This window comes from Nycticebus coucang, chromosome 5 (assembly GCF_027406575.1).
Source record: "Nycticebus coucang isolate mNycCou1 chromosome 5, mNycCou1.pri, whole genome shotgun sequence".
Lineage (NCBI taxonomy): Eukaryota > Metazoa > Chordata > Mammalia > Primates > Lorisidae > Nycticebus > Nycticebus coucang.
The window spans coordinates 50,241,697-50,384,943 of record NC_069784.1 but is presented as its reverse complement, the minus strand read 5'-3'; the positions used below and the strand labels follow the sequence as shown (position 1 = coordinate 50,384,943).

Here is a 143,247-nt window from a genome sequence, read left to right as displayed (position 1 = left end):
TCCACAGGCACGAGAACTTAAAGAGCAAGAGGAAGTGAAAAGAAAATTAGGGCAAGGAAACAGATAAAAGAAATCACTCATGAGGAAGAATCAGCAGAAAACTCCAGGCAACATGAAGAACCAGTCCAGAACAACCCCCCTAGGGGACCATGAGGTAGCTACTGCAGATGATTCCACCTATAAAGAAATGTTAGGAATGACAGAAAGGGAATTTAGAATACACATGCTGAAAACAATGAAAGAAATGATGGAAACAATGAAGAAAACTGCTAATAAAGTGGAAAATAACCAAAAGGAAATCCAAAAACAGAACCAAATAAGAGATGAACGATATGAAGAATATAAAAAGGATATAGCAGAGCTGAAGGAACTGAAATAGTCAATTAGGAAACTTAAAGATGCAATGGAAAGTATCAGCAACAGGTTAGACCATGCAGAAGAAAGAATTTCAGAGGTAGAAGACAAAGTTCTTGAGATAACTCAGATAGTAAAAGAGGCAGAAAAGAAGAGAGAGAAAGCAGAACGTTCACTGTCAGAATTATGGGACTTTATGAAGCGTTCCAACATACGAGTTATAGGAATTCCAGAAGGGGAATAAGAATGCCCCAGAGGAATGGAAGCCATGCTAGAGAATATTATAAAAGAAAATTTCCCAAATATCACCAAAGATTCTGACACACTGCTTTCAGAGGGCTATCGGACCCCAGGTCACCTCAACTCTAACCGAGCTTCTCCAAGACACATTGTGATGAACCTGTCCAAAGTCAAGACAAAAGAAAAGATTCTGCAAGCTGCCAGGAGTAAGCGCCAGTTGACCTACAGGGGCAAATCCATCGGACTGACCGCAGACTTCTCTAATGAAACTTTCCAAGCAAGAAGACAATGGTCATCTACCTTTAATCTACTTAAACAGAACAATTTCCAGCCCAGAATTCTGTACCCTGCTAAACTAAGCTTCAAAATTGACAGAGAAATCAAATCATTTACGGATATACAAACATTGAGGAAATTCGCCACAACAAGACCAGCTCTACAGGAAATACTTCAACCTGTTCTGCACACTGACCACCACAATAGATCAGCAGCAAAGTAAGAACTCAGAAATTAAAAGGACAGAACCTAACCTCCACACTGATGCAAAAGATAAAACTAAGCAATGGACTCTCACCAAATAAGATGAATAGAATACTACCACACTTATCAATTATCTCAATAAATGTTAATGGCTTGAATTCCTCACTGAAGAGACATAGATTGGCTGACTGGATTAAAAAACACAAGCCATCCATTTGTTGTCTGCAAGAAACACACCTGGCTTCAAAAGACAAATTAAAGCTCTGAGTCAAGTGTTGGAAGACAAATTTTCAGGCATATGGAATTCAGAAGAAAAGAGGAGTTGCAATCTTATTTTCAGATACATGTGGATTTAAAGCAACTAAAGTCAAAAAAGACAAAGTTGGTCACTTTATATTGGTCAAGGGAAAAATACAACAAGAAGACATTTCAATTCTAAATATTTATGCACCCAATTTAAATGCTCCCAGATTCTTGAAACAGACCTTACTCAGTCTGAGCAATATGATATATGATAATACCATTATAACAGGGGACTTTAACACTCCTCTTACAGAGCTGGACAGATCCTCTAAATAGAAATTAAACAAAGATATAAGAGATTTAAATGAGACCCTAGAACAACTGTGCTTGATAGACGCATATAGAACACTCCACCCCAAGATAAAGAATATACATTGTTCTCATCACCCCATTGGAACATTCTCCAAAATTGATCATATCCTGGGACACAAAACAAATATCAACAGAATCAAAAGAATTGAAATTTTACCTTGTATCTTCTCAGACCATAAGGCACTAAAGGTGGAACTCAACTCTAACAAAAATGCTCAAGGCCACCCAAAGGCATGGAAATTAAACAATCTTCTGTTGAATAACAGATGGGTGCAGGAAGAAATAAAACAGGAAATCATTAACTTCCTTAAGCATAACAACAATGAAGACACAAGCTACCAAAACCTCTGGGATACTGCAAAAGCAGTTTTGAGAGGAAAATTCATCGCTTTAGATGCCTACATTTAAAAAACAGAAAGAGAGCGCATCAACAATCTCAGAAGAGATCTTATGGAATTAGAAAAAGAAGAACAATCTAAGCCTAAACTCAGTAGAAGAAAAGAAATATCCAAAATCAAATCAGAGATCAATGAAACTGAATACAAAAGAATCATTCAGAAAACTAATGAAACAAGGAGTTGGTTTTTTGAAAAAATAAATACAATAGATAAACCATTGGCCAGACTAACGAGGAATAGAAAAGTAAAATCTCTAGTAACCTCAATCAGAAATGATAAAGGGGAAATAACAACTGATCCCACAGAGATACAAGAGATCATCTCTGAATACTACCAGAAACTCTATGCCCAGAAACTGGACAATGTGAAGTTTGGAATCACACCCTCTCCCTAGACTCAGCCAGGAAGAAATAGAGCTCCTGAACAGACCAATTTCAAGCACTGAGATCAAAGAAACAATAAAAAATCTTCCAACCAAAAAATGCCCTGGTCCAGATGGCTTCACTCCAGAATTCTATCAAACCTTCAAGGAAGAGCTGATTCCTGTATTGCAGAAATTATTCCAAAAAATTGAGGAAGAAGGAGTCTTCCCCAACACATTCTATGAAGCAAACATCAACCTGATACCAAAACCAGGAAAAGACCCAAACAAAAAGGAGAATTTCAGACCAATCTCACTCATGAATATAGATGCAAAAATTCTCAACAAAATCCTAGCCAATAGATTACAGCTTATCATCAAAAAAGTCATTCATCATGATCAAATAGGCTTCATCCCAGGGATGTAAGGCTGGTTTAACATACGCAAGTCCATAAACGTTATCCACCATTTTAACAGAGGCAAAAATAGAGATCACATGATCCTCTCAATAGATGCAGAAAAAGCATTTGATAAAATCCAGCATCCTTTTCTAATTAGAACACTGAAGAGTATAGGCGTAGGTGGCACATTTCTAAAACTGATTGAAGCTATCTATGACAAACCCACAGCTAGTATTTTACTGAATGGAGTAAAACTGAAAGCTTTTCCTCTTAGAACTGGAACCAGACAAGGTTGTCCTCTGTTACCTTTACTATTCAACATGGTGCTGGAAGTTCTAGCAATACAATTAGGCAAGACAAGGAAATAAAGGGAATCCAGATGGGAGCAGAGGAGGTCAAACTCTCCCTCTTTGCTGATGACATGATCTTATACTTAGAGAACCCCAAAGACTCAACCACAAGACTCCTAGAAGTCATCAAAAAATACAGTAATGTTTCAGGATATAAAATCAATGTCCACAAGTCAGTAGCCTTTGTATACACCAATAACAGTCAAGATGAGAAGCTAATTAAGGACACAACTCCCTTCACCATAGTTTCAAAGAAAATGAAATACCTAGGAATATACCTAACAAAGGAGGTGAAGGACCTCTATAAAGAAAACTATGAAATCCTCAGAAAGGAAATAGCAGAGGATATTAACAAATGGAAGAACATACCATGCTCCTGGATCGGAGGAATCAACATTGTTAAACTGTCCATACTTCCCAAAGTAATCTACCTATTCAATGCCATTCCTATCAAAATACCAACATCGTACTTTCAAGATTTGGAAAAAATGATTCTTCATTTTGTATGGAACCGGAAAAAACACCATATAGCTAAGGCAGTTCTTAGTAATAAAAATAAAGCTGGGGACATCAGCATACCAGATTTTAGTCTGTACTACAAAGCCATAGTGGTCAAGACAGCATGGTACTGGCACAAAAACAGAGACATAGACACTTGGAATCGAATTGAAAACCAAGAAATGAAACTAACATCTTACAACCACCTAATGTTTGATAAATCAAACAAGAACATTCCTTGGGGGAAAGACTCCCTATTCAATAAATGGTGTTGGGAGAACTGGATGTCTACATGTAAAAGACTGAAACTGGACCCACACCTTTCCCCACTCACAAAAATTGATTCAAGATGGATAAAGGACTTAAATTTAAGGCATGAAACAATAAAAATCCTCAAAGAAAGCATAGGAAAAACACTGGAAGATATTGGCCTGGGGAAAGACTTCATGAAGAAGACTGCCATGGCAATTGCAACAACAACAAAAATAAACAAATGGGACTTCATTAAACTGAAAAGCTTCTGTACAGCTAAGGAGACAATAACCAAAGCAAGAGACAACCTACATAATGGGAAAGGATATTTGCATATTTTGAATCAGACAAAAGCTTGATAACTAGGATCTATAGAGAACTCAAATTAATCCATATGAAAAAAGCCAACAATCCCATATATCAATGGGCAATAGACATGAATAGAACTTTCTCTAAAGATGACAGACGAATTACTAACAAAGACATGAAAAAATGTTCATCATCTCTATATATTAGAGAAATGCAAATCAAAACAACCCTGAGATATCATCTAACCCCACTGAGAATGGCCCACGTCACAAAATCTCAAAACTGCAGATGCTGGCGTGGGTGTGGAGAGAAGGGAACACTTTTACACTGCTGGTGGGACTGCAAACTAGTACAACCTTTCTAGAAGGAAGTATGGAGAAACCTCAAAGCACTCAACCTAGACCTCCCATTTGATCCTGCGATCCCATTACTGGGCATCTACCCAGAAGGAAAAAAATCCTTTTATCATAAGGACACTTGTACTAGACTGTTTATTGCAGCTCAATTTATAATCGCCAAAATGTGGAAACAGCCTAAATGCCCACCAACCCAGGAATGGATTAACAAGCTGTGGTATATGTATACCATGGAATACTATTCAGCCATTAAAAAAAATGGAGACTTTACATCCTTCGTATTAACCTGGATGGATGTGGAAGACATTATTCTTAGTAAAGCATCACAAGAATGGAGAAGCATGAATCCTATGTACTCAATTTTGATATGAGGACAATTAATGACAATTAAGGTTATGGGGGGGAAGCAGAAAGAGGTACGGAGGGAGGGGGTGGGGCCTTGGTGTGTGTCACACTTTATGGGGGCAAGACATGATTGCAAGAGGGACTTTACCTAACAATTGCAATCAGTGTAACCTGGCTTATTGTACCCTCAATGAATCCCCAACAATAAAAAAAAATAATAAGAAGAATAATTCACCACCATGACGGAGGGCCCAGAGGTCACCAAGAACTGGGTGAAATCTGAAATCTATGGATGTGGTCTGTCAAATATATTGGCAAAAGGGTTTCTTTGACCCTTTACAAATAAACCTTAGCATAATTTGAAAAAAATAAAAGTGAGACTCTGTCTCTACAAAAAAAAAATAAAAAAATAAAAAAAGAAAGTTTTCTAAACTTTCTCTTTGTTCTTCCTAAATAAAATCTCAATTACTCTACAAAAAAAAAAATGAGTAGAAAGCACGTTTTATTCACTTTTGTATTCCTAGCACTGTAAATACTCCATAAGCATTTTTTTTGATAAATGGATCTATCTTTTATCCTTTACTGAAGCCACATCACCTTACTTGATTGGGGGCAGTAACCCTAGAAGTGAAGCCACAGTGGTTCAGAGAAAAGATGGTGGGCATGGGGTGGTACTAGTCAGCTATATGTTAAAGCAATTTTATTCAGAATAGGATATAGTTTGGTAACACAATTTAAAAAGCTGTAAGTAATGGTAAACTACAGGCAAATGAGCATGACATTGGAAGTGAAAATTGACATCCCTATGTGTAAAGAGAGCAAAAGAAAGTACTTTCCTACCTCACTCAGCCTGTCTACTGGATAGACATGTCTGCATTTCATAGCCCCAGTTCTGTCCACAGTCCTCAGTGGGGCTCATCATGGCCCTATCTGGACCCATGTCTACTTCTTCAGTCCCAAGCACTGTCATCCTGTCCCAATCCTTCTCCTAAAGCATTGCAGATCTTTGCCTTTATGTGACACACCCAAGCACCAAGGTCCTCATTCAGAAAACCCACCTCAACTATACTTCAAGCCTCAGCTCAGGTGTCCCCAGCGGGGAAGTGATGTCTGATATTCTCAATTTCTTCCACACCCCAGGGACCTGCTATGAAAGCTCAGTGACAGCTGTCTCCTCATGTGGTTACCATTCTTTGGCCAGATTGCTGTTGGGGCTGCCTCTTCATGCTGGTGTCCCTAGCACTGAGCACTGTGCAGGGAAGAGAGAAGGCGCACACACATACAGCAAGGGTTCAACTAGCAAATGGATGGACGAATGGATAAAGAGATGGGTGGATGGGGCTTCCTGGCCCTCCTCTTCACACCCTCACTCTGATTTTTGCTGTTTTTTCTTCTTGTCTCATGGACTTAAATTCAGTCTCTGGGGCCTACTATCTTAGGTAAATGTATCCTCACAGAGCCTCATTTTTAAATAGCTATTATTTGTGGATACTAAATAAATGAGATGGTATCCTGGTTTACAGTAAGTTTCAATAGATGTTAATATTTGCAAATAGCAGTTTTGTTTCTTCATCTCTAATCTGCATACCTTTGATCCTCTTTTCGTTCTGGGTTGGCAGTGATTCTAGTAGCAACTTGAAGAATAGAAATGATATTGGGCATCCTTTTCCTGTATCCAATCTTAGAGAGACAGGTCATCTCAAAATTCTCCATTAAATCAGTTCATCAAAGTTTGGTGAACTAAATATATTTCTAGTCTTTGGAGTGTGGAGGTGAGTGAAATCCGTACCTTGACCTATATCACCTACTTTTCCTATGATTCAGTTGATTTTCCTCCTCTCCCCATCCTGGAGGGATTAGAGGTTCCAGGTTCCAGGCATACAAAGCCCAGCAAAGGAAACAAAGTCCTGGGCTTCCTTGGGGGAACCGTTTGTAGGAGGCAGGCTATTCTAGAGCCAGCCAGCCCCCTCAATGTAGGTAATCCCAGTGATACCAGCCCCTCCTTCTTCCTCCACTTCCTTTGATCAGATGGGAAATACTTTCACTTTCCTCTTCCTCAAATTCTCTCTGGGGAACAAGACACATTTCAAACTCTGAACATATTTATGAAACACTTATTTTTATACATTACACTTGAATAAAAAGTTTACTTTGAAAAAGCTTACTTCAGAAGTTGTCCACAAGTGAAGAGTGCTGTTTCTCATAGCTGCTTTAAAAAATATTCATTAAGTGCATTCAGAAATAGTCTTACGAATTTTTCTTATAAAAGCTGAGCACAGTATTGGATGCTTGGGACAAAGCTATGAATAAGACAGACAGACATAGTCCCTCCACTCATGGAGTTCCCATGTTAGTTGCAGGAGAGAAAAGCTAGTAAACAAAGGTTTCAGCATTTCTTTTTTTTTTTTTTTTGTAGAGACAGAGTCTCACTGTACCGCCCTCGGGTAGAGTGCCGTGGCGTCACACGGCTCACAGCAACCTCTAACTCTTGGGCTTACGCGATTCTCTTGCCTCAGCCTCCCGAGCAGCTGGGACTACAGGCGCCCGCCACAACGCCCGGCTATTTTTTTGTTGCAGTTTGGCCGGGGCTGGGCTTGAACCCGCCACCCTCGGCATATGGGGCCGGCGCCCTACTCACTGAGCCACAGGCGCCGCCCAAGGTTTCAGCATTTCTAATATGAGGTAAACAAAGGACCAGCAGAAAATGAGGGGAGGCTCCTTTAGACAGAGTGGTCCGAGAAGATCTCTGTAAGGTGGGGACTTTTAGGTTCAGGATGAGAAGGAGCTATCCACAGGAAGGGAGGCGAAGTGTTTACAGAAAAGGGCAAATGGCCCTCAGTTGAGCGGGAATACAAGTCTTAGGACTTATGAAGCAGCACACAAAGCAAAACACAAGGGCAAAAACTGAAAAGACATGTTACCTTTTAATGAACCAACTAGTCTGAACAATTATTTTAAGAATTGAAAACATTTTTTTCTTTTCAAAGCAAAAGAACAAATACAAGGATAAAAACATGGCTGAGTTCTCCCAACTGTCAGTCAAAGTGTCTGATCTGTATCCTAGAAAGTGGTCAGATTACCACAAAGGGCTGTAACCTTTCTCCTGGGTTACGGAGTTAGAGAGCTGACCTTGGAAACAACAGCGGGTCTGCTGAGAAGAGGAATATTCTCAGTGATAGCCAGTGCTCCTGTGAATCTCCCCTTGTCCTGGTCTTTTTTCCTGAGTAATTTACCATGAAAAACATTCAAATTCTCAGTTGACTCACAACTATTTCTATTGAAATAGCCAAAACTCCAATTCGAGTTAGATAAACAAAATGGTGGGGGCAGGGCATTGAACTCAAAAGACCAAGGATAGTTAAGGATGGCTGAATTGAGGAGCTCAAATCCCTTTCTCTGTCTCTCCTTCTCTCTTCTCTTCCTTTCTCTGTACTGACTCCACATTCAGGCAAAACCTTCCAGCGTTTAGATTGATGCTATCTGTTTGATTAGCAATTCCAACAGAAAGAGGATTCTGTGACCTTCGTTTCGGGATCATATGTCCTTCCCTGACCCAATTCCTGGTCCATGGGGTGTGGGAGGTGCCGGTTGGCCAGGCCGGGGTGACAGACCCAGCCTGGAACTGGGCAATGGAGAGGTAGAGGTGGGGGAGATAACGCCCTCTTCCAGATAATGGCAGAGCTGAAGGAAGGGCCAGTCCTCAAAGGAAAATTAGGGTGTCGTTACAAGAAAAAGGGAGTGGATGGTCAGCCATTAAAAACCCGGTAGCTATTTGCTGTGGTGCCTCTCTTGGCTTCTCTGCTTCCACACATAAGGTCTCCACCCACACGCTGACGGGAGAATGCATTTTCTCATGTCTAACTCGTCTCACTGGGTCTTGTTTTTTTTCTTTGCAGCTATCTTCTAGTCCATGACTTTTACGTGATTTTCATTCCCTCTTTCTGACAGCCTATGGCTAAACTACAAATCTTATCACTCCCCACACAGTAAGTGTATAATGGTGGAGGGAAAAGTAGGGTAGCTCTTATAGGAAAGCAAAGGAATGGGTAAATAATGAGTAGGAGGACTGTCCCATAGGATGTATTAAATTCTGCTAATTAGAAATAGCAAGAATGACCTGCCCCACAGCGAACTGATTTTTGGGGGCTGCATTCTTCAGCCAATTTAGCTACCTTTGCTTTTATTCTCAGAAAGTATTCTTCATTGACTATTTTCCTCCATGCCCACACCTGTGTTGAGAATTGGGGTGGGTTCCTTTTCTTGGGACTGAATTACTTTAGCTGCCTACTTGGTCTTGTATTCCAGAATATGGAGTCCATCTACATGTTAGATCCTGGTGGGAGGAGGGGTTCTGTCTTTTAAGGAAAGGCTGATTCGTTTGAACAGTCTTCATTTCAAAAGCCACCATCTTGGCCTCTGCCTAGAGGCGATTTGAAATAACTATCTAAAGATGAGGAAGGCTAATGGATTAGCCTTTTGATGCAAGGCTGTGTCCTAGTGGATAGCTCTTTTAATTAGGGTGACCTGCTTTAGAGCTGTTATCTAGGTATAATTAGTAATGGCACCCATAATTACACTCAGAATTGTCCCACTTTGCATAAGAAATTACGTGGTCACCCTACTTAAAATGGGGTTAATTCTTCCCTTCTTCAGTCAGGGACAGCATAGCAGGAAGAGTTTGATGCAGACCCAGGAGACAGTCTTTTCCTTATTGGTTTTTTATCTTCATGCTTTTGCTGCCACTGTGCAAAGGGCAATAAATTTTGGTTTTTCCAACCCGCCATGGGTCAATCTATCTAACTCAACCATTTGGGTTTTCTGGCTTCAGGTAGAAAAGCATCTTTTAGTCAGGCTGCAATTTTTTTTCTCTCTGCTCCTGCAAGGGTCCCTTTCAACATTAGCATGCCTTTTTCTTTAGAACGTTTACAAAAACTATAAGTGGCCCAAACTCTCTAAAACTCTGACATTTGTCAATCAAGGTCAATCAAGACCTCCCAAACTCCACCCTTGAAACCCTGGGGTCTTAGACCTTTCATTCAATTTTTTGGCTAGCATATCCCAGTGATTTCCAATTCCCTAGCCCTGCACAGGGGACCTTTCATGTTCTCACTATTCCTCAACTCACATTTAAGGACTGCTGCTGCAACAGCCCACTTCCAGCTGTATAGAGTTCTTTTGGCTGCAAGAGATAAAACTTAACTCAAAATAGCCTAAGCCCAAAAGGGTATGTTTTGGCTCATGTATCTAAAAGTCTAGGGGTATCTTGGCTTCAGGCATGATCAAAAAAATCGTAAAAATTTGCTTATGCATTCTGTCTCTTTCTCATAGGCACACATACCTTTTTTCAACTCTGCTTCCCTTTATAGTTTATCCCTCCTACGGCACTGAACTGGCTCATTGGCATGTCTTAATCATGCCCCTCCACTGAAGTAGAGGAGAAGACAAGTCCCTTCTAAGCCACAGGACTGAGGGTAGAAAGGGGGTTATATACCAAAGGTAGAGAGAGAGAGAAATATGCTTGGTAGGTTAAGGAAAACAACAGATGTCCATCTTGTATTTGAAAGCTTAAAAAATGCAAGCAAATCTGTCTAGGCTCAACTTTCCTTTTGAAAGGTGGGTATGAGAATATTCACTCTAAAAGTGGTGAGTGAACAAGAAAAAAAGAAGCCAAGGGAAAAATATTGGTTTAACTTAAAAAATCAAATCAAACCAAATACAGATTCCTAGCCTTGAAAATGTAGACTCCTCTGGACTTGCTGTATGCCTTTGGGACCTCCTGTCAAGCTAGGAAAAGACCCGTCCTCCAACAGTGAGAAAGCCTTGAGTCCCTCCTTTCTCTCACTGTCCATTACCTTCCTCCAGGACAGGAAGGGCCGGGGAGGGCACATGACCAGGGAGAAAGGAATGTCATTTCTGTCCAGTGGCAGACGATTCATAGCTCAGATGGGAATGTGCAGTTTATTAATTTCAATCTCAACTTCTTCAACAATGATACATTGCAGGAATTAGTTAATTCACCAAGAATTTGTTGGACGCTAATCCCTTATCCTATCTCTCTCCTCTTCCTTTCCCCTTGGCCTCTCTCAGACCTTTCCCATCAGCGTTTAAACATCCCCAAGGAACTCTCATCTGGAAAACCAAACAAATAAAACCCCTACAAACAAAAAACCTTCCTTTGATCCCACTTCCTTCCCAGCCACCACCCCTCCCCAGCCAAATTTCACACACCCAGTGCCCCTCTTTATTGTCTGCATTCCCTCCCTCCACCCCCTCCCCCAGCTCCTGTCCACTCCTGCCCCTTACAGGAACAGAAGGCTTATGGAAAGGGTACTGAGAACACAGCCCCAGTGTAAGACTGTGTCACAGTGATGGTCTGTGCCACATCTGTCTTTTCTACTGGAGTGTGGGCTCCTTGAAGGTGAGACATAGCTGCTTGCAAGGTTACTTTGTAAATACCTTTCTGTTGAATGTTAGATACTTACTCCCATGGGGGTTGGCATGAATAAGTGTTTAAATAAATTTTGTTTAAAGTAATGAATTAGGGGCAGCACCCGTGGCTCAATGAGTAGGGCGCCAGCCCCATATACCGGAGGTGGCAGGTTCAAAACCGGCCACGGCCAAAAACTGCAAAAAAGAATAAACAAACAAACAACCCCCCAAAAAATAAACAAACAAAAAAACTAAAGTAATGAATTAACTGGAATTGCAAGCAAAAGAAAAGGGATAGATTTCGAATGGGGTGGTGATAATGGGTGAAATTCTAAATTTCCTGGGCTAAGGTTAGAAATATAGGACAGTGTATTGTATTGAAGCAAAGCAGAAAATAGCTTCAGTGGAGACATAATAGACAAAGTTAGATGCTACAGGTGAGCATCTCGTCTTTTGGAATTGAACACTATTAGAGGCTACTCAATTTGCCAAGATCTATTCTTTTGGGGGGAAGGGAACAGTTTCATAGGAATGTGACCAGGCCACAAATAGGAAGGAACAGTATTTTGTTGGGTCCAGGAAATGCAAGGATCAAGCACAATTAATTTAGGGGGACAGTGAACAGAGCGACATGCAACAGGAATTTTGGGGAGGTGGACCACCTCATCAACACACTTGTCATCAATTCTTCTCTTTAATTTACCCAGCCCATCTTATCCTTGTCCTTAAGCATCTCTAGAAAAAGAGAACTGCAACACTGTATGAGTGGATAAACTTTTCCTAAATGTAAGATAAATCCCTCACTCGTGTTCTGATTCATATGGAGTCAAAATAGGCGATGAGACGCGGAGATGGCAGGTGCTAAGGATTTTCTGATTACTTTCAAACACATTCGCATCCTAGAACTTTTCCTTTCCTATCTCTTTTGCTACATTCTGCTCAGCTCCTGAAAAAACACACCTTTTTATTCATTTAGTCTGCATGTGTCCCTTCCTTGATTTCCCCACAAAAGTCCAGAAAGACGTAAACTTGGGGAGGACCTGTCACCCCTCCACTTCTCAGACACTCGGCAGACAGTGGCCATCTTCCGTTTTGCAGGACGAAGGAAGCTGAATCTTAACTGTGACTGAGGGAAAGATAGGCAGAAAATACAGCACGTTCCTAATTCAGCAGCACACTCGTTTTTATATGTCTGATATTTAATTTATGTATTTTATTTTCAATCTCTTAATTGCGATTCTTGAAAAGATGTCTGGGACGAGGCCAACATTTGGAGGGAGGAATGTCACCGTGTCAGGATCTGGAAACAATCAGCTCTGTACGGTTTTAAGGATGAAGCGCCAAGATCTTAAGGACCCGAATTCCTGGTGAGCAGTCAAGTTCTTTAATCCGCCTCCAGCTGGACTCTGAGGGCTTAAAAAAGAAAATATATTAAAAAACAAGTCAACCCCAAGCAAACCCATCGCAAACTTCCTTATTTCTAAAGAAAAGGCCGCTCCGGCCGCAGAGCCCTCCCGCACACTGCGCCAGCTCGGCCGCGGTGTCCAACCCGCGCGGGGGGCGCCGAGCATGGCGCGAGGACCACGCGTCCTCCCCGGTGGCGGGCGGGGCCGGGGCACCACCCACCGGCCTCTCCCTCCCCCTCGGCACTTAGGGAGGGAGCAAACGCCTTTCCCAGGGTCCTATACTGGCTGGAGCTACCTCCCGGGAGCCAACTGCTGTGGTGGCAGGAAGTCCCCGGGAACTACAAATCGATGCATGCTGGGAACATTCCCCTGCTCCTCCCAGGAAATGTCCTTTGTCCAGCCCTACAGGAAGCCCCAGTGAGGAGTCAGCCGGGCAGCCAGCCAGCGAGCCAGCCTGCCAGCCAGCCAGCGGCCGCTGCACCCGCCGCCGCAGCACAAGGGCAGACGCGCCGCGGTGCGGGCTCGGGCCGGGGCGCTCGGTGCCCGCGCTCCTAGCCGCGCCCGCCGCAGCGCAGGTAGGAGCGTGGCTGAGGCTGGGCTCACCCTCCGCCGGGGGATGGGGCTGATCGGGACCCTATCCGATCGCTGCGGGGTTGGGATGTGTGCCCGAGTGCGGTGGCGGCACGGCTGGGCGAAGTTGTGCCTCTCACACTGGACCGTTGTCCGCTTCTCCGGGCGCAGGGGCCCCGTGCGCGTGGGTGCTCTCGCGTCCCCAAAGCCCGGGCTGATCTCCCTCTGGGGTCTGGAGCTAGGGAGCGCGAGGGAGGAGGTGCCGCTGGAGGGAGTCGGGCCGTCCCGCCCACCACCGAAGGGGGCATCAGAGACCCTCGGAAAAAACGAAGCCCAGGGAGGAGCTTGGAAGCTAGGAGAAGGTGAAGGGCTTTGTGTGCGGCTGTGGGCTGGGAAGGACGGCGCTCCCCAGCCTGGTCTGTCGGCGCCCCGCGGGAGGCTAACAGGGGAGGGCGGGGGGCGCCGCGGAGGGAGGAGAGAAGCCCCAGGTCGTCTCGGGTCCTGGAGCGATGTCTTCCTCTCCTCTCCTCTTCCTTCCATTCAAGCCAACTATGGTTAGCGGCTTAGGCTGCCATCCGACTGGGCAAATGGCACAATAAGGGCGGTGGGTGGAGGGATGGGTAGCCGCTTGCTCTTCAAGTGGGGTCACCGGCTAGCCGGGGTAGGCTTCCCAACCCCAAACGTCCAAGTCGGCCGGTGGGGGAGCGTGAGGGGCAAAGCTGGACCCTGAACCCCGGGGGCATGCCGAGGCTCGGGATTTCGAGCGGAGGTGCAGGTTCGGCGCGCGTTGGGAGGAGAGGGTAGGCAGCGACACGGAGGTGTTGATTGTACCTTATGGCCAGCGTACATTATGGCCAAGGCAATCGACTACCATTTCCTCTGGGACTTTCCACGATTTTCTTTTTTCCTAACAGCCCCCCGCCCCCGGGAGTGAATCACCCACCTCTCCCTACGTGAGCGCTAGGCTGAAATTCGATGTGGTGTTGTATTCCTGCCTGGTAGGGGATACATTTGTCCTTAGCCTGTAGGGTGACGTGAATATTCCGTATCCCCACGGAGCTCCGACAAGACCAGACTGAGAGTGTGGTAAGCTCAGCTGGACAATGGTTAGCAAGTTAGCTGTCCTTCAGGAGCTGTGTGGATGAGTGGGTAGCTTGGAGCACAACCCGAGTGTGACTGTGGGGACCGAGTTCACCTCACTCAAGGAGCCTGTCTCTTCTCTCCCGTTTTTTTTTTTTTTTTTGGTTTGTTTTTTTTTCTGCCTCCAAATGTCTCCCTCCTCTTAACAAACCAATTTACAGGTATTTTTAACGTGGAATTTTTAAAAATTAAATCATAACTGTGTACATTAATGCATTTATAGGGTATAATGTACTGATTTTATATACAATTTGGAATACTTACGTCAAACTGGTTAACATCACCTTCACCTCACTTACTTATTTGTTGTGTTAAGACATTTACTCTCTCTACCCTTAATAGTTTTGAACCTACCCTTGCATTGTGCACATTAGGTGAGGCAGGGTCTCACTCTGTTGTCCAGGTTGGAGTGCAGTGGCACCAACACAGCTTATTGCATCCTTGAGCTTGTGGGCTCAAGTGACGTTCCTGTGTCTGCCTCAGCCTCCTGAGTAGCTGGGACTACAGGTGACACCACACCTAGCTAATTTTTAAAATGTTCTGTCTAGACAGTTGTTTAGCTATGTTACCCAGGCTGGTCTTAAACTCCTGGGCTCAAGTGATCCTCCTGCCTTAGCCCTCCAAAGTGCTGGGATTACAGGTGTGAGCCACCATGACTGGCCTTGATGTGATAAACATTTTAAGAGCCAAACGCATCCTTAGAAATGCCACTTGGGTGAGAAGGCGAGAGTACTCATGGCTCATGGTAAGAAAGATGCCAAAAGGGCACTGAGAGAGCCCTGTGCCCTGCACAACTGTGCAGAGGGAAACAAAACATTTTTCACTGGCTTCATGGGGAGAGATGAGGCATTTGAACTGAGATGAGAATGGAATGGAGAAAAAAACCCAGTTGTCCAGGATGTGGGCATGTCAACGTAAAGAGAGAAGGCTCTATGAATTCAGGTTATAGTTAGAAGGTGTTGGCTGAGTGTGGGGGTTGGGATTGGGGGAAAGTTTGTTTTTCTTTTCTTTTCTTTCCTTTCTTTGCCTTAAGCTGTCACCCTGGGTAGAGTGCTGTGGCATCACAGCTCACAGCAACCTCCAATTCCTGGGCTCAAGCGATTCTCCTGCCTCAGCCTGGGTTGGGGGAAGTTGATTTCAGAATTCAGCCTTGGTCAAGAGTAAGATGGCACCAGGTTGAGCCAAGATCACACCTGGGAAGTCAGGCTGCCCATGGGAAAACATAGATGTTCTTCATAAAAATGACAGGGATTGAGGGGTAAACCAGATGCAAATGAGACAGAAAAACCAGCTACTGCATCTGGATTGTAGTGGTGACTGGTGACCTCATTGACTAAGGCTGGTGGGGTTGCAACACATTTCCTCTTCCTCCCCCCCAAAAAAACTCTTTGGAGTTCCTCAGAATCTGCATGTTTGCCTAATTATTAGTGTCCAGTAAAGGGAGGGAGAAATAGTAAAAGGTTGGTTACAAAGGCGATAAACTAAGACAAGAGTGAGCTTGGCTGCTCATGCAGACAAAAGAACACATGGCCGCAATACCATTAAGGGGTCCGCACCTGAACCTGTGGCAGTGCCGTTTGGGCTTTTCTTTGTATCTGAATTGTTTCTTGTATCTAATTGTCTTCCCCCCTTCTCAACCCTTAGCAAGTTTCTTAGCACCCACATTATGTAGTGTTAATGTCATCCACAAAGGGAACTCCTTACTTTTACATTTCAGACTCTTCACAATTCCGTACCTACCTACTTCTGTCCTCCCTTTGACCCGGGCCACCCTAACTTACTGCCTATCCTGTGCAAACAGCTCCCCATTCCCAGAAGATGCGGCAGACATTCTTCTGCCTCTGTGACCCATCAGCTTAAACCTTGCACCTGTTGGACATCAGTGCACTGACCCTCATTATTTTTGTCAAAATCCTAGCCAAACTGATTAGGTCCCTTATAAATGTTTTCCCAGACTTTCTGGCCAAAATTCATTTTATCCCATGGTACTTTGTATTATTTCGATCACACCTATTTTGGTCTGTTTTATGATATTCATTTCTTTTTCCCCTTCAAACTGTAACCTCCTTGAGGTCTCTACCCAGGGCTTAATACTTCCCTGGTGTACAGAGAATGTTTGACTTGAAAAACGTGAGTAAATAAAGGAATGAGTGAAAGAATGCAAACATCTTAATTCTCTTCTGTAAAGAAGGGAGTCGATCCTGTGCGGATTCACTGCAGTTGTGAAAAAAAAAAAAGTCCAGTATATGGTAGACTGAAGCTGTTCCTTTTGCTTCTGGATTAAGATACCCTACAACAGTGCTTTTCAGCCTTTTTTACCTCATGGCATACTTGAACCTTTAGTTACACTTGTGTGACACACTTAAATTATGTTGACAAAAAAAGAGTAAAAAAAGAAAGAGTATATTTACTGTGCTTTGAACTTCTTTTGAAAATTACCGAATTAATGATCTTCAAAAATTTTCACGGCACACCAGTGTGCTGCGGAACACCGGTTGAAAGTCACTCCCGTAAGGATCTAGAACAGTGTCTGGTACAAAGACATGCGTGAGAAGTGTATTGGGTAGGCACTTAGAGCCTCCCTCTAGGCACTGTATGGAGTAGATTAATCCCAAGTGAGTGATGGAAAATTTTTATTTTATCTCTAAAGAAGATAACTGTCCTTTCTGTTGTGAAGCTGTGATGTTCTCACTAGAAGGCGGCACCACAAACGCTGTCCTTCTATTTGCAGCTAAGCCAGACCAGACATTTACCGCGTTGCTTTTACTCTTATGGCCCAAGCAATCTACAAGGATTAAAATGTAGCACATAGAAGTACAAGACCAATCCGACTTTCATTTTTCCCCAGAGATGCTGCAGTTTAGTAATCCCTCCCTTACCTCTAACTGGGCCATTTTTCACGCTTCCTTTATGTATTTTGGTGACAACAGTCACTATATGGAACATCTGTGTATCAGCTACATAAACATACATAATTTACATATTTAATTTCCTTTTAATCTGATGGTTTACATGTTATTGTCTTCGTTCTGAAAACGAGGAAACCAGAGCTCAGAGTGAGTTTAAGAAATTTGTCTAGCGTCCCAGATTCTGAAGTAGAGATAGATTGGAATTTAGGCCTGTTGATTGCCAAGTCTGCTCAGAATTTGCTTTCCATGGGAGAAAACTGCCAGATCTCTATTCTTCCTCTAAAGTCCTCCACTTACCAGATTTCCTACCAGGATCTTTCTTGGGCTTCTAAAGTCATCCTAATGGATCTTTTTCTGCAAAGCACTGTGGTTTTTTTTTTTTTCTTTCTTTTTTTTGAGACAGAGTCTCACTTTGTTGCCCTCGGTAGAGTGCTGTGGTATCATAGCTCACACCAACTTCAAACTCTTGGGCTCTGGTGATCCTCTTGCTTCGGACTCCTGAGTAGCTGGGACTGCAGGTGCCCACCACAATACCTGGCTACTGTTAGAGTCGGGGTCGGGCTCTTGCTCAGGCTGGTCTCGAACTCCTGAGCTCAGGCAATCCACTTGCCTCGGCCTCCCAGAGTGCTAGGATTACAGGCATGAGCCACTGTGCCCAGCCTTACAACCACTGTTTTTTGTAAATTTGTTATTTTTGTCTTTAAACTCCCAGGGCCATCAGAAAGACTTGATTTAGAATCCCTAATAAGACCTTTGGATACAGAACTGTGTGTTTGGAATTTTCTTTTTTCTCCCAGTTTATCTGAATTCTTCCTGTTCCTCTTTTTAGGCCTCATATCTTATGGGTCTCATATCTTATGGGTAGCCTTTCTAGACTGTACCAGGCCACCCTAAACAACAATCTCTCATATTGTTTGAGATACCTGGGGTTCAATGTCCTCTTTATGAAAGTAGACTTGAACCAGGTGCCGTGGCTCACGCCTGTAATCCTAGCACTCTGGGACGCCAAGACAGGTGCATTGCCTGAGCTTATAGGTTTGAGACTAGCCTGAGCTAGAGCGAGATCCTGTCTCTAAGAAATAGCTGCGCATTGTGGTAGGTGCCTATAGTCCCAGCTACTTGGGAGACTGAGGCAAGAAAATTGCTTGAGCCCAAGAGTTTGAAGTTGCTGTGAGCCATGATACCATGGCACTCTACTGAGGGTGGCAAAATAAGACTCTGTCTCTAAAAAATAAAAAAAGTAGACTTGAATGTGCCCCTCCACATGACGAGGACTGTATGTCCAGAACACAATCTGGCCTATGGTGGACTTTCACAAACTGAGTTAATGATGAATTGGTAGTGACTAAAATGTAGAAGTGTGGGTGTGAAACGTTATTTGTGTGTTACCAGCTTGCTCCTGTTGTAGAAGAGGGATCAGGAGAGAGGATAATGATTTTCTTAGCTAATTTCCACCCTTTGCATGTGACTGCCAAAAGAGGTAGGCACCCCTTGGCGTATGGCAGAGCAGGTGTGTGTAATATTAAGTTTTCTGAGCTTCACTGACACCATCCCTGAATACTTGTTGTGTTTAAATGATTTTAGGAAGCGTGGTTGGGCCATGCTTTAGGACCTTCCCTCTTGCTGTCACGCTCCCCCTCTGCCAAATCTAGGAAAGGCCTTTTTGCTGCACATTGAGAAAATAGGAGGAGATTCTCCTCACCTTGCAAGTATGGGGGCAGGAAAAGTCTAAGTGAGGAAGGAAGATAATTCATTCTGTTTTCATCAGAGTAGCAAGATTTGTGTGGGATGTAGGTTTGGGCTTCATTGCGTCTGTATTTGTATTGAGGGGGGATGGTGAAAAGATCAGTAGATCTTGGAAAAGAGCTTCTTCTATCACAAGATTGAATCCATCTCCTAAGACCGATGAAACCTTTTTCTTTGACCTCAAGGCTGCACAGAACTTTGAAAGCCTTGGTATAAATACAAGTGTGTTATGGGTTGTGATAAGCACATTCATCATTTTAAAGGAGAGTAGGTCAGTTTTAGGATCACTACACCTATTCAGTGAGTTATGTTCTGTGCATCCATAGGCTAGCAAGTGTGTTCCAGCTGGGTGTGCAGGCTGTCCACGTGCCCGGCTTCAGGTTTTCCCTTCCTCTAGAGTAGTGATTTTCAACTGGTGTGGTGTGAGAGGATCTTAGGTGTGCTGCAAGGATTTGTAGAGCTCATGAATTCAATTATTTTTGAAAGAAGTTCAAAGCACAGTAAGTATATTCTTTTTTAAACTTTTTTTCTTGATCAACGTAATTAAGTGTGCCGTGGAAGTTTTAACTATAGGTTCAAGTGTGCCGCAAGATAAAAAAGATTGAAAAACACTGCCACAGAGGCTAAGTCAAGTCCTGTGGATGCAGCTCTAACTTGCTGCGTGTTAGTTAAGGGGAAAGGGCCTACTTTCGTTTAGAGAGGAATTATATATACATATGTATGCGTGTGTGTATAGATAGATAGTCTTCTGAGAACTTTATTCGTTTCTTACCATAAATTATAAAATAGGAGTTATTCCTTCTGGATTTTATTTGCTAAGAAATGTCTTGGTCTCGCGCTGTTGCCCCAGGCATGTTCATGTGGTCAGCGCATCTTTGGCTCCCTAGTTTAGACAGGGCACTAGCGAAGACTTTCCCAGCTGCTCATCTTCCCCTCCTCCCCATACTTAGAGCCTTTGTGACTTTGAAAGGATCAGTTTTTCCCTCTAGTTTTAACAATTCCTCAAGCAGGTATTGACAGTGATTTCTGGTAATAGTAGGTAGTTTTGAAAGCTGGACTTTAAATAAAAAAACTATCAGAATTGAATCTCTATAACACAGAACCTAGAATAATGAGTAATATTTATTGAATGAATGAATGCGTTATGGTATTAAAAATATTTTAATTCTTTGCAGAAACGATGGTACTGCCAATTTTTTACAATAAGGTGTGAGAAAGGGTATGTGCATATAAATTATATAAGCTGGGAAAATCCTTATACACACACACATATATAACTTTTAAAAAGTAGATTTTTTTGGCTGGGCATGGTGGCTCATGCCTGTAATCCTAGCACTCTGGGAGACCAAGGTAGGACGATCTCTTGAGCTCAGGGGTTTGAGACCAGCCTGGGCAAAAGGGAAACCCTGTCTCTACTAAAAATAGAAAAAAATTAGCTGGGCATTGTGCCAGGCATCTGTAGTCTCAGCTACTCAGGAGGCTGATGCAGGAGGATAGCTTGAACCCAGGAGTTTGGGGTTGCTGTGAGCTACGCTGATGCCATGGTTCTCTAGCCTGGACAACAGAGTGAGACTTTGTCTCAAAAAAATAAAATAAAATAAAATAAACAATAGACTTTATTTTTTGGAGCAATTTTAAGTTCACAGCAAAATTGAGCAGAAAATACAGAGTTCCATTACCCTCAGGTGCTATCTGTTCATAAATCCCCCCACTGTTAAGGTGTGGGCCAGAGCCATGCACTTGTTACAACTGATGAAACTACATCAGTAAGTCACAATCACCTCAAGTCAATGGTGTTGTATGTTCTGTGGGACTTGGTGTTGTATGTTCTGTGGGTTTTGATAAATGTGTAGTGACGTATATCCACCATTATACATGGAACAGAACCGGATACTTTCATGACCTAAAAATCTTCTGTGGTCCATTTCTTCATCCCTTCCTCTCCTGACTCCTGGCACCACCTGTCCTCTTTACCGTGTCTGTAGTTTTCCCTTTTGTCGAGGGTCGTGTAATTGGAATCATACAACAACAGGAAGCCTTTTTATATTGGCTTCTTCCACTTATTTATAACATGTATTAAGGTTCCTCTAATTTTTTTTTTCTTTTATGGCTTAATAGCTGAGTTTGGGTTGTTAGTGATTTGGATTTTGGCCATTGTAATAGATGGTATCTCACGGTTTTAATTCTGCGTTTCCCGATGACATACAGTGTCAAACATGTTCATGCGCTAATTTGCCATCTGTGTATCTTCTTTGGTGAGGTGTCTTTCAGATCTTATGCTCATTTTTAAGTCAAGTTGTTTGTTTTCTAATTGTTGATTTTTAAGAGTCTTTGTATATTTTGGATAACAGTCCTTTATCAGATAAGTCTTTTCCAAATACTTTTTCCCAGTTCATGGCTAGTCTTTTCATTCTCTTGATTCATTTTTTAAACCTATATAAACTTTCCCCATCTTTTCCTTTCTGAGGGGGTGTATGTGTACCAGATCTGTTTTAATATTAAACCCCAGTTCATGGCTAGTCTTTTCATTCTCTTGATTTTTTTTTTAACATATACAAACTTTCCCCATCTTTTCCTTTTTGGGGGTGTGTGTATGTGCCAGATCTTTTTGAATATAAAAGCAGTTTACCCCAGAAATGAGAAATCAACGTGTGAAATAAACTTGAAGAAACACCTCTCTTACCCTTTTTGTTTTTATTTTTAAATAAGGCAATTGTCAATTAAATTTAACTAGACAGTGACCACAAACTGAACTAGGCTGGGGGAAGTTACCATAGGAGCTTCTTTATTTCTCTTTCTCCACTCTCTAGTAGGTACTGGTGTTTTGGGTTTTTTTGCAGTTTTTGGTCGGGGCCGGGTTTAAACCCACCACCTCCAGTATATGAGGCCGGTGCCCTACTCCTTTGAGCCACAGGCGCCGCCCAGTACTGGTGTTTATTTATTGAATTGGTGGTTTGGTAAATATTTCTGGCCACTGTTTCCTATATTGCATGTAATCTTTACAGCCTTCTTTAAGAACGCGTTTGTTTCACACTTAATTCTAGACCCTTAGGAGAAGGGTTTTCTAGGTTGATGATTTTATACAGGTGAGAAGAGTAGCCAAGAAATCCACACATTTCTTACTGCCGCAAGAAAAACAAAACAAATCATCAAAACCTTGAAAATTGCCAGGGAATAAACTTCAGTCTAAGAAGACACTTTTACGGTTACATGCAGATTTCTCCTATATTTGAACGTACTTCCTGCCCTGTACCCACCCTAGCAACTTCTTATTTAGACTCACAATTTCTTTGCAAAGGTTAAGTTTTGGTCTTTTCTCATTCATCATTTAATTTCTCTTACTGCTAGTCCCCTCTTTCTTTGGGGGGGAGAGAAACAGTTGTCCTCTCAGAGTAGGACAGTCTCTTAGCATTTCCCACCATGAACACAAACAGCTCTGTGCCGCCTCTGTTCTTTGTGCAGCTGAATGGAGGGTTAGAAGCTCCGAGTGGAGGGAGAACCCCACACAGGGCCATTTGATACAAAGAAGAGGTGCTGACATTTGGGCAAGGGACACGGAATTCTTTTTTGAGTATAGTCTAACCTTTGAAGTTAATTGCCACTTTCTATTATGACTACCTATTTTGCATGATAATTAAGTATGTTTGGCTCCGAAAGCTGGCAGGTTACTGGATCCAGCTGGGAGAGAGCTGGGTTGTTGGTTGTTTCCACGGCTCTGCTTTACCTGACAGTGATCTGACCAGATCACTAGATTTCCTAGTCTTTTCAGTTTTTCCTTTTGAGACCGAGAGAGAGAAGTAATCACATCTCATTTTACCCATTTCAAAAAAAATTTGAGGGCTCATTGTCAGGGGAAACACCACAGTGAATAAAATAAAACTTATTCCCATAAGGGACTTACAGTTGGGAGGTGATGGGTGAGACAGGAGAACCAATCATCAGATATGGATTATTTATAAGTATGATTATATTTTTAAAACGATTCATAGGGAGAATAAGGTAAGGAAAAATATCCTGAAGAGTTATACAAAGTGAAATGATAATAATTCTTATTACTGAGCATTTCACAGTAAGTGCTATAAGGCAGGTTCAGCTGTTTTCCCCATTTTATAGATGAAAAAATGGAGACCCAAAGAGGTTGAGCAAGTGGTTCAAGGCTAACAGCCAGGGACTGATTACACAGGCTGTCTGGCTCTGGAATGTGAACTTTTAGCCGTGGCAGGTACTGCTGCCCTCGGGGAAGACTGTGTCACTCATCTGGAGGAGGAACAGTGTGTCAGAGGAGGGGTACAGGGTGCCTTCTGGGGACACTAACCCTGGGGTTAGTGACAGAGGTTAAGGCAAAGTAAGGGAGCCTGGGGTGCATGTTGAAGACTTGGGAGTTTCTTCTTTTATGGAGGAGTCACTTAGGGGTTTCTGAGCAAGAGGATAAAAGAGGTTTCTGGCCACTGTTGTAAAGCTGATTCAGCAGAGACACGTAGGTGCAGGTAACTAGTAAGAGTGTCTTCCGCGGTGACAGTGGCAAGGAAAAAGAGGAGAAAGGAAAGGGAAGGGCATGGCACCTGATTTGATTGAATGGGGTGAGGGACAGGTCAATGTTGACTCCAGGGTTTTGAGCCTGTGAAGAACAAAGAAGGCTTTAATAGAAATGGATACTGTTCAGCAGAAGCCGATTTGTAGCAATTCAGAAAGAGAACTAATACTTGTTTTTTTAATTTAACTCTGGACAAATACATTACAAATGGAAATTTATTTAGTCTTTACAAGAAACTTTTGGGGAAGTTTATTTTCCCTTTTGCATAGACAAGGAAACTAAGATGCAAAAAGTTAGAACAGCTGTCTGGAGGCACGTGATGTGGTGTGCAAATGCAAACTTCTTTTTGAACCCAGGTCTGTTTATGTCTTAGCCTGAGCTTTCCTCCCTGTTTGGGCTGCCTCCTGTCCCTGTTCCATGGGACATGTGGGACAGCACTAAAGGACCAGAAGGGGCATTCAGGCTCCTCAGTTGTGATGCTCAGGACATCATAAGAAAAGTGGGTGTGGAGTACAGGTTATGGGTTGAATAAGGTTCAAAATTGTGAGGCCTCTGGACAGAGGAAATGTTTTAAAACTGGGGAGAAAAGGCAAAGCAATTCAAGGAGAGGGAGAAGAAAATGTAAAAAGGACCCTCGAAAGTGGACCTATTTTAGGAGTTAAGAAGAGCAGACAAAGCTGGGCACAGGGGTCATGCCCATTGCCCAGCACTTTGGGAGGTCAATGCAGGAGGATTGCTTGAGGCCAGGAGTTCAAGAACAGCCTGGGCAACATACATGTAGCAAGACACTGTCTCTAATTCACAACAAGAAAAGGAAGAGACAGGGTGGTGAGTGAAGTGTGGGAAGGACTAGGACCAGTACAATTTTGTGGATGGCAAGCAAGGAGAGAATTTCCAAGATGAGCATCTCAGCAGGAATTCCAAGGCCATTGATTGAATTCCTGTTTTATGCCAAGCACTTTACAGTGTTGGTGGTGAGACCAAAGAGAAGAGACCCCAGGATTTGGAGATAGAAAAATATAGCTGATATCAATAAGGGCCTGGCTCACCAACTGAATGCTGGTGATTAATGCTATGTGCTGAGGTGGTTTACATCTGGAAGCCCAGCTTCACGAGGAGACTGGCATAGGCCTGTGGTGATGGTGTAAGCTTTTACCAGGACTCACTGGCACCTCTTCCTTTCCTATAGCCTGTAAGATTTATTTGGCCGCCAAAAAAAGGGCACTGAAAGAGGAAATATATGTTAGTTTGAGAACTGGTTGAAGGCATTTAAAAAATGATACTCCTGGGGCATAAAGTGAGACTCTGTCTCTACAAAAAAAAAAAAAAAATGATACTCCTGGATGACAAGTCTCCCCTTTAACAAGAGAGTTTCATAGTTTGAATGGAAAAATGTCTTTAAAGATTCTTTGAAAATGGCATAACCAGGACCATTGCAACTTCAAGGGCTTTCTTTTCACTCTCTCCCCCCACGACTTTTCTTTCAAATATTGTACAAAGGACTTAAGTTTACCATAACACTCCATGAAGTCAATGTTAATTCAAACAACGGCTTTTTCTTAGCCAATAAGATGTCCTGTTTTTCTCTAGTAAAAATAGATTATCTAAAATCTGTTAAGTCAGAGATCCCTTTTCAGGATGACAAGAAGTTAAGTTTAGAGAACAATTTCTATGTTTTTGTAGAGGAAAAAATAATTAAAATCACAATAGAAAAAACATTAGCAGGAATCTGGAAGAAAACAAGAAAAATAGGAAGAAAGAAGATTGCGTGAGTGAAATGCTCTCAGTAAAGCCAGAGAGGCAAACTCATAAACATGACAGAGCGGGCTGGGAGGAGTGCAGGGCTGAGGAGATTATATATTAGAAGGAATCTGGTAACCAGTTCTGCACTAACGCACTACTTTTCTGAGTTTAAACAAGGCCCCCTCTTCTTTGGTCCTCATTTTCCTTACCTGTAAAATGAGAGATCCTTTAAAGACATTTGCAAAAATAGTTGTGAGATTCTTCTCATCTGCTGTGGATATATTTATTCTCTCCAGCAATTATGGTTGTGCTGGCCCATTTCTATACAACCTCCCACACCAGGACTGCAGAGCTATTAGAGCAGGATCAAAAATACGGACTAGCGAAGAGTGTGCAGCCCAGGAACTGTGTCTATAGTAAGGTATCCTTTCGGATGAGCAGGTCCTCGGTCTGTGGTGTCCTTTCTTAACTCAAGAGTAAGCGTCACCTGGGCCTCCCTGTACTACAGTTATATGTAACTCCTAGAGCCCACTTATTTACCTGGGTATTTCTGGGTTATTATTTGCTGGCAAAATGACTTTGCTAACACTTTACTTATTTGTTAAAAATCAGGTGATGACTTTGGTCAGATTTAATTTTTTTCCTTTGAGAAGAGAAGGATTAACTAACAAAGCATTTTGTGTCCTGAGTAGGTTAGGACTTGATTAATGTGATTTGATTCACTGCCCAAGAAAGCAGCTGATAGGAGCCGAAAACTTGGGGCCAAACTTGTAAATGAGTTACATCTCCAAAAACCAGTGCGTTAGAGTTGAAGAACAAATTACCTCCCTTTAGTCAACCTTCCATATAACACAAGTGGCTGGGAAGTGAAAAGCAGGTGAACTAGTGATCCTGGGAGACTCAAATCACCAGTGTGGATTAACCAAGCACCGTAGGCTATTTTGGGTTGAGTAGCAAGGGGGAATTGGAATAAAAGTTCAAATGCCAGTGACTTAGACTTATTTCTGCCCTTAACTGGTATGTTCCTGGGTAATTCACTTAAGCTTCCTTCCATTGCCTAATTCATGCATAAAACCAGGGCCAGGTGAGATCACCAGCCTGGATCGGGCAGGTTGCACTTGCTATGCTCATCATTCTCCATCCCCGTGTGAAATTCATTGATATTTTTGTCTGTGCTACTGCCTGCCATTGTCACCTCCACTGGCTCACCAGAAGATTGTGCACCCTATAGTGGTGAAATTGCTCTTATGGCCCTTCCCCCAAACCACTCTGGGCAATTTCTGAAACATTATGGTGGGGACTGTATCATGAGTCCCTTGCAGTTGTAGTTTATAACAGTGTTTTTGTTTGTTTTGTTTGTGTTCCGTGGATCCTTTCAGAGCCCAAGGAAAAGCTATGGGCCTTTTCCTCAAAAGAAAGTATCCACAGAGTTATTTACGTAAGGTTTCAGGGGATTCCTGGACTCTGGAGGCCCTCAGGCTAAGAACCCATGCTGAAGAAAAATACCTGGATGCTATTTACAAGCTTGTATAGTAATGTTGCTCTCTTCTGGAGATGCTGGGAACTAGAGGCAGGGAACCCAGACAGACAGACTGAGCATATGAATGACTTCTCAAGACGATGCTCACGTTGCAAGCCCTGGACACGCACACTTTCCTCCTGAGACAGACACATCACTTCCTAGAGGAAGGCTGTCCTGTGACTGGGTCCGTGCCCTGGAGGCTTACTGTGCCCATTGGCTGAAATGGGAAATATCCACAAGCTTTTGGTTTCCAACATAAAGCGTGATGTCTTCTAGCTGTTCTCTGTGTAAGGTGGTGTGAGTAAACTTGGATGGCATCCTCAGGGTTTCTCTGAGCACTATCTGGGGACACTATCTACAATTTAAAATTCTTCAGTTTTGGCAAGTAAAGTAATTCTGTTCCTGTCAGAGAGTTCATCTCCTGGAGATCACTGTATTATCTTTTCATCTATATACACTCTTACATTTTGCATCCCCTTAGAAGATAATTTTGGGGAGGACTAATAACTGATGTTGGACAAACATCATTTCATTAGTTTGGTTGTCCTAGGCATAAAGCATTCCCCTCTCAGAGCTGTCACAAGTAGGACTCCTAACCAGTGTATTGCTTTTTGGTTTTGAGTGCAGAGTTGCTGAATTAATGGTAGAAAGAAACAAACTCTAGGGAGCAGAATCCTTCCTTTAGTCCTTCGGAAATATAAAAGTAGATGAAAATGGAAACAGGATTCTGATTCTATTTTGGACATAACAGCAATTCCTCTATGTCATGAAAGAAAGACTAATAGCATCAAACTTAAGTTTCTTTCCTAAACGGTCCCTTCCCCCAATTCCCATGCACTCTGTTCAGTATTAAGCATAGTAACCACTCCGGATTTGGCATGATTTGCAAAAACATTTCCTTTTATGGAAATCATTGACATTTTACTGTGTTCTGCTTAGAATTTAAATGAATATATCAACCCCAGATTTCAGGGAAAAAATTTTTGTTTTCCATTTTAAAACTTTTTATTAGTAAACTTCCCAGCAAATAGAGAAGTAGATTGAGTAGTATAATAAACTTAGCTATACCACCTTCCACCTTCAGCAGTGGCCCATACATGACCAATTTGGTTTCATTTGCACCCCTGCCCATTTACCTTTGCCCTGGAATTATGTGGAAGCAAATTCCAAACATATCATTTCACCTGTAAATATTTCATTATGTATCTCTTAAAGACATAAGAATTTTTGTACACTTAATCTCAGTACAAACACCTTAAAAATTAATGATTCCTTAATATCAAATATCTAATTAGCATTCACAATTCCCCAATTGCCTAATAATTTGTTTTTTGTAGTTTGTTAATTTGAGTTGGGATTCACATAAGGTCCCTACATGGAGCTTGGCTGAGATGCCGCTTAAGTTTTTGACCTATGGGTTTTCCTCCTTTCTGTTTTGTTCTTGGCATTTTTTGTCACTGCTGTAGTGTTGTTGAAAATGGATCATGTGTCTTATGTAGTTTCTGATGATCTGGGTTTTGCTGATAGTCTCTTATTTTGAAGGAAAGAAGAGTAACACAAGTATGTATTTTTTAAAAAGTATTTTTAAGTGTATGGAAATGTTTTATGCTGGAAACAGTCTAGCTGTGGATTTAAGGCTTAATTAGGCAGGAAAATTCAGGCATCCAGTGACTTCTTCACATTTTTATTGCTGCTTTTTCTTTGTTGAAAGATATCTTGGCAGGTTATATGCAGAGGTGTCACTTACCCAGTGCTGGAATGCACTGGCCTGGAACATGCCAGTCATTCTTCATAAACAACACCAAACAGTTATTTTGGGCAGAGAATTGGAAGAGCCGGTTTTCCTGTTGAACCTGCAGTGGGAAGCTGGGCTGGGATGGCCGAATGTATGCTTCAGATCGTTTGGCCCCAACACCCTTCTCTCCTTATTTGCTATGGGGAACATTCTCTTGAGGACTATTCATTCCAGTGGAAATATGATCACAGAGTCATCTGGGTTGGAAAAGACTTCCTGAGGTCACCTGGTGCCATCTGGCAACCTTAGTACCAGATTCCAGCATCAATTCTCTCAGAACAAGGCTGTTAACAACTCCCATACCTCATATAAACCCCGCGGGCAGTCTAATTTCATTTTCTCTTTGGTCCTTCAGTGAAATAAATTATTAAACTGCATTTTTTCTGCTGTATGGGTTTGTACCTGTACACACATGCGTCTATGTAGATCTTTAAGAGTAATCTTGATTCTTATCTGTTGTCCCCGATAGCTGCAGTCCCCAAATCCCTGGGCCACAGACTGGGACTGGTCCATGGCCTGTTAGAACTGGGTTGCATAGCAGGAGGTGAGTGCTAGGCCAGTGAGTGAAGCTTTATTTACAGCCGCACTCCATTTCTCTGAGCTCTGCCTCCTGTCAAATCAGCACCAGCATTAGATTCTCCAAGGAGCACAAACCCTAAAACTCTTGCACTGCACACGCAAGAGATTGAGGTTGCAAGCTCCTTGTAAGAATCTGTTCCTCCTTTCCCTTCTCCGCAGGTCTGTGGAAAAACTGTTTCCCATGAAACCAGTCTGTGGCGCCATAAAGGTTGGGGATTACTGCTCAATATCGCATATACTCTGAGACTTTATTCACCCATTTGTGTGTAGTAATGGTTTTCATGAAAAATGTTTGTATGGGTAAATTTTGAAATATGATGGGAGTATTGCAGACTGCTTTTGAGCTATAGTATGTATGAGGATAATCTATATGTCAACTTGGCTAGGCCACACAACCTAAATAGTCGGGTGTTTCTGTGAGGGTGTTTTTAGATGAGGTTAACATTTAAATTATTGCAGTTTGAGTAAAGCAGGTTGCCCTCCGTGGTGTGAGTGGGCCTCATGCAATCAGTTGAAGACCTTAATGGAACAAAAAGAGTGATCTTTGGAGCATGGAAGAATTTTCTAGTAGAGAGCTTTTAGCCAAGAACTGCATCTCCTGCGTCTCCAGCCTTTTGTACCAGAACCTCAGCATTGGCTCTCCTGGGTCTCCAGCTTGTCAGCCCACCCTGTAAAGTTTGGACTTGCCAGCCTCCATAATTGTATGGGCCAGTTCTTTACGATAAACCTCTTTCTATATATAGACATGTCCTATCAGCTCTGTTTCTCTGGGGAACCCTAACTAATACAGTGTGTGACAAAGATAAGTAAGTATATGTCCTAGATTTATCTGGCTGTATGTGTTTGAAGTGGTGCTTTATATTAAAAAGATTCAAAGGTCAGCGAAGAGGCCATCTGAAAGTTGAGATTCTGGCCACAGCTCTTTTAGCAAATGCCTTTCTAACCCGGTCACTTGTCTTCTTTCAGCCTCAGTTTCTTCTCTGTAAAAGGAGTTTTGAACTGAGGGATTTCCAAGGCCTATGAGTCCATGACTTACAAATTTTGAACACTTGAGTTAGCTGCTGAGAAAGTATCTAAAGATAATTCCTCTAAGGACTGCCCAGGGTTATAAAGGTAGCAGTGGGGTACAATGACAGGTGCAGGGGACAAGAAATCATGAACAGAAAGATTTCCTGTGTATCAGGTGGATATTTGAATCTGTTAAATATAAAATATTGATGAATAAATGCCTACATGAAAACCTTTAGCTTTGTGACTGCACATCAGAGGGCAGACAGTCTGACTTTGAGGGCCCTCCGGGATCTATCTCTTCCCTGCACTGATTCTTTCTGGGGCTGGAGACTTAGCTTGGTGACCAGCTGAAGCCCTCAGACCTAACTGAGGGGTCCAAGGCCCAAGCAACGGACAGGGAATGCCGGATGGCAGGGGCATTTGTGCTATTCTTGAGACCACAGAGACTAGAGGGAATCTCAGATCAGCACTGACCCATGGGCTGGAGATTCATTTCTCTGTTGCCTTGGTTTTGAGCCTTCCTCTTTTTTCAGCTTGGGCTTCCCTCACCAGGTTAAAAAAAGCAGTAACCGCAAGGCAAAAAGCATATTGTTTTAGCTTCTCCTGTCTGGAGAATGGTCAACACTTAGCCACAGTAATCTTTTGGCTTTCCCTGTCTGGAAATAGTGTTTGCCTCATGCAGCAGTCTGCCACCTGGGCAGCTGGCATTTGGGGTTGGACAGTCTGGGTTTGTGACTGGGCAGGTAAATGAGGGGAGCGACTCATTCTGTGTAAGGTGCTTGCTCCTTGCACGCTAGAGGCATGCCCTGCAAATGGGGTGAGGTGGCTTTCTTTGCCTTTTGGGTTCTCTTTGACCATACACTCACCAGCTAGGAGGCAGGATCCCGGACAGTCACATTCCCTAGAGGCTAGTTAACTGTACCCCTGTTGGTGCTGAAGTCGGACAAATGATTAACGCCTGGAATTCCTGGTTAGACCCCAGTTGCGGTCGTGAGTTCAGTCTTTTGAGCCACAAGCTGAAATTGTTTTTCCAGCATTCTACCCAATCGGGTGTCCCTGCCTGGACTCTGCTATGGAAACTCTCCCTTGGGAGAGAGTGGTGGGCAGTGGGGCGTGGGAAGAGGAGGGAGGAAGAGGCCTCCATCTGCTGCTGGCTGGCCCAGCGTCCCCTCTGTGGAGGTAAGGAGGGACCCGTAAGATGAGTGGGAGACAGGAAAGGCGCTGCAGTCTGGAGGAGGCTGAGTGGGAGCCCCCCCTGGCCCGTCGCCTGCCCGGCTGCTTCCTTCCCCTGACATGACAGCCTTGCCGGTCTGGCTGCCGGCCACCTGGCAGTGGCTGTGGCACATGACTGCCCCTGCCCTTCTCTCAGGGGGCAGCGCTGGCCGGGTAGGTCCAGTCCGGGGAGGGGGGCAAAGGTGTGCTCCCAAGCTGGCCCTCGCCCTCTGCTTGGACCCTGCTGCTGGGGCTGCCAATACACGGTGTCCCCTCTCTTCCGAGCTGGTCTTCCTCTTCCCACTCCAAATGCTCCCTCCAGCTGCCTCCTTCTCAAGGAGCTGGGCCTGGGGAAAATGGGATCCTGCAGACACACACGAAGTTGAGCTCTGACTCTACACCCCCTCTGAGCCTCAGTGTTCTTCCCACGTAAAATGGGTCACCCCAGAGTTATTGGAATCCTTGGAGAGAGGCCTGCTAAAGTGCAGTGTAAGTTGCAGGGGTCCCAACCTGTCCCCACAGGCCCTTCCAGGTTGGGAGGCTGGCACTGGGGTCCTGCACAGGGACCCAGGGAAGGCGGCCACTCTGCCTCTGCTCTGTCTTATAGAGACTGGGAGACTTGGTACTACTTCTGGCCTTGGTTTCTCTGTGAAATCCAGGAATGTGGGAGAGGGGTGTGGGCTCCTCTGCCCCAACCCCTTCATGGGACGTTAGGTAGAATCCATAAAGGGGCCAATCTCTTGTCAAAGGGGACAGTTTTTGCAGGTGGCTGCAGTGGGTGGATATTGGGAGAATTTGTCCTTAATTCTGGGTTAAATTTGAATTCTGGCTCTTTTACTAGCTTCACTTGCCCTCTTTCCACCTCGTTCCCACCCTCTCTCTTTCCTTTTTTTTTTTTTTTAAAAGGATATTTTATCACATTTACCTTCACTGTGTAGCAATGTCTTCAAAGTGATCTGATTAGTCTTTGAAACAGGGTTGGGTTTGTCTAGAAGGCACACGAGCATTTTCCATAGCGACTTTATAGAGTAATAATGTCATTTTTTTTTTATTTGGGGTTATGGCAGGAAGGAACATAAAAATATCACAAATTCTATAAACCGGGGTTTGAGCAGTCATGGTTAAGTCACCCAATCCCACTCTGAAGTGATCTGTGTCCAAAAGAAAGGTTTTGTGGTGGCGGCAGAGAGGTGCTGTGGGATTAAGAGATTCCATGAGAGCTGAGAAGATCAGCTGGAGCTGACAATGTCTAATGACACTGACAGCGGTGTCTCCCTGGATTAACTCACCTGCCTCAGTGTCACATGAGTGCTAGAAGAGGACTCAGGAACATTGAAACCCCACCTGCTCATTGAGCTGAAGCTCAGAGCGGGTAAATACTTACTCAGAGTCCCCCGGCACCCAGGCTGCCCGCCATTACTACTTACTGCTCTTTTGTTTCTTTTTAGTTCCATGTCTAGTTCTAGTGATTAGAACTGATTTTGCCTGCCTAGCAGCTCCCACAACTCTTCTATTTTTTTCTGTCTAACTTACATCCCTTCCTACTGGGGAGAAGAGAGCTCCTTTACGATGGTGTAAGTCAGGGTTCATTGAAGCCCACACGCTTGCACCCCATTTGGCTTTAGACCTATACTCTGTGTATAGCATGGGCCACAGCAGCTGCACACTCATGTGGAACTGATCCTTTCTCCCTTAACTAGGCAACCAGCCCCTCCCTGCTCCTTGTCTCCACCTGGTGGGTTGTTCCTTAATAGAGCCTTTAACTGCAAGATCTGGGGAGCTCTGCTTTGCTGGCACTTGCCAAAGGCCATTTTCCATGAATGTGGCCATGAATAGGTGACCCCCAATTTAGGGTGTGTGTGTATAATTTTTTTTAAGAAATGGGCTCTTTCTCTGTCACCCAGGCGGGAGTTCAGTGGCACGATCATAGCTTACTGCAGCCGTCTCAAACTCCTGGCCGTAAGTTATCCTCTTCCCTTAGCCTCCCGAAGTCTGAGCCATGGCAGCTGGCCTGTGTATAATTTCTTAAGAAGTTGGCTGAAGTTTCATAATAGTTATAACTACCACTTATTAAGTCTCTAACATGCCAGCAGCTCTTACAGACTTTAACCTTACGTGGTTTTCAGAAGAATCTTGCAAGGTAGGTGGTGGCATCCTTGCTTTGGTGGATACAGGGTCAAGGCTAAGTACCTGGCATGAGGTCAAGTAGCTGGTAATGAGCTGAGGATTCGAACCCAGGTCAGCTTGGCCACAGAGCGGTCATGCTGCCCTGCTGCCCACTCATTGGCCAATGTTGGCCTTGCCTAAGAAAACACTGTTGCTAGTTTTTATTTTGAGAATGTATGAGAAGGGAGTTGGAACAAAATGTGCCTGGATATTTACTGAGATTTGTGTCTCAATAACATTTCTGAAAATGTAAGCATTCTAGATCAAGGTTATCACAACTCCTGCTCCCATCTTCCTCTTTGTTGCTTCTAGAATAACCACAGGTTTTCCTTTAACATATTTTATCGTGTTAAAAACAATGTTCTTTTCCTTACAAAAATACATGTTTATTATAGAAAATACAGATGTACACAAAAAGGACATGATTTCCCAAACTACACACCAGCTTCTGGTTTAAGACTGTGGATGGAGGAACTGGATCACAGGGGTGTTAATCCCTGCTATGCAATCTGTAATTTGTATGGCCTTGGTCCAGTCACTTCTGTGCCTATTCCCTGTCTATAAAGTGGGAAATAATATCCTTCTCCCTTGATTTTTGTTGAGATTAAATGAGTGAATAGCTGCAAAGCCCCCAAAGTGAACAAGAGATATTTAACTTTTTTTTTTTGATTTTGAGACAGAGTCTCATGGTCTCCCTGGGTAGAGTGCTGTGGCATCATCATAGCTCACAGCAACCTCAAACTCTTGGATTGAGCAATCCTCTTGCCTCAGCCTCTCAAGTAGCTGAGACTACAGGCACCTGCCACTATACCCATCTAGTAGAGATGGGGTCTCACTCCAGCTCAGGCTGGTCTTGAACTCCTGAGCTCAAGCAATCCACCCGCCTCAGCCTCCCAAAGTGCTAGGATTACAGGTGTGAGCCACTTTGCCTGGCTACATGTTCAACATTTTATTAACTTCCTCTCCAAACCTGTGTATATACACGTATAATATATATGCTAGTTTGCATATATTAATAAACCACAATGACATATTTTTCAAACTAGACACTTTTCATGTAATCATGACCATCTTTCCTTACCTCTTAAGTAACCTTCTCCATTATTTGACAGCTGCCTAAACCTCCACGATGTGCTGCTGATATGGAACTGAATCGATATTGTTGGGCGTGCAGCTTTTCAGTTTTGTACTAACATTAACACATTTGAAAAAAATGTTGAGTAGTTGTGCCTCGAATGATGTTTGTCTGGGTGACAGGAGCTTCAATCTCTTTTTCAGGGCACGTCTAATCCTTCCTGCCCTCGTGTGAAGATCAGAAAGTGCTCCCTTTGGAATTTAGAAGTTGCCTTAATTCTGAGGTGCCACTGTGAACTTTCCATATGCCAGCCCTAAGTGGGGAATTCAGATCCCATCACTCTTTAAGCTAGAAAAATGACATTTCTGCATTTAATCTTTAATATGAGGTATCTCTTGGTCCTTAAGAAATCAGAAGGTAGTCTTCTTCCATTCTTGCTAAGTCTGAGGTGTTCTGTAAGCAGCCTGTCTTTAAAAAGGGATTTTTTGTTGTTGTTGAGACAGAGACTCAAGCAGTTGCCCTTGGTAACGTGTTGTGGTGTCACAGCTCACAGCAACCTCAAACTCTTGGGCTTAAGCGATTCTCTTGCCTCAGCCCCACCCCCCACCCCCAGTAGCTGGGACTACAGGCATCCACCACAACGCCTGGATATTTTTTGTTACAGTTGTCATTGTTTAGCAGGCCCAGGCCTGGCTCAAACCCACCAGCCTTGGTGTATGTGGCTGGCGACCTACTCACTGAGCTATGGGCGCCGAGCCCTTAAAAAGGGCTTTTAAAGGTACAGCCCAGCTCCTGCATCCTGGGGTGGACCCCTAAATCCTTCTCTGTTGTGGACAACTGCAGTCATTTCTGTACCATGTTGGGCATCTCAGAGTTTTTGGTGATGTGCTTACTTGATTTATTTTGTTAATGTAAATTCTTCCTGCTGGTTTCAGATTGGTGGAAACCATTGATTAGCTCCCCCTTTTTCTTCTCCCTATCTCTCTGCTGCCTTTCTTCCCTAGCAAACCAATAAGTCATGTTTGAAGACTCTGCTCTTGGATGTCCACCCCCACCTTCAGGTGCATTATATCTGCAGGGATGTACTTGTCATCGGGCCTGACCTCCAGGAGGCAATAGAGTGATGGCAGAGGTTTTAGAGGTCAGTTGTCTCTTGTGGGATACATCTCTTAAAAAGCTGATGGTTTTTATTTATTTATTTTTTTTTTTAGAGACAGAATTTCACTATGTTGCCCTTGGTAGAGTGCTGTGGCATCACAGCTCACAGTAATCTCCAATTCTCTTAGCCTCCCAAGTAGCTGGGACTATAGGCGCCTGCCACAATGCCTGGCTATTTTTTTTGTTGTTGCAGTTTGACTGGGGCTGGGTTTGAACTCGCCAGCCGAGGTATATGGGGCCGGCGCTCTACCCACTGAGCCACAGGTGCTGCCCCAAAGCTGATGGTTTTAATGAGATTTTTCTCCTGCAGTCAGAGAAGAAATGTTCATGTGTTGGGAGACCTGGCGTTTCAGGTAGTGTAAGTTCCATGGAACATTCCAGAGGAGCTCGGCTGCATTTCAGGACATGTTGACTAACCCACCTCAGATACAGATGTTTAAGAGAAGAGCTCAGTTCTTCCCTCCGATCTAGGTGGTATATCATCATCCCTTAGAAAGAATCTAATATTCTATTTAGGGTGACTTGCTTGCCAAAATTACAGAGGCGCTGGTGTGTCTTTGAGGAGTGCTGGAATGACAACAGGACTTTAAAAGAGGAATAATGTGTACATTCTATATTTGTTTGTACAGTTCAAAGCATCAATTACTCCTTGCGGTATTTTCCAAAGTGCTTTTTAATTAGTTTCCTTCTGACACCCTCCCTGTGAGAAAGGTTAAGTAGCATTACCCTCCTTCCACTGATGGGGAGGCAGAAACAATGAGAGGTTAATTGGCTTGCCTTGGGCTCTGCAGTGACGCCAACCCAGCCGGATTCCGGATTCTGCTGCTTGTCAACTCCCCACCTCTCCCCACTTTCCACTTCCCAGCTTGGCAGATCAGGGCTGCCTCAGGGCAGGAAAAGCTCCCAACCAAGTAAAGGGCATTTTGCTCAGCCATATTCTTGCAGTCCTGTTTGGGAGGCTACTGAGGCAGAGAAAGAAATGGTCTCTTGGCTTGGTGCCCGTAGCACAGTGGTTATAGTGCTGGCCACATGCACTGAGGCTGGCGGGTTTGAACCCGGCCGGGGCTAGCTAAACAACAGTGACAACTGCAACAAAAAAATAGCTGGGTGTTGTGGCAGGTGCCCATAATCCCAGCTACTTGGGAGGCTGAGGCAAGAGAATCGCTTAAGCCCAAGAGTTTAAGGTTGCTGTGAGCTGTGACATGACAGCACTCTACCCAGGATGACAGCTTGCGACTCTGTCTCCAAAAAAATAAAAAATAAATAAAAATAGATGGTCTCTTAATAGCCCAAGATCCTCAACCTAGAAATGGTTTTGCTGCCTTGAGCTAAGCTGTAGGAGTGATGGATGGGAGAAATAAATTATTTTTGGCTCAACTGCTCCATCTTGGCAGGGGGCCTTTTAAATTTTAAATGTAAACCTGACATCTACTAGACATCTACAAAAGGTTTTGGAATCTGATGTCACTTTCTCCCTATAGTTCACAGGTTGTCTTTTTCTGTGAAGGGGTTACCAGTTATCCCTGGCGCACGTATCTGTGTTCTTTGTGATTCAGATACTGTAAAATATGTAAGTAGGACTAGAGAGATGACTTCTAGTATAGAAGGTCTCTGAATCTCATCTTCCTGCCCCCAGCAGACTCAAGCTTGAATCTTAGCTCACTGCTCCTAACAAGGCAGCAGATCTTTGCTACAAAGCCCAGTCAGTGATACTCTGAGTGACCTGGTCTTAGATAAGAAGTTACCATACTTAATGCTTCTCTTATTCTTGAATGAACTTTGTACTTTTTCCTCTGGCTCTTTAAAGGCCCACACAAAATTAGCCAAAATACAGGGTTGCATACAAACTTTGTGGATACCCTGTATTTATAAGATTGCTGTGGGTTCAAGAAGAGTAAGGAAACCATGGAATTTTGAGGCAGCATAATTGGTTTAAATTCCCCTCTGTACTGATTCTGAGCTAGGTATCTTCAGCCTAGTGGGGTCTTCTTTTTAAGCCTCAAGTTTTTTCAGCTGTAGAAATGGCAATAGCTACTTCTTAGGGTGGAAAGCTTAGCCAGGTGCTCTGCGTGGGATGAGGACAGAATTTGCTTAGACCAGTTATTTTCAACCTGTGTGCTGTGAGAGGATCTTCAATGTGCCACAAACATTTTTAAAGATCATTAGTTTTGAAAGAAGTTCAAAGCAAAGTATATTCTTTTTTCTTACTCTTTTGTTTGATCAGCATAATATAAATGTGTTTTAGGAGCCTAACTGAAGGTTCAAATGAGCCCTGAGATAAAAACGGTTGAAAAACACTGCTTTAGACCAAGATTAGGATATAAAAGTATAGACTTTATTTTATCTTAGAAAGAAAGAGGGAGAGAAAGAGGAAGAGAGTGGGAAGAGAGAGGGAGATGGCCTGGCATTCCCAAAGGAAGGAAGGAAGAATGTCCACCCTAGTGGTCAAGTGGCAGCTCTGTTTAAGGGGAGCAAAGAGGAAAAAAGGTAATTGTAGCCAGATTCACAGGGCATTGTGGGTGTGAATGCTGTGTCTGTTTTTCCTCTGGCAAGGTCCAAGACAGACTTTTTACAGGTGTTTCCAATCCAAGTCAGTTGTCCATACCCCCTTGTTCATCAGGACACCCTGGAACCCTTGCAATAGAAACAAAGTCTGAAAGACTGAGAGCTGATGACATGTAAAGAGAAAGAGCTTACATTTCCTTTCTATCTGCTGTTTGCAGTGCTTTGTGGGAAGGGAGGTGGGGGGTGTTGGGGTGTTGCAGACTGAGAGATTGATTTTAGTCCTTACTGAAAAAACCATGAATTATAATTTATCATTTCACTATAAAGATTAATGGTCCTTACACTACCTCACTGTTAAACTATAAAATTATGCTAATAGACATCTTCTAATAGACTATTTCTCAGACAGAAGTAGATCAAGTTTGGGTCCAGAGTTGGCATCAGAATGGGGGGCTGCCACTGTTCCTTTGCCACCAAGACCACCCTCTTTTGCATTTGGTTGTTTACCCTTAAAATGGGGGCTGGGAGGGCGGAGTGGAACTCCATACATCATCCCAGGAAATCAAGGCTAGACATGGGATGAGGCCTGACTGACATGACCTCTTTGTTTTGTCTGAAGCAGGGATCCCTGGTCACCTTCCTTGCCCTTCTCTTCCCGGATGGAACAAGATTATCATCAGGGTCTATATGAACGCCGAGACTTGGAAGACAAAGGGATGGGCTCTGATTTTGAGAATTCTGAGGACAAGGAGGGGGATCCAGAAGAAGGAGAAATGGGCTTTCATTCAGAGGACACAGACAAGAGAGAAGGCCATCCAGAGATGGAGATGGGCTCCAACCCACAGGACTCCAGGGACAGAGAAGTAGTACCTGCTGTCTGCACCGGTGAGGAGAAAATGGAATTTCTGCAGAAGTTGGCCCATTCATATTTACTTCTAGCTCCTCCAGAATCATAACCAGGGGCAGCAGTGTCTATGGGGAGCTCTCTAGAGGAGACCATTAGGCACATTTTATACTAACTTGGCTTTTCTAATGTTGGTCCCTTGGAGCAGCCTCTTCTTCAGTGTAATCTGAGGGGGCTGCATTAGTATGTGTGGAAAGGGTCACTCATTGGCACAGCACTTGATAGCACAGAGAATGCTGCTATAAATTAACACCTGTAACAGCCTGACAGTGGAATTACCCAGGTAGTGTTAGAGCCCATCTCCTAGGGCAGCTGGGAGAGTTGAAGCTGCTGCACATAGAGATACTTAGACTGTGTATGGAGGCTCACCCTGTAAATCCAAGCTTAGGGAGGCTGAGCTGGGAGGATCACTTGAGGCCAGGCCAGGAGTTGAGACCAGCCAGCCTGGGCAAACATAGTGAGACCCTGTCTCTACAAAAAGTTATAAAAAAAACAAAAACAAAAAACCAGCCAGGTGTGATAGCACACACCTGTAGTTACTGGGGAGGCTGAAGCAGGAGGATTGCTTGAGCCCAGGAGTTGGAGGCTGTAGTGAGCTATGATTACACCACTATACTCAGCCCTGGTGAAAGAGCAAGACCCTGCCTCTGATTTTTTTTTTTTTGAGACAGAGTGTCACTATGTCGCCCTCTGTAGGTAGAGTGCGGTGATGTCACAGCTGACAGTAACCTCAAACTGTTGGGCTTAAGTGATTCTCTTGCCTCAGCCTCCCAAGTAGCTGGGACTACAGGCGCCCACCACCATGCCTGGCTATTTTTGTTGTTGTCATTGCTGTTTGGCAAGCCCAGGCTGGCTTCGAACCCACCAGCCCCGGTGTATGTGGCCGGCCGTGTCTCTGATTTTTTTAAACAAAGAAAGTTAATCAGTACACTGCAAGGTTAAAAAAAAAAATCTAGATATTTACCGTTATAGTCCTCATCTGCCTTTGGCGATAAGTAAACTCATTAAGTGACATGCCTGGGTTCCTGTGGCTAACTTCCAAAATGCACAGACCTCCGCTAAATCTCTTGCTATTCCTGACCCGAAAGAGTGAGTGCTGGGCCTCCACTCACTTCCTTGTTTTCGTATTTGGCAGTCATTGCTTTGCCTGCCCTGGGGACAGAAGTAAAGAGCTGAAATGCTTTATGGCCAGGGCTGTGAGGTTATCTCCGTCCTCCCCACTCCACCCCCAGAATCCCACCTCCCTGCTGCCTTCGCCCCTGGTGCTCACAAGCCACTTCCTGGAGTGGGATAAGCTGGCGGAGTTCCACAGGTGCGTGTGTCCTGGGCTGCCTCTAAACTGGGTCCGAGGCTTCATTCTCCCTCCCCCCCATCCACAGTAAAGTTCAAAAGGTGAGCTCACTTTGTTGTTCTACCTTAAGCTGTTTCAGACTGACTAAATGTATTTTAAAAATCAGTCCAGGACCCTGCTAGGCCACATGGTCTATTCTTTTGATTGGCCGCCTGGGCTTTGTCTTGAGGCAAGGGCCTTCAAAGGGAGTGGAAGCTCTTGGAGTGAGTGAGCCTTTTCTCCAGAGATCTCATGGGATCCCACCTGGCACAGTCGTTTCTCCAGCACAACCTATGAGGCCTCCTGATGGCTCTGTTAGGCAGTGGCCCAGGTATGGCGAATGGGGCCAGGGCCCGGGGCCCCAGCAGCTGCCTGAAGGATTGGTGGCAAAAGAGGCTAGTGAGTGGACTCTTCCAGGAGGAGCCAGGTGGGAGGGAGCCTGGGCTCCGGGGAATTTTGAAGGATGGTAGGAGGACGAATCTTGGGCCTACACTCTTGTTACTGAGACTGGCTTCCTCGGGGCTTACCATTTGAGTGCCGAGTACCCTTCACTGCCGGCTTTTCTGTTGCAGAGGGGCTGCTCGATGAGGAAGAAGGGGTTGCTCTCCAGGAGCAAGAGGAGGACCACGCTGGTCTAGCTGATATGGGGATGTTCCCGGGACTTTCCGAGTCAGACAGCATATCCCGGAGCCCCCGGGAAGAGGAGGAGGAGGAAGAGCAGCCGCCCCCTCCGGTACTGCCCTGGAGGCGACACCTTTCCCTGAGCAGTCGGCACCGGGGGAACAAACCTGCCCACCGCCGCTTCCACCGGATCCACCACCCCATGCCTGTGGACCTCGGGGAGCTCGACAGCCTGGTGGCCAGCATCATGGACGCGCCCACCATCTGCCCAGACTGCGGGGAGAGCTTCAGCCCGGGCGCCGCCTTCCTGCAGCATCAGCGCATCCACCGCCTGGCGGAGGCGGCCGCTGCGGCCAGCCTGGAACCGTTCGGCCTGCCGGGCGAGTGCGGCGCGGTGGTGGGGGTGGTGGGCGTGGCGGGAGGCTTCGGGGCGGGCCCCGCGCTGGCCCGGCCGCCCCGGGAGAAGCCTTTCCGCTGTGGGGAGTGCGGCAAGGGCTTCAGCCGTAATACCTACCTGAGCAACCACCTGCGCCTGCACACGGGCGAGCGGCCCAACCTGTGCGCCGACTGCGGCAAGAGCTTCAGCTGGCGGGCAGACCTGCTCAAGCACCGGCGGCTGCACACGGGCGAGAAGCCCTACCCGTGCCCCGAGTGCGGCGAGGCCTTCAGCCTCAGCTCGCACCTGCTGAGCCACCGGCGCGCGCACGCGGCGGCCAGCGGCGCGGGACCGGCGGCGCTGCGGCCCTTCGCCTGCGGCGAGTGCGGCAAGGGCTTTGTGCGCCGCTCGCATCTGGCCAACCACCAGCGCATCCACACTGGCGAGAAGCCGCACGGCTGCGGCGAGTGCGGCAAGCGCTTCAGCTGGCGCTCAGACCTGGTGAAGCACCAGCGCGTGCACACGGGCGAGAAGCCGTACATGTGCTCCGAGTGCGGGGAGACCTTCAGCGTCAGCTCGCACCTCTTCACGCACAAGCGCACGCACTCGGGCGAGCGGCCCTACGTGTGCCGGGAGTGCGGCAAGGGCTTCGGGCGCAACTCGCACCTGGTGAACCACCTGCGCGTGCACACGGGCGAGAAGCCCTTCCGCTGCGGCCAGTGCGACAAGCGTTTCAGCGACTTCTCCACGCTCACGCAGCACCAGCGCACGCACACGGGCGAGAAGCCCTACACGTGCATCGAGTGCGGCAAGAGCTTCATTCAGAGCTCGCACCTGATCCGCCACCGCCGCATCCACACCGGCAACAAGCCGCACAAATGCGCCGGCTGCGGCAAAGGCTTCCGCTACAAGACGCACCTCGCGCAGCACCAGAAGCTTCACCTGTGCTAGGGCTGGGTCCGCGGGCGCCTGCCCTGCTCGGAGCTGCGCGGGGTGGAGGTCCTGGGCAGACCCCAGCGGGAAGGGCGGGGCCCTGGGGGAGGGGGTGCTGTTTTTTGCCTGCCTCCTGTCGGTGCAGAAGAAGGTTTGGGAGATGTGCTTGAGATGGTGGCTTCCTGAAGTACCCCTCTGTGGGAGGGAAGAGCGGAGGAGCAGGGGCTTTGAGGACCTTGAAGAAGGGGGAGTTGGTGGCGGGCAGCAGAGCAGGGTGGGCTGTGATGGCCTGTGGGAATCAGGAGAGAGGGTAGTTTTGAAGTGAGGGTTATGGGGGTAAAATAAAGCACGGGTGTGAGTAATTCTGTCCCTGTTCCACCAGGTGGTACGCCAGTGTGTCCTGTCCCCACACATCAGCTATAGTCCCAGAAGTAGGAGAACCTGTCAGTCCCATAGGAGACGGTATTTGGTTTACTCTTCGCTTTCTCTGAGCCACAGTTAGCTGCTATGTTGAGGCATCCAGGGAAAACGGGGAAGAAAACGACACACCTTCACGTCAAGGGGCAACCTCTAGCATTTAGAAAGGCTCGTATGACTGGTTCTTAGATCTTCTGGGAAGTCTTGGTCCTATTCCCGGTTCTTTGCTACTTTGAAAACACTCTCGCTTCATGCTGGGCCAAGGTGTCTCCCTGAATGACCAGCCTCCTCCCCTCTTCCCCCATCCCCGGTGTGTGCCAGACCCAGCGTTTCTGTCACGTCTCCCCTGTGATCTTTTAACTGCAGGGAAAAGGAACACTCCCGGCTATGTGTGACTTTCCCTTTCCCGGGTCAGTTCAGTGCCTGAATTTCAGGCCCTGGTGACCTGCTAGAGAAAATAACTAGCTCAAAGTTTTGCTGGCCTGTATGTGAGAGATGCAGGAAGAACAAGTGTTCCTGTGATACAAGGTTCTTCTGTTTCATTTGCTTTCACTTCGCCTCTGTGTACCCTGTCCCCGCTGACTCCACTTCCATCCATATCGATGAGGGATTTAGTCCGAGTGGGAATGGCTCCTTCCTATGTGAAGGCACAGTAGAAATCTCAAGGCTTTACACAGGGGGCAGTCAGGGAGAGGTGTAAATGCAAAATTGCCAAATAGCACAAGTGATGAATGTTCTCTGGGGGTTACATAGATGCCAAAATCACACTTTGGTATTTGCAAAGTGTTTTATGCTTTTTAATGATTGTTAGTGTTCCTCACAGCGTTGTGAGGTAGATCAGTATTAATGACCCCTGTCTTGGGGAAGGCGTCGGGACAGTGTGGCAAGCTGCCCTGAAGCGAGGAGGCTGACAACAGTGTGAATAGCTGTGGTCTGACCTTTTGCATTCTCCAGCTCAGCTGCTAGGAAGACTTACCTTTAGTCATGATTTGTATAATAAAATAAGGGCACTGAAAATCGTTAAGCTTGATGGGAAACTGCAGGCTAGCCTATCAGGGCCCGATATGTCCTTCATTGACAAAGCTGGTCTTTGTCACCTAATGAGGGTATCCCAGCTGTGTTCCCATTCTAGTAGGGTGCTATAGTTAGATGACTCTTGTATAGATTTCAGTTCCCTATGCTGAAAGTTCCTCCCTTAGCTTAGCCTTTAGGAGTTAGACTTGTGGAAAGCAATATTGTTTTCTTCACTAGCAATTGTCACCCTGTAACTTTCATGGAAGCATCTTCACAAACTGTTGGACACAGTTGAAGGGGGGAAAAAAATCCCTAAAAATTATTTTTATGATTTTAGCAAAATTTCTGTGGATGCTAGTAATTTATCTGTGATCAGTTGTATTCTAGTAAAGAACCTCTTTGGTGACTGTAGGAAAGCATGTTTTTGTCATAATAAAAATACTTTTTAAAAAAATCATGATAGTTCTGGGCTTGTATAATGCCTTGTTCATCTTGCCCTCTTAATCCATTTATTGTTATTGACAGATGCAAATAGATTTTCAAACTTTGGACAATTTTGAAAGACACGATTCTTTTTTATTTTCTTTTGGTTAAGAGCAATATAAGCAAAGCAAATGTCCATTGTTAATTCTGACTCTTGTAGTCTGAATACCCAGTATATAAAAAACATTTGAAAATTGTATAGCCAATTTGTAGGCAATCTTACTCCACTGGATTTTTTCCATGCACATCTACCTCTTCCAGCTGTTTTAAGTTCCCTCAAGTCTGTGCCTCTGAAATCTCATCCAATTTTTGATTCTTTCTGGGTTGATTATCCACTTTGTATTAAGGCCACTTGGTCTTTTGCTGCCATCCTTATGCACGGTCTCATGTTCATCAAATATGCCACATACCAGCAACTTTAGAGAAAGGGTTTAACAAGGAGTGGAGACTGAAGCTAGTATAAAATAATTTAGTTCCTGTGGAATTCTTTGGACTTCATTTACCTCTTGTTTTTCCTATTACCACAGATATGAGAGTCAGCCAATATGTTGGTACTCCTTCTAGAGCACATCTCTTGGCAGAAGAAAACGGTTCAACCACCAACACCCCAGTCTCCTGGGACATTTGGAACGTGATTCTGTTTTTCTTAAAATTCTTCAGGGAACATATCTGCAGTAAACGAGGTTAAATGCATTCAGGAAGTTGTTTCTTGGATCTAGTTTTAGAATAATAGTACATCTTCAGCAAACCCTGTTAACTGTGGTCCACCCTTGAAAATGTTAATCGGAAGACTCCTTCCACCAACTCGTGAATGGTGGTGGAGGCAAGTGTATTTTTTGTTTCCTGGAGAGTTTGGTCAAGAGCAGTCTTCCTCTGCTGCCTTTTACTAACAAAACGTGGAGCAGTTTAAATAGGCCGAATGGTTTTGATGAAATCTCAAGCTCTGAGTTGGAAGGAGAAGAAGAGGAGACCTTAACCCCCTGAGCCTTGTTGTCTCTTTACAACCAAGAGTCTGTACATATGTGAATAATGACAAATTACGAGCCTGTGTTCATAGACAATCTGAACTGTTTCTGAAGTTTGTGCACATTTTGCTTCACTATAATATTATTTTACAGCTGTTTGTTAAAATAGTGAATAATTTAATGATCCTAAAAGTAACAGGTTTTGTGTGAGTGTGTGCTTGTGTATGTGAGAATTGCCTTATTTTCAGGTCGTTTAATTTAATGATAATACCTTGGACAGCATTCTGCTATTCAACAACCAACATGGAATATTTGTCATTAAATCCAAATCAGTCTTTTGCCATGTCCTTCTTCCTTATTTGTCACCTATTAAATGTCAGCTTGATCTGTGGAAGTGAAGTTCTGGTAGAACAAGGGTTGGCAAACTACCACATTTGGTCTGCTTTCTTTTTGTTGATAACATTTTATAGAGCTGGGCATGTTAGCAGGCTCCTGTACTCCCAGCTACTTGGGAGGCTGAGGTGGCAGGATAGCTTGAGCCCTGGAGTTCAAGATCAGCCTGAGGACATAACCAGACACTATCTCAAAAAATGAATGAATTAAATATGTTTTAAAAAAACTTCTGTTGGAATGAGTTGTATCCATACAGCCATGTTTGCATATTGTTTATGGCTACTTTTACGCTACAATGGCAAAGGTGAGTAGTTGTTACAGAGGCTATATGGCCCGTATCCCAAGATATTTACTATCTAGACCTTTAACAGAAAAAGTTTGCTGAATCCTGTACAAGAATGTTCAGGTGGGTCCTAGATTATCCTGAAATTGGCTGATGGCTGATGTCTAAATAGTCTCCCAATTCCTGCCGGTAATTGAGTGCAGCACTTGTAAGCTGATATGGTTGTGGGATATTGGGAATGTGTTCATGCCATACCTGGTATACACTGGTATCAATTTCCAGAGATCTATATCTTCATTCCTTATCAATCTTCAGGGGGGACTTTTGGGGATGGTCAGGGGGCAGGTGGTTATGGAGAAGAGAGGCAGTTTCATATCTAGTCTATAAAAAATGTATTCTTGAGTCATAACAGTATTTTCTTTCCCCATTCTTAGAAATGTAACTTAATGTTCACTGATAATACTGAATGGGACTCACCAGTTAGACTGGCCTTTTGCTCAAAATATTTTTGTCTCTGCCCAACCTCAACAGCAATTTCTGAGAAAGGGATTATCAAGACATAAAAAAGAGGAAGCACCTTATTTTCTTTTAGTGGTCCCAACTACCTCTTGTTTGAATGCCTATAAGCTTTTTCCTACCTAGCAGGGCTGTACAAATGCTCCGCCCTAGTCCTGGAAGGAGGCAGGCTTTGCTGCCTGTCTGCTCTTGGCAACCCTACCTTTCACTCACAGCTTCTCCAAATAGTTGCGATAACATAATAAGCAAGGGCCAGAATGGTGCCTGTCTTCGGCTTTTCAGCAGATGATGCTGGAATGGGCATAAAGAGCTGCCTCTGGCCCTTCTCTGCTTCATAGTAGGCCTTCTTCCCTACTCTCTGATCTTCTCCCTGTCCTCAGCTCACTCAGCAAAGCAACGTTCCATACTCTACTTGTTTTTTCAGCTGCCCCTGGCAGTCGTTTAGTTTCCTTATGCTTTGCCCCTGCTGGGAGAGGGCAGGAGACACCTCACCAGTGTTTGGCTCTTTTTTCTCTGCCGAGCCCTGAGTGTCCTACAGATTATAGCTCCCTGCTGTCAGCCTGTGTTTTCAAGGTCATCTCTGCTAACCCAAAGTACATTCCAGTGTTTTAAATTTCCAGCTGCCCCAGTGGGATCCAGGCCACTGTTCACAGCATTCTGCATCCATCCGGGCCCTGCCTTACCACAGCAGCAGAAAATGCTCAGCTTTGGAAACCAAGGAGGTGGGTGGCAAGGCATTTCACATACCATGCCACCCCGTGGTTAAGAAGTTAAACGGTATTCTGTGTATGTGTAGTATTCTGAATACTACACATACACAGACACCGTGGCCTCCCTACCTATGCATTTGGCGAGTTTTCAACCTGAGTGAAAGGATTGACAGGTTCCAGTTACCGAAGGCCAGGGACTCATTGGAAGTGCAGTCATTTTATTCACAGAAAACACCACAGAAATGCCTTTCCTGAGGCAGTGCCAGAGCTGTTCTGTGTGGGTACGCCCATAATACCCTGAACATGTTATCTGTGTCTCATTGGGAGCAGAGCCCCTGAGAAGTTCAGTCCATGATACATGCTGAGTGTGCTGGGCACAGTGCTCAGTGCTGGAGAGACAGGTGCAAGAGAGATGGAGAAGCTCCCACTTTCTGATGTATAAGGGTCAAGGTGAAGGATGATTTTTTCCCAGCCTACTTGAGGTGAGTTATTTTGCAAACTCTCAAGTGTGACTTTTGAGGTTTGGCCCTGAGGGCTGCTGGGGTGCAGGGGTGGGGGAGGTGGACAGGAGAAACTTCCTAATACCAAGGTTTCACATACTATGTGTGGTCAAGATGGCACCTTCAGCAAAGGCGCAGGGTTACACAGATACTCTGCTGAGGACTTTGCAGTGTAAGTCAGGGTCACCTCCACTGCTGCAGACAGGCAGGGTGCACTTTACCTGGCTTTAGGCAGGGAAAGGGGGCAGTATGTGACCTTGGAAAAGCTAATGAAGCCAGGGGCTGGAAAAAGGACCTGGCTCCGTATTTCTCTTGTCAGGTGCAACAGTCCCAAATGTCAGTAAAACCAACGATATAAGGAACAGCACATGGTTTCATTCAGCTGATACGGCTCTACTGCTCTGCCACTGGGTAGAAGTTAACTGATTTAGTAGGAGCCATGGACATGCCTCACAGCCGGAGAGATGTGGGACTGAGGGAGCCACTGCTTGATGTTGCTGCAGCCTGGGCTGTGCACTGTAGGTAGACTTGATCTTGGCATCTTCTGTGCAGCAGAAAGATGTAGGTGTGAGGTGTGGGGAGAGATCAAACAAAACAACCAACATGAAAGCTCTCAGGGATTCAGGGGCCTTGCAAATGTTGAGAGGCAAGGTGGTTGCAGGGTGGCTGTGCCCAATGCAGCAGGGAAGGTGCTACTGAGGGGTGTCCTGAAGTCCTGCAGGAGCTCCTGGGAGGAGCAGCCCCTGGGAGCAGCAGTCCTTGGGAGGAGGAGGCCCTGGGAGGAGCAGCCCCTGGGAGGAACAACCCCTGGGAGCAGCAGAACCTGGGAGGAGGAGCTCCTGGGAGAAGCAGCCCCTGGAAGGAAGAACCCTGGGAGCAGCAGCCCTTGGGAGGAGGAGCCCCGGGGAGCGTGTGGTTTCCAGCTCCCAGGACAGGGGGTGAGGGAATGTGAGGGCATAGTCTTCCCTTTCCCAAGGACAGAGTAAGAAAGGAGGGACCAGTTTTGCTATCCCTTTGAGGCTGTGCTGTGCAGAGGTGTGCGCAGGGCAGAGCTGTAGCATTACCTGGCAGTGTCTTTGCTGGGTTTCTGTTTTCTGTAGGCACTATTTCTTTTGGCTCTGGTCACTCTAATGTCTAATGCAGTGTTTTTCAAGGTTTTTATCTCATGGTACACTTGAACCTATAGTTAAACTTCAGCTGCACAGTTAAATTATGTTGATAAAAAATTAAAACAAAGAATATCCTTACTGTGCTTTGAACTTTTTTCAAAAATAATTTAATAAATGATGTTTAAAATTTTTTGTGGTACATGTTGAAAATCACTTGTGTAGCCAGGTGCTGTGGCTTATGCCTGTAATCCTGACACTCTGGGAAGCCAAGGAGGGTGGATTGTCTGAACTCAAGAGTTCAAGACCAACCCAAGCAAGAGCAAGACCTCCATCTCTAATAAAAATACAAAAACTAGCCAGGTGTTGTGGCAAGCACCTGTAGTCCCAGCTACTCAGGAGGCTGAGTCAAGAGAATCACTTGAGCTCAAGAGTTGGAGGTTGCTGTGAGCTATGATGCCACTGCACTCTACCCAGGGTGAGGGAGTGAGATTCTAAAAAACATAAAAAAGAAAAGAAAGAAAGAAAGTTCTTGGTCTGGCAATTGTCAAAGAGCTTACACCTACTTGCCAAACCATCCATAGCTCAATTGCAGGAATGCTATGAGGCCAGGTTTAAGTCAGCATTAAGCTCTGCAGTGCAGCAATCCTCAGACCCTGGGAAGAGGGGTGTGGTACTTGGCAAGCTCCTTCTTGGCCCCAGCCTTGAGGGGTCTGATGTGGAGGAGGTGCCAGGAGCTGCAAGAGCCGGGAAAAGGATAGAACACCACTTTCTCAAATAGCTTTGGCTTCACACAAATAATCAAACACAAGATTGTGGTATCAAGATGCTTAGCTGTGGAAGTGGAGGTGCCAGAGAAGGCAAAACCATGTCACAGCTTTATAGCCCCATGCCATTGGCAACACACCGTGGAAATGGACTGCACCTTCACTTTGCAGGTAAGGAAATAGGCTGAGAAAGGTGAAGAGATTTGCTTAACTTGGATGGCAAAATTGAAATAACTTAGGATTTTCGCTCTTACTTGCAGAAATAGTCTGCTTCTAAAATGAGACAATGCTCTATTCCTTTTTTTCTGTCCCCTCCCTCTCTGCAGTCCCCCTCTCTCCTCACTGCTTTTATCCCTGTACCATGAAGAGCCTGTGTGGCTCCGTGCATGTGCGGCCGTCATCCCACAAGCTGATGCTTAGGTGGGAGGGTGGGCTATAAGGGCCTGACAGACGGCTCCGGCAGCTGGCGTGCTAGTTAAACTGCCTTCTTTCCAAATGTTCTCCCACTCCATTTTTTTTTTCCTTAACAAACTGGAAGGGCAGCCTCCTGGCTCAGTGTCTTTTGGTCCCCAGGAAGTTATGCCTCCTCCTCTTCCCCTTTCAGCTTAGGATTAGCAAATATTAGGTCGCCATTACGGGTGGGTCTAGAGACCAACACTGTCTTGCTTAGGAAATGTTCATACTTGAATAACCTCTAGTCTACTTCCTAAAATCCTGTTAATTCTGGTCCAGGGTCCTTTACTTTGAGAATCTACCCTTCCTCCCTTCTTCCCTTCCTGCCTTCCTTTCCTCCCTCCCTCCCTTCCATCTCATTCTGGGCCAGATGTGGAGTACAGTTGTGCACAGTTGTCAGCACAGGGTCCCATGGTGCCCTCCCAGAGCCCACGGTCTAGTGGAGTACCCACCCAGGACTGTGCCAGGTGCCTGGCAGAAGGACATTTTATCCCTCCCTGGAACATGGAGACTTGCTGGGGGAGCTAAAGCCTGAGGCACAAGGATTTGGTTGAGGAAAAGGTGCCAAGGGAACGGGATGTGTTATGCCTTCAGGAGCCGCTAGTGCAGACCTGGCAGGCTGGAGTGTTTTGGGATGTGTTGTGAGCTGGATGTGGCAGACACTGTGAGGCAGTCCCCCACACTCCACAAGGCTCTGCTGGGTTCTCTGAAACAGGTGTCATCTGGCCCCAAGGCCCTGGTATAAACTCTCCTTCTTTCCCTCTCTCTCCAGGGTCTTGCTGTCTCATCCAAGCCAGAGTGCAGTGGCATGATCATAGCTCACTGTGACCTCAAAGCCCTGAGCTCACGTGATCTTCCTGCCTTGGCTTCCAAGACTGATGAGCCACCATGCCTGGATTTCTTTCTTTCCTTTTTTTTTTTTTGAGACAGAGTCTCAAGCTGTCACCCTGGGTAGAGTGCTATGCCATCACAGCTCACAGCAACCTCCAATTCTTGGGCTTAAGTGATTCTATTACTTCAGCCTCCCAAGTAGCTGGGACTGCTGGCACCCGCCACAATACCCGGCTATTTTTTTATTGCGGTTGCCATTGTTGTTTTAGCTGGCCCAGGCTGGGTTCGAACCTGCCAGCCTCAGTGTATGTGGCCGACGCCCTACCTACTGAGCTACAGACACCACCACTGGCCTTCTTTCTTTACCATAGGGATTCCAGCATAGTCTTGAGTGCCAGAGTAGAGAGACTTGGGCTGTAGCCCAGCTCCATTGCTGAAGCTTTGGATGACCTTGGGAAAATCACCTCACCCCCCAGGCCTCTGTTTCTTCAGAGGTAAAGTAGGAGAGGAGAAGGAATGCACAACTGAAAGCTGGAGTAAAGATCTCTGGAGTCTTCTTCAACTGCATACCCTGAGCTCCACAAAAGGAGCCAGAGAGCCTGTGCCACTTACCCAAGATTGATTAGCTGCTGGCTACACCTGCAGCTGGAAGAAATTCCCATAACCCGCACAAGCTGCATATTTTGTGAGGCTTAGTGCAAAATGAAATGTAGGGCTCAACAGCAGACCCCAAACCAAGCACAGGCTCCACGAAACTACACCTGCTTCCCTGCTCATAATTACATCAGTGGGCAGGAGGGATCTAGGGCTGGGCTCAGAGAAGGCCATTCCCACCTGAATGGCCAGGGTCCATGCTGAAATGACAACAGCCTCGCAGCCCACCCCTCTGCTGCCAGCACCTATTTTGGAAGAAGGGCTGACTGCGCTAGTGCTGCTTCTGTGTCTTGAGGAAAGCCTGCCCTCTTCAATAGGGAGTGTCAGTTTTCCAGAACAGATCAATGGCTGATTCAGAGTTTGCAACTGACCCCAGTGCCCTTGCCCTTGGGGACAGAGTGGCCAAGCCCCTTTCTGTTTGTTCTCTCCCCTTCCCTCATAATGGACCTCTTTCATGCCTCACAACACCGACTCCATTTCCTGCTCACTGGATCTGGGGCCATGACGAAGGAGGAGGAACTCCTCTAAATTTCTCCGGAAGCTCCTGATGTCCTTAAGAAGCACTTGCAGACAGAGGATTGAGTTGTCCTCACCTTTGAGTCATCTAAGGGAGTGGGAGATTTTGTTCTACATTCAGTTAAAAATAATTCCTTATTTGTATAGTATAAAAGCTCCCTGGGCATTGCGCTGTCTCATTTCCAGCCCCCTTGCACTCTGAAGTTGTTCTCCTGTTCCAGTCACTACACCTCATACACCACACATGGATTCATTCTCCACCCCACACCCCAGGGATGCTTCTTTTCTTCCTGAGTCTCATCACAATGATATAATTTCTTCAAGTTCATTGGCACCCTGAAGTCATCTCTGAATTCTTCCTTGCTTTGGCATTCAAAGCACTTGCCTCTCTGACTCCCTCCCCTTCCCTGCCCATCTTAGCAGTTCAGTTCAATCTGTTTCTTATCCATCCATCCATCTGTCCATCCATCATCCATGTGCCCATTTTGTGCCAGGCACTGGGGACATAGAGATGACATGGTGAGTTCCTGCCCTCAGGACATGGCAGCTGTCTGTGGGGGGCGGGGACTATGTAAATAAATAATTACAGATCAATTATATATGCACAAGGCGCAGAGGCGATAACATGAGATGCTTTGGATTGTGAATGAGAAGTTGGGGAGGACATACTGGCCGGAGAGGTGAGCACACTCTCAGCAGAAGAAACACCGTGCACCAACATGGGTGTATGTCTAAGCATCACATGTGGGCCAGGTGCAGCAGCTCACAACTGTAGTTCCAGCATTTTGGGAGGCTGAAGCAAGAGGATCATTTGAGCCCAGAAGTGTGATGCTGCAGTGAGCTGTGATAATGCCATTACACTCTAGCCTGGGCAAGAGAGCAAGAAACTCTGTTTCAAAAAAAAAAAAAAGAAATCGCACATGCTGGAAGCTCTGAATCTCAGCAAATTGTTGGAGTGCAAAGTTAGAGACTTTGGGGACAGGGAGACACTGTTGAGAATTTAGTCTGGAGTGGTAGGCAGAGGCTAGGTTATCCTAAGACACTCTGGCTTCTCCTAATGGTCCTGGGGCTGCATGGGGCAGTTGGTTTTAAGGAAGGGCGTTACGTGATTTCATTTGGAAAGACAACTATAGCAATACTGCTGAGAATGGATTTCATTGAGTGAAGATCCAGGCAGGGAGGCCTTTGTGGTGAGTAAGGCAAGGAATGATGAGGGCCTGAACTGAGGCTGTAGTACCAGGAAGACAGAAGATATTCAAGAGGTATTTTGGAGGTAAAATTGGTAGGGCGGAATTTGAAGGAGAGGAGAAGCCATCCACATTTCTGGCTTGAGAAAGTAGGTGCATGGAAGTCCTTTCCACACTCAGTTATTTTCTATACCAGCATCTATTCTGCTTCAGGCCTGCCTCAGTTGCCCCCACATTCCATTTTGTTGACCATACATAAGTCAGGCTTTCATTTCTTGCCTAGATTCTTGAAATATCTCTTGATTTCTTTTAATCCATCCTACCTACTTACTGCTGCTGCAGTGATCTTCCAGGAACAGCTGAACAAGAATGTTCAGTGGCTTCCCACTGCAGAATGAATGAGGTCCAGGTTTTTAGCATTGCTCTCAATATTTGTTGCCAGAGCATATACACTATTTCCCTTAGGGTCCAATTTTTAAGAGAAAATGAGGCATATTAAATGTGATGTAATCAAATATCAAATGGTTTTCAGAAGGGACATAGAATTTCTACTGTGAGAGTAAAGAAGGAAGGGGGGCAGCTATCTCCCAGGGGTGATCCAAGGTGATCCTGGCCTGGTACTGTCCTGTCTTTCTAGGTGTGTTTTCCTCTTCTCCCCTGCACCTGCACTCTCTTGTCTGTTCAGACTGGTCTCTACAGATTCTATTGCCTCTGCATGGAATACTTTCCTTCATATTTCTGGCTATTGGAATCCTACCTATCTTTTGATATCCAGCTGAAACACAAGGACTCCATGAATCCCCCTCCCCCCTCCCACCCAGGGATCCTCCTGAAGCGCTTTGTCTTTCCTATGGCATTTTGCACATCTTACTGTGCCCAGCATCTGACTGTCTCACATTTTAGCTTTCCCACTAGACCACTAGGGGGAGAAATGGAACACCAGTGCCCTTCAGGCCTGGGTGCACCCTGCCTGATTTGTTTTGTTAATTTGCAATTTTTCCCCCAAAGAAAATTAATTTATTAAAAAATCATAATCTATGTTAAACATACAGAAAAGTTTAGACTATGATATAATAATATATACTTGGGGCCTATCCGCAAGAGTGAACAGATGTGCTACTGACACCCTACCTTAAGAAACAAAATACGATGCAGTACGGTCTGAGCACTAGCCCACGCTGCCTTCTCCTGGAGCTGGTCTTCACACTGTTTTTCTTTTTTTAAATTTAGAATTAGTTGCCAACATTTAGAAATCAAGACATTTCACATAACAATGGTCCCTCTATCACTTTTCCTGCCAGGTCTTCATCAGGAGGACATCGTCCACCGCGGTAGATGTGGGACCCACAGCTGAGCCTGGCGCCTGGAGCTCCCGGAATTCCCCTTCTCTCCGGCGGGGCAGCCGGCTCGCTGCCCTTTGCCCGCCTCCCCTCTCGCACCTTCAATGCTCACCCTCTCCTACTCACTGAATTCAGAGGCATCCTCACCACTGCCCAGGCTGCTCCACTGCCTGGGCTGACCGCCCTGGCTCTCCTACCCAAGACCCAAGAATCCTTCAAAGCTTAGTTCAAGTCCCCCTTCTCCGCGAGGCTTTTCCTTCATTTCTTTCCCGCACGTTCCGCAGTCACCCAGGCCCAGGGAAAGGACGCGAAATTGACGGAATTCCCTCCGAGCAGTTGCTGCCCTAGGGTGGTGCACCGCGCGAGGTGCACCCACTGTGCTGTCCCGCGAGAGCTGGGACCGTGGGCTCTGCTGTGTCCCAATCCGTAGGGGTGGGACTTTGCTGCCCCCCAAATTGAGAGGCTTTTTTGCGTGTTTGTTCGAAATCACCAACCAATCCGATCCTCTCTCCTGTTTCCTCTATGCTCGCCCCTCGCTGCAGGTTGGAAACGAAGCCCCTTCCCTTCCATATGAGAGCTGCCCTGGTGGGTTCACGGTGTGCGATGTCACCAGGGTGACAGGCCCTTGTCCCCGACTCCACCCCTCCCTCCCTCCTTGTGCTTTGGCATAAACACGCGTGGGGTGGGGGTGGGGCGCTTATCCCAGAGGCCAGGAAAGGAGTTCTCCAGTTCTCACCTCCCGCAAGGCCTGGGGCCTTTGCTGGCCATCTGTCCCAGGACGGGGTTTAGAAGGCGCTGGAACTTATTCATCTAGGCTAGAATGATTTTTCCCTTTTTCTTTCGGAATGAATGCTTAAACCATCTCCTTTGTGGTAACCAAATTCAGCTGATTAGCAATGTGTAGATTCCCTGGGTTAGAGAAGCCGTTTGATGCTGGTGTGACTCCTGTGGTGGCTGCGGTACACACAGACAGCAGGGCAAGACCAGGACTGGGCAGGCGACTTTCCCCTCCCCGCTCCAGCCCGCACAGCAGCCTCCTCCCTCGCTCCAGTTGGCGGCTGTTCCTGCTGCCCAAGATGATGTTTCTTTCCACTGTTGGTTCTTTGGTGGGTGAATGATCGTGTCACCATTTAAGTCCCAGGGACTTGTCTTTGTTAGCCTTCTCTCCTGGGGCTATTGAGAAGAATGAAAGGGCCAGTGATGAAGATGGAGGGGAAGCAAAGAGGCTGAGGGGATAGGGAAGCAAAGGAGGGGCAGGAGCAACTTGAGGGAGAGGGGAGAGGGCTGGAGGAGGGCCAGGGAGTGAAATCTGGAGATGTGGGATAGCAGACTTCTATTTTTTTAGCTGTGTAGGAGGTAAATTTTGGGGAGCAAAATTAACACCCATTCCCTTTACTTTCCTAGGAACCCATAGTGTGGCTTCACTGTGAGGTTTGAAATATGAGGTATGAATTATCAGAATGGCCAACACACCTTCAAAGAAACAGGTGCCGAAAGTGGAGGCTCCACGCATCTTTGCTTCTCTCTCCCAAGGCCATTTGGTGAGAACACCCCTCAGGGCTTCTCCTGGGTTCTAGAGAGTGCCCTGCACAGGACTGGGCAAGAAGGCAGTCACCCAGGGGAGCTGGGGCTCTCCCAGGGATCCCTACCCCATGCTCCAGTACCCTGCCGTACCACTGACAAACCCGGTTCCGGCTGCATGGTTCAGTGCAGAGACAGGGCTTTCAAGTAGGTCTCCCTGGTAACCGGCCTAGCCTCTACCCAATGAGAGTGATTGTGGACAAGGTTCCTCATGATCAAAATGGCAGTGGTAGTCCCCACCTCACGGGTTTCTGGTGAGGGTTCAATGAGACACTATTCATCCCTCATCCAGCACGTGCCTGAAACAGTGGAACTTCGTCTTTGCTCCCCTTCCCGACCCTCCCTTTATGCTCCCTCTATGCCCTCTTTACTCTCCCCTCCCGCCCCCTACCTCTCACCATCCCATGCTACTTTTCTAAATTGGAGATGGTGACCCCTGGTAATGGAAAGGAAATCACACCTCCCTCCAGGTTAAACATTCAAGCATTTATTATTTGTGTCATTGACCTGTGTGAAGGAATGGGAGGTTTTTAAAGCACAAAAAGGCTTTAGCTTTTAAGATGAGAGATAGAATTAACAGGCAAAATGCTAAGTTCAAAGAGGCCCTGAATCTTTCAGAACCAGCAGCTAAGATTATTTAACAGTCTGTTCTCTAGCGGGTGATTAGGACAGAAAGCTTCTGATTAGGTCAGTGTCTGGGAAGGCTTCTGATAGCACTAGAAAGACAAAAAGCCATTGTGTACAAGGAAAGCAGCAGGACCTTGTCACCTTATGTATGAAACCAGGAGGGGAGAGCTTGGCTGACACTCCTAAGAGCTCCCCATCCCCTTCCCGGCATCCCAGATCACTGAGTCTTTGTCTTCACGGTCTCCTTGTGCTGGTCCACCAGAGAACCAATCCATGCCATGGTTTTCTGCTTGGCTTCCTCCCAGCTGAACAGTGGCTCATACCCCAGGTCTCGCTGGGCTTTCTTGTACGAGAAGGTGAACACACTGTTTGACAATGTCAGTAAGTGGCAGCTGGTGGGGGGGTGGTATTTGTAAATTGGACTCAGCAGGAAGCTCACAATTTCCAGCAGGAAGGCAACCCAGTACTGCAGAGACAGAGGAAGTTTTAATCTGGAATCCAGGCGGAAGCCCCACTCTTTGGACAGGGTGTAGTTTAAGTTGTCATAGCTCTGGTGAGGCGTGTCATCTGAGATGTAGTAGAACTGTCCTTGGATGCTTGTCGCCTTCTTGGGGTCTCGCAGGGTCCTCAAGGCCAGAATATGGGCCCAGGCCACGTTGCCAACATAGACTGGGTTGGCTACGGAGAATTTACCATCATGAGTCAGGACCCTATTGTTCTTTAGAGCCTGGTTCATGATGCCAAAAAGGATTGGGCTTCCATCCCCGTAGATATACATGGGCCTTAAGGCACAAGTGCACAAAGTGCCACCATTTTTCAGAGCCCACCCATTAGCTGCCAGCACAGCCTTCTCTGCAAGCTTTTTGCTGTACGGGTATGAAGCAGACCATGTATTTTCGAGGTTCTCTTCTTCACAGCCATTCTCGATGATCTCCTTGTAGGAGTTGGGCCCGGCTACTTCTACAGAGCTGGTGTAAATGAAGATTGGCACACTGGATTGGACACAGGCCTCCAAAAGGAACTGGGTACCTGCCCAAGGAGAGCATGCCGTCAGCATCAGGACATGACCAGGAGGGCCAACCACGTCCACACATTCACATCCACTCCCCGCTCCCCATCCCAGAGTATGATGGTTATGTTAGATTTGGAGTATGTTTGTCTGTGTCTCTCGCTGAGATCTGGCCATGCTACAGGCAGAGGGAAAACACAGAAGTGAAAAGAGAGTGACATTTATGTCCTAGAGATCTAGAATTTCTATACTTCAGGGTTCATAAATTTGTGTGTATGTGGGTGCTTTAATTTTGGAAAAAGACACAGGGTTGCCACTTTATATTTTGCATCTTCACAATTTCATTAAAGGCAGGTCATTTTAAGTCCAAAAAATTAGGAGGCCGCAGTTTCAGAATAGGGACAGTCCTAGTCCTTAGTCAAACAAGGACAGTTGAGGAATTCATATCACACACACATCCCTACACAGTTGTATATAGGCAGCGTGCACTCTTAAACATACACTAAATTGCTTGTATTTTTCTCATTTTGTTGATGATCAATAAAATCTTTGTTCCAAAGGCCATTCTTTAAGTCATTGAGCAAAGAGTGATTTGTGAGGAGATGTGGACTCCTGATTGTGCGTTCCCTGCAAAGACTTTTCCTAGTTCTGACTGTGGCTTTGTTTACCCAGTTATGAAAAGTAAGGGTGATAAACTTTCCTTCTATTTAGCATTCTGGACCACTGTCCTTTTAGATTGAGCTTGGTGAAGACCTGGGAGGAAGAGTGTGCCCTCTGCTGGTAGTAGTGATAACCAGTGGCCCTCCTAGAATGCCTTCCACCGCACTGACTCAGAGCTCACAGAGGTAATCCAGAGAGCCTTCCCTCCAAGAAGGAAGGGATTTCCTGGACAAAGGAAATTGTTTTAAATTTAGTTTTATAATTTTTACCCCTCTTAAAGTGTTTGTGCAATTTATTTTTCTGGACAAAAACAAATTTTCACTTTTTTTTTTTTTTTAATCTAGTGGCAGAGAAAATTTGGGATTCGTTTCCATGCAGAGAAAATTTGGGATTCGTTTCCATGCAGGGGACTGGGGGTGGGCTTGGAGGGGGGACAGGGGAATGACCATCACTGTGACATATTTTGTAAACATGGGAGTGATAAAGGTTTTAGTAAACTGATGCCTCTAACACTTTCCCTTTCCTTTCGCATCCCCTGTTGCTGGGAGCTATGGAGAGTGGGAATTATGAGAGAGAGAGAAACTCAGAACTAGAAACCATTTATTCTTAGCACTGTTCTCACAGTGTAGGTGTAGTTAGAGGTGTGGCTAAGTAGGAACTGGAAAAGATGGAGACTTTACCTCTTTTATGTTTACATGGATGGAACTGGAACATATTCTTCTTAGAAAAGTATCTCAAGAATGGAAGAAAAAGTATCCAGTGTACTCAGCTCTGCTATGAAACCAATACATAATCATCCACACTTCCATATGAAAGCTATAACCAACTACAGCCCAAGATGAATGGGGAATAGGAGGGGTAGGGGAGAAGGCAGGATAGGTGGAGGGCGGGTAATTGGTCGGCCCACACCTATGTGCATTTTATAAGGGTACAGGTCAAAACCACTAAGTGTAGCATATAAATGTCTTAACACAATAATTAAGCCGTGCGGTGAAGGCTATGTTAACCGGTTCGTTGTATTTCAAATTGTATATAAAACCTACCCATTGTACCCCATAAATGTATTAATGTACACAGTTAAGATTTAATAAAAAATAAATCAGTAAATAAAAATAAAAAAAAAGAAACTGAAAAAGGTCTTTTTTTGAGATGGTGCTGGAGATGCAAAAGCCATGAGTTGCTTTAGAAAAGGAGTCTGTAAGTAGATGGAATTTGGAAGGCCGCATGGAGGACAGATGGGCTGGGGGCTGGGGCACTGTGGTGCAAAAGAGACCAACCTGCAGGGGTCGGGAGATTATATTACAGGGCACAGTTCCTTAAACCAAGGTGTCTGGATTTAGAGTAGACTGGAAAGCCACATTTCAGAAAGAGCCACCAAACATGTAAGGAATGAAGATATAATGAGGGTGTACTTGGTGTACCTGGCTAGAAATTACTCTTTAGTAGTAACCTAGCGACTGGGGCATGATGGCTCACCCATGTAATCCTAACACTCCGGGAGGCCAAGGCAAGTGGGTCGCCTTGGCTCAGGAGTTTGAGACCAGTCTGAGCAAAGTGAGACCCTTCTCTACTAAAAATAGAGAAAATAGCCAGGTGTTGTGGCAGATGTCTTTAAGACCCAGGTACTCAGGAGGATGAGGAAAGAGGATCGCTTGAGCCCAAGAGTTTGAGGTTGCTGTGAGCTATGACTGCACAGTACTCAACTCAGGGCAACAGAGTGAGACTCTGTCTCAAAAAAACCCCAAACAAATAAAAAAAAACAAAAAACAAATAGTAAACTCAGTGGTGAGCTAAAGAGATGGTATTTTGGGTAATTGGAAAGTATCATTGTTAAAATATTGTGGGAGAAGTTTGTCCTGGCGGCCTCTGTGAGTCAGCTTGCCTAGTTGTCTTGAGAGGAATTCTGAATGGGCAAGGAGGTTTTGGATATTCTCATTAGCTTACATACAAGGTTTAAAGTGATAACTAAGGAGACACCTGTAAGGTCTGGTTTTGGCCCAGGGGGGCAGGAGTAAGTGGATATCAAGAGGTTGAACTCAGAGCTTAGTTGACTTTGCATTGGAGCCAGGGTAGAAAGTGCTTCTGTGGTGTTTGGAGCCACACTGTGTAAGCGTAAACTCTAACTCTCTTACTTACTGTCTGTAGGCCTTGGATAAGTGATTGTGTCTTTCTCAACCCTGGCTTCCTCATCCAGGCTAACAGCCTGAGCCCCGTGCTGGCAGTGATACGCAAGGCACTCAGCACTCAGCACGGCAGGTGTTCAGTGCTGCTGGGGCTTCTCTTCCCTTCCTGGCCTCTCTTCCCTGGACTACTATTCCCACATACCTTTCAGATTGATGTTCATGATGACCTCTCTCTGAATGATACCCTGGAAGTCAATGACAGAGGCAGAGTGGATGACGGCTGACATGTCCTGGCAGGCTTTCCGCAGGAACTGCACATCCATGATGTCACCTTCCAGCACAGTCAGTTTGGGTTTGCCCTGGAGCTCTGTGTGGACACAAGTCAGGTCACTGCAAGGCTTTCTGGACCAGGCTGGGAAGATTCCTGATCAAGGTTGTATTGGCATAGGTCTTCAAGGACAGAGTAGGGGCATGGCGGGGAGGAGCAATAAGCAAAGTAACTGTTATCAGTAATCAGAATGTGTACCATTTATTGGGAAAGAGCAAACATCTGTTTCTACCCCTATCTCATTCTAGAAAAAGAATTTGAGCAATGAGCTATCAGGTGAGCCTGGAACATAAAAATCGTCAAAGAGAGTCATGGGGAGTTCATCAAATTCATGAAGGGTAGGATGGATGATTGTGGAGAGTTGGATATAAAAGACTCTGAATTTATGTCTATAGGAAATTAGATTCATATATGGATTTGGAATAAGAAAAGAAACAAAAGTAGAAATGGAAAGCTAACCCTGGCTTCAGGGGACAGATTGGTATATGGGGTGTAAGAGAAAGCGAAACAACCAAGAGATTACTCAGAATGTCCGTGCCAAAATTCAGATGAGGAGGCCTGAAACCAAGGTCCAGCCCAGAGGCAGAGGAGGGGAGAGATAAGCAAGGTTTGAATTTCAGACATTATACTTGATCTGGACTAAAGAATTCAAAGTTGGCCTAGTGTTTCCTGCTTGGGCAATGAGAGGGAGAGTGGAGCCATCAACAGGAAGTTTGGGATGGGTTCATATGATTTGTTTGTTTGTTTGTTTTGTTTTGTTGAGATAAGGTCTTACTCTGTTGCCCAGGCTAGAATATAATGCCAGCATCACAGCTCACAGCAACCTCAAACTCCTGGGTTCAAGTGATCCTCCTGCTTCAGTCTCCTGAGTAGCTGGGACTATAGGTGCCCACTACCAAGCTCCACTAATTTTCTATTTTTTGTAGAGGCAGGATCTCACTGTTGCTCAGGCTACAAATAATGAATATCATTGAAAAGCTCTTTTCAGATGTCAGACACTATCAAAAGTAGGTTTCAGTGCTGAAAATGTATCAGCCACCAAGGGACTAACATTCCAGCTATCTAGCCGAGGGTAGGAACTAAAACATCAAGGATTTCAAGCTCCCCCCAAATCCACAGGAAGTGACACTGCCAGTAACATTATCACCTCAAACCAGTTCCTGAAATGAACGCTGTGCTGCACATAGATTGGATAAAACCCTATGTTTGTTTGTGCTTTATTGTTGGCACACAGCTTTCACAGCTTGCTTAGTCCCATTTACAGCCAGCTTGTGAAGTAGATGTTCTGATTTCCACTTTACAGATGAGAAAACTGAAGCTCAGAAACATTGAGGGACAGCCCTAAGGTCATACTTAGGCAGTGAAGGCTCAAACCTGACCCCTGCCTGCAAGCTTTGTTCACTTTCCCCTGAACCCCAAGGACAGGCAGGGCTATTTGGAATCCCCTTTTCTGAGTCCAAATAAGGATAAACCAATTTAAGTGAAATTGTCAATGAAGTCCAAACAGTGAGATAAAAATTGGGGACTAGAGAAATTCCTTCTAACGGAAGGAAAAGTTTTCTTTCCTTAAGCCTCTGCCAAATTTTGTCTACTCCCAGTCCCTTCCCATTGACCAGCAACTCCAAGAAGGCCCTGGAGTAGGGGATGGCAGAGAGAGACTGCTGGGAGGGAGGTGGGGGGAATTATCTCTGGCTGTCTCCCCACCTCCTCCATCCCTCCTGCCTTCCTCTGCTGTCCTCCTCTGCTGACTTCAGATAGATGGAAGGATTGCTCTGTGGAAGCACAGAAGGCCAGAGCCAAGCCAAAGGGACTCTCGCCCTGCTAGTTCACGGGGCTCTAGCGAGACCAGGAGAGGGCACTTTGGATGTTTTGGCAATAGAACCACAGCTCCCTCCTTCTCCAAGGCACTGTGGACTTGGCAAATGTTTTATGTAGATTGAATATATAATTGCTTTTATGGTGTGATCTGGTTTGGAAGAAGGCCCAGAAAAGCTATGAGACCAACTACCAGTTAAGAGCGCAGACACCGCCTCTAAACTGCCCAAGTTCTACACACTAGCTACAGGGCCTTGGACAAGTTCAATAACTTCTCTGTGCCTGTTTCCTCATCTGTAAACAAGGAAGGGAATGATATTGACTATCTCGTGGGGTTGTTATGAGAAGCAAGTGAGTCAACCTACATTTAGCACAGTGCCTGGCACAGAAAAAACATTGTAAGGGTTCTCTGTATCACCCTGACACAGGGTGGCCATCCCTGAAAGCCCCTGCATTTTCACAATAGGTAAATTACCCCTCTGGGCTGAACATTGCATTTTTCTGGTATCAGATGTTAGATTTCAAATATGATAGAACCTCCATAGTGGCCCACTTGCCTACTTTGACAACCTCCCTGAATTAACCTACCTTTCATAGTCTGGCCATGCACCACATGCATGTATCAATACAGGAGGCCTAGGTCATTATGCTGACCACCTCTCCATGTTGACCAGTTTATTATCGTCCCTTGTGGGATCAAACAACAGAGAGAGGTTGGATTGCACTGCTGAGACCCAAGGATTACAAACACGCTGACCGTATATTAACACTTGTTTACCAAAGACACTGTTAAAGCAGAGGGTCGGGGTTGGGTGCTGTAGCTCATGCCTGTAACCCCAGCACTCTGAGAGCCTGAGGTAGGAGGATCCCCTGAGCTCAGGAGTTTGAGACCAGCCTGAGCAACAGCAAGACCCTGTCTCTACTAAAAATAGTAAAATTAGCCGGGTGTTGTGGCAGGTGCCTGTAGTCCCAGCTGCTTTGGAGGCTGAGGCAAGAGGATCCTTTGGAGCTAGGAGTTTGAGGTTGTTGTCTGCTAGGTTGATGCCACGGCACTCTAGTGTGGGCGACAGAGTGAGACTCTGTCTCAGAGTAAATAATAGATAAATAAATAAATCAGAGGGTGGAGGAAGTCAGAGCAGCAAAGGAAGAGTAGAGAGTCAGGGCAGTCCTGGAGTTCTCTCAGGGGGCCTCGTGTGTGGGGGGCAGGACCCTCTGGGCAGCAGGGCCCACCTGTGGACACCCAGTCCCCTCCCGGTTAGTGAGGAGAGCAGGGAATTAGTTTGGTGCACACAGGCAGGAGGCAGTGGTACAGACTGAAGACTCTCTTTGCAGAGCATCAGCCCTGGGGCCAAGGGATGGGGCCTTTGAGGTGGAGCTCTAGTCTGAGTTCTGCTCTCCACTAATCAGATGACCTGGGCAGGCCCTTTACTTTTCTGGACTCTCATGTGCTCATTGTTCAGATGGGTATGACCCCTTTCCTACCCACCTCACATGGTTATTTTGAGCATTCCGGATGGATTGGATTGGAAAATATCCTTCCAATATAGCTTTTGCATTTGCATCAGGGACAGTAACTTGGGAAAAGAATAATGAGCTGCTACAGCAAATTCTGCTGTCATTTTCTCTGTGGCGATGAGGAACAGAGACAAATGATAATAAAAGAGATGCTCAAGCCGTCCAGCTCAGGCCTGTCTGGCCCATGTGGCCTCTCACTTGGTCCCTGGCTCCGAGCCGTGCACTTGCCTTTGTGTGCACATGCTCGCTCTCTGTCTCTCTCTCTCCCCCTCCCTACATCCCCACCCTGCCCCACTCACCTTTACCTTCACTTCCTCTTATTTCACTTTTACTAAAGATGCTAAATGAGTCACAAAACCAAACCAAATCAAACCTGGGGCAATCAAGAGAAGCAGGGCAGGTCTCTAGGTTAATGGTCCTTTTCAAGCATTTTACAATTGCCAGGACAAAAGTCTTCAGAACATTAAAGAGTTTTAACTAAGAAGAGAACAGGTGTACAGTTTTCTAGATGAGAGAGAAAGAGGCATGGTGGCTAAGGTGGTCCCTAATTCTGGGTCAGGGCCAGAATCTAGTCTCCTGACCCTCAGTCTAGTATCTTTTGTACTGTGCCATCTGTAATTCCTTTCTGATGACTCTGGATATAGGATTAGCCTTGAAATGGCTACAACTTTCTGTAACTTGCTCGACAAGGACCCCTTTCCCATACCTACTCAGGGTTGAAGATGGAGCCACACACCCATGACTTGAGTTCACTTACTAGAAAATTCCTCCTTCAATTCCGGTCTGAAGAACTTGTCCAGGGCCCTGACTTCCTGCAGATCCTTCTCTTCCATCAACAAGCGGATGATCCTTTGACCCAGAAACCCTCCTGCTCCTGTCACAAGGCAGCTCCACCCCGCCATGGCTGATCCAAGTACCAAAAAAACACTTGCCAGGAACCAGAAGATACTGGAGAACAGATCTGATTATTGGGCGATCCTGCAAGAGGCATAAAAAGAGGTCAAATGCATATAGGCTCATGAAACAACGTTCAGTCCTTCTACTCTATTTTTATAAAAATTGCATGTTCTCTCATTACCAGAAGTTGAGAGAAACCTAGAAAGCTCTAACCTGTTAGATTGTTAAAAACCGGACAAAAGAGCCTGAGTGCTTGTTGGCTTATACCCTCAAAGGCAGAACTGGAAATTTATATGCTGTTGCCTCTGGCTCAGCCTTGAAATCCTGCTACATATTAATGAGTATCACTCCTCCTCCAGGATCCCTTATCCCAAGAGAATTTGACCTCTAAGTTATATCGCTCATTCCTCCCAGGGATGGGAGAAGAAAGCCAGCTTCAAGGCCATGATGTGATTAAAAACTTGCGGTTTTGGCTTCCACAGGACACCCCTCGGCTGATACCAGCTGCTTGGGATCCACAATTTCTGAACTTAAATAAAGCTGGGAGGAATCCTAAAGTACAATGTGAATGCTGGCCTTGTTCAGTAAATAGAACTGAAGGGGAAATCACTTTAATCCATATCTCCTCTGTCAGAGTGTCGTTTAAAATGTGGCTGCTGTCTTGTAAAGTTTAAAAATTTACATGGTGGCAGCTCCAAGCACTACTTTTACATGAAATGACTTTCTTTCCCACCCAATGTATCCAAAATCTCAATTCTGATTTCCAGTTGGAGAATTCTGAGTTCCTTCAGGAACAGCATCATGGAAGGGATGCTATCTGGTTATATGTCCTACTTCACAAGAGTGCCTCAGTGGCCCTTCTTGTGGACATTTGCTCCCACCCCATGCTTTGGCTGCAAACCCCTCTCAGTACTTCCTGAACTGAAGATTCCCTGGGTGCTTCTGAAGACTGTGCCCAAGAAGTGCCCAAATGTCCTGCCATAAGCTCAAGACACTGTCTTCCTTCCACTTTTAAAATTTAAAATGTAATTTGCATTCATTAAATTGTCCAGATCTTAAGTGCTTAGTTCAATCAATTGTCAAGTCCATACGTAAGTTAATAGTTGCATCCATGTTAAGTGTTGGGGTTCAGGAAGTTGTCTGTGTTCTCAGTTCTCGGTGTGTTTGTAGCTGAAGAATGAAAGGCAAGCATGAACCAAAGTTTATGGAGGAAGATAAAGATAATGTCAATGGAAAAGAAGCCATACTCTGTAAGATAAGGTAAAGAGGTTTATTCTGAGCCAGATTTGAGGACCATGACCTAGAGCCACATCCAAGAAGCTTTGAGCAAATGGACTTGAGGTGGTGGGGTCATAGTTTGTTTTTATACATTTTAGAAAGAGAAGAATTACAGGAAAAGTCATAAATCAATACGTGGAAGGCATACATTGATTTGGCCTGAAAAAGTGGAAAATCTCAAAGAAGGGGCTGATAGCTCCGGTTTAAAGAGTCTTTTTCTTAGATGCTGGGCATGGTGGCTCATGCCTGTAATCCTAGCATTCTGTGAATTGCATGAGCTCAGGTGGGTGGATTGCCTGAGCTCAGGAGTTTGAGACCAGCCTGAACTGGAGTGAGCCCCATCTCTAAAAACAGTGGGGCATTGTGGTGGGTGTTTGTAGTCCCAGGTACTGGGGAAGCGGAGGCAAGAGGACCACTTTTGCCCAAGAGTTTGAGGTTGCTGTGAGCAAAGATTCTTTTTCTTTCTTCATTTTTTTTTTTAATTTTGGTTAATTTGAGGGTACAAAGAATTAGGTTGCAATGTTTGCATTTGTTAGGGATAGTCCCTGTTGTAGTTGTGTCCCGTCCCCAGGAAGGGTGCCGTACACCCCCAGATTGTGCCCATTAAGTGGGAGCACACCGATCCTCCTCCCTTCTCCTCTCTCCCTTCTTCCTTCTTCCCCTCCCTCTATCTTGAGTTGAGTTGTGTTTTTCTCTCCTGTGGGCATGTATTGGTTCATCTACTGGCATCATATCAGTATTGGGTACATTGGATACTTGCTTTGCCATTCTTGTGATACACTATAAAGACATTTGCACTAGGTTGTTTATCACAGCTCAGTTTATAATGACAAGATGTGGAAACAACCTAAACAAACCCATCAACTCAGGAATGGATTAATAAACTGTGACTTAAGGATTTTTTAGCTGACAATTGGCTAAAAGGGTTAGGCTTGTTTAATAGAAGTCAGCAAAAAAGAATGCTTGAGTTAAGATAAGAGCCTATATTAGTCTTTTTTTCTACCTCTGGAAGGTCTAAACACCCATTAAGTCTCTACCTCTAGGGAGTTAAAACAGTCAATAAGTGAAGAATAGCACTTTAATTCTTTCTCTACCTCTAATGGATCTAAACCACTAATTTTCAACCCGTGTGCTGGGACACACTTGCCGTCAGAGGATTTTAGGTATGCTGCAAAAAAATTTAAATATCATAAATTAAATTATTTTTCAAAGAAGTTCAAAGCACAGTAAGGATGCTCTTCTTTTCAGGCTTTTTTTTGACCAACATGATTTAAGTGTGCTGCGGAAGTTTAACTATAGATAGGTTCAAGGGCACTGTGGGATTAAAAAAAGGTTGAAAAACACTGGTCTAAACATTCATTAAGCAAATAGGACTTGTTGGTTTTTCTCAATCTCCAATGGGTCAAAATGTTCTTAAGCAAATAGGACTTTTTGCTCTCTCTCTCCCTCCAGATTGGCCTAGACATTCATTAAGCAAAGAACAGGACACAGGACGTGGTGTTTCTTCTGGTTCTGTTAAACATTCCTTCCAGGTGGTGGAAGATTTATAGCAGATAACCCTCCAGCCTTTTAGGAGGCCTCTGGCAGATGACATGGGTCCTTTATACCACATCATGAGTTACTGAGTTATGACTGTCACACCAGCACCTCCCACGCTGTACACACGTCAAATTCTGAATGGCACCTGAACATTTACCAAACAGGACTCAACTGCATGTAAAAGAACTCCCTTACCCTAACCTAGAGCTAATGTCATTTTCAGTCACAGCCCACTGTATGCAGGTGTTAGCCATAGGCCAAGAATGGGTCTCCCTTGTCCCCCTGAGGAAGGAAAATGCTCTTGTCAAGGTCTGGGGTTCTGTTCTATACTGTCTAGGTGGGGCCCTCCTCATGGTTCAGACTTTACCATGGAACCATTTTGATGGACAGTTAATGACGTGACAGTGAACTCGGTTAACTAACTCTAACTCACTTTCCAAATCCATAGTGCCTGCCTGACTGCGGCAGCAGGAGAGGTGGGGGTTGTTCCTCCTCCCCCAGGTGTGGTAGTGAAGTGCGTTACTAAGGCTAGGATTTATCCGGGGTAGCACTAGGATGGGCTGCCCTTGTCCTTCTTCTCAGGTCAGGTCGTTGCTCCAGGCAGCCCCAAGGCAGAGTACCCATTTTGTCCTTCCTAGGAGACCAGGAATTCTAACTACCTACCTAACATAATTACCATCCCAGAAAAGATACAGACCACATTTTCTTCACCCAGAAAGTTCTTTCCTGCCTGTTTCAGTCAGTTCTCTGCCTCCGTCCCCAACCTACCCCAAAGGCAAGCACTTTTTGATTTTTATTTCCACAGAATTCCTATTTTATTTGTATAGTCTCTTAAATTTTTCTTCTAAGATCTCTATGATTTTGGATATATACTTAAATATACACTCAAACTGAAATTAAGTTTTGTTCAGAGTACAAAAAAATGGAGCATTGATTTTTTTTCTCTGTTGTTGTCCATTTGTCTATTTCCTGAGTGTCTTTCATTTTTAATACTGGCTTCTGCTTATTTACTCTTAGTCTTTCTTTGGCTCCTGTGGGTCTGGACACTGATTAAGCAAAGAATAGAATTCTTGTTTTTCTGGTTCTGTTAAAAGTGTAACTTTCAGATTGCAGAAGGTTTCCAGCAGATAACCCTCTGACCTTTTGCAAGGCCTCCAGCAGATGACCTGTTGGTTTTTTGCAGGGCAACCTGTATCCCTGCATCCCACATCCCACATCCCGCATCCCACATCTGAGCTACTGAGCTATGAGAGGCATGTCAGCCACCTCCCGAGCTGCACGTCCGTCATACTTGGGCCAAACAGGACTCAACCATGTGTAAAAGAGCTCTGTTGCCCTAACTTAGGGCTGCTGATACCATTCCTGGTCACAGCCCATCTGCTCGCAGATGTCTTTAATAAATCTCTACTAACTCTACTCAATCCAGTTCTTTATAGCACCTTCATCTTTTAACATTTACTTTGGGTTTAACTTGCTCTTCTTTTTTTTGGCCGGGGCTGAGTTTGAACCCACTACCTCTGGTATATGGGGCCGGTGCCCTACCCCCTTGAGCCACAGGTGCCACCCAATTTGCTCTTCTTTTTCAAGGTTCTTAAGGTAAAAGCTTACATAATTGGTTTTACCCCTTTCCCTGTTTCAGCTGTCAGTATTAAAATTTGTAAATTTCTCTCTAAGTACTATGTTAGCTGCCTCCAAAATTTTGAAGTATTGTGTTATCATAATTTAAGTAAAGATATTTTTAAGTTATCCTTGTGATTTCTTTGTTGACCCAATTGTTACTCAGAAGAATGTTGCCTGTCTTCAAAAATTTGGGATTTTCTTGATATCTTATTGTTAATTGATTTCTGATTTAATACATGTATTCTGTGTGATTATGATTCTTGGATATTTATTGAGACTTGTTTTATGGTCCAGCATTGGTGAACATGCTATGTACATTTGAAAAAATAGTTCTCTGCAGTTGTTGGGAATAATGATCTACGAATGATTGGGTTTGCCCTTACTCTGGGTCCTTCCTTTGCCTCAGTTGGAGACATTCTCCTGTTCCCACTTGGAACCTGACTACCAATGAGTCTAACATAGTTGCTTAGGAAAGACTGACGCTATGAATCAGAGTGTAGCAACTTGCTCTTTGATGCTATCAGCTACAGGCCCTTGGTCTTGCTCAGACCTGTGGAGCACTATCTGAGGTCAATCGGGTGCATCATATATCTTTGACTGCCATAGTGAAGGCTGGAGTGCACCTTACAGACCCCCCATGGCCTTCAGGACTGGAGCACTCACTCCTGTGCTGTTGGGAGTGCTGGGTGCTGATAGATCACAGCTAATGTCTCGCTAGGAACTGCCTTCACCAAAGAGCCAATAGAGTTTGGAGTCTCTGAGTGGAACCAATAACCACAAAAATCCTAAAGAAATCAAGAAATAAAACAAACAGTAAGACCAATGAGGACCATAGTATCACCTTTATTTTATTTTTAAATAGTTTTACTAAGATATAATTTACATGTCATAACATTCACCCATTTAAACGTTTATTTTGAGTAAAATTTTGGACTTGCACAACCATCATCATGATCCTATTTTGGAACATTTCTATCACTTCCAAAGGATCCTTGATGGCCATTGCCTACCATTTCTCACTCCCACTCCTCAGCTCTGGGCAGCCCCTAAGTGGAGTCATACAATGTGTGGTATTCTGTATCTGGCTTCTTTCACTTAGCATAATATACTTTCCAGGTACATCTGTAGGGCATATCAGTATTTCTCCTGTCAATGGAAGTGCTGAATACTATTCAATTATATGTACATGCCAAATTTGTTTATGCAGCCAGCAATCGATGGATGTTTGGAGTGTTTCCACTTTGGGAACTATACGGATAAAGCTGCTATGAATATTTATATATAGGAATTTGTGTGAATGTATGCTTTTGTTTTTTAGAGAGCAGGAGTCAAATTACTGGGTTATATGGTACATTTATCTTTAAATTTTTAGGAAACTGCCCAACTATTTTACTTTCCATGATGGCTGCATATCCCATCAGCAAAGCATCTTAGATTTTTTACATTATTGTTTCTTCACATCCTGCAATTGTTATCGTCCATCTCTTTAATTATAGCCTTTCTAGTGGGTAAGAAGTGGTATCTCATGCTGGTTTTGTTTTGGAATTTTCTGATGCCTAATGAGATAACATCTTTTAATGTGCTTTTTTGGCTATTCCTATGTCTTTTGGGTGAAATGTGTATTCAAATATTTTTCACATTTTTAAACTGAGTTATTTATCATTTTGTTGAGCTGTGAAAGCATTTTATATTCTGGCTACTAGTCCTTTATCAGACACATGATTTGAAAATATTTTTTCTCAGGCTGTGATTTACCTTTTCATTTTCTTAATTATACCTTTTGAAGTACAAACATTTTTAATTTCAGTGAAATCCTATCTTTCAATTTTTTTCCTTTTACCAGGAAAATTTAGGTTTTGGCCTAACTCAAGGTCCTGAAGACTTTTATCTATGTTTTCTTCTAAATGGTGTATTGTTTTAGTTCTTATATTTAGATCTACAATACATTTCCAGATAATGTTTGCCTATGTGTGCATTAATGACTAAATACATATTGTCAATTTATTCTGATAAATATAAATTCAGTGTGGGAGAAAGGATAGTAGATTTTTTTTTTTTTAGACAGAATCTCATTTATTCTCCTTTTATAGAGTGTCGTGGCACCATAGCTCATAGCAACCTCAAACTCTGGGGCTCAATTAATGTACACAGGTATGATTTAATAATAAATAAAAAAAATAAAACTCTGGGACTCAAGTGATCCACCTGCCTCAGCCTCCTGAGTAGCTAAAACTACAGGTGTCTGTCACAACACCCAGCTATTTTTAGAGCCAGGGTCTCTCTTGTTCAGGCTGGTCTTGATCTCCTGAGCACAAACAATCCACAGACCTTGGCCTCCCAGAGTGCTAGGATTACAGGCATGAGCCCCCAAGCCCAGGCAAAAGGATAGTCTTTTAAATAAATGATGCTGGAACAACTGGATTGTCCACATGCTCAGGGAAGGTCAGGGCATGCTATGGGAGGTGAGGCCCATATAGGGCACCGACAATTGGCATCACAGTTTACAAAGAATTTCTATGTACAGCACAGCATGGGTTAAATAACACATTGTATTAGGAAAACCCTCAAAGGCCACTGACCAGAAAAAGAAAATACTGTATGATTTGAACATACTCCTATTCTTCACCTAAGTGCATGTTGTAAGGAAATTGATGAGTCCACAATGTGGGTCTGTATTCCAATGCAAGAGCACTGGCTTCTTTTATATGTGTGTGTGTGTGTGTGTGTGTGTGTGTGTTTATCATGTTTAAGTCCAAGAAAGAGTTTTATCAATGAAGGAACACACGAGCTGTTGGTGTGAGACAGTCTGGATCTGGGGTACCTGCTATTTACAAGAGTTATATGCAAAACCTGCAATCCTTGGGACTTAGGGAAAGCTCTTCCCTCTCAGACCTGAATCCTTGGACAGACATGTCATTTAGAGATTAAACAGGGAAAGAGGAGTCAAGTAAGGATTCCGAGCAGGAGTGGTGGCAGGCAAGAGGAAAATGAGGACCCAGTGGCATTGTGAAAGTCAAGTGAAGAAAGAGCTTCAAGGAGAAGGTGGCTAACCATGTTGGTGCTGCTGAGGCCTCGAATGCCAGGGGGAAGAGAATCAATTCTTGGTTTTGGCAACTCCAAGTTCCTAGTAATGTAGTAAGAACATTTCTATGAAGAATTGTGTAAAAGCCCAAATGGAAAGTGCAATACACAAATCAATATGTTGAGAAACAGTTGAAAACAGTGAGGAGAGAGCCTATAAAAAAACTGTTCAAGAAGTTGTGCCATGAAGATCTCAGCAAAAAGGTATTATAGCCAGTAGGATCAAGAATTTGTTGTGCTGTTTTAAAAATGGTCTGTTCCCTTTATGAATCCCTAGCACCATGGACAGAACAGATGTTCAAACATTGTTGAATGTTTGAGTAAATAAAGCATATCTATGTCTCATGCCTCTTTATATCACCAAAAGAATTATCACAATATCTGACACATAATAGGAGCTCAATAAATAATAAACAGAAGGATGGGTGAACCATCAAGGACTCTAAAATATCTTAATTTTTTTGAAAACCTTATGGACTCACACATATGAGGAAATAGAAGAGAGCAGTGGCTGCAAAAATGAAGATACTTGTAGGTTCCCACACTAAAGGAAGGCTGGGAATGTTGTCCAGGCCGAAGCAGCTTGACAAGGAAAAGCAATTTTTTTTTATCACCTAAGGAATGAGTATCAGAGGTTTCTAGGTACTTGAAGTGTGCCTGAAGAGCCAGTTGTCATAAGTAAAGAGGAATGAATCATACCCTCCACCAGGTGGGGAGGGTTAGGGCTACAGGTTTTTGCTTCTATGATACCATTTAGCTCTTTTGTTTTGTTTTGTTTTGTTTTGTTTTGTTTTCCAGCAAGGCCTTGGGAGTAAGGAAAGGAGAAAGTTAATGCTAGAGATGTCTTACCTATCTCCCACCAATCACTTTGCCTGCCAATTATCTTGGGGGAGAGGTCACTCAGGTGTGGATGCCATTCAGGTGCGTGCTCCCGAGGGCGACAATGATGGTATGGTAGCCAGCCTCTAAGGTGGCTGCAGTGATATCTACCCATTGGTATTCAAAGTTGTGTAACTTCTTCCCTTTGAGGATGGGCTGAACCTTGGAACTCAATTATAACCTATATAACATGGAAACATGACGGAATATCACTTTCATGATTAGGTTAGAAAGGATTGTGATTTCCATCTTGCTAGCACACTTCTTGTCTCATGTTGGCTTTGATGATGCAAGCTGCTATGCTGGAGAAGACAATATAGCAAGGAACTTATTCCTCTAGCCAACAGTCATGGAAGAATTGGATCTTCTAACAATGACATTAGTGAGCTTGGAAGCAGATATCTCTCCAGTTGAGTTTTCAGATGAGATCTGAGTATCACCTTGGGTATCACCTTGACTTGCAGAGGACCCAGCTAAGCCATATCTGGGTTCCTGACACTCACAGACTGTGATATAATGAATGTGTGGTATTTTAAGCTGCTAAATTTGGGGCAATTTGTTACATGGCATTAGAAACCTAATATTGGGGTGGTGCCTGTAGCTCATTGGGTAGGGTGCTGGCCACATGCACCGAGGGTGGTGGGTTTGAACCCAGCTTGGGCTAGCTAGACAACAAGGACAACTGCAACAACAACAACAAAAATAGCCAGGTGTTGTGGCGGGCGCCTGTAGTCCCAGCTACTTGGGAGGCTGAGACAAGAGAATCACTTAAGCCCAAGAGTTTGAGGTTGCTGTGAAGTGTGATACCATGGCACTCTACTGAGGGTGACATAGTGAGACTCTGTCGAAAGAAAGAAAGAAAACTAATATTGATGGAATCTCAGGCAGTAGGGTATAGTGTTGATCTGATGACTGAGCATGAACAGAGCCTAGCATTATGAAAGGGTCACTATAAAGCTATATTGCCTCTCTTACAATAAAAGGAGTGAAATCCTATGAGGTACTAAGTCAGGAGAGATCTGGGGTTAAGTCTTTTTTTTTTTTTTCTGAGACAGGGTTAAAGTCTTACTCTGTCATCCTGCGTAGAGTGCTATGGTATCATCACCATGCATTGCAACCTCAAACTCTTGGGCTCAAGAAATCCTCTTGCCTCCGTTTTTCTATTTTTAGTAGAGATGGGGGTCTCACTTTGCTCTGGCCCGTCTGGAACTCTTGAGCTCAAGCAATCTGCCCTGCTCCGCCTCCCAGAGTGCTAGGACTACAGGCCTGAGCCATTGGTTAGGTCTGGGCTCAAATCTTGAGTCTATTACTAACTTGTGATATGGTCTTGGGCTCATCACTCAATCCCTTTAGGTTTTGAATCCTTCACTTAGAATGTGAAGGAATTTGTTTAGATCTCTGGCAACTCCAGAGAAGCCTGTAGGAAAATGAACTCAGAGTAGATTGCCAGAGTTCTTCATGTGGATTGTCTTCCGGAATAATGTTGATAGTTAAAAACTAATTTCAGATACCGATCTGCTTCATAACTTGTGATGTTAGTGAAAACCTGTGGCTTTACTTGGCAAACATACCACTCATACACTTTCCTCAGGGCAGGATTCATATCTTACTTAGATTTGTATTTCCCTTAATGCTTAGCACCTAGGGGCTTAATGGACATTTGCTGGATAAATTAATGATGAATAGATGAATGCCAATGGCCACATTCATGCCTTTACCAGGTCTTACTTCATTTTGTGCTGCTACTAGAGTACCACACAGACTGGATAATTCATAATGAACAGAAATGCATCAGCTCATGGTTCTGAAGGCTGGGAAGCTCAAGATCAAGAGGCTATGTCTGCTAAGGACCTCCTTGCTACGTCATCCCATGGTGGAAGGGCAAAGAGAGGGTGAGAGAGAGCAAGAGGGGCCTTTGAACTTGTTCTTCAAAGTTTTGAGTCAAAAGTAATTGAGGTAATAGCATTTTTCAGATTGACTCTTGTGAAAAATGTTCTTTGATGACTTAATGTGTTTAAATTTTCTAGTCTTTAATCATCTGAAAGTCCTCAAATTTTATCTAATCTCTGGGCTACATTTTATCAGAATAATGATTGCTTCAGCCCTCAGAATCATCTATCTCTTTCCTTCCTGTGAGTGGCATTTTTTTTTTTTTTGATTCCTGTTAACTCTATTGTGCCATCAAAAATATATCTGTTGGGCTGTGGTAAGAGAGGAGAGAGGAAATAAAATGGGCCCTGAATAGGACTCCATGATATCTTATTTAATTCGACTGCTTCTTTTCTTATATCTGTACTATGAATGGACTCTGGGATTCCAGCCTAGCCTCAAGTCAACCCTAATCAGAAGGAATTGAGGATTATAAAAATTATTTTTTTAAATGGCTAACAGGCTTTTGAGTAGAGGGATCTTTGGGTCCACACTATTGAATCCCCTCTATCCAGGAGCACGCTGGTCTCGGGAGATGAAGGGATCTGTCAACTGGGGATGACTCAGGGTTGTCATGATTCATAATGAGACACACAGGGAAAATACCATGCAATGGCAGAAGTAGAGATTGGAGTTCTGGCTCTACAAGCCATGGAATGCAGATGATTATTGACATCCCAGAAGCTACAAAGAGTTAGGGAAAGATTCTTCTCTATAGCTTTGAGAGAAAGCATGGCCCTGTTGACATTTTGATTTTGGACTGTTAGCCTCCAGAACTGTGAGAATAAATCTCTATTGTTTTAAGCCAAAAACAAAAAATTAAAACCAAAACTAACCAACCAAACAAAAAGCCTTTCATTGTGTTCTGGGTTTGTAGCAGGACCTATGCTAAGGCCTAGAGGCATTAAAATAAATGAGACACAGCCTTTGCCCTTGCAGAACTGACATTCTAGAAAGAAAAATAGGTATGAAGAGATAATGTCAATATGAGCCATTGTGGGTTGAGATGGGCAGATGGGGCCATCTACCCCTAGGTCTTGGTCAAGGTTGGGTTGTATTCTCAGGGATTTGGAGAAGTCAAATTTATCCTCTATGGCTGGGCACCTGTAGTTCAGCAGCTAGGGCGTCAGCCACATACACCAGAGCTGGCGGGTTTGAAACTCAGCCCAGGCCTGCCAAACAACAATGACAGCTACAACGAAAAAATATCCGGGCACTGTGGTGGATACTTGTAGTCCAAGCTACTCAGCAGGCTGAGACAAGAGAATCTCTTCAGCCCAAGAGTTTGAGGTTGCTGTCAGCTGTGATGCCATAGCACTCTACTGAGGGTGACATAGTGAGACTCTCGTCTCAAAAAAAAAAAAAAAATTATCCTCTAGTTCTCATCTTCATTCTCTCCTTTCTTTTCCTCCTACCACCTTTAAAAAGTTTTAAAATCGCATTCTACATAATGTGTATATTATTTTTTCTTTGAACAGCTTTATTACATATCATTTGCATACCATATGACTTACACACTTAAAGTATATGATTCAAGGGTTTTCTTTTTTTTAGAATATCCACAGAGTTGTGAAACTATCACAACAGTAAAATTTTAGAGTATTTTATCACTCTACCGTCATTACCCACTGCCCACATTTCCCCCTAGCTCTAGGCAACCACGCCTGACTCCCCTTCCTGTCTCTATGGATCTGCCCATCCTGTACATTTATATAAACGGATTCGTGCAATATTTGATATTTTTTGATTGTCCTCTTTCACTTAGCATAATGCTTACAAGGTTTATCCAGCATGTGGCATGTTTTAATGTTCTATTTTTTAAAATTGTAAATAGCTTAAAAACGAGAGAAAAGTACAAAGAAGACAAGTAAAAAGTCATACCTAGATACAACTGTTATTTAAATGTCGGTGTGTCCTTTCTCACCTTTCTGTCAGTATGAGTTAATAAGCTTGCATGGGTATGTAGGTATCTGCGTGCATTAGTTTGAGATAATAAGAGATAAAGTTCTATGTCCTGCTTTTGGCACTTAGCTATATTTAAGAATATTTCCTCATGTCATAAATACTCCTTTATGGAGTATTTGCCCATTTACAATGTGCTGTACACTACTCTACTACTTTCTTATTGTTGGGTGTGTAGCTGATTTGCCATTCTGGTTCTTGAAACTCTAATTTTGTTTTTAAAAAAGAGAATAGATCTTCATATTCCCCAGCAAGCTATCTTCTCTCCTTGGGAATTTTTCTTGTATTACAAAGAACATTAACTCTTCAGTGAACCCAGTTTGAAAATCTCAACCACCAATCCCACCAATAGTAACTTAGTAAATGTAGAATGTCAATGTCTTAACACAATAACTAAGAAAATGCCAGGAAGGCTATGTTAACCAGTGGGATGAAAATGTGTCAAACGGTCTATAAAACCAGTGTATGATGCCCTATGATTGCATTAATGTACACAACTATGATTTAATAAAAAAAAATAATAACAAAAGTTTATACTCCCACCAACGGAGAAAAAAAAAAGAAAAAAAAAGAAAATCTCAACTAGATTAGCAAATATCAGAATAATTGAAGTTTCTAGTTCTGCTATTTATAAATATATAAATTGATGCAAATTTCTGGTTAGTGTCTGACAAAGTATTTTAAACACTCACCTGGGTGAAGACGTTGCAGAGCAGAACAAGAAGGAACAAGAGCAGAAATCAACATCCTGCCCCCAGAGGTGTGGTATCCAGCAAGAAGCTAGTTGAAGGGGTTTGTTTCTCCCTCCCCCACATCTCCAGCAGTCAGTGGGCTCCCCAGCTGAGGAAGAGCCCTTCTATCCTCATGAGCCCCAAAGCTGCTGCTGCCAGTGAACAGGATGCTTCTTGAGGACAAAGCACCAGGTTGCCAGCCCCACTGGGGCATTTCCCATCAGAGAGACCTGAGCCCATATGGCAGGTACCACACTGCTTCTCCACCCACGAGGGTCTCTGTCCTCCCCCAAGAGCTTTAGCACCTCAGTTTTCCTCTTCCTCAATCCCACACAAACATTTCCCAACTCTGGCCCAGACTGTGGGAACCACAGGGGGTCAGTGGTTCGTAGGGAATCTGCATGACCCCAGAGCCTAGACATGCTGGATGGGCTGGCTTCTGGAGGGAGGGACAGAGATGGCCTGAGCTTTTCTCCATCCAGACACTCCTTTTGTACAGGTGGCTGCTAAGCCTCGAGCCGGGGGCTCATAGCAACTGCTCTTCCCCTTTGCTGGTGTGTCTGCCACGCCACAGCTTCCACAGAAAGTGGCTCAAACCTTTGTTCTTAAAGACACAATGGACTATGGAGCGCTCCAACTGGGAACTCGCCTACTTGCCCGGCTGCTCCATCAGAGAAGGCACACCTGAAGCAGAGGGACATCAAAGCTGTTTGAGCATTCCCTGGGCAACTGGGCACTAGCACACTTCTCCCTGGCATAGTCAGGGACAAATCTTCAGGGACCCAGGAGCAAGCCTGCAGGCCAGGTCCCACACCCCTAGAGCTGCATCATCTTGCCCAGGGGCAAGATGGGAGAATTGTGAACTAACCTTGGGAAGCGAAGGAGTCCTCCTGGGCAGAACCAAAAAAAATTGCAGTGTGGGTCCGTAGCAGGCCAGTTGATGGGGAGCTCAGCTAGTTTGAGCTTCTGTCTGAGCAGAGGCTGGAGATGACCGCAGAGCACGGCAGCAGGGAGAAGAGTGGAATCCTCTTTCGACAGCCAGATTGTGATCCCAGATGGCCCCTCCCCTCCAAGCAGACTTTTCCCTCTATAAGGGAAACCTTATCAGCTTCTGTAGTGCATGAGGACAGGTTCATCTGATACAGTCCTGCCCAGCCTCACTCCCTCACCCACATCTGCTGTGGTGGAGAACAAGGAGTCACCTGGAAGTTCCAGGGCCCCAGCCACCACCTGGGGCATTTGAGTGCTTCTCCTAAGGAATTAGAACTGTTCACAGGTCCCTTAAACAATATGGAAGCCTGTTCCTTCCAACAAACTCTCACCAGCTAACAGGGAGGCCAATTTGCACAGCATTTACTGACTCAGTCTTACAGATATGGTTGGTTCTTACCCACAAGCACCACTCACTGTCTCAGAGATTAAACTGGACATGTCATACTGTTAATCCACCCTTCAAGCATATTTTCTGGGATGAGTTCATGAACTTAATTGTCAGACCTCATACAACCACAGCTCTGATGGTTATTCCAGAAAAAAGTTCCAAAATTGCTCTGAAAGGTGAATTATGAGCTGGTGTTGTTGCATAGCTTCCCCAGGGGAGCACTTCAAAGGTAACCATAGTGATATTCAGCAATGAAGTATGTAGCACTCTTTCTAGGGTAAGTTCACGAACTTAGTTGTCTGACCTCATATTTCTGTAAACTTTCAGCTCAAGCACTCCATCCTTGCTGCCAAATTAAAAACCCTTTCTTGGCCTTGAACTATCAGCCACCAAAGCTGGAGCTAATTTGAGACCTGAATAAAAACTTCAGGTCTGACCCAGAGATCATGGTCAATTTCCTTTTTCCTTTCACCAACCTTTTAACAAGAACATCAAACTTAGGCTCCTGAATTTCTTTTTCAAAGACCATGATTCTGCAAAGTATCTACTACTCTCCTAAGTATTCTAAGTACACTAGCTTTCCTTTCCTTTCATCTGGTTGGTGTGTGCTGCAATAGATAGAGATTGTGGTTTTGGGGGGGAGAATGTTTTAATATACATAGCTTTTCTGTTCAGAGAGCAAAGTTCCATAATCATCTCACAGAGATACAAAGGGTAGGCAAAAAATACAACCCACTAGTTGTTTCATTCATTGCTGTTCTGCCCTTCTGAGATCTTTTATTTCAGGGGAGGATTTTAGGCAAGAGAACAACATAAAAAGTCAGTGAAGCAAAGAAGACTAAAGGTATTTGAAGATGGGTTTGAAAGGACTGAAGTATAGGGGTGAAGGGATTGCGGGTGCAGGGTGCGAGGCGTGGGATGGGATGGGTCCAGGCAGGACAATAGCGCACATCCGCTGTGAGTTTGTGTTCCTCCTGTTTGCAAGCCCAGCAGTCTGGTTGTGAGCTCTTTTTCCTTACAACCTAGAGAACTGGATCAGGTTCGGATTGATCTCAGCAATTGACCGGCATCCTAAAAGAACAATGCAGTTATAAGGCTACTTTAAACATCAGCAATCCACTGCATCCTGGGTATGGACTGATCCAATGGGAACAAATTTGACTTGACCTTTGTGTTCACTCTGATAAAATAGTTTCTGTAGAGAATGGATACAGTGATTCTGATTGCATTGGTAATTAATTAATGAGCTTGTGCCCTTGACATCTTGCAAAATGTCAAGGTAGAAATGTAAAAACCTTATTTTTGGCATTTTAAAAATTAATTCTTGTGTACAGTAGACATCCTTCCTCTTTTTTCAATTCTGATAAAGCTCAGGGACATAGGAAGTATCTATTAGGGAGGAATATGAATCAGGAATAGTGAAAGAGATGAGTGAATATTCCATGTAACAACTGCCATCTAAGGAAAGAGGGTAAAGACAGCACTTTAGTATAAGGTCTTAATTAACATCTAAAATGATGAAGGCTGTAGCTAAGATTGGACACAAGGATTGAAGGGATTGAAGATACAAAGTAAAAAGAGAAGGGCCGGGCACAGTGGCTCACGCCGGTAATCCCAGCACTCTGGGAGGCCTAGGTGGGTGAATTGTTTGACCTCAGAAGTTTGAGACCAGCCTGGGCAAGAGCGAGACCCTCTCTCTAAAGATAGCCAGGCATTGTGGTGGATTCTTGTAGTCCTAGCTACTCATGAGGCTGAGGCAAGAGAATCACTTGAGCCTAAGAATTTGAGGTTGCTGTGAGCTATGATGTCAGGACACTCAACCCCAGAGTGTCTGAGTGAGACTCGGTCTCAAAAAAAAAAAAAAAAAAAGAAAAGAAAAAGAAAAGAAGGAAGGAAAGAAAGAAAGAAGGAAAGAAAGTAAAAAGAGAAAGGAGAAAGAAGAGCTAGCTGGGGCGTCATGGGCCCGAGCAGGCACGGAGAAGGGCCTGGTGATGACAAAGCTGAAGGAATTTAATAATCGAATGTGTAATATAAAATGGAAGTTCCTTCCATATCTGTGTCGATGCACCATAACTTGGGTGGAATGTATTACCGAATAAACGTAACTAATGAGAGGGTCTTCTCCTAAAGTGGAAACATAGGAAAACATTGAGTTTCATGTCTGCATTGTTTGGAGTGGACAGAAACAGCAGGCATGGAGTAAGTCAATTTGGCAGAAGCAGGAATTTAGAGCTGGAGGTGGGTGATCCTTCCCAGAACGGACAATGACCTTGAGCAGAATGCTAGGTTTCTTTCCACTGAACCCAGAGATTGCTTAACCTTTGACTCAGATGTATTTCCCCCTTTCTCTCCTCTGGACAACTACCAAGTTGAGAAAGACTCAGCTGGGGCAAGGGCTGGTGGTCCTGTTCTTTAGGTCTCTTACTTAAAGGTCCAAATCAGGAAAAAAATTTAAATCCTTACCTGTAAGGGTCATGGAAGTGTGGAATTCATTTTTTAAAATGTTCAAAACTTCTCTAACACCATGTTCACCCTGCTTCCAAACAGAGAGAGACAAAATGAGTCATGGAGGAATATTCTGAGCAGCAGCTGAGTGTAAATTCTAGCTGTAGCCAGAGCTGTGGCGGGGAGGAGGGTAGGTGTCTATGAAGTTAGAATTCATGGGGAATAAAGGAAAGCACAGAGGAGAAGACAGAGTTAAGAGCTATCACATGTCTGCAGTCCCCTTCTGAGGAAGCCTGGAGGTGTGGGTGAGGTGTGACTATCCTCCTGTAGGGTGAGCCACAGAAAAGCATGGAAACAAACAAGAATCTGTATCTTCCAGTGGTTCCTGCTTTCCACTCTCACCTTGCAGGCAAGACCCCATAGGATTGGTCTCCCAAGAAAGACGCACTTCGCACCCAGGGCCAGAGCCTTCAGCACGTCATTGCCAGTTCGGACCCCACCGTCCAGGTACACTTCAAGTTTCCCATTTACAGCAGTCACCACTTCTGTCAAAGCATCTATCTAGAAAGGAGATGCACCTGGGCTGGGGGTTTTTCTGGTTTGACTCTGAACGTGGGATAGGAGTCCTGAACACAAACTAGGACTCCATCCCATGGACAGTCTCTTCCTTCCCAGGCTGGAGACAGCTGGCATCTGCGTCAGCAGCAGCTGTGGCCACATCATGGGGGTGGGAGGTAGGAGGTGGAGGTCCTGGGGTCTTCCCAGCCCTCCCTCCTGTGGCTTTCTGCTCTGACTCTAGTCCAGCTTCTCTCTAACTCAATTATGTACAGGTTGGAAGAACTGGTTCCTTTTTATATCCTAAAGGGGATATTTTTCATTTATAATGTGTTCTTTTAGCATTCTTTTACTCAGACAACATTTTGCCTTCTATTTTATTCTGTCATCTCTGCCTCCAGGGTGGCTCAGCTAGAAACAGCTCTCCACTGCGGAGGCTCTAAGGCCTGTGGCCTGAGTGTTTAGGGTGGCGGCCTGGCAGCCTGCCTTGAGAGACTGTGCTGCCTGTTACCTCTTAAGCACCACATGACCAGCGAGTCTCTGAGTTCCCCTGTGGGTTTATCTGCTCAAGGAGAGAGGACAGGAGCAACAGCACTGTAAAGTTTAAGCCCTCACAAGGCAAAATAACTTTGGCAGATCTCACCCTGGGTTCTCTCTTATCTTGTTTTTGTAATTCCAATAGACTTTGACCACCCAGGTGCTCCAGGCCAACCCATGCTCTGGGCGCCTCCAAGACTGTAAAGAGGAGTGACGTGGGGAATTCTGGAACTGCCCCTGCATTCTTCTCTGTGCTTCTCTGAGGGGTGGCGTAGGAGAGGTGTTGAAATTGGGCCATAGGGGACCTTTTGTTGTCATAGGAATCCATCAGTATTTTACCTGAATGAGATCCTTTGGCTGAGACTGAGCAGAATAAGAAACTAGGGAGGAAAGAACATTGTACTTTCATTTATAGATGGATATTATGACACCAGCTCTTGGAAAAAAAAAAGAATTAATTTACAGGTGAAATTGACTATGTTTTGAATTTAGATGTAATAACTGGAGGAAATTCAGGTCCAAATGAGGGGTATCTTTGCAATCCTGGCATGGTCTTATTTGAAATGTTTTCATGGGCTGGCATCCTTCCTTCCTTTCTTTGGGATCCCATGCCATTCTCTGGCTCACCCTCCCCCCCTTCTTCCCTTGTCTCACTCTCTGCTCTCTCTTCTCTTTCTCTTTCCCCACTCTCTTCCCTCTCTCTCCTATAGAATAAACTTACACTCTTATATCCTAAAAAAAGAAGAAAGAACTATCCTCATGGTGTTGTTAAAAAGTATATGTGTCCATACCCTTTTAGTGAGCCATACTGGACAACAGAGATGACAATCATTTGAGAAGCAGAGCATGGAGTGAATTTTAGCTTGAGGTGCAGTACGGCCTCACAGTTTATGGTTAATAGGTTGGAATAGAACATTACTAGAGTCTTCTGGGGACAACAGCTGATGTGCTCTCTCCCCTAGTCCCAGGAGGAAGCACAAAGGCAATGTGGGAATGAAACCTCATAGAGTTGGGGGCTTCTTTCAGAAAGTCTCACCCCTCACAAGGCTGACACCAGCCTGAGGGAAGTGAGGCACTTACCTGAGCCACAAAATTTAGAGGGTGCCCCAAAATCTCATAGAAATGATATTCAAATGTAATGTTTGTAAAGAATCAGATGGCAAATTCTGACCTGTGAGCTGGGACTTGTTTTTGTAAATAAAGTTTTATTGGACCCAGGGCCAGAACTAAGCTGAGGTGAGGCAGGATTATACAAATGTAGGGGTGGGTCCTATCTTTGTTTAAAGTGTTGACATTTTGTTACCATGAATTTTTGTTTTAATTTTCATTTTTAAAATAATGCATGAAAATATTATAATATTTACCTTACTAAGTTTTTCTTGGTACCTTCTTAACTTTTGAGCCCCAAGGCAAGAGAGAACTTTACTAACTCTGGCACTAATCTTGGATGATTCCAGGGTGCTCCTGGGTTTGGAAGGTTTGACAAATGGCTTGGGAAAACAATAAGCATAATGAGATAGGAGAAATTCCCCTCTCTCAGGCTCCTGGGCCAGTACTCTCTCTCTCTGTGGAGGAAGCACAATGGGGGAATTAGTTTTTCTCTTTCTTCACTTACTACTCAGCCCTCTCAAGGGAGCAGGGCAAGCTAAATTGATTACTGAAAGCCTGACACCTACTGCATAATGTTTTTGTTAATTTTCTTTTCTGTTTTTTTTTTTTTCTTGGTCTTTTTAAAATTTCAGATTAATATGGTGGTCCATACCATTAGGTTACATCGTTTGCCTTTGTTAAATAAAGTTCAAGTTGCACTTGAGCCCTTCACGCAGGAGGTGTGCTGTGTACCTCTGTGTTGTGCCCAGTAGATAGGAGAGAAAGCACACCCCTTCTCACCCTCCTCCCTCCTTGAATTTACATGTGGGTTAGTTTTCTTTTCTGAGACTGATGGCTGATTGCTAGAGGTGGGCTCAGTGCTGCTTTCTGCTCTTACCTGGTCCCAGTGGTTGGGATGCCTCCAGGTCTGCTCTGCACTCTTTACATTCTCCCCTCTGCCAATTACCAGGGTGTGTGAAAGGTGCTGGGTGCGTGAAAGTGACTGTAGGAGTTGGGATGGGAAGTAGGAAGCTTTAATCAGAGAGCCGCAGTGAAGGGTGCTCCTTGCTCTCCATTCACGCCCCTCTGAAGACCTCCTACTTACCGAAGAGGGAACCTCATCAAGCTGCCTCCCACCATGGTTGGAAACAATGATGCCTTGGACATTGTGCTTGACAGCCAACTCTGCGTCCTCCTTTGTCAGGATCCCTTTAAGGATGATGGGCAAGCGGGTTAGGCTCTGAAACCAGGAGAGACCATTCCAGCTGAAATGTGGGCTAGGGGCCGAGGTCTGGAGAGAAGGTATTGAATTTCTCTATAGGAAATAAAAAGGGAACGTTAGTCCCAGACTTCTACAAGGCTGCTTGACCCATTCTGAAGAGGACACCCGTTTGAAGAGCTGCCATTTAGAACCCTGAGAGAGGAGCGAAAGAACCCAGCAATGCTTCTGACTTTTTTTCTTAACAAAATTTGTAGAAAAGGATTTCTACTTCAATTGCTTATTCATTAGTCATTAATCATGTGGCTACTCAACAATTATGCCAAGATCTGGGGACACAAAGACAAACAAGATACAGTCATTTTTTTTTTTTTTCTTTTTGAGACAGAGTCTCACTCTGTTTCCCATGTTAGAGTGCTGTGGCATCAGCCTTGCTCACAGCAACCTCAAACACCTGGGTTCCAGTGATCCTTCTGTCTCAGCCTCCCCAGTAGCCCAGACTACAGGTACCTGCTACAATGCCTGGCTAGTTTTTCTAGTTTCAGTAGAGACGGGGCTTGGTTTACTCTGATCTCAAACTCCTGCCACCTCAGGTTCTCAGAGCTCTGGAGTTACAGCCGTAAGCCATCGTGCCCAAGGCCACACAGTCATTTCTCTAAAAGGATTCAGAGTGCAGCACACCCACAGGTGAGCAAACGCATTTGAAGGTCACTGTGATGAGTAAGGGTCCAGATAGGAGCAGGATTTTGAGAACTAAGTAATACTTTAGTAATATTACCCAATGTTTACCCTTGGCTCATTATGCACACCAAACATTTATTCTCTAGACTTTGGATAATGATTTTGGAGCAGCCCAAGGCCAGTTTGTGGTTAATGAGTAGCATTGTTGAATCACTTGATGGGGTGTCACAGCTGCCTCTTGGCTGAAAAGGCTGACATTACTATCTCTACTATAGGCAAGGGCTTAAGTTTACCGTGTCTTTCTCTCTCAGGCACTCCAAGCCATGCAATTATAGGACTTTAGTGGGGAAATGCCCTTGTCATCACCTAGTTCAGGGATTCCAAACAGATGTGTACAGTACCCTGCTGTTCCAGGTCTGAGTTCTAGATGTGAAGAGATACTGATCCCTCCAACTTAGCAGGGTGGCACCTGGGCTGGCTGGACAGGTGACCAGTTGCTGTGGCTGGGCGTAGCCCCTTCATTGCCAGCTTATCTACCTGCACCATACAAAATGAGCATTTTCCAAGTGTGCCACGAAGTAGAAAATGCTGGATGAACTGTTTTAGTTCACGCACCTATTCATGTAAAAATCCTTTCTATGGCTTTCCCATTTCTCAGTGTCCAGCTCTGGCAGAACACTTCAGGGGAGAAGCTGGGCAGCCTCAGGGGTGAGGACAATTGGTCTTATGTTCTGTTTATCGGGAAGCTCAGGGGAGCAGAAAGCAGATCTGCATTTTGAATAGCTGTGTCCCCAGTGTCTGGCATAAAGCAGCCACTCAGTATAAATATGTGAAAGAAGGAAGGGAGGAAAAGAGAAGGGGGTGGGAGGAACTTTGCCTCTGATACGGCCTTCCCACAGACTCTGCCATCTTTGCTACCTCTCTAGGTGATCGAAGATCTGTTAGCATCAAGTTCTTCTTCAAGTCTAATCGGTTTCGAAAGTCATGTCGCCTGTTTCCAACTACAGGTGTGTCCACAGTGACTACCAAAGCTTTGAAACCTAAGGACTCCACCCTCTGGACCAGCTGTTTGTTCAGCTGCTGGTCTGGTTGCACATAGAGCTGGAACCACCGGAGGCCTCCTGGGGCAGCAGCAACAATATCTTCAAAGCTACAGCTGGCAAATGTGCTGGTGATATAGCAGACACCAGCTGCTTGGGCGGCTGCAAAACAAAAACACCCCTCAGGTTGGAGGGCAGAGGCATCTGGACCGGGGTGGGAAGCCCTGTGGAAGTGTGGTTTCTGGCCAGCTTGCCCTTCACTGCAGATAAAGCTTAATTTATATTCTACTTTCCTGTAGGGCGGGGATGGGAGGTGTTTGGCCAGACTGAGAAGTCTAAAGCAGTTTGGGTCCTCCTCTGTATACAGATCATCTACTCCTAATAAAATACTTCTGGCTAGAGAGGTCGTGTAGTCTCTAGAGCCACACTGGCTGTGTCGCAGCCTTCAGATAGGCAAGTAGACTTCTTATGAATACCTCCTGAAGCAGAAGAGAGTTAGAGAGGGCAGAGGATGAGGGAGTATACTCCCTGTGGAGAAGCCTGGACTCGGTAGTGGGGAAAGTGTGGCATCTGTGATTAGAAGAATGCTAACTAGCTCTGCCACTTCCTTGCTATGTGTCCTTGAGACTCTCATTTCCTTTATCTGTAAAATGGGGTGCCATGAAGTAGATTTGAGTTCCAGATGTGAGAACCTCACTTCAGGGTTGTGGGGAGATTGAATGAGCTACTAGATGCCAAAGCATTCTTTAAACTGCCAAGTGCTGCACGGTAAGGATGCTGGGGATAATGAGGGTGGTGGAGACAGTCTGCGGCTGCTGCTGCCGCCCACTTGTGTGGTCCTTGTTTCCTACTTTAATCATTCCATCGGGATTCTCCACAGTCATTGTCACTGCCATGGTACAACCCATGGGCAGGGGATTTGGTCTAATGGAAAATTAATATTTTCAGGGGCAGCGCCTGGCCCCATATACCGAGGGTGATAGGTTTTAGCTTGGCTCCAGCCAGCTAAAACAGCAAAAAAAAAAAAAGAAAGAAAATTAATATTTTCAATTCATCACGTTGACAGGGATACCCTATTACCATCCCTCCCCCAAAACAAGGTATTCATCTGTGAAATTTAGTAAATATTCACACGGGCTCTTCAGAGTTCAACCTAGACAGACCCAGCTCCTAAGCCAAACAGATGGATGTCACATTCAGCTCTAGAATCCTTGAATTCATTGCTTCTTTCATTGTGGACTCAAAGGAAAGGACCCCAGGGGAGAGCTGGGGAACTCACAGAAACAGATTTGAGCCAGAGTGAAGACTACAGAGGAGTCTGGAGTACTTTCAGCCCCATCCCTTCTCTTCTATAATTATAACTATTATTAGTGGTGGTCGTGGAGCATGTGGGGAGAGGATGAGGTTTACTAAGGAGACAAGATCTAACCAGACACCTGTCAAACAAGATGACAAGACAGCCAAGAAAGTAAAGGGAATGTGTGGGCAAGAGCAATTGTAAAGGTCTTGTGTTAAGACTTGATGGTGTGAATTTCGCCTCATTCTAAATACAGAGACTCACCATTCAGCCCCAGGCCTGGCCCACAGGGGGCCAGGAGAGTCACCGTGGGGCCACATTAAGCATCCCTTTCCCCACAGACTGTATGAGTCTGAGGGGCCGGCAGCCCTCATCTGAGGGGTGACTTGCTGGGATTCTAACACCTTCCTATTCATCTGTGGCCCCTCTGCCACTCTCACGAGTCTTCAGTATGAAAGTGGATTTCTGTCTCAGTCTTGGGTGAAATGTTATACAGACATAGCTTTAAGCACTCCCTTTCTCACTTTCTTAATGTCTACCAGATTGCTGTCTCTAAGGTCCTTCTAGAAAGAAACCCTGGGGCTCCCAGGCCCTGCTCTGCAGAAGGCCCCCCCCTCCACACTTCCGGGAGAGAGGTCTTGCTCATACCTCTTGCTGTGCTCATTTCCCCATCAGGGCAGGCAATGGTGTGGAATCCAGTGGGTGAGATGCCGATGGGGGCACTGACCTTCTCCCCTAGGATTGTGGTCCTGGTGTCCACCTCTGACACGTCTCTCAGGTATCGGGGACGGAGGCGGATTCTGTGCTAGGCAACAAACAGATTAGGCATTGGTGGCACACCTCTCCAGCTGGGAGGTGCTGCTCAGGGGTTAGAGCCCCTGATTCCTGGTGCAGGTCTAAGCTACACTGGGTCCCATGAAACCCTGGTGGGCTCAGTTGGCTGAGAGTTGAATGAGCAGTGTGGACCCAGCTGGAGGCTCGGCCCCTGGAAGCCACTCCTAGCACGCTCTTCCACATTCACCAGCCTTCTCGGAACCTCCCCACTGTCCCAGCCTGGCTGTATCAGGGGTCTGTGTCTTTGCCTCTTTGACTAGACTCAAAGACGGTGGAGTATGCTCAGCACTTGGACAATTTGATTGATTCATCATAGCAAGGACTGGAAGGGAAAAGAATAGGTAGGAAGGAGTTTCCTCACCAGTTAAAAACAAGTCTCCGGAAAGTAAACTGAAAGAGGACAAATCCCAGGGAGTGATCATGACCTTTTGTCTAGCAGCTAATTCATTGTAAGATTTGACTTAAAAAATACCACTTTAGGCTGGGCGTAGTGTCTTGCTCCTGTGATCCCAGCACTCTAGGAGGCTGAGGCAGTGAATTACTTGAGCTCAGGAGTTCAAGACCAGCCTAAGCAAGAGTGAGACCCCCTCTCTACTAAACATAAAAAAAAACTAGCTGGGCATCGTGATAGATGCCTGTAGTCCCAGTTATGCGGGAGGCTGAGGCAAGAGTACTGCTTGAGCCCAACAGTTTGAGGATGCTGTGAGCCATGACACACTCCCCTCTACTCAGGGCTACAGAGTAAGACTCTGTCTCAAAAGAAAAAAAAAAAAAAGTACTGCTTTAAAAGAAAGTAAGGGACCTCACAAATAATAAATATGTAAAGCACATTTTTTAAAAGACAAACGGATACCTTAGTGTCAGGGTCAAAATATTTCTGTTTTCCACAAAATAAATATTATTATTTATTTTTTTTTTTTGTAGAGACAGAGTCTCACTGTACTGCCCTTGGTAGAGTGCCGTGGCGTCACACAGCTCACAGCAACCTCTAACTCTTGGGCTTACGCGATTCTCTTGCCTCAGCCTCCCGAGCAGCTGGGACTACAGGTGCCCGCCACAACGCCCGGCTATTTTTTTTGTTGTTGTTGCAGTTTGGCCGGGGCTGGGTTTGAACCTGCCACCCTCGGCATATGGGGCCTTCGCCCTACTTACTGAGCCACAGGCGCCGCCTCACAAAATAAATATTATTTCTGTACATAAACTTAGAAACATTTTCTGAAAATATTAATTGTGCAAACTGGACTAAGGTAGCCTCAGTTATTTCATCTGTGAAGTAGGAATAATAATCCAAATTTCTTAACATCTTTGTGAAAACAAAATGAGATGAGTCAGTGCTTGCTTTCTGTACCATTTTTCAGTTTTCCCGTCTTCTCTATTATAGGAGTCAGCAAATTTTTTGCCTAACAGTGCAGATGATAAATATTCTGGTCTTTGTCACAATTGCTCAACTCTTTTTTTTTTTTTAACAATTGCTCAATTCTACTTTTGCAGCACAAAAGTAGCCATAGATAATTGTAAATGACTGTGAGCATGGCAATGTGCCAATAAAACTTTATTTATGGAAATTAAAATTTGAATTTCAGGCTGGGCACGGTGGCTCATGCCTATAATCTCAGCACTTTGAGAGGCAAAGGCAGGAGACTAAGAGTTCAAGATCAGCTTGGGCAACATAGGGAGACCCCATTTCTATAAAAACAGGAATAACAAAAAATAAGCTGGGCATGGTGGTGTGTGTCTATGGTCCTAGCTACTTGGGATACTGAAGTGGGAGGATCTCTTGAGCCTAGGAGTTCAAGGCTGTAGTGAGCTCTGACTGGGCCACAGTACTCTAGCCTGGATAACAGGGCAAGACCCTATCTAAAAAAAAAAAAAGGTGTGTGTATATACATATATATACACATATATATTGAATTTCATAAAGTTTTTACATGCCAGAAATTCTTCTTCTTTTGCCTCCCCTCTCCCTTCCCATCAACCACTTAAAAATGAAAACTATCCTCATCTTGTGGGCTGTATGAAAATAAGTACTGGGGGCAGTGCCAGTAGCTCAGTGGGAAGGGCACCGGCCACATACAACGAGACTGGTGGGTTTGAACCTGGCCCAGGCCAGCTAAACAACAATGACAACTGCAACAACAACAACAGCAACAAAATAGCTGGGCGTTGTGGTGGGCGCCTGTAGTCTCAGTTATCACTTATACCTAAGAGTTTAAGGTTGCTGTGAGTTGTGACGCCACAGCATTCTACCTAGGGCGATCACTTAAGACTCTGTCTCAAAAAAAAAAAAAGTGCTGGGTAACACTTGGCCTGTGGGCTGGCTGCTGGTTGACTGACACTCTATGCCCTACATTCCCAGTCCAACTCTTCTCCTGAATCAATCTGTCATCATCCCTAACACTCCTTGGATCATCATATTTCCTCCAAACTTGAGTCCTGTCTTCATGGTTACGTTTTCTCCTCCAAGCCAGGGTTAAGGAACTCAGGAGATCCAGGCCTGCCCAGTAGGCTTTCCCACTCTGCCCAGGGCATCCTGGGACTCACATCTTATCCTCTCAGGCTGCAAGAGGGAGGACGATTCACATGTGCTAGTTCTATGAGAAATTCCCTCTTTATCCATCTTCCCGTTTGCCCACAAACCAATCAAAATAACAAAAAGCCGCATTATTATATTTGGAGTATTTTGTGGCCCAAGTATGTTTCAGCCAGTGCACCTTAGGTTAACAACATAAGGCTATGGAAGACCAAACTTTTTAAACGCTGCAATGTTGTCATCTCGGGTGATGCCTTCGTCAGCTCCTCCATCAATAAAATCCCAAGTTGTCTTAGAGAGCTGCTCTCGTGCCCGCACCTCAAAGTCCGCCAAGCACACCGAGGGCATTTCTGGAATTTCAAAGGAAAAGGCAAAACAAAACAAAATCTAATGAGAACACTTCAGTTAGAGAGGAAAAGGTGAAGGGGAAGCTATGGTATAAAGTTGTTTAGATTCAACATTGATCTTCTATGCTCTTTGCTTTTTTTATAATTTTCAGATTTATTTAAGGGCACATATAATTAGGTTACATTGTTTGCATTTATAAGGTAAAGTCTGATTTGTGGCTGGGTACTTCACCAAGGAGGTGTGCCATAAATACACCCTTACATCATACCAGTTAGGTGAGAACTTACTGAATCCTCTCCATCCCCCCTTCTTGAATTCAACTGTGTTTTTTTCTTGTATGGGCCTGTAGTTGTCCATCTACTAGTTTCAAATTGGTATTGAGTACATGGGATGCTTGCTTTTGCATTCTTGATATACTTTGCTAAGAAGAGCGTTCTTCAACACCATCCGGGTAAGTATAAAAGATGTAAAGTCTCCATCTTTTTATGGCTGAATAGTACTCCATGGTATGTATATATATATACCACAATTTATTCATCCATTCATGGGTTGATGGGTGCTTGGGTTGTTTCCACATCTTTGTGATTGTGAATTGAGCTGCTACAAACATTTGAGTCCAAATGTCCTTATGATAAAATGATTTTTTTTTCTTCTGGCTAGATACCTAGTAATGGGATTGCAGGATCAAATAGAAAGTCTACTTTTACAAACAGACAACCTTCAGAATGGGAGAAGATATTTGCATGTTACAAATCTGACAAGTGGCTAATTATCAGAATCTACAAAGAACTCAAGAAAATCAGCAAGAGCAAACAACCCCCTTAATCATTGGGCAGGAGAAATGAACAGAAACTTCTCCCAAGAAGACAGACAAATGGCCAATAAACACATGAAAAAATGTTCATCATCCCTTATCATCAGAGAAATGCAAATCAAAACCACCTTGAGGTATCACCTAATCCCAGTGAGACTAACCTACCTCACAAAGTCCCAAAGCTGCTGATGCTGCCAGTGACGCAGAGAGAAAGGAAAACTTATATGCTGTTGATGGGATTGCAAACTAATACAGGCCTTTTGGAAAGAAGTATGGAGAATCCTGAAGGAGCTGAATGTTTTCTTTACCTTTTTTAAAATGCCTTATTTAATCATAACTATGTACATTAATGCATTTATGGGGTACAATGTGCTGATTTGCTATATGATGTGGAATGCTTACATCTAGCTGATTGACATAACCATCTCCTCGCTTACTTATTTGTTGTGGTAAGATGTTTGTACTCTATTCTTAATAGTTTTGAAATTTACCTTAATGGGGCTTCCATCAAAGCTGTTGATCCACGAATGCCAGAAGCCAGAAACTCTTGCTCCACTCCAGCGATACCCCTCCCCCAATCCGAAGTCCTAATGGTTTGTTCTTCCTAATATTCCTCATATATGTCTCCTCCACTCAACAAGCACTGCCTCAGTTCTAGTTGAAGTCCCCTGACCTCTTAAAAAATTATTACAATTTTTGTTTTTCTCTTTTGCCTCCAGACTTATTCTCCACCTTGTCCCCTTCCACCTGCCTGGGATCTTCCTAAAATCCAAGTCTGCCCCTTGTCTACAATGTGCAGCACATAGAGCTCCTGTATGTGAAGGTTCCAGAAGGAAAGGTGGAGAAACCTGAAGTTCAAAGCTCTGACTAGCTCTGGGCAGTTGGCTCTAGTGTGGAAACAGCATGGCCTTGAAGTCATTGACAGAGGGAAGGGGATAGGCCCCCGTAACCAGGGTTCATCCAGGAAAGATGTGGCCCCCTCTCATGGACAAGGGGGTCTAAGAGGCCAGATGAAATGTGGGTGCTGGGAATTGTGGCTGAGATGGGGATGGGCAGAACAGGTCAAATTGCATCTGGAGCCAAGCCGGAATCTGGCCAGATCAAGCAGAGAAGTAGCCCATAACAGTTACCTAAGGGACTGAGCAGGAAGAAATTATATGCCAGATGGAAAGCAGAGCTCTCAGGATGTATAGTAGGTTCTGGATGGAGGCTAGGGTGGAAGAATTTGGAGCCCAGCCATAGAGCTTTTTGCAGAAAATGTACCTTGTCAGCAGGTGGGCGGGGAGCTATTGAGGTGCTGAGTTGAGTGTGACAAATTAGCCAGACACTATCTCTAATTTATTCATTTGTACCCTACCCTTCAAAGGGTCAATAAACCTTAGTCCAGTTGCATCTGTAGCCAAGCTGGAATCTGGCCACATCAAGCAGAGAAATAGCCCATAACAGTCACCTAAGGGACTGACTGTATTTCAATCTTTTTTATCTCACGGCACTCTTGAACCTATAGTTAATGTCTGTGGCACACTTAAATTATGTTGACCAAGAAAAAAAAAAAGAATATACTTACTGTGCCTTGAATTTCTTTATAAAATAATTTAATTAATGATCTTCAAAAATGTTCGCAGCACAACTAAAATCTTCTCGTGGCCCACCAGTGTGCCACAGGGCACAGATGGAGTATCACTGCCTTAGGTGAATGAATTAGTCATCACATTTATCTCACTATATTGCAATTACTTGTTATCTCTGTGTGCCTAAAAGAATTAACACTGCAGACCTAAGAATGCTGTTCTTCAAAAGGCCTGCTTGCAAGATTGGACCTTGGCTGGCATCTGGGAACTTGGATTTCAGCAGGGTTCCCACCACCCCCTGATAACAAGGATTTACTCTGTGTAATGTTTGTACAAACAGTGTGGTACATAAAACCCTGAGCATTGACTTGACAAGTTTCCCTGGTAAACGACATTTGACGTGTGTTGTCACGTTGTTCCTGTGTGACTCCACTGGGAGAGGACTCTTGGAGTTTATAGCCGGTTGCCTCCAGACTGTGTCCCTGAGCCTTTCCCTTTGCTAATTTTGCTGTGTATCATTTAACTGTAATAAATCATAGCCTCAGCTTTATTTTGAGTCCTATGACTTCTAGGAAACACAGAACTCCAAGACCCCCAACACACTTTGTACTCCGAGGGATCTTGAATTAGACAGCACCTCTGTCATCTCTCTGCCTGGTTATATGAGAATTCTCCACCAGGTTTCAGCTCCTGATAGCTCAACAAATGTGCATATCTTAAACCTCACATCGTCCCAGAAATGCCATTCTGCACATTCTAGCACAGACACTACACAAAACTTGTGTCTAATCCAAAAGAAATGGCTCTGACTCACTCAGAATTATATGCGTGCAATTGTGTGAATTATATAATCTGAAAGCTGCTTAGAAATAAAGAATGAACTCTAGTGCCTTTATATACCACACACTATTTTATCTCACTTCTGTATCTCTCCTAATTTTTTCTTAACCCCTTTTCTAGCTACAATTTCCTCTCAATTTTCCTGTGAAGTAGGCAGAGAAAGTATTAGTCTCCCTAATTGGCATTTGAAGAGAAAGAGACCTAGAAATGAAGTAGCTTGTGAAAGATCAGCCAGTGAGTTATTGTGAGAGATGGTTCTGGAATTAGGTGTTCTCATAGCTTATAAAGGTAGATGTTTTCCATTTTTAATTTCATATGAAGAGCAAAATAGTTAGTTCACATAAATTAGTATGAAATTTAAGAGAATTTTATAGGTTTAAAAATATATGCATTTTTTGAATAACATATGTAAAACTTAGTACAACAGTCAATTTTGTTTTAATTGTTGGGGAATCATTGAGGGTACAGTGAGCCAGGTTATACTGCTTGTGTTTGCTGGGTGAAGTCCCTCTATTAACAGTGTCCCACCCCCAAGAGGTGTGTCACACACTGTAGCCCCACACTCCCCTCCCTCCTTCCCTCCCAATACTCCTCCCCTCACCATGGACTAGCATCAATTGTCCTCATATCAGAATTGAGTACATTGGATTCTTGCTTCTCTATTCTTGTGATGCTTTACTAAGAAGAATGTATTTTAACTCCATCCAAATTAATACAAAAGATGTAAAGTCACCATTCTTTTTAGAATAAGTCCATTATTTTTATTAAAGGTCCAAGGTAAGGCCTATAGTTGAAGAGAAAGTTCATTGTTTGAAGCTTTTCCTAAATTTGGGAAGGAAGAACTTAGCACAGTATGTTTTTGTATATTTCAGTTTGATCCCTATCAGACTTGAAGCCCCAGAAATTAAAGAGAGAAGGCAAGCTAATGGTTTTCTTGTATTCCCATTGATTTCAATGATTAATTTCTTCTTTCTTTTTCTATTTCAACTGCCCAAGGGAAAGAAATAGAGGAGAAAGAGTAAGACTTGTGCATGCTGACCAAACGTATTATTCTAGGAACAATTTTAGCTCATTTAATCTCTTGAGGCTTTTTGTCTAATAGTAAAAATTGATGAGGTATGATTAGCATTCTAGTGATGCAGAAGCAAAAATCTAAGAGCAAGGATGTTCAGATGTGAAGTCAGAAGTTCAAAGTCTTTTCCCCACCCAAGAGAAGGAGGAAGGATGCAGATTGGAGTTGATTGGCATTTCAAGGAAGACCTTGCTTTCTTTAGTATTGCAGTGTGATCTAACGCAGGCTAGATAAAAAGTGGTATTTCTTTGAAGATTTCATATAATTAGTATGATTCATGTTGGTGTCATTTTAGGAACTTTGGGTTATCAGATATTATATCTGTATGGACCCTCCCCCACCCCCCTGCCCAGGCATTCTGTGGGAAATCTCAGGATAAAAATCACAGATTTTTATCTATGAGGATATCCGTGGGTGGGGGTGGGGGGGAAAGACTGCCTATTATGACTGACTCTAAGGTATACTTGTTTGGTGCTACCAAATGGCGTCCTTCAAGACCCTCTGGCCTGGTTTCTGAAAAATTTATACCAAGTTTCCCAGCGAAATGGCAGAGATAATATCAAGGCCACATTTTGGGGGCCTAGTTGGAGAGATTAATTTGTTCAAAGTTGGCCAAAATGCTTTGATCACCATATGCTTGGTGACTCTTCCCCAGCCTCAAGGATAGTGGCCCTGAAGGGTACAGCCGTGGAAGGGTACAGTTGTCACTACAACAATGGCAACATTATCAGGGGAGAGACTGCAGTCACAGAAGGTCCTGGTAATAGAACACCCTATGTGAGAGGGTGGAGGGCCTAGAACTGTGGGGGCCCCGTGAGCCAGCGCAAATAGCAGTGTTGAGTCCAGGGGAGACGTGGAAAATGCCCTGTGACTGAGGCAGAGGAGACCCCAACAAGGGAAGAGAGGGAAGGACTTGGATTCCCAGCACTAACAGTTCAGGCCTCTGAGTACAATGGGGACCAGAGTGTTTCTAACACTGGAGTGGCCTTAGGACTGAGGATTTTGTTTCTGCGGGAGTGAAGTGCAAAGGCACCAACCCAGCCAAATGTTGCAGGAGTTGAGTGCAGGTTTCTGTCAGCCCAGAGTCAGTTCTGTTCTCTTTCCTGAGCCCTCAAATATCATGAATCAAGGACTCAGGACCTCTCCCATGCTGTGAGGGACACGTTTTACATGATGATAACCTCTCTCCTCAGCCTGCTACTCGCCCACTTTCATTAGCATTTTTCCTTCCCAGTGTGAAAGCTCTTCTCTTGCCTGGTAAACATGTTCTGCTCTCAGGAGTCTGAGGTTTGCGTTTTTCAGAACTGCTGCTTTGATTATAATGGGGGTGGGGGGACTCACATCTTCACTGTAATCTAGGAGCTTTGCGTTTCACAGTATGAAGTCATTTTTGAGGTGGGGGAGGACATTTATATTAGGGACATCTTCATCCTGGAGCTATTGTGGCCTAATTAGAGCATTAGCTACCCACTATCTTGTGTCTCCTGCCATCACAACCATCAGTCCTGCCTGTTGATGGCTGGACAACAGAAAAATGGCATTTCATAGAGCTGAGGGGGACCTTACAGAGATGGAGAGACGTGCACAGCTTTGGTGGCAGAATGATAAGAGGAAGCCAGGACCCTGATCTTTTGCCTCCATAGTTGGTGTTCTTTCTGAAATAGGCTGTGACTCCTGCAGTGATTTCTGAAATGTCTGACAATAGAAGCTACTTAGATTATCCCTACCTGAGACTTAGCATCTCAGCATCGACCTAAGATTTCTAGAGACCCAGCTAGTTTCATCCTTCCAATTCCAATGCTTGTTCTGTCCTGGTTGCTCCTAATCAGGAAAGGGGGCTGCACTCGAAGTTGGGGTACATAATGAACTCATACCTCATCTGGGGGTAGCCTGCTTCAGTGGGGAGGGTTAGTGACACTTAGTGGGACGTGTAGTTGGTGGGGCCCAGAGATGAGCCTACAGAGGAGCGAAGACTTACAGGTCAGCTTTATTAAAATGGACAGCCACCCCCAGGCAGTGCTTAGATGGCTTCTGTACCCAGGGGCAGTTAGAGACCTCTTTCATATGGGATTATAGGGGTGAGCAAATTCTATAGTTTTCCAGGAAAGTATAACCTTAGGCTTGAGCTTCTGGGGGTAGAGCTAGCCAGATCCTTTGTCTCCTTTATCTTGGGGTTGGGGAGTGTATAGGGCTGTGTTAGGCCTCCCAACACTTACTAGTTACATGAGCAGAGGCAAGCTCCTTTCTCTCTCAATCTCGGTTTCTTCACTTGTAGAACTGTCAAGTCTTATATATTTCAGTTTGAGGTGGAGCATGATGGTGGACAGGATGGACATGTAGCCCACCTCTCCCAAGCCATCAGGTGAGAGGAAAGGGGGTCTGGACCTTCCCCGTGTGTGAATTATTGGTGTGGACGGACAGCTGGAGACTCTCAGTGAATTTATGGATTACTATATATGAGGGGTAATTTAAAACCACAGACTCTGTTGTAGAGATTCTTCCCTGCTTGGCTGTGCTGGCCAGCAGGCCCCTCCCTTATGGAGGACAGCAGCTTGCAAATGCTGACAAAACCCAATTGATGAATATTTATTCCTGAACTGAGGGAGGCATCTGAAAGGAGAGCCACTCAAAACCACGGGAAGCTGGGCAACCTGATGGAAAACTGAAAGGAAGCAATCCCGCCTGGGAAACAGACATTTTGAACTACCCAAAAGGGCGGGTGCCTTCCCCCAGTCCAGGAGTGATTGAATAGCATTCCTGGTGGAGAATGTTGGAGGGGGCTGGCGGTTCAGGCTGCGCAGTGAACTGGCGGGTCCTGATCCAAAAGGGAAACTCTGAACCATAAAACTCAGAATAAGGTCCCCAACCACTCCAGCCGTGGGAACCGGCTACAGCTGTGGAACCCGCCAGCAACTGCGCGAACACAGAAGCACCCTCCCCCACAGCCGATTGCAGTCGCCAGTTTGCAGGAGAAACTGGGAGCAGAGTGGAAAGATTTGAGAAGCGTGTACTCCTGCACTGAGTGGGAAGGTGGGTTGCCAGTGCTCTCTGGAGCAGAACAGTGGAGGTTACACAACACTTAGGTGACAAACTTTTACAGAAACTCCAAAATGGCGATTGGCCATGGAAGGTGGTTACCATGATAACAGTATAAACTGTGAATCAGGTATATAAGCCTGGAAACCACTCACTGTGACACCGGGTGTCCAGAAAGTATACTGCAGTGTGAATATATTCCTATGAAAGTTGATCCCTACATTATACATATAGATGTATATTTCTACATACAAGAATAATATTTTTGTGGTTGGTGCCTTTTTTTCTTTTCTCTTTTTTCTTTTTTTTTGTTTGTTTTGTTCTGTTTTTTCCTCACCATTTTCTTGGAGGAGCTTTTGTTAATTTTTTATTACTTTTTATATAGATATATTTTTTATTTCTATTTTTAATTTATCCTTTCTTCTCTTTTAACCTTTCTATGAACACCACTTTTTCTTTTTTTTTCAATTATTTTAGATTATCACTATTTTTATTGCAGATGTTTTTATGTTGCTGTTGTCATGGGTGTTGTCTGTATGTCTATGTGTCTCCGTCTGTTTTTGTATCTATGGGCTTGTGTGTCTGGTAGCCTTTGTATCTGTTTATTTGCTCATTTGCTCTCAAGGAGCTTGGTGTTATGACCCGCAACTCTGAGCTCCCAGCAGTCCCCTCCACTCTCACTCTGAGGTCTGGAGGCCTGCACCCCAGGAGTCCAGATTCTTGGGTGATTTCTCAAGAGGTGCGGACAAGACCTGGACTTCAACTGGACAGTGCTGATTCTGCAGCACAGGAGTGAGGCGATGACGGTCGGCTAAGAGGGAATCACACCGGAGTGGCGGTGCCCCAAGGTACAGAGCAGCAGCCATCTTTAGCAATAACAAGGCCCACTCCCAGATATCCCGTAGCCACTCCTCTTGTCTCCCTGGGAAACCAGATGAGGCCGGGCATCTTCACAGATGGCAACCACCATCTGTGAAGATGAGTCCCCATGAGTAAAGGGTTTACCTGAGGCGGTACTGGCCTGGGTGGAATGCAGGGACTATAAAACGCACACGCAGAGCCAGGAAACTCCCAGGGTGGGGCTGATCCAGAGGACCGCTTTACTGAGCCTAAGTTGCACCCAGCCTTCAGGAGATCATCAGCTTATAGATAAAGGAGGCCAAGAGCCTACAACTGACAACTAATTGGGCTGGGAATACAAACCTGCAGGAGTAAAGACAGGGCCTGAGGCACAGGTTCCGGGAACTCAAATCTGCCTCTCCTCTGCAGAGGAATTTAGGAGGGTCAGAAACAAACTCCCACAGGGTTGTTCTGTTCAGCCAGTAACATAAACTAAGGGTGGGGCTGGAACTGAGTGAACACCCCCAGCCTCCATCAAGTGCCCGAGGTTGACAGGCCTCACTACCTCCTGCTGGATAGAGGTAGAAAGCAGCGGCCTGGATGAGCAGATACAGACTTCCCTGTGATTTAGGCAGGTGCAAACCTCTGGAGTATCTGCCCACTGCAGACAACTGACTGGGTCACGCCCTGCAGGGCTAGCAGCGACTGGGTGTGACAGAGCTGCAAGGTGTGGAAGGAGGCATCAACCTTCCCAAACTGATCTATTTGCTGGGTGGGTCCTCCTGACTCCACGCAGCACTGGAGCAAGCCATATCAGAGTAGTCAACCAGACCTCTGTGATCCAGTTCCCAGAGACCTCTTAAACTCTCCCACCTGAGACAGGTGCTGACTGAGACAATTGAATTGGACCCTTTGAACTGAGCTAATTGTCTGAGGACTATTCAGGTAGTGCCTTGGGTGTGTGGTTGTAGGAAGGTTTGATTTTCCTTTTCCAATTGTTGCCTGTGGTGGACGGAGTGACTTAATTGCTGGTATTTCTCCACAGCTGAGACTTCAACCCAGAGTCACTGTTTCACTAGGGTTGAACAGAAACCAGGTGAAAACAAGACAGAACCACTTAGCCCCACCACACCTAACAGAGCCCCAGTTTCTCAGGCCACAGCACTGTATGGGTCCTCGACAAAGCTCCAGGGGAAAAATCAAAGGGGGTAAAACAATCATGGGGCAGAATCAGCAGAAAAATTCTGGTAACATGAATAACCAGAATAGATCAACCCCCCCAAGGAAAGATATGGCAGATGTAATTGAAGATCCCATACACAAACAACTGGCTAAGATGTCAGAAATCGAATTCAGAATTTGGATTGCAAACAAGATTAATAAAATGGAATTAGGAATTTGAGGAGAAATTCAAAAGTTGTCTCAAGAATTTAATGAATTTAAAGACAAAACCACCAAAGACTTAGACACACTGAAGCAAGATTTGCAGCCCTCAAAGATATGAAAAATACAGTAGAATCCCTCAGTAACAGAGTGGAGCAAGCAGAAGAAAGGATTTCTGACATTGAAGACAAAGCCTTTGAATGCTCCCAAACTCTCAAAGAGGAAGAGAAATAGAGAGCAAAAATGGATGATTCTCTCAGAGAGCTCTGGGATAATTCGAAGAAGGTTAATATCCGACTGATTGGAATACCTGAATCCAATGAAGTGGCCTTGCTAGGCACAGAGGCCCTTTTGCACGAAATTATGAAAGAGAATTTTCCAGACATGCCTAGAGATTCTGAAATTCAGATAGCAGACAGCTTCAGAACCCCAGCACAACTCAACCCCAATAAGACATCCCCCAGGCATATCATAATTAACTTCACTAAAGTTAATATGAAGGAGAAATTTCTCAAAGCAGCCCAATGTAAGAAAGCCATTACCTACAAAGGGCAGAATATTAGAATGACTGCAGACCTCCCTGCTGAAACCTTTCAAGCCAGAAGAGGGTGGTCATTGACTTTTAATCTCCTAAAGCAAAATACCTTTCAACCCCAGATCCTGTATCCAGCTAAACTGAGTTTCATTTATGATAGAGAAATTAAATACTTTAATGACATTCACATGTTGAAGAAATTTGCCATAACCAAACCAGCTCTTCAGAATATCCTCAGACCTATCCTCCATAATGACCAACCCAATCCTCCACCAAAAAAGTAAACTCACTCAGAAACTTTTGATCAAACTCCAACTTCCACACTGGTGTAAGGACTAAAAATGTCCACTGGACTTTTGAAAAACTCGATACCCATAATTTTACCAGACTTATCAATATTCTCCGTCAATGTGAATGGCTTAAACTGTCCTCAAAAGAGACATAGGTTAGCTGACTGGATACAAAAACTCAGGCCAGATATTTGTTGCATACAAGAATCACGTCTTAACTTAAAAGACAAATACAGACTCAGGGTGAAAGGATGGTCATCCATATTTCAGGCAAATGGTAATCAGAAAAAAGCAGGTTTTGCAATTTTATTTGCAGATACAATAGGCTTTAAACCAACAAAAGTAAGGAAGGATAAGAATGGTCACTTAATACTTGTTAAGGGAAATACTCAATATGATGAGATTTCAATTATGAATATCTATGCACCCAACCAGAATGTGCCTCAATTTATAAGAGAAACTCTAACAGACATGAGCAACTTGATTTCCTCCAGATCTGTAATAGTTGGAGATTTCAACACTCCTTTGGCAGTATTGGATCGATCCTCCAATAAGAAGCTGAGCAAAGAAATTTTAGATTTAAACCTAACCATCCAACATTTGGATTTATCAGACATCTACAGAACATTTCATCCCAACAAAAGTGAGTACACATACTTCTGATCAGCCCACGGAACTTACTCCAAAATTGATCACATCTTAGGTCACAAGTCTAAGCTCAGGAAATTTAAAGGAATAGAAATTATTCCTCGGGCGGTGCCTGTGGCTCAGTCGATAGGGTGCCGGCCCCATATACCGAGGGTGACGGGTTCAAGCCCGGCCCCGGCCAAACTGCAACCAAAAAATAGCCGGGTGTTGTGGTGGGCGCCTGTAGTCCCAGCTACTCGGGAGGCTGAGGCAAGAGAATCGCTTAAGCCCAGGAGTTGGAGATTGCTGTGAGCTGTGTGAGGCCACGGCACTCTACTGAGGGCCATAAAGTGAGACTCTGTCTCTACAAAAAAACAACAAAAAAAAGAAATTATTCCTTGCATCTTCTCGGACCACCATGGAATAAAAGTTGAGCTCAGTAACAACAGGAATCTGCATACTCATACAGAAACATGGAAGCTAAATAACCTTATGTTGAATGATAGCTGGGTCAGAGATGAGATCAAGAAGGAAATTGCCAAATTTTTGGAACAAAATGACAATGAAGACATAAATTATCAGAACCTCTGGGATACCGCAAAGGCAGTCCTAAGAGGGAAATTTATAGCACTGCAAGCCTTCCTCAAGAAAACAGAAAGAGAGGAAGTTAACAACTTAATGGTACATCGCAAGTAACTGGAAAAGGAAGAACATTCCAACCCCAAACCCAGTAGAAGAAAAGAAATAACCAAAATTAGAGCAGAATTAAATGAAATAGAAAACAAAAGAATTATACAACAGATCAATAAACCAAAAAGTTTGTTTTTTGAAAAGGTCAATAAAATAGATAAACCTTTGGCCAATCTAATCAGGAAAAAAAGAGTAAAATCTCTAATCTCATCAATCAGAAATGCCAAAGATGAAATAACAACAGCCCCTTCAGAAATTAAAAAAATCCTTAATGAATATTACAAGAAGCTTTATTCTCAGAAATATGAAAATCTGAAGGAAATTGACCAATACTTGGAAGCGCGTCACCTTCCAAAACTTAGCCAGAATCAAGAGGAAATGTTGAACAGGCCCATATCAAGTTCGGAAATAGCATCAGCCATACAAATCTCCCTAAAAAGAAAAGCCTGGGACCAGATGGTTTCACGTCAGAATTCTACCAAACGTTTAAAGAGGAATTAGTATCTATACTACTCAACGTATTCCAAAATGTAGAAAAAGAAGGAAGACTACCCAACATGTTCTATGAAGCCAACATCACCCTGATCCCCAAACCAGGAAAAGACCCAAACGAAGAAAAGAAAATTATAGACCAAAATCACTAATGAATATAGATGCAAAAGTATTTAACAAGATCCTAACAAACAGAATCCAGCAACACATCTAACAAATTATACATCATGACCCTTGAGATCCCAGGGTCTCAAGGTTTGTTCAATATACATAAATCTATAAGTATAATTAAGCACATAAATAAATTAAAAAACAAAGACCATATGATTCTCTCAATCGATGCAGAAAATGCTTTTGATAATATCCAGCATCCCTTCATTATCAGAACACTTAAGAAAATTGGTATAGAAGGGGCATTTCTTAAACTGATAGAGGCCATCTACAGCAAACCCACAGCCAATATCATATTGAATGGAGTTAAATTGGAATCATTTCCACTCAGATTAGGAACCAGACAAGGCTCCCCAATGTCTCTATTGCTCTTTAACATTGTAATGGAAGTTTTAGCCACTGCAATTAAGGAAGAAAAGGCGATCAAGGGTATCCATATAGGGTCAGAAGAGATCAAACTTTCGCTCTTTGCAGATGATATGATTGTATATCTGGAAAACACTAGGGATTCTACTACAAAACTCTTAGAAGTGATCAAGGAATATAGCAGCGTCTCAGGTTACAAAATCAACATTCATAAATTGGTAGCCTTTATATATACTAACAACAGTCAAGTTGAAAAAACAGTTAAGGACTCTATCCCATTCACAGTAGTGCCAAAGAAGATGAAATATTTGGGAGTTTATCTAACAAAGGACATGAAAGGGGTGGCACCTGTGGCTCAGTCGGTAAGGCGCCAGCCCCATATACCAAGCGTGGTGGGTTCAAACCCGGCCCTGGCTGAACTGCAACCAAAAAATAGCCGGGCGTTGTGGCGGGCGCCTGTAGTCCCAGCTACTCTGGAGGCTGAGGCAAGAGAATCGCTGAAGCCCAGGAGTTGGAGGTTGCTGTGAGCTGTGTGATGCCACAGCACTCTACTGAGGGCTATAATGTGAGACTCTGTCGCTACAAAAAAAAAAAAAAAAGGACATGAAAAATCTCTATAAAGAGAACTATGAAACTCTAAGAAAAGAAACAGCCGAAAATGTTAACGAATGGAAAAACATACCATGCTCATGGCTAGGAAGAATGAACATCATTAAAATGTCCATACTACTGAAAGCAATATATAATTTTAACGCAATCCCTATTAAAGCTCCACTATCATACTTTAAAGATCTTGAAAAAAACAATACTTCATTTTATATAGAATCAGAAAAAACTTCGAATAGCCAAGACATTACTCAGAAATAAAGGCAAAGCAGGAGGAATCACACTACCAGACCTCAGACTATACTACAAATCGATGGTGATCAAAACAGCGTGGTACTGGCACAAAAACAGAGAAGTAGATGTCTGGAACAGAATAGAGAACCAAGAGATGAATCCAGCTACTTACTGTTATTTAATCTTTGACAAGCCAATTAAAAACATTCGATGGGGAAAAGATTCCCTATTTAACAAATGGTGCTGGGTGAACTGGCTGGCAACCTGCAGAAGACTGAAACTGGACCCACACCTTTCACCATTAACTAAGATAGACTCTCACGGGATTAAAGATTTAAACTTAAGACATGAAACTATAAAAATACTAGAAGAGAGTGTAGGGAAACCCTTGAAGAAATTGGCCTGGGCGAGTATTTTATGAGGAGTACCCCCTGGGCAATTGAAGCAGCTTCAAAAATACACTACTGGGACCTGATCAAACTAAAAAGCTTCTGCACAGCCAAGAACACAGTAAGTAAAGCAAGCAAACAGCCCTCCGAATGGGAGAAGATATTTGCAGGTTATGTCTCTGACAAAGGTTTAATAACCAGAATCCACAGAGAACTCAAACGTATAAGCATGAAAAGAACAAGTGATCTCATCGCAGGCTGGGCAAGGGATTTGAAGAGAAACTTCTCTGAAGAAGACAGGCGCACGGCCTACAGACTTATGAAAAAATGCTCATCATCTTTAATCATCAGAGAAATGCAAATCAAAACTACTTTGAGATATCATCTAACTCCAGTAAGATTAGCCTATATCACAAAATCCCAAGACCAGAGATGTTTGCATGGATGTGGAGAGAAGGGAACACTTCTATACTGCTGGTGGGAATGCAAATTAATACATTCCTTTTGGAAAGATATATGGAGAACACTTAGAGATCTAAAAATAGATCTGCCATTCAATCCTATAAGTCCTCTACTAGGCATATACCCAGAAGACCAAAAATCATGTCATAACAAAGATATTTGTACCAGAATGTTTATTGCAGCCCTATTTATAATTGCTAAATCATGGAAAAAGCCCAAGTGCCCATCGATCCACCAATGGATTAATAAACTGTGGTATATGTACACCATGGAATATTATGCAGCCTTAAAGAAAGATGGAGACTTTACCTCTTTCATGTTTACCTGGATGGAGCTGGAACATATTCTTCTAAGTAAAGTATCTCAAGAATGGAAGAAAAAGTATCCAATGCACTCAGCCCTACTATGAAACTAATTTATGGCTTTCACATGAAAGCTATAACCCAGTTACAACCTAAGAATGGGGGAAGGGGAAAGGGAGGGGAGGGAGGGGGTAGGTGGGCAGAGGGAGGGGGATTAGTGAGAATACACCTGCGGTGCATCTTACTAGGGCATATGTGAAACTTAGTAAATGTGGAATGTAAATGTCTTAGCACAATAACTAGGAAAATGCCAGGAAGGCTATGTTAACCAGTGTGATGGAAATGTGTCAAACAGTCTATGAAACTAGTGTATGGTGCCCCATGATCACATTAATGTACACAGCTATGATTTAATAAAAAAAAAGATAAATAAATAAAAAATAAAAAAAAATTGTATATTTAAGTTTAATGTATAGTATATTGGAAGCCACCAGAAAGGAAAAGTTGGGTGAGGTCCTTCCTTCCCTTTTCCTAATACGCCAAGACCTCTGTTCCGATGAGATTGGCATTCTAGCTCAACATTTCCTTTGTGGCAGTGAAGTACAGAACAGGGCACCAGCACATTATTTGGTCTTATTTGCCAGACCAGATCGCTGGCTTATCTCCTCCTCCTGAACCTGTTCTTGCCCTGTGGCACCACCTTACAGCTTCAGCAGGGAAAGATTTGTCCAGTTGGTCATGATTTCCCTTTCACCAGAGAGGATGGATTCTCATGCTACCCGGGTTTCCTGCTTACAGTCCAGGTAATCAAAGTCTGTCTTGTTACATATGTGTGCCTCTTTCTCTTTTCTCAATTTCTCCAAATTACTGAGTAATTTTCTCAGGGAAATCTTTCACACCCTTTCTTGTCTTACTCTAGTCTCTCCCATGTCTTCCCCTTTTCCATTTGCAAACCAAAAATAACTCCACAGTGGAGAATGAAATCAGTGCTACCTAGTCCCCTGAGTCCAAACAAAAGAGTGAAGGCGTTTGAAGCAGCCTCCGACCTAGTGAAGAACTTCAAAAGCCTTTGAAAGGCACCTAAAGATTTCTTACTTAAATTTCCAGGAACTTTCTCTCTAATTAAGCCGGCTTTTCTTCATCACAGGCAGTCATGAGAGATAAAAGAAACTATTATCCAGTTTTCCTAGTTTTCAGTTTGGGTTAATGGCTAGCAATATAACAATGTTGCCTCCCAGTCATTTGAGTCGCAAATAGACCGATTTTCTGCTAATTTGGGAATGGAGGGGGTGTTTTCAGTCACCTGGGAATCCAACTGCTGTTTTAATAGCATTCTTTCTCTGGGAAAATATGTTCTGAGTTCCAAACAAATGCTTTCCACACAAGGATTTGTAGCCCAGCCATGGTGTAAACCACATGCCTTTCTATAGGATGCGAGAGACAGTTTAGGGGATCTTGGCAGACACTGATCCAAACGTTCATATAGTGTTTTTGAAGACTAGGGATTTTCTTATTCTAACGAATAGTGGAACAATTTGATAATGCAAAGAGCATTGGAGAAAACATGATGGTTCCTTAATATGAATAATGACAGTGCAATGGCAGCTGCTTATCAAGTGCTTCGGGATGTCCCGGTGCGCTGGTAAATCGCTTTATGTGCACTGGGGCTTTAATCCTTAGGGTGGTCCCCAATGTAAATACTGTTTTCCCATTTCACAGATGAGAAATCTGCAGCTGAAGAGGTTAAAATACCAACACTTGTGAGGCCAAGGCAGGTGGATTGCCTGAGCTCATGAGTTCAAGACCAGCCTGAGCCAGAGCGAGACCCCATCTCTAAAAAATAGCCAGGTATTGTGGCACCTATAGTCCTAGCTAATTAGTAGTTTGAGGCAAGAGGATTGTTTGAGCCCAATAGTTTGAAGTTGCTGTAAGCTGTGATGCCAGAGCACTGTATCGACATTAAAAAAAAAAAAAAAGAAAGAAAAGAGGTTAAGTACTTTCTTCGAGAGTACATCTAGTAATGTGTCCTACTCCAGTGGCCTGGCTCTTAAGCACTGTGGCAAGAAGAAAATGTGTGTCTCCAAATGTGGTTTATGGAATGGCAGGGTCAGCAAAAATCTTAGAGGTTTAAAATGTCATGGGCACAGGCGGCTCTGCTCCCTTTCCTCAGGAAAATCATAACTCAATTAGAATGTTAAAAAAAAAAAAACCCTTTCATTATTTAGCCAGTCATTAAAAAATAATCTCTTACATTTACAACCATCTTAATCTACAAATCACCCTTCCTTCCATACATTATTCCATTTGATGCGCATAATAACCCAGTAAGCCCAGGGCCATCAGAGAGCAGATGTGCAAGGGTCCCATTTTATAGATGAAAAAATTAAAACTTAAAACCTAGAGAATCCAAAGTTAATTATCCAAGCTAACCTGCAAGAATAGCAAAGCCTGACCTGGAATCCTTCCAACTTGTTTCTAATGCTCTTGAGCCAGTACAGACTGTTAGTGGGAGGGAGAGGACATTTGAATCTCTGTCCTGGAGGATCAGAAAGCTGCACAAAAGGAGCTTGGCCAGGATACTACAGGGAATATGCTAAAGAGATGCCAGAACTCCTTACAGGTTCAGAACAGGCGCCAACATCTCCTGTGCTCTCTGCTGACTGCAGGCCTCGGATAGCTGTATCTGTCTGTGGATGGTAGCGGGAGAGCCAGGAGGAGGGCAGAGCAGTGAGGGCTGGGGAGCCTAGCTGTGGAGTGCAGCCTGGTCAGTCTTTGCCTTCCTCCTGACCTCTCCCGGGTCACCTACCCCACATTGCTTTCTGAAGGCCATTGCTTCTGCTGCTATAAGGCGCTCATGGCCAAGGGAGTCAGTGGAACAGAGATCAGCTCTCTCATAGGCTTTGATGTTTGGCACACGTGAGCTCAGATCTCAGCTCTCACTTGCTCTTCATGGCTCCATACAAAATATATTTGTGAGAACAGAATATTAGCATCTATCCCCTAGGGCTGTCATGAAGACTAAACACTATGGTGCTTATAGTTTCTAGAACAGTGACTTGTATGGCCTAGATGGTCAACAAAAGGCAGGTGCCTTCTCATTAGGTTCCTTTTCATTTCTCCTTCTGTTGGTGACATGTGCACTTCCCCCGATGCTCAGGGGGTTGAAAGCTGCTTCGGGATCTGTGTCATTCTGTCATGGTGTCACTTAAACCCTGTGTCAAATTTACTCATTCATTTCTCCAGCAAAGTTTAGTGACACACATTCTTCTCAGGGATGACAGAGGTATTTACTGCTCCCCTGTGCTCCCCAGCATTTCCCAGGTGCTTAAAGATAGGCAGGATTATCTAGCTGCGGCCCAGGGCTGAGAGTGGGAGGGACGTGTGTGATTCTGGCTCAGGAATCTAAGAGGTGGTATGCGACCTTCCATCTTTGTCTCCTCCTCTGCAGCAACCCTCCAGTCCCCCAGAAGGCAGAGCTGTATGGTAGAGGCAGCTTAGATCCCAATTTGCTTTTTGGAGAGGATCAGCTAATTTTGCTTTTTTTTTAAAATTTTTTATTTGTTGTAGTTTTTGGCCAGGGCTGGGTTTGAACCTGTCACCTCTGGTACATGGGGCCGGCACCCTACTCCTTTGAGCCACAGGTGCCGCCTGAATCAGCTAATTTTGTATGAGTAAGAAAAAGATATTTGTGTGTTAACCCACTAAGTTTTCATGGTTTATTCTTTACTATAGCATAGCCTAATCTAACCTAATATATCTTGGCATTTTGCTAGACACAGAGATTTGAAAAAAAATAAACTCTTTAAGATCAGATGTGGTGGTTCATACCTATAACCCTAGTACTCTGGGACGCCAAGAAGGGGGAATTGCCCTAAGCTCACAGGTTGGAGACCAGCCTGAGCAAGAGCAAGATCTTGGCTCTAAAAATAGCCAGGCATTGTGGTGGGCACCTGTAGTCCCAGCTACTAGGGAGGCTGAGGAAGAGGACTGCTCAAGCCTAAGAGTTTGGCGTTGCTGTGAGCTATGATGCCAGAGCACTCTACCCAGAGCAACAAAGTGAGACTCTGTCTCAAAAAAAAATAATATTTTGAAATTATCTTTTACTTTTATTTATAAATATTAGTTGTTCATTTTTTGAGACTTTGGAAAAAAAATTAAAAAAAAATAAGTTACCTGATGACTCTATACTGAACCTCAGAGTCAAAGCATTCTATAATAGACATACTCTTATTTGACAATGTGAATGTTACTTTCTTTGCATTATTATTATTATTGCTTAATATTTTGATGCAGCAATCATATGATTTCTTTTCTGAATATATTTATCTTCATTCGTTCTTTACGAGGTTTTTGTTTCTAGTCCTTATCTTAAACATTGTTATTGTTCTTAAATTTTAAGCCTTTTTAATTTTGTGAAGGCAAGAAGTAGAAACCTAATAAACACATATATATGTAAAAAATAAAATAACAATAATAATAAAATAAAATCTTTCTCATGTCAATCTCAATTCCCCATTCACCATACAGTTGAAGGAGGAGGCAGACTTCGATAGCTCAGATAGCTAGTCTGCTGGCTGATACAATTCAGCATACAACCAGAGGCCTTTTCAGCAGAGACTCGCCTGTGAATGTGTCAATATTCCTATGGCCTCTCAAACAGTTTCCCATAGAGAGTGTTCTATGCCACCTACCTCAGACAAGCTCCAGTTGTCATCTAGTTATACAATTAGGATGATGCCATCTCATAGGGACCATGTGAGTCTCAAAGGATCTCACACAATGAAGAACACCCTACTGGTTAAGAGTGACAGTCTGGGGAATTGTGTTTACTCTTAGAAGCCAGAAAGCCACAAAGAGCCATTTCCCCTCTGATCTCTATTTGACCCATTGTCTATTTTGAGGCCAGTGCCACCCTGTCCTGATAAGTGTTCTTAGGCATTCTTCCAAAACTGACCTGTGGGTTCAACTCGACCCAATCACAATCTCCCGAGGCTTGTCATTAGTGGCAATCTGTACCTAGTTCCAAACATGCACATTCCTCAGAGAAACTACCACCAATCCATCAGTTGGAGAAATATTAACTTCTTTGCTTTTTAGAGGTATCATCCTGTCACTGTTGTCTTCTGCCTGTGGCCAGGAAGTAGTAGTCACTATACTAACCATATCCCTGAGGGCAAGGACGGCATCTCTTACATTTTCATAACCTCTCAAGTAAACATATTTTGTACCATTTTTCCTCCGATAGACACCCACAAATATTCTGCCACATGGTTGTGAGACAGGGGTCCTCAAACCATGGCCCGTGGGCCACATGTGGCCTGCAGAGGACATTTATCCGGCCTCTGGGGTGTTTTTGCCACAGCTGCCTGCCTGTGGAATGTGTGCCAACTCTCCGACTCTGTTCCTTCTCTCTGTCTCTCCCCTCCAGTGTTATTGCCATCCTGCTTAGCAACCCACTGTCCGGGGCTCAGTGTGTATGTGTGGAATGTGCCCCATACTCTCCAATTCCCCTCCTACTCCCTGACTCTGCTCCTTCTCTCTGTCTCTCCCCGTCCCTCCTTCTCTGTCTCTTGACTCCTCCTCTCAGTTTCTGGTGTTATCAGAGAAGTCACCAGGTTGCCTGTGCAGAGCCTGCTGCTGCCTAAGGACCGAGGTAAGAACAAGTTAGGATTTTTTTTTTTTTTGAAGTTGGGAGGTCTTTTTTTTTTTTTTTTTTTTTTTTCATTTTGCAGTTAGTAGGGCCCTTTTTTTGCAGTTAAGGGAGGCCTTTTTTTTCTGCAGATGGGGGCACCTTTTTTTGAAGTTAGAAAAGTCCTTGTTTGAAGTTAGGAAAGCCTTTTTTTTTTAAGTTGGTTAGTTGGTTGGGGGTAGTTTCTAGGGGGGTTGCATCACAGTGCTAATGCAAATAGTGAGCGCTCAGTGCTAATGCAAATTGTCAGTCTCAGAGGTAATGCAAATGGTCAGAGCTCAGAGGTAATACAAATAGTGCTCAGTGGTTATGTTAATTATAAGTGCTCAGTGTTAATGCAAATGGTCAGTGCTCAGTGTTATTGCATGGGAGCCCCAAACTGGTAATCTGCCTAGAGCCCCATGGGAAGTGAATCTGGCTCTGCAGACAGCTGAGGAGTAGGAAACCCAATTTAATTGCCAGTAAGTGCATTTATATTCTGATTGCTACTCAGTTGTGTATGATGTTGTATGTTGTGTGCTGTGTAAGTCCTGGTTCACACTGTTGCTATCTCTGAGCACTGCAGCATACAAGCATATGGCTGAACTCGCATTAGATTTGGAAGAAAAAAGGCATACATGCCTTCTTTTTTCCTGCAGTGGAATCTGATCACATGGGTCTTCTCACCCATGCGATCAGATTCCTGTGCGAGTTCACAGATTGCAGTGCAGTTTGCACAGGGTAGTGTGAACTGGAAAGGTGGTGGAGGAACCGGCTCTGTAATCATGCCCGTTCCTGCACCACACCAGTGTGAGCCTGAGGTAAAAGCGGACTTCCACCATATGGGCACTGGTGAGGCTGATACAATGTGGACTGGCAAGGCTGCATTGATGGACACTGATCAGACTGCATTGATGGGCAGTGCAGTCTATATGTCTCTGTGTGGGCAAAGTTATTGCTGGTATACTGTTTTTGGAGTGCTGTATATATATATTGGTATTTCACTAATAGCAATTTGGAATCCCTAGGAAACAATGATATCAAGAAAGAGAAAAATTGACTTGGAGAGTAGGATATTCAAAGAATAGTGGACTTATGATTACTTTTTTCATGCAGTACAAGGAAAGAGCTGTGTGTTTGATATGCCAGAATATAGTGTCTGTGTTCAAAGAATACAATTTGCGTCGACATTATCAAACTCAACATAAAGATAAATATGATAGTTTGGCCGGAGAAGTGAGAAAAGATAAAATATTAAAACTGAAATATATATTGATAACTCAGCAAAATACTTTTGTGAAGCAGAAATAGCTAAATACTTCATCACTGTGAGCAAGTTTTCAAGTTGCCAAGATAATAGCATGCACTGGCAGACCATTCATGGAGGGAGAATTTGTTAAAGAATGCCTTCTTTCTGTTGCCAAAGAGATGTGTCCAGAGAAGGCCAATTTATTTAGTACAGTGAGTCTTTCAGGACCCTCAATTACACAAAGGATTGAAGAAATGGGAGACAATTTGCATCAGCATTTCCAAAACTCCTCAAAAAACCTTTCCTATTTTTCCTTGGCACTCGATGAAAGTAATGATGTTCGTGATTCTGCACAACTTCTAATTTTTATTCGTGGTATGAATGACTATTTCGAAGTCACAGAAGAGCTTGCTGCACTGCAAAGCATCAAAGGAACAACTACAGGAGAGGATATTTATGAAAAGGTTTGCCAAACTGTAAATGGTTTGGAGCTGGACTGGGCAAAGCTAGCCAGTGTGACAACTAATGGTGCTCCTAGCATGGTGGGGTCTAAGAAAGGAGTAACTGCTCACATTAACCAAGAGATGGACAAACAACCATTCTCATCTAATAGCCATACACTGCCTCATCCACCAACAAGTGCTGCATAGTAAATCACTGAAATAGGACTCTGTTATGAAAACTGTGATATCCTGTGTTAACTTCATTAGAGGTAATACACTAAACCACAGACAATTTCAGGAATTTCTGTCTGAGCTAAATGTTGCCTGTGAAGATGTTCTGTACCACACAGAAGTCCATTGGCTGAGTCGAGGGAGAAATTTGAAACATTTCTATGACCTACTTCCACAGATTACAGCTTTTCTGCTTTCAAAAAACAAGTACCAGAGCTCAATGGTGCAGAATGGAAATGGCACCTTGCCTTTCTGAAAGATGTGACAGAGCTACTCAACAATTTCAATGTGCAACTTCAAGGAAAGAGTAAACTCATCTGTGATATGCAATCACATGTGAAAGCATTTGAAGTAAAACTAGGCCTCCTCATCAAACAAGTAAAAGAGGAAAATTTCTGCCATCTCCCCACAACTCAAAATATGTTAGTGGAAAATTCATTGATTTCAATCCCAAATAAAACATGTTGTGGATTCACTGAAAAAGTTGCAAAAGGAGTTCCAATTTAGATTTAAAGAGCTTCATCTCCATGAACAGGACATACAGCTTTTCTGTAACCCATTTTCTATTGACATTGAAAATGTGGATACCATTTACCAAATGGAACTGGCTGAACTGCAGAATTGTGACTCTCTAAAGGATACATTCAAGTCAAGCAGCCTTCCTAATTTCTATGCATCTCTCCCCTCTGAGACATATTCTAATCTCAGGAACCATACGCTCAAAATGGCAACCATCTTTGGTAGCACTTATGTCTGTGAACAGACTTTTTCCAGAATGAAACATCTGAAATCTCCAGCCAGATCTAGACTAACTGATGCACACTTGTCATGACTAGCAGTGACAAATATGGAACCAAACATTGACCATCTCATTAGCCAAAACAGGCCCATAGTTCCCATTGAAATATTGGTAAGCTTGTTGATTTAACTTTACTTGTTCTTCATTTTAAATATTGTATTTCTTCCCATTTTGCTTTTTTACTTCAAAATAAGATATGTGCAGTGTGCATAGGAATTTGTTCATAGTTTTTTTTTTTTAAAACTATAGTCCAGCCCTCCAACGGTCTGAGGGACAGTGAACTGGCCCCCTGTTTAAAAAGTTTGAGGACTCCTGTTCTAAGACTTAATGTCCCCAGACCTTCCTTGTCTCTTTGAAACAGTCTTTCTTCGCTGGTCCCCCAGTGTCCTCCCTCTCTGCTGATGACATCACCTTGTGGATTCATAGTTGTTTTCCACAATGCCTCCCACAGTCTCTAGCCTCTGTTTCCACCTTACCTGCGGTTTCGTCTCCTTTCCTGGTTCCAAGTGCACAGAACACAGATGACAACAAACTGAGTCCAATGTCTTCCAATACACAAGGAAAAGCGTGTCTAGAGGCAGCCACTCAAAGCCTGCCCCACAGCCAGATGCAGCAGCAAAGAGCAGGTCACTCTGACAGTTCATGGGCAAAACAGACATTTAAGATTAAAAATTAATCTTTTAAAAGAACATCCAGCTGGCAGTAAATGAGCAATGAAGGCAGAACAAGGCTGACCTTGTTGGTTTTGCAAATATGCTTCAAAATTAGGAGATGTTCTTTACAAAAATTCAACTTCAGAGTAAATAAGTTACTTTTTTACTTCTAAACCTTATGTTGTCCCCTGTTCATCGCTGATGGTGAGAGGAAGGGAGTGGGTGATTTCAGGTAGTAAGTTAAAAATTCTCCATGTTTGGGCAAGGAAGGGCTTGTTTGGGAAGATGGGGAGAGGATGGGAGAAGAGTAACCCCAGCCTGGGAACCCAGGCTAGGAGGGGTGGGGGGCACTACAGAGCCCTCCATGCTTGGCCAATCTAGATTACTGAGGGAGAACCACTAATAATTTTGAGTGGAAAAAAATGATTCATTCACATAAGACAAAGGCTAGTGAAAACATGTTAAAAACAATTAAATTTCCCAAGAACTATTCTGTGGGGGTTCATTAAATGAACTGATTAATTTGTGCAGTCTTTTCCTCCCCTCTTGTACGTATCCCAGCTCTTGCACCTCCCCTTAGTATAACAGCAGCTAACCTGGGTTAGGCGCTTACAATGTGCCAGGCCCATCACATGCATTGCTTCATTTGACCCTCACTGAAGACATCTGGCTTGATATTTTCTCCATTTTACAGAGAGACAAATGAAGTTAATCAACTTGCCCAAAGCCTTTCAGCAGTAATGTGCAGTATTGGGATTTGAACCTAGACTATAACCAGAACACGGTGGGTGTGGAAATTTGGGGGTGTTCCAGTGACCATGGCAGTGGGATTTGCCTATCTTTTAGAATTTATAGTTGGAGTCAAAAATAGCAACCTTCCTGCTGGATCTCTCACATCTCCCCTCCTCAAGGCTCATCCAGTATTTGCCAAGATAAGTACTGTCTTATCTTGCCACTAGATGGCAGGATTATCTCAAAAATGCTTGTAGAAGCAGCCACACTCTGGGAATCTGGAAATTTCTTTTCCTCTAGAGATTTTCTCCTTTCCACAATCAGCCGCTAGTCTAGGCTATGCCGTTGGTCAGGTCTCAGGCCACCTGGCTGTGCACAATCCCCTGACCCCCTTCTATTGCCGTTTTCCAGTCTACCCCATGCTTCAATGAGAACTAAGTAAGTTAAGACTTAAAGGTGCTGGCATAGATAGATCAGTGGAGGTTCTTATAGAAGATTCTCAAGTTTGGACTCATTACTTTCCCGGGGACCTTTCCAATCTGATCATTGCACTGCACTAGGGGAAATCCTCTCTTCCAAGGTGATACACTTTAATATTAGTCTTTAATGTTTTAGCCCAAGTGAATTAGTCCTGAGTGCAGGATATAGGGCCCAGGCAGAGCTATTTGATACAGGGTATAGGGTCTTTTGCAGCACCTCTCGAATTCCACAGAATAGGTTCCTGGGTAAGACAGACAGGTTTGGATTCAACATGGGGTTTTATGGGGCAGCATCCCCAGGCTTGGAGGGTGTTTCAGAACGAGGCTGTGAAGAGCTCCTGGTTTTATACAGGTGGCCCAGGTACCTATGGAGCAATATGCCCACTTAATTTGGGGAAATTGAAATGACAGGTCATTCTTCAGCTGTCATACCCAGCCTCTTAGAGAGCAAGTTTAGTTCCACAGACAGACTAGGTGTCTGAACACCCCAGGATGGAGGACACGCTGGGCCTCTGGGTCTCGCTGTCCTGCCACCCCCCTCCCCACCCAGCTCTCTGTCTCACTTGAGGTAATTCTGGAAATTGGGATGAATCGTGGATTTTGCAATTTGAACCCAAGCTTGTTATGGCTGAAGACCTACCTGACCCTTCAGAGTTGTGTTTGGGTTAATAGTAAATTTGAGCTGTTGAAAACCAAAGCCAAACCAGTCATGCACAGGGCTAGGCCAAACCAAGGGCAGCCCCAAGCCACTCTCAGTTTATGAGCCCCTATTTGGTGGCTACATCATGGAGGGGACAGCTGTGTAGGGTGAGTCCCAGGGAGGGAGGAGTCAAAGGCCCATGACGGACTACTGCAGGTCTTGGTCCTGGGGCTGCATGATTTGCCCTTATCCTGTTGCATCTAGGGTAGGGAAGATATGCATCCTTCTTGCTGCTAAGTTTGCTGCAGAAATCAGATGTGGTTGGGAGCAGATAGACTTTGTGGACCTGGAGGTGAGTTAGGGAGCAAAAGCCATGGTCGTGGAGAAAGTCAGGTGAGGATACGAGACCAGGACTCAGAACCTGCCAGGTGTCTGGGGTCATGGCGTGGGTGTGAGATGATGTGGGATTCACTGTCAACAGCCTGCAGTTGGAGGAGATGTTTGGTATCCTTTGGAAGGTTTATGCACATCCAGGATCAAATGTAAGTTATGTGTGAGTCAGGTGGCAGGAGGAGGATGGCTGGAGCAGGAGGGAAAATTCTTTCTATTCAGAAAGCAGCCAAGTCCTCCCTAAAGCCACCTACTACGGCCAGGTCCTCTGCTCAGACACCAGGGTGCCTTCAGCTTGGCAACAATGAGATGTGTCAGGAAATGCTCGATATATTTTAGCGTCATCCTTACTGGTAACAACAACCAACACACAGTGACTCATAAGGCAGGGCCATCTTCAGCTCCACTTCACAGAAAAGGAAACTGAACCACTCAAGGAAAAAGTAAGTTGTCTGAGATCACATAGTTAACAAGCAGCAGATCAGGGATTGAAGCCAGGCACTCCAGCTCCAGAGGCTGTGTTATGTTATGTTAGGTTAGGTTTTTAATTAATAATCCAGGGAGTTTCCCAGGAGACCAGAAGAGGGAGAGGTGGCTTCTGGGTGGCATGACCAAGGGGAACTGTCAGATAGACAGGCATTTCAGTTGCCCTTGAACATAAGTTGAGCTCTATTTTCTGCTCCCAGCCCCATCCTGAAACTGAGCCCACACATCCTGCTGCATCACAAACTGGGGTTCAACAGAGGCTTCAGATCTGCTGAACAAATAGCCTGCAGGCAGGGAGTGGGGGACGGGGTGAAGCAGGTGAGGAGCTCTTAGGGATGCTCCTGTCTTCAGGAACCGTCTCTCCACCTGTGAAGCCTTCCTCGGTGCTGCCAGGCAGAGTTGGCCAAGTGTGTGTGCGAGTGAGAGAGAGAGACTTGTCACATGACTCCAGGACAGTTGGTCCATTAAAAGTGTGATTTTGCAAGACTTTGAGTTCCCTAACTCCCTGTATTTATTCTTGAACCCCACTTCCCAGCACATAGCCTGGCACATAGTGGGTGCATGATGCTTGTTTACTGTAGAGTTAGAGAGTGGATGCTAAAACCTAAATCCTCAAAGAATCAGGAGCAGGAGGCAGTCTGAGCCACTCAGCCCCCTGTCCACCCAGTCCCTCACTTCCCACCCTCCTTTCCACCATGGTCCCACAGGAAGGGTGTGGCCAATTTAATGCAAAGGTGAGAGTGTCTTTGGTTCTTGGACCAATGCTAGGACCTCGGCTGATCCAGAGGCCTAACTCCATGTGAGCACACCTGGTTATGTTGGTGCAATCAGCTTTGCAGGGCAGCCTTGCTTATTCCTACAAGACCCCAGCCCCTTGACCGTATAGGGCACCACTGGCTCCCAGGTAGAGACCAGGGTTCTGAATGTGGAAGCTTAGTGGGGCGCAGCGGACTAGCCAGGCCTGCTATACTACCGTGGGCAAGCTACTCCTTGATGCCTCGGAAAAGCAGCGGCAGAAACTGCTCTTCTCCTTACCACATGGATTTGCAAGTCTTCTCCAGGAGTCATTTCTGCCTGCTCAGGGTTGTCCCTGAAATAGGGACATTAAGGTTCCATAATGTGTCCCTTTGATGAGGGGTGGCAGCAATCACTGGTTTTTCTTCAAGCTGCTTTGTCTGCTTCCTAGAGTCATGGAATGACTGTAATTTTATATATTAAATTACATTTGATACCATTGCTCAGGCCCCCACCCCAATTTTACTTCTACTGAAGGGCTGATTGTGTGACTCCTGATCACTGGAGGCCTGAAGCACGAGAAAGCAGAGAAGGCAGGAGTGGGACAGAACACGATGATGGTCCTCGGGTAGCTGAAACAATCTTAGATCTCACTTTTTAAAATTGGAAGGAAATGTGCACACAATAAAACCAACCCATTTTATGTGCATAGTTTGATGAGTTTTGAGAAAACGGGCGTAACCACTGCCACAACCAAGATATGGAATGTTTTCTTCACCCCAGAAAGTTTCTTTGTCTCTTTCTGGCCAGTGGAGCGCCCCCTACCTCCCGCAGAGGTAATCACTGTTCTGACTTCTCTTCCCCATGATGTAGTTATGCCTGTTCTGGACCTTGAAATTATAGGCATCAATTCAATATTTATTTATGTCTGATGTCTTTTACTCAAGGAAATGCTTTTGAGATTCATCTATGTTGTTGCAGGCACGAGTGGTTTATTCTTTATTGCTTAGTGCTGTTCCATTGTATGAATATAATACAATTTATTTAATCCATTCTCCAGTTGCTGGGCATTTGGATCATTCCCAGTTTGGGGGGCTTTTATGAATAAAACTACTATGAACATTATTACACAATAGTTTTGTGGGGAGCATATTTTTATTTGTCTTAGATAAGAGAACTCACAGTAAATTGTTGAATAATAGGGTGGGTGTATTTGAACTTTGAACTCATACTCTGAACATAAGAAAATAAAACGGTGCGAAAGCTTTGGAGAACTTTCTCTTACAGCTATTTTACTTCACTCAGGCTTCATAGTCACTAATTAGAGAGAACAGTTCACACAAGCATAAAATTGATTTCTTTAAACAAGTTTCACAGACTGTTCTGTCTCTAAGAGATGCTTCATACTCATTGGGATCTTAGGCTTAGCATGAAAATTTGGAAAGACGGTTCAAAGAGCAATGAGGGAAGAAGGCAGGACAGCTCAGCCCACCCACAGGAGCAAACCCAACGACCAATTTGACGATAGCTGCTCAAGCCAGATCACTACTCTACAGATCACCATCATATCCAAGGGTGGCTTTGTAACAAGTTGCTGTTCCATCCCTGAGAGTAATCAGAGAATTTATTTGCAATCTGTTAGCTAATTGTTCCCATACTGAGCACAAATCTTAACTGCTCCAAGTGACATTTAAATTTCTGGTTTCTATTATAAAACAGTTGATAAATTACCATGCTCGTATCCTGCCAGTAGAGTTTAATTTGCTTAATATTACAGCTGATTTCTGAGATCCCTAAAACAAAATACAAGGTAGATATCACAAGATGCATTTCAAATGGTGAGAGACAGGGACCATGCAGGCAGAAGAGGGACTACATACAGCAGACAACAAGTCACATCGCTGCCCATGGCCTCGGGGGACTCAAAACTGGAGTGGGAACAGTGACTCCTGTTCCTGTCCGTCTACTTCCTTCGGTGGTGGTGGGATTCAAATGTATTCCAGGCCTGGCTTCATCACACCCTACCAAGAGCTTCACTAAATCTAGATTTCGCTTTCCAAATCTGGGTTTTCATCCCGGTGAAGTGAAGATAATATGCACCTTACAGGATTATGATAAGAATTAGGTAATGTAGATAAGTCACCATCTCAGTGGTGCTCGACAGATGAAAGCCTGTCGTAAGGGGGCGGCCTGTCTAAGCTACGCAGGAGTGCCATTGACCAAGTGACATATTAACTCAGTGACATCAGCCTACTTTAAACCAGGAGCTGGTTTATCCTGCTGGTAAACCTCACACAGTGACACCAGCACTACCTGGGCTGTGATTTGTAACCCATTGTCCAGACTCCCAGGTGTCCCTGAAACTCTGGTCACATGGGGCCACCCTCTCTTCAATACTAAGTAGCAAACTGGCTCTGGCTCCCAGTGCACATAGAATGGGGAATTCCCATCCCTGCCACCCCATATTTCTACGGATTCTCAGAGGACCTATATTTCTTTTAGATGCTTTCTAAGTTCCCACTTCTGCTGAAGTCTTGATCTTCATTCCCGTAGCTGTTTTCTCTTTTCCTTTCTTCATTGACCCCAAAGTAAAACACATCTCCTTTTGTCTTTAATTAAAGTTATTTCTTTTTATCATCTATCACGTGTAAATAATCAGGCTGGCCTCTTGTTATTTATCTGCATATAGGTTTTATTCCAGTGTCCTGTATTTCTGTTGTTGTATTTTCCTTTATTTGTATAGAATGGCTGCTTACTCTCACTTCTCTTAAATTCAAACAAGTGTTTTATGTAGTTGCATGTGACCCAATTATGTGTTCTAGTCTGTTCATGTGTGAATATAGACATATTGAAATGCATTCTGTTTTTTTGAGACAGAATCTTACTCTGTCTTCCTAGCTAGAGGGCCGTGGCATCATTCTACCTCATGGCAACCTCAGACCCTTGGGCTCAAGCCTCCTGAGTAGCTGGGACTATTGGCACCTGCCACAATGCCAGGCTGGTTTTTTTATTTTTAGTAGAGATGGCATATCACTCTTGCTCAGGCTGGTCTTGACCTCCTGAGCTCAGGCAATCCATCTGCCTCAACCTCCCAGAGAGCTAGGATTATAGGCATAAGCCACTGTGCCCCAACTTAAAACACATTTTTAAAATCCTATGTTTTCATCCTGGCTAGAGTGCCGTGGCATCATAGCTCAGGAACCTCATATTCCTGGGCTCAAATGATCCTCTTGCCTCAGCCTTTCCAGTAGCTGGGACTACAGACACCCACTACCCCACCAGGCTAGTTTTTCTATTGTTAGTAGAGATGAAGTCTCAAACTCCTGAGCTCAAGCAATCCACCCACCTCAGCTCCCCAGAGTGCTAGGATTACAGGTATGAGCCATTATGCCTGGCCAGGTTACAGTTCTAATTTTTATTGTAATATACATAGGTGGGTTATACTATGTGAGGATTTAACCTTAGGATGGCAGAGGGGCATTGACTACATAGATACTATAAAAAGAGAGTGTCATATCTGCTAGTACTGAAAACCAATGTTGTGGTTGCCTTATGGGTGAATTGGAGACACAGCTCTCCATTTCTGTGGCTTCTCTTCTCTGGCAACCACACTCCTTATAGTGCAGGAGGTGTGAATATGAGCCTGTGGGAGCCTCCCTTTGTGAGCACTAAACATTTGCATGCCAGCCACTTCCTTTCTCTGTGCTGGAAACCAGCAGTGCCCCAGGATACCGTCTGGATGGCTGTTCTGTGTCTCTCTGGGAGTTTTCAGAGACAGCATGGGGAGAGCGGAGCCAGCTCCAAGAACACTGCGGTCCTTCTGGAGCTGGAGAGCTCCTGACAGCATCTTGATTGCCCCAATCTCCACCTGCCCTGGTTTCAGAACAGCAGCAGGGTCAAGTTTAGGCACAAGATAACCCACATATCCAGTGAGATCCAGAGTATGACCAGGGGATCCCAGTGCCTGTGCTGACAGCCTCACTGACCCACCCACTCACCCCCCACCCACAGGACACATCTGCTGGAGACTGACTGTAAATATTTACCTTTCATTAAATATGTCATCACTGCCATTCAGTTGAAGGCTGTGAGCGCCCCACAGAAGTCAAGGGCTGGTGCTCGGGGGCAGGGAAACAGTGAAAGTGTGATTCCTTATAATTTCTGGCAAACAGTACTCCCTCCCAAAATGAACACTCTTTTAAAGTATAAATATACCTCTTTGGGGTTTCTAAGAACTGATAATAGTATGAAGAGATGCAGAAAAACACCAACAGTGGCACAGGGCAGTGCTGCCCAATGAGACTGGAGTGCAGTTCATGGAGCTCGACACTCACAGACAGCACATGGCTGCTGATGATTGCAACGTGGGTAGTTTGATAGAGGAAGTAAATATTAACATTATATTTCTTGCTAAACTTGGTAAGAGTAGAAGTGAAGGGACACGTTAGTGCAAGTTTATGGGGATAATGCCATGTAGATAACAGCAGTGTATAAATAGATTAAATAGTTTTTTGAGGAAGAGAAAGCATCACTGATGAAGAGAAGTCAGGGTGGCCAGTAATGAGCAGAACTGATGAAAACATTGGAAAAATTTGTCAAATTATGTATCAAAATTGTAGCAGACCAAGTAAACATTGATAGGGAAACAGAAAAATCTTAACTGAAAAATCTTGGCCAACAACTCATGACTCTTACATGAGGACAATGCACCAGCTCACAGGGCACTGTCTGTGAGGGATTTTTTAGCAGGTAAAGAAATAACTGTATTGGAACAGCCTCCATACTCACCTGATCTTACTCCCAAGGATTTTTTTCTTTAGCCAAAGATAAAGGAAATATTGAAAGAAAGACATTTTGATGACATCGAGGATATCAGGAGTAATAGGACAACAGCTCTGATGGCCATTCTAAAAAAAAGAGTTCCAAAATTGCTTTGAAGGGTGAACTGGGTTCTGACATCTGTGCATAGCTTCCCAAGGGGATGACTTCGAAGGTAATCATAGTGATATTCAGCAAGGAGATGTATCTAGCACTTTTTCTAAGATGAGTTTGTGAACTTAATGTCAGATCTTGTACATATGTGATATATATAATTTACATATATACATATTATCACCAAATAACAATGATTCAGTTTGTAATTTTTCACCTTTAAGATCAGGCAAAGTGGTACATGCTTAGTAGAAACCATCCTTGCATTACCCATGCATCCATCATGTTTTTCACTTTCAGTACACTATTAATAAATTATATGAGATATTCAAGTCTTTATTATAAAATAGGCTTGTGGATGACGGGAGACAAGATGGCTGACTGAAGCCAGCTTTCCACAGAGGCTCCCTTCCAGAAGGAGAGTTAAAGAACAGAAATTTAGCAAGTAACCTGGTGGATTAGAGCTGCGTCAAGAGAGAAGGTTTAAAAACGCACATCAACCCTGCTGAGGCAAGCTGTGACCCCAAGGATACAAACAAAAGGTACAAAATCCATCACCAAGCAGACGGGAGTCCCCTCCCCCATGAGAACAGCTCGGAATAAAAAAATGAGCAGAGTTCAAAAGTCCTCCAATTATACGCCAAGGAAGAGACCCTCTAAAAACTGGACCTACCTCCCCTACTAGGGTGCCATGGCACTCTCCTGCAAGGCATAAAACTGTGTAAAATTGAATATATTCTTTATCTGAAATTCTGAACTCCCAGCACTCCCCTCCACTCTCACTCTGAGGTCTGGAGGCCTGTCCCCCAGGAGTCCAGATTCTTGGGTGTTTTCTCGAGAGGTGTGGACAGGGCCTGAACTGCTGCTGGTCAGTGCTGATTCTGTGGCATGGGAGTGAGGAGAGGATGGTTGGCTGAGAGGGAACCACACAGGAGCGGCGATGCCCCAAGGCACAGAGTAACAGCCGTTTTTGGCAACAACAGGGCTCACCCCTGAATATCCCAGAGTCACATCCCCTGTCTCTCTGGGCAGCCAGAGGAGGCTGGGCATCTTCTTAGGTGGCAACCATGGGTGGAACAGATCTGGGACAGAAACACAGGCCCCATGAGTAAAGGGTTTACCTGAGGCGGTACCGGCCTGGGTGGAGTGCGGGGACTAGAAAACGCACGCACAGTGCCGGCAGACTCCAGGGTGGAACTGACCCAGAGGACCACTTTACTGAGCCTAATACACACCCAGCCCTCAGGGGATCATCAGTCTAGACAAAGGAGGGCAGGAGGCTAAAACTGATAGCTAACTCTGCTGCGAATACAAACTACTGGGCAGCAGCAAAGACAGGGACTGACACGCAGGTTCTATGAACTCAAAACAGCTTCTCTTCTGTGGGGGAATTTAGCCTGGACAGAAACAAATTCCACAAAGTTGTTCTGTTCTGTCAGTAACATCAATCAGGGATGGGGCTGGAACTGAGTGAACAGCCCCAGCCTCCATCAAGCGCCCAAGGTTGTCAGGTCTCACCTCCTCCTGCTAGATAGTGGCAGAGAGCAGCTGCCTGGCTGAGGAGACATAGATCTCCTTGTGATTCAGGCAGGTGCAAACCCTCCAATCTGCCCATTGGAGGCAACTGGGTCATAGCCCTGTGGGGTTATCAGTGACTGGGTGTGACAGAGGTGCAAGGTGGGGAAGGAAGCATCAACCTTCCTAGACTACTTTATTTGCTAGATGAGTCCTCCTGACCTCACAAAGCACTGGAATAAGTCATATTTGAGTTGTCAGCAGACCCCTGAGATCTAGTTGCCAGAGACCTTTTAAACTGTCCCACCTGAGATAGGTGCTGACTGAGACAATTGATTTGGACCTTTTGAACTGAGCCCATCGCCTGAGGACTATCCAAGTGGTGCCCTGGGTGTGTGGTTGTAGGAAGGTTTGATTTTCCTTTTCCAATTGTTGCCTGTGTGGGGTGGGGTGACTTAATTGCTGGTATTTCTCCACAGATGAGACTTCAACCCAGAGTAACTGTTTCACTAGGGTCAAGACAGAGACCAGCTGAAAACAAGATATACCCACTTAGCCCCACCACACAAAGCAGGTCTCCAGTTTCTCAGGCCATAGCACTGTATGGGTTCTCAGCAAAGCTCCATGGGAAAAGGGACAGACACCAGTCCTAGCTTTTGGGCAAAGGGCTGGTTAATCACTACTCCTGGAGCCCTGAACTCAACTTTTCTTTATCCACTCATCTAGTCAAATGGTGTAAAATAATCATGGGGCAGAATCAGCGGAAAAACTCTGGTAACATGAATAACCAGAGTAGATCAACACCCCCCCACACACAAGGAAAGATAAGGCAGATATCACTGAAGATCCCATTCATAAACAGATGGCTGAGATGTCAGAAATCAAATTCAGAATTTGGATTGCAAAAATTATTAGTAGAATGGAGGAAAAATTGGAATTAGAAATTCAAGGAGCAATTCAAAAGTTGTCTCAAGAATTCGATGAATTTAAAGACAAAACCACCAAAGATTTTGATACATTGAAGCAAGAATTTGCAGCCCTCAAATGTCTGAAAAATACAATAGAATCCCTCAGTAACAGAGTGGAGCAAGCAGAAGAAAGGATTTCTGACATTGAAGACAAAGCTTTTTATGCTCCCAAACTCTCAAAGAGGAAGAGAAATGGAGAGCAAAAATGGATCATTCTCTCAGACAGCTCTGGGATAATTTGAAGAAGGGTAATATCTGCCTCATTGGCATCCTGGAAAGTGATGAAGTGTCTTCTTAAGGCACAGAGGCTCATCTCCATGAAATTATGAAAGAGAATTTTCCAGACTTGCCAAGAGATTCTGAAATTCAGATAGCAAACAGTTTTAGAACCCCAGCATGTCTCAACCAGAATAAGACATTCTCCAGGCACATCATAATTAACTTCACTAAAGTTCACGTGAAGGAGAAAATTCTAAAAGCAGCCAGATGTAAGAAAACCATAACCTACAAAGGGAAGAATATTAGAATGACTGCAGATCTCTCTGCTGAAACCTTTCAAGAGAGAAGAGGGTGGTCATCGACTTTTAATCTCCTAAAAAAAAAATAATAACTTTCAACCCTGGATCCTGTATCCAGCTAAACTGAGTTTCATTTATGATGGAGAAATTAAATACTTTAATGACATTCACATGTTGAAGAAATTTGCCATAACCAAACCAGCTCTTCAGGATATTCTCAGACCTATCCTCCATAATGACTCAGAAACTTTTGATCAAACTCCAACTTCCACAGGGGCAAAAGGATTAAAAATGGTCACTGGACTTTCGAAAAACTCAATACCCCAAATTTTACCACACTTATCCATATTTTCCATTAATGTGAATGGCTTAAACTGTCCTCTAAAGAGGCACAGCTTGGCTGCCTGGATACAAAAACTCAGGCCAAATATTTGCTGCATACAAGCATCTTATTTCACATTAAAAGATAAATATAGACTCAGGTTGAAAGGATGGTTGTCCACATTTCAGGCAAATGGAAATCAGAAAAAAGCAGGTGTTGCAATTCTATTTGCAGACACAATAGGCTTTAAACCAATCAAAATGAGGAAGGATAAGAATGGTCACTTTATATTTGGTAAGGGTAATACTCAATATGATGAGATTTCAATTATCAATATCTATGCACCCAACAAGAATGCACCTCAAATTATAAGAGCAACTCTAACAGACATGAGCAATTTGATTTCCTCCAGCTCCATAATAGTAGGAGATTTTAACACTCCTTTGGCAGTGTTGAATAGATCCTCCGAGAAGAAGCTGAGCAAAGAAATTTTAGATTTAAACCTAACCATCCAACATTTGGATTTAGCAGACATCTACAGAACATTTCAACCCAAAAAAACTGAATGCACATACTTCTCACCACAGAACATACTCCAAAATTGATCACATCTTAGGTCACAAGTCTAACCTCAGGAAATTTAAAGGAATAGAAATTATTCTTTGCATCTTCTCAGACCACCATGGAATAAAAGTTGAACTCAGTAACAAGAGGAATCTGCATACTCATACAGAAACATGGAAGCTAAATAACCTTATGTTGAATGATAGCTGGGTCAGAGATGAGATCAAGAAGGAAATTGCCAAATTTTTGGAACAAAATGACAATGAAGACACGAATTATCAGAACCTCTGGGATACTGCAAATGCATTCCTAAGACAGAAATTTATAGCACTGCAAGCCTTCCTCAAGAGAACAGTAAGAGAGGAAGTTAACAACTTAATGGGACATCTCAAGCAACTGGAAAAAGAAGAACATTCCAACCCCTAACCCAGAAGAAGAAAAGAAATAACCAAAATTAGAGCAGAATTAAATGAAATTGAAAACAAAAGAATTATACAACAGACCAATAAATCAAAAAGTTGGGTTTTTGAAAAGGTCAATAAAATAGATAAACCTTTGGGTAACCTAACCAGAAAAAAAAAAGAGTAAAATCTCTAATGTCATCAATCAGAAATGACAAAGACTAAATAACAACAAACTCCTCAAAAATTCAAAAAATCATTAATGAATATTACAAAAAACTTCATTCTCAGAAATATGAATTTCTGAAGGAAATTGACCAATACTTGGAAGCATGTCACCTTCCAAGACTTAGCCAGAATCAAGTGGAAATGTTTAACAGGCCTATATCAAGTTCTGAAATAGCATCAACCACACAAAATCTCACTAAAAAGAAAAGCTCGGGACCAGATGGCTTCACGTCAGAATTCTACCAAACCTTTAAAGAGGAACTAGTACCTGTATTACTCAACCTGTTCCAAAATATAGAAAAGGAAGGAAGACTACCCAACATGTTCTATGAAGCAAACATCACCCTGATCCCCAAACCAAAAAAAGACCCAACAAGAAAAGAAAATTATAGACCAATATCACTAATGAATATAGATGCAAAAATATTTAACAAGATCCTAACAAACAGAATCCCGCAACACATCAAACAAAGGATACATAATGATCAAGTCGGTTTTATCTCAGAGTCTCAAGGCTGGTTCAATATATGTAAATCTATAAATATAATTCAGCACGTAAACAAATTAAAAAACAAAGACCATATGATACTCCCAGTTGATGCAGAAAAATCTTTTGATAATATCCAGCATCCCTTCATGATCAGAACACTTAAGAAAATTGGTATAGAAGGGACATTTCTTAAACTGATAGAGGCCATCTGCAGCAAATCCACAGCCAATATCGTATTGAATGGAGTTAAATTGAAATCATTTCCACTTAGATCAGGAACCAGACAAGGTTGCCCAATGTCTCCACTGCTCTTTAACATTGCAATGGAAGTTTTAACCACTGCAATTAGGGAAGAAAAGGCAATCAAGGTTATCCATATAGGGTCAGAAGAGATCAAACTTTCACTCTTTGCAGATGATATGATTGTATATCTGGAAAACACCAGGGATTCTACTACAAACCTCTTAGAAGTGATCAAGGAATGCAGCAATGTCTCAGGTTACAAAATCAACATTCATAAATTGGTAGCCTTTATACATACCAACAACACTCAAGCTGAAAAAACAGTTAAGAACTCTATTCCATTCACAGTAGTGCCAAAGAAGATGAAATATTTGGGAGTTTATCTAACGAAGGACATGAAAGATCTCTATAAAGAGAACTATGAAACTCTAAGAAAAGAAATAACTGAAAATTTTAACAAATGGAAAAACATACCATGCTCATAGATAGGAAGAATCAACATTGTTACAATGTCCATACTACCCAAAGCAATATACAATTTTAATGCAATTCCTATTAAAGCTCCACTGTCATAATTTAAAGATCTTGAAAAAATAATACTTCATTTTATATGGGGAATCAGAAAAAACCTCAAATAGCCAAGACATTACTCAGAAATAAAAACAAAACAGGAGGAATCACGCTACCGGACCTCAGACTATACTATAAATTGATAGTGATCAAAACAGCATGGTACTGGCACAAAAACAGAGAGGTAGATGTATGGAACAGAATAGAGAACCAAGAGATGAATCCAGCTACTTACCGTTATTTGATCTTTGACAAGCCAATTAAAAACATTCAGTGAGGCAAAGATTCCCTCTTTAACAAATGGTGCTGGGTGAACTGGCTGGCAACCTGTAGAAGATTGAAACTGGACCCACACCTTTCACCATTAACTGAGATAGACTCTCACTGGATCAAAGATTTAAACTTAAGACATGAAACTGTAACAATACTAGAAGAGAGTGCAGGGAAAATCCTTGAAGAAATCAGTATGGACGAGTATTTTATGAGGAGGACCCCCCAGGCAATTGAAGCAGCTTCCAAAATACACTCCTGAGACCTGATCAAACTAAAAAGCTTCTGCACAGCCAAGAACACAGTAAGTAAAGCAAGCAAACAGCCATCAGAATGGGAGAAGATGTTTGCAGGTTATGTCTCCGACAAAGGTTTAATAACCAGAATTCACAGAGAACTCAAACGTATAAGCAAGAAAAGAACAAGTGATCCCATCGCAGGCTGGGCAAGGGATTTGAAGAGAAACTTCTCTAAAGAAGACAGGTGCACGGCCTACAGACATATGAAAAAAAGCTCATCATCCTTAATTATCAGAGAAATGCAAATCAAAACTACTTTGAGATATCATCTAACTCTGGTAAGATTAGCCTATATTACAAAATCCCAAGACCAGAGATGTTTGCATGGATGTGGAGAAAAGGGAACACTTCTACACTGCTGGTGGGAATGACAGTTAATACATTCCTTTTGGAAAGATGTTTGGAAAATACTTAGAGATCTAAAAATAGACCTGCCATTCAATCCTATAATTCCTCTACTAGGTATATACCCAGAAGACCAAAAATCACATTATCACATTATAACAAAGATATTTGTACCAGAACGTTTATTGCAGCCCAATTCATAATTGCTAAGTCATGGAAAAAGCCCAAGTGCCCATCGATACACAAATGGATTAATAAATTGTGGTATATGTACACCATGGAATATTATGCAGCCTTAAAGAAAGATGAAGACTTTACCTCTTTCATGTTTACATGGATGGAGCTGGAACATATTTTTCTTAGTAAAGTATCTCAAGAATGGAAGAAAAAGTATCCAATGTACTCAGCCCTACTGTGAAACTAATTTATGGCTTTCATATGAAAGCTATAACCCAGTTATAACCTAAGAATATGGGTAAGGGGAAGAGGGAGGGGGGAGTTTGGGTGGAGGGAGGGTGATTGGTAGGATCACACCTACGGTGCATCTTACAAGGGCACATGTGAAATTTACCAAATGTAGAATAGAAATGTCTTAACACAATAACTAAGAAAATGCCAGGAAGGCTATATTAACCAGTGTGATGAAAATATGTGAAATGGTATATAAAACCAGTGTATGGTGCCCCATGATCACATTAATGTACACAGCTATGATTTAATAAAAAAAAAAAATAGGCTTGTACTAGATGATTTTGCTCACTGTAGGCTCATATAAGTGTCCTGAGCATGTTTAAGGTAGGCCAGGCTAACCCCCTTGCATGATGAGGAACATCTATCAGCAGTTCTCACCCTGTGGGTCTCGACCCCTTTTGGGGGTATGACCCTTTCACAGGGGTCGCCTAAGACCATCTTGCATATCATATATATTTACATTACAATTCATAACAGTAGAGAAATTACAGTTATGAAGTAGCAACAAAAATAATTTTATGGTTGGCATTCACCACAACATGACGTACTGTATTAAAGGGTCGAGGTGTTAGGAAGGCTGAGAACCACTAACTATATGTAAAATGAGTGACAGAGTTTCTGAGAGGCCATTGACATTGGACCTGAACTGGAAGCTGTTGTTATTGGAAGTGGATGGGTGGACAATAGTGGAAGGAGAATTTGCCTCAAGAACAGAGGCTAAGTTTCATGGAGCTCTAGTGTTCAAATTCAGTGGAATTGAACTCATTCTAAACATTCTTACAAAGAAGATAGTAAAATTGAGACACTATGCCTTGTCTCCTATCATTTCTTGAATACCTCAGTTTTTAACTAACTAGTGCCCCCACCGTGAAGTTTTAAATATTGGCAGCATAAGAGTTTTGAGCCCTCTGTCTCTGGAAGGGCTCAGCACCTTTCATGCCCCATTTTTCGGAACAGCTATTTATCAGCTGATCGTGGTGATGATAGTTAAATGATAACAATCTAACAAGTTTTGGTGGTCTTATACCCTAATAAAGAAAGCATAATGGTGGCCTCTGTGTAATGAGAGCAGGAGCGGGTCAGTGTGGTTGAATTTTCTATAAAGAGGAGCGTGCTCATGGCCCGGCTGCTCAAGTGACAGCAGCAGAACACGAAGCCTGTAGGGTGGGCTGCTCATGGGAAAGGGGTTGGCGGGGTGGAGGGGGTTGGGGCCTCTCGTGTGTCAGGCACCGTTGCAGGCATCACCTACACTGTTGTCCCTGAGGTGCTCAGTAGTTCCTCAGCACCTCCTAAGAATTTCACACTCACTGACTTGGCAGGTGGGATTCTCCAATGACTACCTGGGTTTACTTGTGAGGGGTGCTGCCTGGGTTTCTGTGTGCCTGGCCCTGGCTGACTCGGCACTGCAGGCCACCTGTGTGGCTGCCCCTCATTGCTTCATAGGCTTCCCTTCCAAGCTGTACACTGAAACATCCCTGAAATTGGGGTGGCTGGGTCCACCCCAATACACGCACACAGCTCTGTCACACGCAGAATGCTTCTGTGACACTTAGTTTCTCCAGTTGTGGCAAAGCCTCTGGGAAATGAAATTTAGGGAAATTCTGCAAGACTTGTTGAAACTACTTCAAAAGACATGAATTGCTATCAACTCTATGAGTAGCTAACAAAACCAAGAATTTAATAGTAATTGCTAGTTTGGAAAATCCATCACTCAACAAATTAATGATTTTATAAAACTGATCTTTGGGTATGTTATTTTAGCCAATTGAGTTTTGTACATTTCCTGTTTTACTTCTCCATTTCTTACATTCTCCAATATTCCCACCCTCCTAAAATGGTTCTTCTCAATAATGGCCCATCTTGCTGGGAGACTTCATGGAGAAGTGGGGGCCCACAGCCTCAGATAATAACAAAGCATCTGTGTAGGGTCTCCAGTCCTGCAGTGCCTTGGACCATGGGGGACGTCTGCAATTCGTTGCCAGTAGCCAACGTAATCCTCTCTGCTATGCACTGGCTAGGTAACCCTTGGCAAGTTACCCAGCTTCTCTGAGCCTTGATTTCTTCATCTGTAATAAAAGAATGATAGTTTGGATTTTGGAAGAGCTTCTATGAGGATTAAATGGGTGATGTGCATGGACCCCCAAGGCAGCACCTGGTCTGCAGAAGCGTTCTGGTGCTGGCTTCTGTTCTTCCCTCTGAGACTTCGCACTGCACGGGCTCCTTAGCAGGCCACGGCATCGGGCTCCCAACCCTCCCAACAAGTTTTCTTCTCTGTCCTTAGCAAAGCCTTTCTGACCTGGATCTCACCTCCTCATAGCTCTGTTCTTAGAACTGCTGAAATAATTCCAACTAAGGTGAAATGAAACTCAACAAACATTGCTGTCATGTGTTATTTTATCAGACACTGCAGGCTACTCACACCAGATTTGCCCCCTGGCGTCCCTATCCTACTTCCATTTCTTCCTTGCTAGTGGAATCCTGGTTTATCTCAGGTGTCCACCTCCTTCCATGTAACCATGTTCTGGGAGGAGTTGATCCCATTCTGCAGTGTCCATTTAGGAAAGTTGATCCTACCATGGAAGGATAAAAGCTGATTAGTCTATTCATGGGAAGCCCATTTCCTAGGCCAGCGCTTGGTTTAGGAGCAAGCATGTTACTCTGTTTGGGCCCGTGGATGTAGGGGAAATGTTTGCTGGGGAGCTTCTGAAAAAGATTTCCTGTTCTTACAAAGAATGGCTGCTGGAGACAGCGTTGTGTGTGGGTAACAGCAGGTTCCTGATTCTGAGGAGGGCCAGCCCAGGCTATGAGCCAACACGCAGAGGAAGGTAGAGAAAGAGAGAGACAGAGAGACACTGAGCTCTTGGTGATATCATGGAGCGGCTGAGTTAACCTGTCCCAGAGACACTGTAACTTGGGACTTCCGAAAACATGGAGTTACACCCATTTGAGTCAGCTTTTCTGTTGCTTTGGCCATAGGCATCCTCACTAACACAGTAAAGTTCTAGGTGAGAGGATGAAAGAGAGAGAGATGGACTTGGCAGAATATTGGTTCCCTGTGAGTATAAAATCTACTGCAAGAGTCAGAGAAGTATGTTTAAAAGGTCCAAGAAGGGTGTAAGTGAAAGCCTGGGGCCTGCGGAGTGGGGGCAGACCCAGGGCAGTGCTGGGTGCGAGGCAGCCACGGAAAAAGCTTGCAGATCCGCGGAGGCACATGGCATGACACGGCTGTGAAGCTCTGGAACTAGCAAGTGGTCAGCGGTGGGCAGTTGGAGCAGGGTGGGGGGAGAAATTTTCCAGGTCACTGGAGGCAGGGGCCACACTGGGCTCCCAGAACTCCCCTCAACCGAGTCTCCCCCTCCTGGTCTGGTTTTTCCTTAGTGAAGGGGAAAGAAGGAAGAGTGAGATGAATAAGGACAGGCAGATTGGGGAACTGTCACTTTCCAATCCCAGCAACCTAGCATGGCCTCAGGCCTCCGTGGCCCTTCTCACGTGCTCACCGTCACTCGAGCTTTTTAACACGTCTCAGTGGCGTGTAGTCATGGGAAGTTTAACAGGAGAGAGCAGAAGGCAGGGGACCACTGGCGTGAGAATTCAGAAGGGTGGAGAGAACTGGGGCTTGGAGGAGCTTCCGGCCTCTTCTGCCCTCCGAGGCTGCAGGGCTGGGATTGCCCGGTGCCCAGCAAGGCAGCACTGGAGGAAAGAACTCTACGGTTTCGAAAGCTGCTGTCGCCAAAGAACGTAGACTCCTGGACAGGGGTGCCACGTGGGAAGGACTCCTGCAGTTCTGAGTTTAATTCTCATTAGTCATCTGGAGCTCTCGGTTGCGTCTGGGACAGGAGGGCACCGCCTCTGCGCAATCTCCTGTCCGGCCCTGTGACATAACCCTCTTTTGGCTATCCTCTCGCCTCACTGGCTCAGTCTCCCTGGCTAGTCCATCCTCGTTTTCCGGACTTCTGAACGCCAGAGTGGGATAGGATCCAATCCTGCTGCTTTCTTCATCTCAGCAGGTGGGGACTCCCTGCTTCCGTTTGCTCAGGTCCCTTGGGTGAAAGCATGAGGCAGTGACTGCTGACTCATCCCACACATGTCCAGGGTGCCTGGGGCCTTCTTGCTACTGTTCATGATAACCACGTTTCACCGGGTTGTAGCGCCAGAGGAGCAGTTTAGAATTGTAGTGGTGTGTGAAGAGTCACTAAGCCAAGGAACAGTGACACCAGCATCATGAGGGGTGTGTTTATTTTTATTTTTATTTTTTTCCCAGTAACAACCATTTATTTTTACCCTGTGCTTCATGGTGTTTTATTTTTTATTTTATTTTTTTATTAAGTCTTTTGTAATAGATCATAAATACATTTATGCCAATTTCAGTGTGTTGATTATTTGTATAAATTGGAGTGCTTACATCATATTAATCAATATAGCTTTCACCTCATTTACCCAATTATAACATTAGGACATTTGTGTTCTACACGTGATAGATCCAACTTGTACTTGCAATGTGCTCCATAGGTGTGGTCCCCCTACTATCCCCTACTATCTCTCCCACCCCCACCCCTTCCCTCCTTCATCTTAGGCTAAAATTGTGTTTAATTTTTCATATGCAAGTGTGAGTTATTATAAAATAGTTTCACAGTAGTATTGAGTACATTGGATACTTTTTTCCCATTCCTGAGATACTTTGCTAAGAAGAATATTTTCCAGCTCCATCCATGTAAACATAAAGGAGATTTTTTTACTGCTGCATAATATTCCATGGTATACATATACCACAATTTATTAATCCATTTATGGGTCAATGGGCACTTGGTCTTCTTCCATGACTTGGCAATTGTGAATTGAGCTGCAATGAACAATCTGGCACAAATATCTTTATTGCCAAATGATTTTTGGTCCTTTAGATATAAACCTAGAAGAGGAATTGCAGGATCAAACGGCAGGTCTACATTTAGATCCCTGAGAGTTCTCCAAACTTCCTTCAAAAAGGAACATACTAGCTTGCATTCCCAACAGCAGTGCAGAAGTGTTCCCTTTTCTCCACATCCACGCCAACATCTGTTGTTTTGGGATTTTGTGATGTGGGCTACTGTTACTGGAGTTAGGTGGTATCTTAGAGAGGTTTTAGTTTGCATTTCTCTGATGATTAAAGATGATGAGCATTTTTTCATGTGTCTGTAGATCATGCGCCTGTCTTCTTCAGAGAAGCTTCTGTTCATGTCTCTTGCCCATAATGAAATGGGATCATTTGTTTTTTGCTTAGTAATAAGTTTGAGTTCTCTGTGAATTCTGGTTATTAGACCTTTGTTGGTAGTATAAGTTGCAAAAATCCTCTCCCATTCTGAGGGCTGTCTATTTGCTTTACTTAGTGTGTTCTTGGCAGTGCAGAAGGTTTTTAATTTGATCACATCCCAGTAATGTATTTTTGATGTTGCTTCAATGCCCAGGGTGTCTTCCTCAAGAAGTATTCTCCCAGGTCAACTTTTTCAAGCGTTTCCCCTGCACTCTCTCTAAGAATATTTATAGTTTCATGTCTTAAGTTTAAGTCCTTTAACCAGTGAGAGTCAATTTTTGTTAGAGGAGAAGGTGTGGGTCCAGTTTCAGTCTTCTACAACTTGCCAGCCAATTCGTCCAACACCATTTATTGAATAAGGAATCTTTCCTCCAATTTATATTTTTAATAGGCTTATTGAAAATAAAATGACGATAAGTGTCTGGGTTTACCTCTTGGTCTTCAATTCTGTTCCATACATCTACCTCTCTATTTTTGTGCCAGTACCATGCTGTTTTGATCACTATCGATTTATAATATAGTCTGAAGTCTGGAAGCGTGATTCCTCCCAATTTGTTTTTATTTCTGAGTCTTGGCTATTTGAGGTTGGAACCAGTACCTATATTACTTAATCTTTTCCAAAACATAGAAAAAGAAGGAATGCTTCCCAACTCATTCTATGAAGAAAATATCACCCTGATACCCAAACCAGGAAAAGACCCAACAAGAAAAGAAAATTATAGACCAATATCTCTAATGAATATTGATGCAAAAATATTCAATAAGATCCTAGCAAACAGAATCCAACAACGCATCAAACAAATTATACACCACGACCAGGTGGGTTTCATCCCAGGGTCCCAAGGATGGTTAATATACGTAAATCCATAAATATAATGCATCACACAAACAAATTAAAAAACAAAGACCATATGATTCTCTAAATTGATGCAGAAAAAGCTTTTGACAATATCCAGCACCCTTTTTTGATCAGAACACTTAAGAAAATAGGTATAGATGGAACTTTTCTTAAACCAATAGAGGCCATCTACAGCAAACCCACAGCCAATATCATAGTAAATGGAGTAAAATTGAAATCATTTCCCCTCAGATCAGAAACCAGGTAAGGATGCCCACTGTCTCCACTGCTTTTTAACATTGTAATGGAAGTCTTAGCCACCACGATCAGGCAAGAGAAGGCAATCAAGGGGATCCAAATAGGACCAGAGGAGATCAAACTGTCACTCTTCGCAGACGATATGATTATATATCTGGAAAGCCCCAGGGAATCAACTACAAAACTTAGAAATGATCAAGGAATATAGTAACATCTCAGGATACAAAATTAACACTCATAAATCTGTAGCCTTTATATACACCAACAGTAGTCAAGGGGAAAAAACAATCAAGGATTCTATTCCCTTTACAATAGTGCCAAAGAAGACGAAATATCTGGGAGTGTATCTAACTAAGGACGTGAAAGATCTCTATAAAGAGAACTATGAAACTCTGAGAAAAGAAATAGCTGAAGATGTTAACAAATGGAAAAATATACCATGCTCATGGCTGGGAAGAATCAACATTGTTAAAATGTCTATACTACCTAAAGCAATTTACAGATTTAATGCAATCCCCATTAAAGCACCTCTCTCATATTTTAAAGATCTGGAAAAATTAGTACTTCATTTTATATGGAATGAGGGGTGTGTTTAGTCTCCCCTTCTCACTATTCCTTTATACTTCTTTTTCTGTTCTGTGTCTGTCCTATACTATTTTATTTTATTTTTATTTTTAAATTTAATTTTATTATTTTATTTTAGACAGTCTCTCACTTTGTTACCCTGGATAGAGTGCCATGGCATCAGCCCAGCTCACAGCAATCTCAAACTCCCAGGCTCAAGATATCGTCCTGCCTCAGACTCCCAAGTACCTGGGACTACAGCCGCCCACCATGATGCCCAGCTAATACTTCCATTTTTAGTAGAAACAGAGTCTCACTCTTGCTCAGGCTGGTCTTGAATGCCTGAATTTAAGTGATCCCCCCACTTTGACCTCTCAGAGTGCTGGGATTAGAGGCTTGAGCCACCGTGCCTGGTCTCATGTGCTTCTTGTGGGTACTAACGGATTGCGAGTTCATCACTGAATCCCTACAACACTCACACTGTTGACTTGAGCAGAATAGTCGAATAAACAGATGGAAAACTTTCTCTAAGGATCCATTCTTATCTAAGGAATCCCAGCCTGAATGTTTTATTATGGTGAAAATAATAAAAGGAGCTAGGATAAAATAACTGAGCCCCATCACTCTTCTTTCCAGAGGCACACCCGTGAGGATGAAGAGACAGGAAGGCAGACACGGGCTTCTCTTCCTGATGCTATCTGGTCCCACTTCTGGGAAAAGAACCTCAAAGTTCCTTGCCTTTGCTTTTATTTATCATGAAAAATGAGAGTGAGTTTACTATGGGTCAGGATCTCACATACCAAGTAAAAAGGGACTCAGAAGTAGAATGTGTGCTATTTGGGAGTGGGAGGAGTGAGAGAGATCCAGTGCTTACCACTTTTCTAATTCTTATTATTTTTTGAGATAAAATATAGGCATCAGTCTAGCTCACAGCAACCTCAAACTCCTGGGTTCAAGTGATCTTCCTGCCCCCGCCTCTGAGTACCTGGGACTATAGTCACCCGCCACAATGTCTGGCTAGTCTTTCTACTTTTAGTAGAGATAGAGTCTTACTCTTGCTCAGGCTGGTCTCAAACTCCTGAATTCAGACAATCCGCCCACTTGGCCTCCCAGAGTGCTAGGATTATAGGCGTAAGCCACACTGTATGCAGCCTTTTTAAAATTTTGTAATTATAAAAATCACAAAGTCAGATAAAAATTCTTGCTATCTGTCTTGTCAGTGAAGATCTGTGACATTATCCTGGTGGTTGCTTGCTGGAGCTTTGCACAGAGAAACATTACATTTACCAACTGACATGATGTCCACAGTTCCATATTAAAAAGAATTCAAGGACTACCAAACTGGGCTGGGCCCCCACGATGCCCTGAGCCCTGATGGATGAATAGAACCACATTATAAGGTTCTCCAGAGAGTAGGGCAAAATTCACTGATCATCTTCCTGAAATATACCAACAAGAATGCAGGCCTTAATTAACAAAGCCCAAGGTTGATTTTTCTTGCTCTTTTTCTCTGAAAAACAAATAATAAGGAATGAATAAGTTTGAAAGCAAATGAGAACCATATTGGGAAGGCAAAGCATAGTCAAACTTTTGACTAGGCTGGTTGCAAAGAGCTGAAGTTCTTTAATCATCTCACTAGAGATGTAGCCAAAAAATGCAATTTGAAACACACACACACATACACACACCATGCACATACACATTTCCACACCCTCCCCCTACCCTCTTTCCACTGTAGATGATTCAAGATGGTGGAGACAGAATATGATGAGAACCATCCCTACTCTCTACCCTCTTTATAAAAGGCGTTGGCAACTGGCAGCCTTTGTTGCCTTGGTTGGGGAATCCATCTATTAATTCTTATTTTTTACATGTTCGTTGTGGGTTGTACATTGGCTGCAAGAAGCTCATATGCAGCTGGACTTGCTAATGGATTGGGAACATGCTAAGATGGCAGCCTAATTAATATCCAGATTCTGCTAATAGATGCTTTTACTAGAAGAAGATAAATTTATTTGGGCAAAAAAGAATAGCACTACATCTGAAGGTGGAAGTGGGATGGGAAATGACAACTTTATTAAAATTAATATAGTCTATTATTAACAAATTAAAGAAATAAAGTTTTCTTGTATCAGAATCAGCCAGGTCAATCTTGGACAGAGGCAGAGGGATGGCTGGCTATGGAGGCATGATTTCAGGACAGTCTAATATATACCCCACCCCATTCTCCCTCATAATACTTCAGAGTTTAAGACTTGGCAAATTGCTACTGTCTTTGTTAACATAGAGATAGAAGACATATCTATCTGGCTTTACGGAAGTAGGGTGGGTGAAATGTGGACTTTTCTAATGATGCCTAACTTAGACTGATTTTAAATAAATCTGGAATACTGTAAGAATAGTTTTACCCAACTTATGATGTTTCCTTTTGTTAAAGGCATCTGCCTCTCCATTACTCACCCTTCCTCTGGGGAGGATGGGATTTCATAACTGATGCACCTGGGCATGCTCGGCTCAGCTCCACTCTTCCTCCTCTTGGGAGTGAGTTACTCACACAGAGAAAGCATGTTATTTTGCTCTTCTAGGGGAGAGTTGTTTTTTGTTTCTTCCTCATTTGGGTTCAGTACTGGCAGGTCCACTTGGCTAACAGGTAGCCATATCATCCAACATAGTGTCTGTCAAAAGCAAAAGGTATTTTGGTTTTCCATTTGCTGGTTCTTTATTTTTTTTCTTTGGCCAAGGCAGGGTTTGAACCTACAACCTCTGGTATATGGGCCCGGCGCCCTACTCCTTTGAGCTGCAGGTGCCACCCTGCTGGTTCTTTGTTTTATCTGTCAATTTGTACAGCACACGTGGGCTAAGAAGGGAGCTATTTACCAGGATTCCTTAGATACTCCCAAACAGTTTAAATATCAAGAAAACTGAATGAAGAAGTTGAAAATTTTAGTTCTAATCCTGGCTCTGTCTTTCCTTAGGTGTTTGAGTTTGGGGGAGACATATACCATTTCCTAAATGTAAAATTAGTTCATGAAATCACTGCTCAATAATTACACAGTGGTTCCTCCTTATCCATGGGACACAGGCCAAGATCCTTAGTGGATGCCTGAAATCATGGACTGAATCCCATATACACTATGTTTTTTCAGCTGATAATGGAGACAGCTACTAAGTGAGTAAAAATGACACCAAGATGTAATGTGTTGTATGTGGGTATCACATAGAGTGTGGACACACTGGACAGAGAGATGACTCATGTCATGGGCAGGATGGACAAGATGGTGTGAAATTTCATCACATTCATCAGAATGACATGCAATCTAAAACTTATGAATTATTAACTTCTGAAAATTTTCCTTTAATATTTTTGGACTGTGGTTGACCACACGTAACTAAAACCACAGACCATAGATAAAGGGGGACTGCTGTATGTGAATAGGGGACCCCACCAGTACCTCTACTTGTATAGTGCAGTGCACTGCCAGAGGCTTCGTACTTTTTCCAGAGAAGCTTTCAGGGCTCTATAAAGGTTCATTCTGAGAAACACTTGTCAATTACATCAGAATTGATGAATCAGATTACAGAAAATAAAAGTGAACTTTCTGATTTTTTTTTTCTGATAGCTTTAAAGGGATAAAAAAAAAGTTCTTTTCTAGAAAGAAGAGGAAAGGGGGAAAAATAGTTCTTTTCTAATTTATTTATTTATTTTTTTATTGTTAAATCATAGCTGTATACATTAATGCAATCAAGGGGTACAATGTGCTGGTTTCATATACAATCTGAAATATTCTCATCAAACTGTTCAACGTAGCCTTCATGGCATTTTCTTAGTTATTGTATGTAGACATTTGTATTCTGCCTTTAGTAAGTTTCACCTGTACCTATTCTAAGATGCACTATAGGTGTGGCCCCACCCATTTCTCTATCTCCACCCTAACCTCCCCCCTCCCTTCCCCTTCCTTGGCCCTTTCCTCATAGTCTTGTGCTATAGTTGGGTTATAGCCTTCATGTGAAAGCTATAATTTAGCTTCATAGTAGGGCTGAGTACATTGGATACTTTTTCTTCCATTCCTGAGATACTTTGCTAAGAAGAATATGTTTCAGCTCCATCCATGTAAACATGAAAGAGGTAAAGTCTCCATCTTTCTTTAAGGCTGCATAATATTCCATGGTATACATGTACCACAATTTGCTAGTCCATTCGTGGGTCGATGGGCACGTGGACTTCTTCCATGACTTAGCAATTATGAATTGGGCTACAATAAACATTCTGGTACAGATGTCTTTGTTATATTGTGATTTGGGGTCTTCTGGGTATAAACCTAGTAAAGGAATAGGATCGACTGGCAGGTCTATTTTTCGGTCTCTAAGTATTCTCCAAACATCCTTCCAGAAGGAATGTATTAGTGTGCATTCCCACCAGTAGTGTAGAAGTGCGCCCTATTCTCCATACCCACGCCAACATCTCTGGTTTTGGGATTTTGTTGTGTGGGCTACTCTTACTGGGGTTAGGTGATATCTCAAAGTAGTTTTGATTTGCATTTCTCTGATGATTAAGGATGATGAGCTTTTTTCATGTGTTTGTAGACCGTGCGTCTGTCTTCTTTAGAGAAGTTTCTCTTCAAGTCCCTTGACCAACCTGAGATGGGGTCAT

The 143,247-nt window shown here is 43.9% G+C and overlaps 3 protein-coding genes and 1 long non-coding RNA gene across 22 annotated transcripts; 1 reads left to right on the top strand and 3 right to left on the bottom strand.

Moving 5' to 3' along the window:
* Window positions 1–12,581: 12,581 nt before the first annotated feature.
* Window positions 12,582–13,127, bottom strand: LOC128586448 (uncharacterized). Its single transcript, XR_008380238.1, has 2 exons — window positions 13,015–13,127; window positions 12,582–12,801 (listed from the first exon to the last, which is right to left on the bottom strand). It is a non-coding gene; the product is annotated as an uncharacterized LOC128586448 (long non-coding RNA).
* A 96-nt stretch (window positions 13,128–13,223) lies between these two features.
* ZNF697 (zinc finger protein 697) lies at window positions 13,224–45,841 on the top strand. 14 transcript variants are annotated; one of them, XM_053592235.1, is made up of 5 exons: window positions 31,399–31,522; window positions 35,000–35,079; window positions 35,801–35,937; window positions 39,082–39,344; window positions 41,266–45,841. In XM_053592235.1, the coding sequence occupies exons 4-5, from the start codon at window positions 39,119–39,121 to the stop codon at window positions 42,639–42,641; spliced, it is 1,602 nt and encodes a 533-aa protein (XP_053448210.1). In that variant the 5' UTR covers window positions 31,399–31,522; window positions 35,000–35,079; window positions 35,801–35,937; window positions 39,082–39,118; the 3' UTR covers window positions 42,642–45,841. The 14 variants fall into 14 exon arrangements, with proteins under 14 accessions (XP_053448208.1, XP_053448213.1, XP_053448207.1 ...); XM_053592237.1 differs by having other exon boundaries at window positions 35,000–35,184; window positions 35,858–35,937; XM_053592234.1 differs by lacking the exon at window positions 31,399–31,522 and adding an exon at window positions 31,759–32,044.
* Window positions 45,842–56,806: 10,965 nt separating this feature from the next.
* On the bottom strand, window positions 56,807–79,401 carry LOC128586674 (3 beta-hydroxysteroid dehydrogenase/Delta 5-->4-isomerase-like). Of its 3 annotated transcripts, none has more exons than XM_053592695.1 (4): window positions 79,201–79,401; window positions 65,174–65,394; window positions 60,961–61,125; window positions 56,807–57,995 (listed from the first exon to the last, which is right to left on the bottom strand). In XM_053592695.1, the coding sequence occupies exons 2-4, from the start codon at window positions 65,316–65,318 to the stop codon at window positions 57,184–57,186; spliced, it is 1,122 nt and encodes a 373-aa protein (XP_053448670.1). In that variant the 5' UTR covers window positions 65,319–65,394; window positions 79,201–79,401; the 3' UTR covers window positions 56,807–57,183. The 3 variants fall into 3 exon arrangements, with proteins under 3 accessions (XP_053448670.1, XP_053448671.1, XP_053448672.1); XM_053592696.1 differs by lacking the exon at window positions 79,201–79,401 and adding an exon at window positions 78,294–78,698; XM_053592697.1 differs by lacking the exon at window positions 79,201–79,401 and adding an exon at window positions 65,527–65,900.
* Window positions 79,402–80,317: 916 nt separating this feature from the next.
* HAO2 (hydroxyacid oxidase 2) lies at window positions 80,318–116,121 on the bottom strand. 4 transcript variants are annotated; one of them, XM_053592691.1, is made up of 9 exons: window positions 115,875–116,121; window positions 92,158–92,290; window positions 89,225–89,376; window positions 87,158–87,441; window positions 85,445–85,654; window positions 85,238–85,342; window positions 82,561–82,719; window positions 82,177–82,249; window positions 80,318–80,784 (listed from the first exon to the last, which is right to left on the bottom strand). In XM_053592691.1, exons 2-9 carry the CDS (start codon window positions 92,286–92,288, stop codon window positions 80,729–80,731), a joined length of 1,170 nt encoding a protein of 389 aa, XP_053448666.1. In that variant the 5' UTR covers window positions 92,289–92,290; window positions 115,875–116,121; the 3' UTR covers window positions 80,318–80,728. The 4 variants fall into 4 exon arrangements, with proteins under 4 accessions (XP_053448666.1, XP_053448667.1, XP_053448668.1 ...); XM_053592692.1 differs by having other exon boundaries at window positions 80,338–80,784; window positions 82,177–82,246; window positions 115,875–116,114; XM_053592693.1 differs by lacking the exon at window positions 85,238–85,342 and having other exon boundaries at window positions 80,340–80,784; window positions 115,875–116,107.
* Window positions 116,122–143,247: the final 27,126 nt, after the last annotated feature.

Coding starts and splice junctions, on each gene's coding strand:
- ZNF697 (XM_053592231.1), top strand. CDS start 31,416: ATGGAAACTCTCCCTTGGGAGAGAGTGGTGGGCAGTGGGGCGTGGGAA. Junction 31,523..39,078: donor CCAGCGTCCCCTCTGTGGAG/GTAAGGAGGGAC, acceptor TTTTGTCTGAAG/CAGGGATCCCTGGTCACCTT. Junction 39,345..41,265: donor AGTACCTGCTGTCTGCACCG/GTGAGGAGAAAA, acceptor TTTCTGTTGCAG/AGGGGCTGCTCGATGAGGAA.
- LOC128586674 (XM_053592695.1), bottom strand. CDS start 65,318: ATGGCGGGGTGGAGCTGCCTTGTGACAGGAGCAGGAGGGTTTCTGGGT. Junction 61,126..65,173: donor ATTGAAGGAGGAATTTTCTA/GTAAGTGAACTC, acceptor GTGTCCACACAG/AGCTCCAGGGCAAACCCAAA. Junction 57,996..60,960: donor CATGAACATCAATCTGAAAG/GTATGTGGGAAT, acceptor CTCCTTGGGCAG/GTACCCAGTTCCTTTTGGAG.
- HAO2 (XM_053592691.1), bottom strand. CDS start 92,288: ATGCCCTCGGTGTGCTTGGCGGACTTTGAGGTGCGGGCACGAGAGCAG. Junction 87,442..89,224: donor GGAAATGAGCACAGCAAGAG/GTATGAGCAAGA, acceptor TTTGTTTTGCAG/CCGCCCAAGCAGCTGGTGTC. Junction 85,343..85,444: donor TTGATGAGGTTCCCTCTTCG/GTAAGTAGGAGG, acceptor CAACTCCTACAG/TCACTTTCACGCACCCAGCA.